Source organism: Ascidia mentula, chromosome 2 (assembly GCF_947561715.1).
Source record: "Ascidia mentula chromosome 2, kaAscMent1.1, whole genome shotgun sequence".
NCBI lineage: Eukaryota > Metazoa > Chordata > Ascidiacea > Phlebobranchia > Ascidiidae > Ascidia > Ascidia mentula.
In genome coordinates this window covers 12,552,228-12,661,350 of record NC_138567.1, presented here as the reverse complement: position 1 = coordinate 12,661,350, position 109,123 = coordinate 12,552,228, and the positions used below count along the sequence as shown (strand labels likewise).

At 37.3% G+C, this 109,123-nt stretch overlaps 15 protein-coding genes and 1 pseudogene across 16 annotated transcripts; 7 read left to right on the top strand and 9 right to left on the bottom strand.

The window, feature by feature from the left end:
• Positions 1-1,677: 1,677 nt before the first annotated feature.
• Positions 1,678-9,959, bottom strand: LOC145890590 (integrator complex subunit 8-like). The gene is made up of 18 exons (XM_082981702.1): positions 9,702-9,959; positions 9,231-9,357; positions 8,961-9,170; positions 8,534-8,692; positions 8,287-8,467; positions 7,848-7,962; positions 7,647-7,756; positions 7,304-7,458; positions 6,856-7,018; positions 6,260-6,384; positions 5,597-5,995; positions 5,123-5,217; positions 4,506-4,693; positions 3,832-4,127; positions 3,327-3,542; positions 2,782-2,904; positions 2,245-2,349; positions 1,678-1,941 (listed from the first exon to the last, which is right to left on the bottom strand). Exons 1-18 carry the CDS (start codon positions 9,812-9,814, stop codon positions 1,684-1,686), a joined length of 3,138 nt encoding a protein of 1,045 aa, XP_082837828.1. The 5' UTR covers positions 9,815-9,959; the 3' UTR covers positions 1,678-1,683.
• Positions 9,874-10,994, bottom strand: LOC145890154 (histone deacetylase 3-like). The gene is made up of 2 exons (XM_082981188.1): positions 9,950-10,994; positions 9,874-9,902 (listed from the first exon to the last, which is right to left on the bottom strand). Exons 1-2 carry the CDS (start codon positions 10,992-10,994, stop codon positions 9,874-9,876), a joined length of 1,074 nt encoding a protein of 357 aa, XP_082837314.1.
• Positions 10,995-11,731: 737 nt separating this feature from the next.
• On the bottom strand, positions 11,732-13,112 carry LOC145890592 (protein JTB-like). Its single transcript, XM_082981706.1, has 3 exons — positions 12,996-13,112; positions 12,572-12,722; positions 11,732-12,235 (listed from the first exon to the last, which is right to left on the bottom strand). The coding sequence occupies exons 1-3, from the start codon at positions 13,090-13,092 to the stop codon at positions 12,076-12,078; spliced, it is 408 nt and encodes a 135-aa protein (XP_082837832.1). The 5' UTR covers positions 13,093-13,112; the 3' UTR covers positions 11,732-12,075.
• Positions 13,113-14,962: 1,850 nt separating this feature from the next.
• Positions 14,963-23,975, bottom strand: LOC145890591 (polyamine-transporter SLC45A4-like). 2 transcript variants are annotated; one of them, XM_082981705.1, is made up of 15 exons: positions 23,850-23,975; positions 23,701-23,796; positions 23,490-23,639; positions 23,231-23,419; positions 22,878-23,063; positions 22,168-22,319; positions 21,641-21,749; positions 21,505-21,581; positions 21,403-21,442; positions 21,039-21,230; positions 20,447-20,878; positions 18,714-18,877; positions 17,941-18,040; positions 17,107-17,318; positions 14,963-16,691 (listed from the first exon to the last, which is right to left on the bottom strand). In XM_082981705.1, exons 2-15 carry the CDS (start codon positions 23,756-23,758, stop codon positions 16,425-16,427), a joined length of 2,328 nt encoding a protein of 775 aa, XP_082837831.1. In that variant the 5' UTR covers positions 23,759-23,796; positions 23,850-23,975; the 3' UTR covers positions 14,963-16,424. The 2 variants fall into 2 exon arrangements, with proteins under 2 accessions (XP_082837831.1, XP_082837829.1); XM_082981703.1 differs by lacking the exon at positions 23,850-23,975 and having other exon boundaries at positions 23,701-23,819.
• A 511-nt stretch (positions 23,976-24,486) lies between these two features.
• Positions 24,487-26,729, top strand: LOC145889002 (pyroglutamyl-peptidase 1-like). The gene is made up of 5 exons (XM_082979871.1): positions 24,487-24,786; positions 25,049-25,165; positions 25,255-25,334; positions 25,509-25,655; positions 25,715-26,729. The coding sequence occupies exons 1-5, from the start codon at positions 24,700-24,702 to the stop codon at positions 25,926-25,928; spliced, it is 645 nt and encodes a 214-aa protein (XP_082835997.1). The 5' UTR covers positions 24,487-24,699; the 3' UTR covers positions 25,929-26,729.
• A 1,448-nt stretch (positions 26,730-28,177) lies between these two features.
• On the bottom strand, positions 28,178-32,018 carry LOC145890153 (uncharacterized). The gene is made up of 11 exons (XM_082981187.1): positions 30,654-32,018; positions 30,267-30,368; positions 30,093-30,204; positions 29,817-29,930; positions 29,671-29,760; positions 29,554-29,592; positions 29,453-29,497; positions 29,213-29,397; positions 28,999-29,158; positions 28,621-28,724; positions 28,178-28,252 (listed from the first exon to the last, which is right to left on the bottom strand). Exons 1-11 carry the CDS (start codon positions 31,947-31,949, stop codon positions 28,178-28,180), a joined length of 2,322 nt encoding a protein of 773 aa, XP_082837313.1. The 5' UTR covers positions 31,950-32,018.
• Positions 32,019-38,268: 6,250 nt separating this feature from the next.
• Positions 38,269-41,840, top strand: LOC145888588 (cytochrome P450 2E1-like). The gene is made up of 10 exons (XM_082979365.1): positions 38,269-38,722; positions 38,799-38,896; positions 39,000-39,081; positions 39,323-39,551; positions 39,808-39,975; positions 40,339-40,472; positions 40,533-40,637; positions 40,699-40,830; positions 40,986-41,183; positions 41,240-41,840. Exons 1-10 carry the CDS (start codon positions 38,572-38,574, stop codon positions 41,428-41,430), a joined length of 1,488 nt encoding a protein of 495 aa, XP_082835491.1. The 5' UTR covers positions 38,269-38,571; the 3' UTR covers positions 41,431-41,840.
• A 1,137-nt stretch (positions 41,841-42,977) lies between these two features.
• Positions 42,978-43,882, bottom strand: LOC145890152 (uncharacterized). The gene is made up of 4 exons (XM_082981186.1): positions 43,813-43,882; positions 43,666-43,757; positions 43,293-43,433; positions 42,978-43,097 (listed from the first exon to the last, which is right to left on the bottom strand). Exons 1-4 carry the CDS (start codon positions 43,880-43,882, stop codon positions 42,978-42,980), a joined length of 423 nt encoding a protein of 140 aa, XP_082837312.1.
• Positions 43,883-46,370: 2,488 nt separating this feature from the next.
• LOC145888589 (vitamin D 25-hydroxylase-like) lies at positions 46,371-50,342 on the top strand. Its single transcript, XM_082979366.1, has 11 exons — positions 46,371-46,415; positions 46,847-47,016; positions 47,104-47,201; positions 47,490-47,571; positions 47,919-48,153; positions 48,358-48,525; positions 48,885-49,018; positions 49,196-49,300; positions 49,361-49,492; positions 49,651-49,848; positions 49,907-50,342. The coding sequence occupies exons 2-11, from the start codon at positions 46,866-46,868 to the stop codon at positions 50,086-50,088; spliced, it is 1,485 nt and encodes a 494-aa protein (XP_082835492.1). The 5' UTR covers positions 46,371-46,415; positions 46,847-46,865; the 3' UTR covers positions 50,089-50,342.
• Positions 50,343-51,518: 1,176 nt separating this feature from the next.
• Positions 51,519-60,081, top strand: LOC145890151 (uncharacterized). The gene is made up of 21 exons (XM_082981185.1): positions 51,519-51,675; positions 51,736-51,833; positions 51,895-51,976; positions 52,035-52,269; positions 52,329-52,496; positions 53,161-53,294; positions 54,002-54,106; positions 54,268-54,399; positions 54,456-54,653; positions 54,716-54,889; positions 56,273-56,348; positions 57,094-57,263; positions 57,324-57,421; positions 57,483-57,564; positions 57,623-57,857; positions 57,918-58,085; positions 58,261-58,394; positions 58,683-58,787; positions 58,956-59,087; positions 59,143-59,340; positions 59,403-60,081. Exons 1-21 carry the CDS (start codon positions 51,525-51,527, stop codon positions 59,582-59,584), a joined length of 3,057 nt encoding a protein of 1,018 aa, XP_082837311.1. The 5' UTR covers positions 51,519-51,524; the 3' UTR covers positions 59,585-60,081.
• A 3,961-nt stretch (positions 60,082-64,042) lies between these two features.
• Positions 64,043-67,471, top strand: LOC145889697 (uncharacterized). The gene is made up of 7 exons (XM_082980699.1): positions 64,043-64,335; positions 64,745-64,806; positions 65,168-65,380; positions 65,687-65,953; positions 66,221-66,317; positions 66,627-66,757; positions 67,060-67,471. Exons 2-7 carry the CDS (start codon positions 64,764-64,766, stop codon positions 67,245-67,247), a joined length of 939 nt encoding a protein of 312 aa, XP_082836825.1. The 5' UTR covers positions 64,043-64,335; positions 64,745-64,763; the 3' UTR covers positions 67,248-67,471.
• A 172-nt stretch (positions 67,472-67,643) lies between these two features.
• LOC145889696 (C-1-tetrahydrofolate synthase, cytoplasmic-like) lies at positions 67,644-77,222 on the bottom strand. The gene is made up of 17 exons (XM_082980698.1): positions 77,010-77,222; positions 76,780-76,930; positions 76,087-76,295; positions 75,814-75,987; positions 75,595-75,723; positions 73,712-73,839; positions 73,220-73,428; positions 72,833-72,948; positions 72,640-72,727; positions 72,229-72,377; positions 71,507-71,731; positions 71,179-71,299; positions 70,689-70,841; positions 70,123-70,319; positions 69,555-69,742; positions 68,988-69,189; positions 67,644-68,573 (listed from the first exon to the last, which is right to left on the bottom strand). The coding sequence occupies exons 1-17, from the start codon at positions 77,127-77,129 to the stop codon at positions 68,331-68,333; spliced, it is 2,802 nt and encodes a 933-aa protein (XP_082836824.1). The 5' UTR covers positions 77,130-77,222; the 3' UTR covers positions 67,644-68,330.
• A 790-nt stretch (positions 77,223-78,012) lies between these two features.
• LOC145889274 (fatty acyl-CoA hydrolase precursor, medium chain-like) lies at positions 78,013-85,040 on the top strand. The gene is made up of 9 exons (XM_082980207.1): positions 78,013-78,355; positions 79,320-79,515; positions 79,597-79,793; positions 80,441-80,604; positions 80,806-80,945; positions 81,283-81,507; positions 81,958-82,114; positions 82,554-82,794; positions 83,366-85,040. The coding sequence occupies exons 1-9, from the start codon at positions 78,096-78,098 to the stop codon at positions 83,535-83,537; spliced, it is 1,752 nt and encodes a 583-aa protein (XP_082836333.1). The 5' UTR covers positions 78,013-78,095; the 3' UTR covers positions 83,538-85,040.
• Positions 85,041-85,795: 755 nt separating this feature from the next.
• LOC145889142 (carbohydrate sulfotransferase 9-like) lies at positions 85,796-88,787 on the bottom strand. Its single transcript, XM_082980023.1, has 4 exons — positions 88,671-88,787; positions 88,374-88,610; positions 87,200-87,400; positions 85,796-87,141 (listed from the first exon to the last, which is right to left on the bottom strand). Exons 1-4 carry the CDS (start codon positions 88,767-88,769, stop codon positions 86,626-86,628), a joined length of 1,053 nt encoding a protein of 350 aa, XP_082836149.1. The 5' UTR covers positions 88,770-88,787; the 3' UTR covers positions 85,796-86,625.
• Positions 88,788-95,589: 6,802 nt separating this feature from the next.
• LOC145890150 (carbohydrate sulfotransferase 10-like) lies at positions 95,590-98,100 on the bottom strand. The gene is made up of 4 exons (XM_082981184.1): positions 98,005-98,100; positions 97,566-97,856; positions 96,340-96,546; positions 95,590-96,102 (listed from the first exon to the last, which is right to left on the bottom strand). The coding sequence occupies exons 1-4, from the start codon at positions 98,098-98,100 to the stop codon at positions 95,590-95,592; spliced, it is 1,107 nt and encodes a 368-aa protein (XP_082837310.1).
• A 1,249-nt stretch (positions 98,101-99,349) lies between these two features.
• Positions 99,350-99,901, top strand: LOC145890149 (carbohydrate sulfotransferase 11-like; annotated as a pseudogene).
• Positions 99,902-109,123: the final 9,222 nt, after the last annotated feature.

Genomic DNA, 109,123 nt, shown 5'->3' with positions numbered 1-109,123 from the left:
CGTTTTCCACTTCCCCGCCCCAACAAGGCCCGTTGTCAGCGGCGTGCAAGGTAGGGCGGTCCTAGTAGCCAAGTGGCTTCGCCTCACGCTTACTAAACACGGCGGCAGACAAGCGCGGTCCGAAACCCGAACTGCAAATTCACCGCTACTCAAGCGCACACGCGATCAGCCTCAAGGAACCGAGAACTCCAACCGTTGTGAAAACTCGTCACTGCCGCTTCACCAGCAATAAACACGGGACTGCGGGTTGGAAGGAACAATGGCTTCCCCAGGGTTAAATCAATAGCGCCGTTTTGGAGGAGTTACAAGCTCTGAGCGATCCAGAGCCGTTCTTCGAGCGCCTCAATGGGCGGGCGGCTTGAAACAGCGTACAATTACCGGCACTTGTCGGGTCTCAATGACTGGAAACATGTAACCGCGCTTCTCGCGAATTTGAGACAATGCAGTCCGGTCACGCATCGAGAGAAAGTAAAGATTGGGGAATGCGGGTGGATGACCAATATCCTGAAATGGCTACTGTCCGTCTTTTGACATAAAAGAATAAAATAATATAAAGAATGAAAGAGTAGAGACATTTTGATGCACAATTTGATTTGAACAACGTTTGTAACTCTTGGGTCTTAGAAACTACAACAAGACTGCGTCTTTGGTGTGCATATTGCATGTGTTAAATCAGTGAATTCGTAGTAGGCAAGTATGCAAATTTCCGCAAACCACAGTAATTTTTTCCTACCTGACTTGATCCGTGTTCGTACACGTAACTTTTTTGGGACCGATGATTCGATCCATTTGGTCAAAATAAACATTTTTCTTGTAAAAATAGATGTTGTAACATTTTGAATTTGACTGCCAACAAGACAAGCCAATAATTGAACTACCTCGGTGCTTGCTTCCTTAATTCAATGATACATTGGTAAACGCGATGTGTCAACATAAAGCATTATCGGCGACAGGCGAACAATTGACAACCGACCAGGTTTTATCATTAACTCAAACTTCTATTGAGTCGAACGGTCTCGCTGAAAAAGCCAGAATGTTTTAACGTGACACAAACATTATGGGATTTGAATCGGACACAAAAGAACATTTGGTTACAACATGAGTTAACATTCCTAATTTTCTTTAGTAACATGCCGTTGACAAGATATTGTCCTGGCCGTGTAACAGATTTGTACTGCTGTTCGATAAACATAAATAAATTGAAAAAAGGTAATATCGTTGATATATGTGTCGATAAGATGCGGTGAAATCTCGCGCCGGATCAAACATCCTTTCACCTGAAGAAGCGAGATGAAAAACTTTCAAGCAAATTTAGCGTTTTTACGGAGTTTTAAACAAAGTGATTCTGGCCGGTCCCTTTTAAACATGCAATTACAGGTGAACTCATTCTTTATGATAAAATCTCTTGGTTTTATAGCGAACAATGGTGTTCATAGGACCCTCTAGTCTCGTACGGGTCCAGGTGCAGGCGCCGACTACAACCCCTCTCGCGGGGGCTGAATTTGCGATGGTAAAACTGCAGTTTGTGTGGCGGTCTTTGCAGTTGCGGAACTGGGCAAGCTTTACGGGCGTTTGTTAGTCAAGGGGTGTATTACAACAACAAACTGTCTGGAACATTTTCACTATGTCATTGTGTGCCTCTTAAATCACACAACATTTCAAAAAAGAAAACTTGTATTTTCGTTAACTGCACAAATACTGCCTGGACATGGCTTGAAAAAATCGACGCATGCGTAACTTCTTGACGCGCGCGGCCACTTGTGGTGGGTTGTTATGATTGAGTTCTGGCCGCGAGATGGCGCTAATGAGAATGGACTTAATGCCGTTTTCTCCCGATTCACGTCGTTCGAACGTGGCATGTTCAAGGATCTGCAAGTCCCACACGTGTTCGCTCAGGTGAAATTCGGCGGCGTCGCAACGTTCACGGTTCTCTTGCAACGCCTGTGGATCACAGGAGTATAATTTTTTTAAATATTAGTGAGTCGGGTGCGACTGAATGCTTCATTACGACGTCCGTAAATTGCACAAACGGCATCGTTATTAACCTCAATTTATACGAGTTTAATTTGTGGTTAATTTAAGGCAATATTGTTCTTTAATGTTGAGTCAATTCGCCTTGAGAAGTAACCTTTCACACTTGCGCGATCAAGATTACCAACATATAACACAAAGCAGCAAACATGTCATTATAGAATGCGCTTTTTCAGTGCACATTGCCTGCACTTAGCTGTATAATGTTCACACCTTGAATGCTGTTTGGTAATCAACCTCTTTAGTAAGCTGACACAACACAGCGGCTTGCGTGAAACATTTCATCTGCATGCAACACTTCACCATACGTTGAAGAACCTGCAGAAATTTACAATCTTGTCAGCAAGCAATGTAATGAGGTAAGTGACCATATACGACCATCTCCTAAAAGTAATTAAAGTTAAAAATGACACCAAATGGCATCGCGAAGCAAGCTTTGGTTACATTCATTTTCCACAATCAGATCACTGATCCACACACCCCTTTGACCGATATTAAAAGCTAAAATCTCCCCACTGGAAATGCAGTGAGTAAATATTATGTTAAACCCAGTATGTTAGGAAGATAAACTGAGTTTTTTTAATTAATCAAATCAAAATATTTTGATTTAAATCAAAATCACACAGTTCCGTTTTGAACAAAATTCGATTGAACAAAATTGTTAAACCCCTGGTGGGGAATCCCCCCGGCTGAGAACCAATGTTTTGTGGCATCACTTCAAGTAAAATTGAAATAGAAACGTTTTCTCACCTGATCGTCGTCATACGGCCCGTTCGTTGGGATGTCTGTGAAGTAGTTTGTGGCATACGCGCCAAGGAGAAGGTAGCTCCGTAGAGCGGCGCCGTAATTGCTGAACGCGTAGTGGACGTCAGCCTAAGGTACAAAAAAATAATAACATGTTATTGCAGCTTCGATATTCCACAGCAAATTATGACAGAATCTACGCGAATATTTTACAAATTGTCCTATAATTGCAATTCAAAAATATAGATTTAAAATTTATTTAAGGAACAGAGAAGTCCACCAATACAATGGTATAACCACCGCACAAAATCCGTTGTACACATTCTGGTCTAATTTGGTTGACGATCTGTCAATAATTACTCATAAAAATTAAAACAAAACAGTATCTTGAAATTAGAGTTTCTAATAGGCTTAAATTTGTTTGAAATTTACACTTTCACCATTTTTACTCGAATGCGTTTTCTTTTTTGCGTACATTTTATACGTAATTTTTCCATTCCTAAACCCCCGGTCTCAAAAACTGGAACTAAGGCAGTCAAGCGTGATTTTACCAGGGTGCGAAGCCAGTTCCTTTTCTGGGGTTGTAGCGTGAGGCAGTGGGCGAGCGTTTCTCGGAGCGCCAGAGTTACACAAGGGCCACTAAGTGGCGCCCCATCCAATCCTGTCGGCCAGAACGCGTTGATGACGTTTGCGTCGGGCACAGTGATGTCAGAAAGAATATCGGTTCGGCAAAGGCGGTGAAGATGAACTAGCAGCGATAAAATAATCTGAGGAAAAACAGGGGCCGTTAGTCAAGGTGTCAACGTGCGAAAAAAACATTGCTTTATACTGTTTTTGATGCTTTTGTTTGCTTAATTGATTTATAATTGACTGCATACTGTATTAGGAGTTATTAAAGCACCTTTGAAATCAAATAAATGTGCTTTGAAACAATACAAAAATTTACATTTGCACACATAGATCACAATTTCTAGCCATTCAAAATTTAAATAATTTGAACAACACAACATACCAAAGCTGGTCAATAACCATGAAACTATCGTACCGAAACCTTACCTGCAGAAGGTTCGGGTTACGCAGAAGTTTGACGAATTGAAGCAAGGCGGGCCGCGCGATTACCGCATTGGCTGGAAGTAAATTGCGCAGAGGTTCATTTTGCTGCTTCTTGGACGATCCTCGACCGCCAACGGCGCTAGAGAGAGGTGCAGCGGTTGCGTATATCCCCATTGCTGCCGACCACAGGTCGTGAGCTGTCTTCCTCGGCTCTAAGGTGGAATCTATAACGCCCGCTCTGACGGCTGATAACAAGCAGGCGAAACGGAGGCAAGGTGCGGATGACGAGCTCCTCGTGACTGTAAGGTATTTTGCGATTGATGAAGTACAGCTGGTTTGCACTTTAGCAACATTGAGAAATAGGTTACAATTTAAGTAGAAATATAGTTTTAACATAACATAGAGGTATGGGGGTGCGCCTCAAAAATAGTCTAACCGTCGCATGTTGTGTGATAATTTCGTGTGACGTCATGGCTTTTCTATGGCTATCGGGTTTTCAAACGTCATGGCTATCGGGCACAGTAAAAAGTGTGAAAACCGAGCGTTTGTGGTGATAGGTGACCAAAGACAAACAACTACCGGTTGCAGGGGTGAGGTGAAGAGTAATATTGGGAAAACGTGGCAAACGGGGAACATGTTACCAAAAGTACTTCAGGAAATAAGTTTTGCAGACGTACCACTCATAAAAAAGGTCAAGTCCTCCAGGTTGAGCAACATGGCAGTGCACAGTTCGACGAGATTTGGCGGCAAATTTGCTTGTTTTGATTGGTCGGCGGAAGTGGTGAGAAGGTGACGACACTTGGTGACAATATCTGAAAGTTGATTGCGCAACTCCCCACATTCTTCCCTATCCGAGTAGTGAAGACTGCAGGAGATATAAAATAGTGATGTACCAAACAGCATTCGGAAGTAGTTGCGGGATAAATTCGGCCGAATCAACAGAAAAAAATTTTGGTATCAATCTCTTTAAATGCATTAAATTTAATTTAAACACGTACTCAATGGGATCTACTCCTATCATACAACCCTTTATCGACACTTAAATAATATTCAGTATTTCTGTGGCAATCAAACAACAAAACGAACTACTATAAAACATAGCGAGACGATGATGACACAGGTTAAAGCTAAGATTACGATATATAAATAAATAGGTTAATTCCTTAAGTGGGTTTGAAATACAGAAATAATTTCCGATGTGTTGTTCTGAGAAGGGCAAATATACGTACATAAGACTCATCATCAGTTGTGCTCCACAGACATAGATAAGTTATATATGTGGCGTATCTCTCACCTTTTGTCGTCGAGCAACTCCATCACTTCGACTTTGAGCAATTCGTTTGTGGATATTTTTTGAATCTTTTGGTCACTTTTTGTTGTGCAGCTTTTCTAACGAAACAAACGGAATAAATAGTAAACCAGAATTTACAAAACCTAGCAATATATAAGAAAACGCAGAAATGTACGATCCTATCACGTGACAAGGCAGGAACACCAACCACATGACGATCTATTTGACGATCTCAGCTATCGTATTTAGATCATTAGGTTCACTGGCACTGCATCAAAGGTTTGTGTTTGGTTGTGTGAATAACATAGTAACGTACTTGTGTACAACGTACTTGGAAAAATATAGCGTGAAAATGTAAACGACTTTACCACCGTTTTCATCTTTGGTCGCTCGAAACTTTAACATCTATCAAAGGTTCAGATTTTCCACTCTGAATTCTGCTTTCCATGCAATTCCACAGAATACCAAAACACTGACCTGCATATGCTGCAACATCTTCTTCGCTGTAGGGTAATCCCCCTCTCGCAGACAGTGGAATGCCTTGGCGAGGACAATATGATAGAAATCGTAGCTCTCCGCGTCGGTGGTTGATGTGGTAATGGCAGCAACGTACGAACTCGACAATTCCCAGCTGCCTACCAACGTGTAGTACTTCTGCCCACCGGGGGCGCTGTGGAGCTGCTTGAGAGCTTGTTTTATTTCGACGGGGTCGAAACTCCGAAGTAACTTTGTTTCAGGCGACGTGGCCTTCGTCGAGGATTCTGATTGGTCCATGTTTTCGCTGCCGTTAAGGGCGGGGCTTCGCCGGTTGTCGTCGCTTTTAAGTCGTAACATCAGCTCATTTATGTCATCCTCGTGCATCAGTTTGCGTGTTACCTTTATGAGAAAATACGCAACAAATAAAACCATTAATGGGTGCCTTATTTCTCTTTGTAATTTGAATGTTTTTACGTTTTACATAATTTTGTTGTTAGAAGTCTTACTAACATCGGGCGTGATATTTCAACATACCGAAGGAGGGCAAAAGCCATGGTTCGTGACACCGAACATTTGGTCCGGGAAGCATACGACCACTATGTGTCCCATTGGTTTTAAATTAGTCAATCAAAATCATATTATGGACCTAACTTCCAGCTTTACCTCGAATTGCAGAAGCTGCTGTATAAGGTTGGGTTCGGGAAGATTGTTGGAAAGCGAAGTGAGGAAGGAACCCAGTCTGCTCGCCTCCTCAGAATTAACATATGGCGCCACCTGCTGGACGATTCCTGAGGAAAAATACAAGTGAGAAGCGTTACCGAACATGCATGTGCATAACAACATTCTTGACAGAAAAGCCCCACAAAATATACAAAACGCATTCGTTTCCGCAATTGCTACATTTCGCAACTTACATACGTAAAGTAAAGGCATGTTATACGCAATTTACAGAGGCATGTCTGGGAGCATTCCATATTTGCTTTACATATACATACCCTGCCCCTCCGAACAAAACAAAAACAATTTAACAAAACAAAGCACTAATAAATTTTTCTCGGTCTAAGTAATCGCTGAAGCTAGTTACTTGCAATCTTCAGGTCTGTGATCTGTAATGAACACAGTAATAATGAATGCTTTAACGTGGCCTGGAGATCTGTGTCTAAACCAATACATAGCCACAAAACGTAATCAATTCACTTGAAAATGTTTTAGATGATCTTGTCATCAAAAAACATATTGGCCAATATCTTCCAACGCACCAATAATTCTTTGTAACTGGGCAATGTTCATGGGTGACGTCCACAAGCTGGTGGGTTGGTCGAATCCCCACACAGCTCTTCTCACAGCTACTGTCCACTTTACATCAAACAGTACGTCGCCTCCGTATGTATCGTTGTCCGAATGTAAGACAGCGCGCTCAACCTTTGATTATAAAACTTCACGTTATTTAGGAACAAGCTTGCCAAAATACTAGAAGCACAAACTATTTATTCTGAAGGCTCAATGACAACGTTTAAACCTTGTAAGGTGAATTAGAGAATCTGGTAGTGTCCTGAAAAGAGTATATATCTATTTCAAAAAACCTTCATTATATTTTTGATAATCTGTTTACTACATCTACAAAAGCAAGAGTTTGAACAAGAATTTCCAGTATAAGGGTCAAGTGTTGCATGGTATGAATGTATCAGCAACAAGAGTAAGTTTCACCTCATCGAGATATGACGTGGACAATTCTTTCTTGTAAATATCCTCGATGATATATTCGGTCATTTCCCTAAGAGCTGAGCCTTTCTTTTTCAAACAATCTTCAATTTTAACATACAAACTCTCGTATTCCTCCATCACATCATCTGCTTCATTTTCTGAAGTTTTACAGCTGGGTGTTGAAATTTGATGAGGAACATAAACTTTTTACATTAAATTTGTATTTTTCATTGAAAGAACGAACACACAATACAAAGAAAACTTTCTCAAGATACTTTTTTGGTTTTAATTTTGTTAAAAACAAAACGTTTATAGCATAATAAACAGAAATACAAATTGAACACACCTGGTTTACTTTTCGTGATCATCTGACAAGCCACTCTGTAACCATTCAAAGTCGCTTCATCAACTTCGCAAAACCCACATGTGTCCTCAGGAACTCTTCTCAGCCATTCCCTTCAAAAAACACAAAAAATTTTCTGTGCATTTTGGATAGAAAACAACACTCGGGATATATTTTCTACATTGATAAATACTTGACACTTACTTAACGTGTGTAAACATTTCCCTTGCCTTCTCATAAAAACAGTGAGTAAAGTGAAGACAACCGAGGTCATAGCAAATTTGGGCATGGAGTTCTTCCATTGAAACAACAATATCCGCTAAAACACAACAGGAAATCACAACCGAATCATTGGCCCTTTTTTTCTGATTGGAAATTTACTAATCCTTATAACTCCAATGTTTTGAATGTTACTATGCCAATTTTTTGCCAACGCTTCTGGTTTTAAAAAAACATGTTTCGCTTTTTACTAAGCATCTTCAGTTCTTATTCAAATAGATGACATTTTTTAGCAACAGAAAATTATCACTTACAATTTTAATCTATTTTTAAGTAACTGAGAAAGAGTATAAACTTTTCTGTAGTTCATTTTTCATATCCAATTCTCCGGTTACTTTAATACAAATATAAAACAAGAACTCACTTGAGTCATTGGCAGTGGTTCCAGTGTCATCACTTGCTATCGTCTGGTGGCCAGGCATTGTAACCGGGCGTTTTATATTGTGAAGGACAGCCTCCAAAAACTGCACAATGTCAAACACTTGATCCTTCAAAATGGCAATGATCTGGTCACGAATCTCGTCACACCTTTGCTGGGCATTAGCCTGCACAAAAACAAGCAACATAGTTTAAAACACTTCAAGTGGGCAAGGTAAAAATTATTACGAAACCTGGTAGGGAATAGACTGCGGCACTGTGGGAGTTATTCGACCACCGGGTTTGTAGGGAAAGGAGGACTTGACAATAATTCTGCACCCCCAACGACAGTAAAGTATGAGTGCAAAGATAGTGCTGTCATTCATACTTTCCAATGCAGAGGCAAGTAAGTTCTGTAAAAATGTAAATTTGTGATGTTCAGAATGTAATTTTGACAAGACCTCGGGGAGTGCTTGAGCGTAAAAACCCTGTGTTTGAATTTGTGGGGCAAAATAAATATTTGAATATATGTTAGAAAATGATCTGTACATTAAAAATTTCATGTTATATTTATATGGGATACAATACTTTGTCACTCAAATGTCAAACCACATAACATAAAAATATATGCCACAATTCATGTAAAACACATTAATTCTATATATAGCACTGCATCTATACCTGTGGAGCTGGTGGAATTTGTGTTTTGCAAGCCTTCATAAATTCTGTCAAAAGTTGATGGCGTGATGCAATGGGCAATTCCTTGTCGAAAATGTTCAAGTCCCATTTCAGAAGTGAAGCAGTTTGCAATGCAAGGTTTTTCAGGACTTTATTTCTCTGATTATCTGGGGGAGGTAGAAGCTGGCCCTGCTCGTTGATATGGCGATTTGCCTAACACATCATAGCATGTTATCAAATTGGATGTAAATTATGTCAGTGACAAAAATTCACCTGGTCAAAAAACTGCTTGATAATTGAACATCCTGAAGGCTCTGGGTCACTGGTGCTCAGATGTTCCGGCAGTAGCTCAGGCTTCAATAGAAACTCAAACCATGCTTTAATGTTGTTGTTTTCAGCCCTTACATAGGAACTAGGGTAAAGCAAGTCTGTCATAGACATTACTGGACACCCTCTATTCAACTAAAATTACTCACACAAAAACGTTCTGTGATATTATTAAAACAATTTACTGCCAGAATGTAATTTTCACACATAAACATGTAAATTTTTGCATTTGTCTATGTAGATATTATTAAAACTGAAATGTTGTGTCACATTATGAGTATGTGGAAAACGAGAAGCAAGAAAAAATTTCCCAAAGCTAGGGTTAGATAAATGAACACTATTAAAGAAAATAGCAGTAGACTAAACTCTGTAATGATGAAAAGGCAATAATTCATGTAAACTATGCTATATACTAACATCACTTTCTTTATCAATGTCTTTATCACCATCGTAAAACTCATTGTCAGGTTCAATGCGTTGATCTGCTTGTTCTTGTGTTTCATGTAAGTCTGGATCACTAAACTCCTCATAGTTGTCAAATGAAAGAAGATCTGGTGGTACTTCCTGCATTTGAACACTCGGGGCGTGATCAATCATCTTCAAATTGTCCAGGGTCATCTGTTTGAGTTGATCCAAGTACTGTTTAGTGTTTTGGTTTTCAATACCACGACTTGTGTCGGGTCTCAAGTGATAGTCAGGACCAAAGTATTCAAAATACTCGTTGTAAGGCAGCTCATCACTTATCTCCTGATTAACTATGATTGATGTTTCATGGGTCCAACATCGTGCAACATTGCGTACTGTGTATCCCCCGCCCCCTAGAAACATCAATGGGACTCCAAATTGCTTCATAAACTTGACACATTCACCATGACCATCAATTGTCAAATTAAAACAACCCAGTCTGTCACATCCTAAAGAGTCTGCACCACATTGCATTACAACACATGTTGGTTGGTATGACTCCATAACAGCCTGCATTATAGGTTTAAACAGTTGATGGTAGGTTTGGTCATTTATTCCATCTTTTAGGGGAACGTTTATAGAGTAGTATCGTCCACTTTCAGCACCAAGTTCATACATGTCTCCTGTCCCTGGAAAAAAGTAGTTACCGTACTTGTGAAAAGATACAGTCATAACCCTGTCTGACAAATAGAAGGCCTCCTGTACTCCATCACCATGATGAACATCAATATCAAGGTACAACACCCTTGAATGATACTTCAACAACTCCAAAATTGCAATCACAATGTCGTTAACATAGCAGAAGCCAGAAGCCTCATACTTTTTGGCATGGTGGAGACCACCTGACCAATTAATTGCTATGTCACAGTTCTTGTTATTGAGCATTGTTGCAGCTTGCAAAGAAGCGCCGGTATACATTGAGCAGAAGTCATAAAGGCCAGGAAAGACAGGACAGTCATCACCTACGTTGAACATCTGTAAGTTTTTTGTAAACCCTTGAAGATTCTGGGGTGTGACTCTTTGCAGAAAGCTGATGTACTCTTCCGAGTGAAAGCGACACATGTCATGTCTGGTTGCTCGGTAAGGTTTGAACATTTGCAGCTTCTTGTGAAGATCATAGTGTAACACCAGAGTGTGTGTTAGGGCAAGTCGGTGTGGCTTCATCGGATGCCCTGGTCCATAATGAAAGCGAGATACATCCAGGTCATAGAAGTAGGCAACTTTGTTTTTGGGACCATCAGTCATTTTAAAACTTCACTACTTTGCATTGAACAACTATTAGTAGAAAAATATTTCTAGATTTTACCAAATGACGCTCTAACAAAAAAATACAAGTGTACTTTCCAACATTATGTGTAACATTTGTGTACATACATATAAAAAGGGAATTTTTGTGCAACAACGTGTTTATAACGTTACTTTAAATTGTGTACATATTTGTTGAAGCAGTAAAGAGCAACAGCTTTGATCGGGACGGACTTTGACGACCCCATCGTTTCCGCCACATTGCAAACAGATTGAAACAAAACGTTGCGCTTATTTGCAAAATTTTATCGGTTGTCTGTGCGCAAAAATTATCTAATACAATACTATACAAAAACTTTTCGCTGGTCCCCGCGGTTGACGGTATTTGAAATTAAATCCCGGAATTGGGAGGTAACAAACTTTCAAATCTGTCACCTTAAGCTAAAACATACGAAAACCTTACAGATGACGTGTTTTTACGTAATACGTCGCAAAATTTTCCAAAATGTGACCGTGTTTACGGTTTTTTTCGCGCATGTTTTCCTCAATAAAAAGTCTCTTCAAGCAGTTTCGTGCGCCGGAAAATGGTAACAAAATTACCGCTGGGTGGTACTGTTAGCAATCAATCTATTTTTTAGTTGACTTTTCCGAAACTGCAATTACATGAATTTTTGCTCGTCATAAAATGCCTAATCTTGCAGTGTTACAAGTTTCATTCATAAAAATATCAACAGTCAAAAAGGTTTATTTATTCAAATAAAAGCTTAAACGAGAAAAAGCAAACCAAATAGTTTTGAAAATACAGCATGCAAGCTGAATTAAAAAAAAAATTAAGCCAAAAGTGAATTTTGACCTTTCAATTTTCATTTTCTTAGTTCAAAACATACAAATTGCCCAACGCCACATTTTGGAACTAATGTTCTTTCAATATTTTGTTTCAAAGCCTTACTTAAACAGCATCAAACCAGGACCACCATATGCCCATTTCTTCCCCACATCATGTCACCTTCTATTGCATACCATTTGGTGGTATAAGGCAATACATTTACGACAGATACACAGTTCCAGCAAAAGGTGTCTGCTATAAAGCTGAAATTTGTCTTTGAATGCGCTCTTGGTTTTCATGATCAAGCTTCCTCATTCGCAACATAACAGCAGTTGCCATAACAAAGCTCATTACAATCATAGCTGTTTCAAATTTCCAAAAAGAAACCATTTCTACATGCTTGTCTCTTGGGCACCTGTTTGAAAACATATAATAGCTTTGAGAATGGCAAAATATAAAAATCAACCAGTTGAACATGAACCTAAACTGAAACCAGGATGTTATCTGTCTATCAAATCATGTGATAACCTTTCATTATAACAATAGGACAAATACAGCTTACTTGTGCACATAGGTCGATACAATATATGTGTGTCAATTACATTATGATGAATATAAAAAGTACGAGAAGAAAACAGTAATGATGGAAAAGATTAACAAGTTTGAAGGAACTTGAAATATATATACATGATATATGTTAAGAAAGTGAACTAACAATTTGTTAAATTGGATAAACCAACCCGTAACCAACCTTTTAACAGCTGCACCAGATTGGGAACATTTTATGTTTTCTATGTAGCCTGTGTGCTGGCATTCTGAGTGCAAGGACCTCTCATGTAAATTGCATGGATGACATTTTTCTACAACCTCATACTCTTCTTCTTTCCAGCAAAACTGTGTGGCTGAAAAACAATACGTAACAATTAAGAACATTCATTTGTTTCACAGTAGCTATGTATTTACTTGTAATTATATTAGCTTACTTAAATCATTCTATTTAACCTCTACTGTTGTTTCAGTGCCCATTTTCATCTTTTATTTCTTGTTTACATACATGTGCCGAGTTTCTAAGTTTTGTGCTTATTTTTATGAGCAGTCTCTTAAAAATGCAAATGTGCTCTATTTTCAACTGGCGTGCTTTGTACAAACAAAACTGGAACATTGTTTCACATTACTTGATTGCTCGGATTTTGTAGAGCTCTTTTCTTCTTCACAAGCAGACAATATAAGTAGAGAAGAAACCAAGATAATATTCCAGAAGTGCAAAAACATATTTAATGATAGTTTACAAGTCCGCTAAAATATCCAAACAAAAACAAATACATCACATTTTGTGTGAGTAGCAAGAAAACATAAGTGCCCTGGCCATTAAACTTGCTTCAAAAGTTTTTAAATCCTAAGACAGAAGATACAAAGCGAGTACTTTAAAAGTGATCAAGCCACATCTAAACAAATCACAAAGCGTATATGACGTCATAGTCAGGCGATATTGTATATGTATAGAGATCAAAATGCATTCGTTACTGTTTTATCAAGTTTTTGGCAATTAAACAAGCTTTTTAGTATGCGTATCAGTACCTAATTTTTGTCATTAAATTTTTATTTCTCCACAAAAAACGCACAAATAATACGATTTAATTGTTTTCCGGCGCCTGTAAAAAATGTTAATTGTAATGTGGTGGTGTTACTAAAAAATTCAAATTCCTGATTGAAACATGATGGACGCGTGGCATCTGGGAAAGATGCATTTTAATTATTCTGTTATAATAAGAAACTGACGATGCTTACATAAGCGAAATCGATTTTTTACAATAAAATCTGCTGACTTTAATCCGAGGCTTGTTGCTTCATTATGTATCTGGGAAAGAGTATAGAGTCTCCTTTACCTTGCACATCCACTCCTTATAGATCCATCCTTGGTAAACATCTTCATATGGACCAAAAGTCACATTTAATTCACGCCCCAGAGCATAACAATGTTTTTATTTAGAGTATACTACTTTCAGTACCACTACCACAGTACACCAGGGCCTGTGGTGCCTTATTAATTTAGCGCCACCAGTGACTCTGCTTACAATGGTAAATTGTCTAATTTCAGTTGTAAGCACCACAAAAATAGCTTAGTCCTTGATTCATCTCCTGTAATTCTTGTCCATACGATGGAGACTTCCTCTGGCCATGCTGTGCAAGCATATACCCCAAAACCACCAGACGCTATAATTTCCGGAGGCTTTTGTTCGCACAATCGTATTTTTTTTTGTTTCTGGTGCTTTGTACTCATATTCTTTGACTATTACTGCTTTGCCCTGAATTTAAATTTTCCCAAAAAGGATTTAACGTTGTGATACGCTTCATAAAGGAACTCGTCCGTTAAACCTACTTTTGGGATATTGTCAACTCGCCAACGAATGCGATTGACAAAAAAACTTCCTAATGATATGCGATTGCTGGCTCATAGGCATCGCGGTATTGAATATCGGAGTTTAATTAAATGGTTGCCTGTTGTGGCCTACGTGGGTGTACATTTTGTGAGCTGATAATAAAATCTTTGACTCCAAGTGTTACAGGTAGCTTATATGCTTTCTGTTTCCAACTTATTTATGCCGTCTACTCTACAACAATAAAACCATGTGAAGTTCTCACATTAGCGAAGCATGAAGTGTTAATCAGGCGAACATTAATAACAGCTTTTTCTTTCACGGTAAATTTTGTCAAACAAGTGACGTTTACGTTTGTTGCCTGTTTCGTAAAGGCAACACAAAACTAGATGCGATCGACGTGTTGGCCACCCCGCTGTTTATTTTAAATGTTTTTACTGAAAAATAATTCGTACATTGCACTTCAAGTGTAACATGACACTTGTTCATGAAATGAAGAAACTGCTGGATGGTATCGCTAATATAATATTAGGCCTCACATCGGCCACCTCCGGTAATCATTACCCCATGGAAATTACAACGAACATACTCCAGTAATCCATTGGTTTAGAGGATTCGACGTTGTTCGTGCGTGCATTCAGTTTTTCAATGTTTTCTCATGTGTTAACATGACCGCTGCTGTAACGAAAAAACTCGTAACTGTCAACATAACTGACATGTTTACAACGAATAATGAAAATCTGGCAATTCCACCAGTTAGGCCAATGAAGATACATGGAAAATTGCTTTATCGATTTATGGTTTTGCAACAAAAAATCCGAATATGTAAACGTTAGTTGCACAAACACATGAAGATGTAACCAACATAAATGAACACGTATATGTTTGCAATATAGATAATTTTCTATACAGATCTCATGAAACAAAATAGGTACATAGGTTTGTGAATACATAGATAGGCAAATGCTTGCAAAGTGAAGGAGGTTGACACAGACACAGGGTACATCCATCTGATAGAAGCACTTTCCAGTCATCAAATAATAGCGAAAATACTCTTTTTAGTCAGAAATTACTGCTTAAAAGTAACAACAGCACTAATACAGCGGTATGTTTTTTGCATTAATGTCATAAGTGTATAAATTTGTTGATGATCTGAACTGGACGCCTGGTAATATTGGAATATGGAAAACCTTCACATAAACAGAACTGTGCTCGAAAGATAGATTATAGATAAATGGAATTTAAGCGCGTCATCAGTAAACGTAAACAACAGAAACGTCCATTTATAGGAAAATAACAACTTGTTCATGTAGGTAAGTTAAATATGACAAACACTGTTTTACCTTAAACTAATTAAATAATGCAGTAGTTATGACATGTTAAGTATTCAAATTTTCACGGCACGTGAAGTAAAATAATGTGAAAGGCTTGGTGCGTGGCGTATTATGGTGTTTTTGGAAGTGGATACCCTGTAGCATCAAACGCACAATAAAGTTGCGCGTTTACGAAGCAAACTTCTGATGTAAAAATATACCATAGAAAAGCGTCAAATGCGTTTGCTCGTCAGGGTGGATAAACGTATTTTGCCTCGTGGCTTTGAAAAAGGAAACAAAAAGTATACAGGCATAGCTGCATTAAGAATCGTTAGTTTAGGCATATGAAAATCGTTTGTTTCTAAAAGTAACGCCCTCGAGTGACAATTCATAGATGGTAAAATATAAAAATTCTCGACATAGGGAAACACGCATACTGGCGCAGTCACATGTAAACGACTTGATATTGAGTTTTTTAAAAAAAGGATCAGTTTTACCCAAGTTACTTAAATACAATGTGCAAGGTTTTCCCAAACAAAAACTTTTACAAAAACCTGCGTGGTATCGCAGTCGAGCAACACTGCAACTATCATATAAAAAAGTCGAAAATACATGTTACATTTTCCACATAAAGACATACACAGGTTTATCGCCCGCGAATTTCGCTGTATTTGCCGCAAGGTCGAGTCCGTCGACATTGCAGCTACACATGTACTCAAAGCAGGAACATATATTACACTGGTGTTGGACGGATGAGACACGCATAGGTGAAAGTTTTGACATAGAATAAAAGGCAGGCAGGGTACACACACCTTCGCCACTGCGGCAATATACACCTATACGCAGTCACAGAACAGTTGTAAAGTGGAAACCATTTGCATATTGAACGTAAGACAGTCGTACCAAACCGGCACTACGCCGCCGCAGTAGTCCTTTCGTCATTTCCGGCGCACCAGGCACCCCCTTCGTCCGGATAAAAGACGAGAAAATAAGCAACCAGAAAGGCGGCCATGTGGCAAGCTGAGGTAGTCAGGAGCATGGCTTTCACTGTACCGAAGGCACCGATCACCGGACTGCTTATAAGCGATGAGAAAATGTTGCCCATGTACATTTGGCACGCGAGGATGGCGCAGTCGAGTCCGAAGCCGCGTTTCGAACCCCCTGGACTCGTCATCACGTACTGGGGGAAGAAATATATTTGTATAGGAATATTGGTGCAGTTACTTGTGAAACACAGAAACAACAGTCGATCATCAACAAAGCGCCACAAGTTTGGACTTATGCTTATTTATTTTCGCAATGGTATAACAGACTATACAGTAAAGACATCAACTATAGAGGAAATAACTTTTGAAATTGGCAAAACTGAATGGTTATTGCGCCACAAGTTGCTTAACCGTGATTGCTTAAGTTTTGCAAATGCACTTGACAAAAATCGTGCTTGATTTTTCGGACATGGACATCTTTTTCTGAGCTGAAGGAGTTACATAAATGCAAACATGACTTGTCCACACAAAGCATACAATTGCCGGCGTCGCGTATAAATAGCAGCAAAAAAACGGCAGCTACATCGACCAACGCTGCGAAAGACTTACTTGTTTGATAAGATGGTACTTCCCAACCAGCACATACGGGACAGTGAGCATGATGGAAAACGTAACTCCGATGCACCAACTCAGTGAAAGGATAACTTCCGTTGTGGGGAAGAAAAACATGACAGCCGTCGTGACCACGACCAGCGCAAAGGAGAGGGAGTACACGATGCGAATGGAAACCTTTTGGAGTAGGCAAAAGTGTTCCATGGCACCTGAGAGGAAAAACACGCGGAATGCTTGAAGGATTGCTTGTTTAGTACTATTGGTGCGTGGTTTGGGCACATACAATGTATGATGTAGGTTGTGTTAGGTCCATTTACTTATTTCATTAAAAGGAAATGAAATACACGATGTTGATACAAGTATGGTTTGTTGTTTGAATAACAAATTTCTTCAAACCAAAGTCAATATACCCCGCTCCCCCCGCAGACATAAGGAATGCCTATAAAACTCCTTATGTAACAGTCGTGTGTGTCTCGACTGGCAATGTTTTTTTTCAACAAATTCACGTCACTGTGATTTACACCTTAGTGAACAACATTTACCGAAGAGATACCGCTGTAAGCTGTAAATGCGTTTCAACACCGGAGCTCAAATGACGTACATTTTTTCAGGGCTACTTTCGATGTGAAACCGAAAATAGGGACGATCTTAAATAATGCCACATTTTACAGACAATCTTTACAGACAATGTGAGAATGTGAGACAAATGAATTTGGTTCAAAAAACGGAAAAGGACCTCACGTTTTTAGAACCAAATGCCTACAATAAGGACGCCCAGCCACAAAAAAATCCTAGAAATAAATGGTAAGGTAACAACGTGACAATACAAACCGGAGAATATGATCATAGCGAACGCGTAAACTGTAAGACCCCAACATCCCATTTTCACTCCAGCGTTGTAGTTCGCCAACTCCGTTGAATTTGCAGGCGCCTATGTCAATACAATACACGTTTAAAGTACATCATTGCATACGTCACAGTTTTCGTTGGTTGGTGAAGCAAAGCCAGGAAAAAGTAAGTCAAATCCATGACCTCCTAAATCTTGGTGGCAATTTCTTTACTTTGGTTTTAATGTAAGCGTTCTATTTAAATAGGTTTTTGAGCGTTATTGAAGACAGACATGCGAGATATGTTTGGAACAAAACAAAAAGGCGATGTGAATGCCAAACAACCTCGCTTTTTACGTGCGCTTAATTGCTTGGGGGACTTGAAGGTGTATGATTAACCTGGATTTGCAAACGACCGTGTAACCGCATTACTAGTGGTTTACTTACAAAGTATTTATTGCGTCACACATGGCACCGTGGCCGATGGAACCAAACAAATCAATACCATTTGCTAAATTGCTTAGCCTTCATAATTACTTCCGCGGTTCTCTAGTGCTTATGTGTACTGTACGTTTTAACAGGAAAACAATCGGCCGGAACAATCAAATCTATGCACGAAAAATAAAAGCATTTTTTTCCGTACACTATATAGATCAGATTTCTTAGACAAGTGAATAAAATACTAAAAGGAACGGCGTTTGCGAACCCTCGGCCAGAGTGTTTGCAACGTGCACCACTATTTCACGCTTCGTTCCATCAAAGACAAACGTTTCCCACCTGCGGATTCCCCTTGAAGACCACTCTGCCCATCAGGTCGGTGTACCACAGTAGGACGACCTCCATCCCGATGAAGCCGAGAAATTGGGCGACGCAAAGCCAGCGCAGCTGTGTCGGCATCGTGAGTACTGACAACCAGAGCTGCCTCAACGACACAGGTTGTTCTGCGCAATATGCCATATATTAAAAACAAAGAGCCCTAAAGAAGGAATCCACAAACACGTCTGACAGGTTATATTCTGTATTTTGAATCGTAATTCCCCTTTTTGTTGATGACATTTTCAAAGATAAACAAATTACTCGCCAGTACCCCCGTAAGATGGACATATGAAGTGGATCAAAAACAAAGTTGTACACAGCACGACAAAGAGAATTTATAGTTTGACGCGCGAACAAAACTGTGCAAATGAAAACGGGGGTTTTTGGGGAATATCGTTCAGTCTACATATTTTGAAAACTTATCGCAGTCGTTTCATTCGCTACAGATATATATAAAAAACAACAACACTGTAGTCCATTAGTTCACATATCTTCACTCTAGGTTTGCATTCATCAACTACCTTAGTCGGTAAAACAAACTGTTTACTGCCAGACTTTCACAGTAAAGTCCACTTCCCCAGAAAATACCAGCCCCCTTGATACTGCTAGTGCAACCACACTTCCTTGGTGTCGTATTAGTGTTTGTGTGCAAATCATGGTTTCCATGCTCCAAATTTGCCAAGAACGGTCGTAGGAAGCACTAAAAACTTTAGTTTGTTCAGGTGTGACGAGAACTGCAAGTGCGTAGACTATGCCATTGTGGCCGGTACGTTGCACAGCAGGATCGTGGCTGCGTATATCCCAAACGTGTATGCAGTTCTCGTGTGTTCCACACACTATGTGGTGATTTGTCACTGCAATTGAATAAACGCTTCCCCCTGTCAATAATCCTGAGTTATGCCTTAAAAATTGCCATCAATTGTAAATCCTATTAACCACAGTGACAGCATGCAGTGTATATGCCAACTGCAATTGCTACAATAGCGTATAGTCAATGCGACAATGGCGTATAGTCAATCATCGAGATATTTTGCAAACCTAGCTATGTGCGACATTTTGCAGGCTCCTACCATTTTTGCTTTTAACGGATGTGAGAATGCTGTCACACCAACGATCTCGAAAAAAACGGAAAAGGCCATTACGTTCTCCGTTGCCCAAACAAAATTACACTGAAATGATTTTACACTGAAAATGACTGTAGTACTACAATCGAAACGTCTGTATCATGAAATTCTCGACCATCGCATTGACTATTTTGTTTGTATTAAAATGTCTACAAATGAGGACACCCAGTGATAACAAGTAACGACCAATTAAGGAAATAAGGACGTTCGTATTTTCTAAGACGCCGACCTTCAAATGAAGGTCTTAGATTCTGATGATCGGTCAAGCAGAAAGCTTTACCCCGCTAAAAATAAGAGCTCGTTATCATGCCACAAAGGTGGTATTTTAAGGAAACGAGCTTGGTTTATCCCCGGGGCAAAACACTTTGGCCCAAAGAAGTGGTCAATTTTTTGTGGTTCAGCAACTATCCACGTCCACGCATTAGGCTAGAAATTTCGATTTTTAAACGAAAACGCGATGGATTAGATATTTTGCTGGAAATCTTAAAAACATCCACTTCAAATGACCATTTTTAAGCCAATGGCTTTTCCGTTGCATTATTCAACTGGTGATTTAGCTAAAGGGCTTACCTTCCTTGCTGCCCTTTTTATTTTTCTTCTTTTTCCTTTTCGGCCTTTTCGTTTGACGTTTTGTGAAGGTGTCGTTTTGCAGCAGGTCGCTCTCTTCGCCAACGTCTAGTTTTCTCACCACGCTTGTCGTCCTTTTGTTTAAAAACTCTTCATGATTATTGTCGTCATCACAAGGCCAATTCGGGTCACTGGATTCGACACAGTTGCCATTAGTTGTGTCTGAGCTTGAACCGTTTGTTTGTGTTGCGATAAGCTCGGACGTGCTTTGCAGTGGCGCGTTGCCGCTATCGGAAAAATGAAACAGAGATTTGGGATCCAGGGATTTCGCTCGCTTGCTGAATTCCTTGCTGCGGATGTAGTTGAGAAGGCCGTGTTTCACTGGAGCTTTTATGTGCAGCGTCGGCATCGAAGCGGAAACATCATCCGTTTGCACTGCGGACACATGCAATGAAATACGGGGTAATTATGTCAACGGTTGGTCTTATGAACTGTGACAAGCACAATTGTAGGCACTTCAATGCTGAACATGTATCGTGTAGGTAAGGATTAAAAAAGTAAACGTTAACTGTGATTATAGGAAATAACAACTTACATTCCTCAGTAGATGGATGCTGAGTGTTGACGTCATCCTCGCTTGCCGTGTCGCTCTCCATCGAGGAAAAGGAGCCATCGCTGCTCGTATGCTCGTTGAGGCCCCCCGGGCACGAGGTGGAAGTGTACAATCCTTTACTGAAGGAGATGCGCGCAATCATGCTCAGTGGACGGCCAATACATTGTCTTTCTTCTAAAAACCAAGTTAAAAAATATGACGTTAAACTCAAAACATCTTATTTAAGCTCTCACAAAGGAAGTTGTTTGGCGGAATAAACGATTTTATTTTTTTTATTTTTATATTTGCAATGGCACAAGGTGATTGTGCAAAAAGTGTCATTGGACACGAAGAATAAAACACATACCCAAGAATGCATCCAGTTGGTCGCTGCTATCAATACCAGGCTGCATTTGATAAAAGAGATTAAAAAAATCAGATAAAAAGAACCTTTCTTTTATCATTTTACCTTCAAATAGGCATCATCCTGTTTGTGTTTGATAGGACTTGATTGGCTGTTATTATTAACTGATTCCAAGCTGTTATCTGTGAAACCACAACCAATAGGTAGTTTTTTCCTTACTTCTTAGCCAAAAAAGGTTTACTTATGTCATGATTCGTGTGGGAGATTTTGATAGTTGGTACTTGTGCAATAATCATGGATTTTGATGGTACAAAAAGTACGTTGGTAGTTTTCTTCTTTCTTGGTATTTCCTGCAAGTGAAAAGTCATTTTGCCATATGCACCATAAAACCAGAAGGAAATTGGTCACATTAATCAAATTTTGTGTTTCCTGCTATGTTACCGCAGACATTTCCTGACATTTTTTAAATAATTATCATCAAATATTTTGAGTTTAATTTTTAACTCTGTGTATTCATTAATTGGCTAAAAAAGTTTAAAAAACTGGGAACATACAGGTGCACATTTCAACCAAAAAAACATAATCTTTTTAACCTTTGGAAAAATATTTGCATTTTCAATTAAAATACCCCATGGGCAAATTTTGCAAAATGATACACATAATGAGTCTAGGTGCACCATCTATATTACCAATATGTACTTTTTATAGACAAGGAGCTAAAATTAATCGAGTTATAATATGACTTCCTCCTGGAACTTAAGTGCTTACTTTGATGCTGAACAAATTGCATAGGGTTGTCGACACATATGCCAGCACAGCAAAAATATATACAATTTTGATTTGTGAGCCCAAATACTGTGATATAACAGTTTGCTCCCAATCAATGCCATCGATGATAAAACCAAGTGCACCTCCAACACCTACAAGTAACATACAAAGTTATATTTCAAGATTAACTTTAATGCATCTTAAACAAATTAAAAGCTATGTAGTTATTGTGTTTAGTTTGATTTGTGCATTGCATGCATCAATTGAACATCCTTTTGTTCTTTATCGTGTTATATGTATGCTGTATGCTCAAAGATAGAGAGTACTTGCAAAACATTTATTAGTTTAAAAGAAGAGAATATTTTGTGAATAAAGTAGACATCAAAAATGTTGTGAGGGTTTAGTTTGGCCTACAAATTTTCATCAAAAGTTTTGGCCACCAAAATGATGCCTGTAACTAAAATTTGCTAAAATATAAGAAATTTAGTGAAAAAAAATATGCGTTGACTACTTCATAACAGAAAGAAACAGGTCAACTTTCAAAAACACAAACCAATTAATACTTGTAGCTGTGAAGGCTATTTACTTTTCATGCATAGATAGACAGCATGAAAACTTTTATAAAATATAATTTTACCAATTTAAAAAGTAGTAAGTAACACATGTCCTTCTCTAGCAAACAACATGTTAAACTTTAAGTGGGTCTTTACCAATAAAAACAGTCTGCAGAGCAAACGCCCTTTGTTGGTCGGCTGGTGAGCAGACATCTAGGGTATACGCTCGGAGGGGAGTCTCAGCTTGATCCAAACAAAAATCCATTGTCTGGGCCCCAAAGATGCCAACAACAACCCCCCATAAGCGTTGACTTTCGATGTTTGCTCCACCTAACAACTGGCCTGCGGTAATGCAATTTAAAAAAAAATGGAAATAGATTATTTTGAAGAAAGTTATCAAATGAATGCAATTTTTCAAAATTCAAGGGCAAAATTATGTTAAAAAATACAAAACAGGGATTACATTAAATTAATTGCTTGATTTAATTATTAAAGATAAAAAATCATACTTATATCTTTGCTAAATATCAACAGCGTCAAGCCTATAATAGCACCAACAACCAGGACAAGTATAAATGGACGTCTTCGACCAAATTTTGAGGTACAGCGATCACTCTGACCACCAACTATAGGCCCGATAAGCACTCCAACAATTGGACTGAAGCACCACATAAAACTGTAATATTTTTCTGGCATACCTGAGGAAAAGTAATGATTAAAACAGCAAAATATAAGATATGTTGCTGAAAAAAAGACACTGCAACTTGCCCAGCTGCAAAATAATTGGAGTAACAAGGACGATTTCAACTGCATAGAGAAATTCACGACCACACATGATTGCAGCATGAAGAAACAAAGTCCTCCAGTGTCGCTTAACTGGAATGTTTGTTAATGTGGATGGACTTTGCTTTGGTACATCTAAGGATATACAATGTATGTTAATTCTATGACCATTATTGGCGGAACAAATTACACTTACTGGTATTGTCATTGCTAGGTATAGAAGATTCTGAACTTTCTTCAACACCTTCTTCCATTTTCACATCAAAGGTATAACACAATGCAAACTTTTCTTCTTAAAAAAACTAGTGTTTTCCTGTTAAATAAAAAAAAACATTTACGACTTACCAAATGACGTGACTGCTGTACTGATGTGGTTTTTCTTTACTGGGCTACTTGCATTTTGCGTGCCAACAGAGCCTGAATTTTACTTCAGCAGCTACATGCATGGAGTTTTTTTTGCCTTGGACATGCAGCACAAGCAAAATTGTTCCCTTTTTTCCGCCACTCCAGTTAAACTTTCACTATCGGCTTCTTTGTTTACATTTTGCAAAATCGCCGATCAGCTGGTTTGATTAAAAGTTATATTCACCACGGTTCGTGGCAGACCGGTAAAGCTACAGAAAATTTTGCGCCTGATTAAAAGTGAGAGATGAAATTAAATGGATTCGACACATGCTTACAGAGAGCTGTGTGTAAAAATCGAAGAAACTAGTCGCGGTTAACACTGTTGGAAATTATTTAGTAAAAAAACAGTTTTAGCGCATCTACTTTATTACGTATCATTGCGTCATTACTGTGAGCGCGAACGATCAGATTCGGAAAACACAATTGCAAGACATTAATTAGCGAACTAACGAATTCGGTTTAAACCGCTTGTTTTGAAAATAATCTAGCGATCTAAAACCGAACAACCCGGCTGCCGGTTCATGCAGGCGAAGGGGATTCTCGTCTGGCGGTTGTTTATCGCTTCGATCGACGATCAGCTGACTTATTTGCGAATGCGGAATGCCGTGTTTTTGTCCGAAGGTTGCGTAATCTCATCTACTGCTGCTTTGGTACTTTTCCAACATGAACGTTTAATCGTAGTTCATACATTATGTTGGTTGGGTTAATCGACTGTTGCCTTTTGTAATGTAGCGTAGCCAGGAAAGTCTGCTAATTGTGTATTTGACTTTCTTCGACCACTTTTTTGACCATGGCACCTGAAAGTATCACTGTATTGGTAACTGGATTCGGCCCATTTGGTTGTTATGAAGTAAATTCTAGTTGGATTGCTGTCAAAGTAAGTCGTATATGATTAAATTTTTTTTTGTAAACTGCATTTCTTGTTATTTCATAGTTTGAATGTAATGTTTTTTGAACAAATTGTAATATATTTTGAACAAAGCTGTTTTCACAATGACTAAGCTGATGTACAATTTTATGTGTCTATGAATTAACAAGCCACTGTTCAGGTATAGTGTACACTTCAAGCATACCTGCCTTAAATAAGCAAAGTCATCTACACAATCATCAGCACTTTTTGTCGTTTTTTTTGTTTACAGGAGCTGGAATGCATAGGCCTTGGATCCCACATTAATCTAGTTGTACATGAAATTCCTGTGGAGTATGACATAATAGACAAAACCATTCCACAGTTATGGAAAACTTTAAACCCTCAAGTAATCAGTGTTCTTTAAAGTATTTTTGTCATAATTTATTGAGTTACTACTTCTTGTGTGAGTGTTTAATCTCAGAAATGTTCTTTAAGCTTGTAATCCATGTGGGATTATCTGGTATTGCTGCCACATTTACTCTGGAACAAGTGGCTCATAACAGTAATTACTGCAGGTCAGTGGTCACCGCTATTTTCTTACCATACATGTTTTGCAATTAGGGAAACACTTTATTACTTTGGAAATTGTGAGTTAATGCATAAAATCGGTGGTTTTTCAATCTGTGCTTTAATGATATTTTATTGCTTATTGTATCTTTTGTTTAAACATATTAAATGTGTTATTACAGAAAGGATGAGTTAGGTTCACTGCCAAAAAATCATCAGTGCAAAGCTACAGGACCTGCTGTCATCAAGTCAACTCTAGACATGAAAAAGATTGTCGAGTCGTTAAAGCAACAAGGAGTGAAGGCAGAGACTTCGAAAGATGCTGGAAGGTAACATCATTACTAATACCATTACATCAGATTTTGGACTTTCTTTTCTATAAATGCAGGTACCTTTGTGAATACATCTATTACACATCTTTAAGCATGAAAACCAGTCCGGCCGCATTTATTCATGTTCCCCCTTTGGACAAACCATATAGTCGCCATCAGTTGGGACAAGGCCTCAGACAAATTATTTTAACGATGCTTAAGCAAATGAAGCAAAAAGAGACAAATCTGAAGCAAAAACTTGTCCAAAACCTGCCAATAAAACTGTCTTAACTCTTCTTCAATTGTTAACCTGCTACAAGCTATTCATTGTAATATGTTAGTCCCTGTTTTCTTAAGATTTTTTAGAATAATTGGTTCCAACTTGTGTGGTTATTTTCTGTAGTCCTTAATTTCTTAAGCCACTGGGAAATTATTTTATCAATAGTGTGCTGGTTTATGTTTTGCTTTTAAGCAAATTTGCAAATGCAGTGTTTTATTTTATCGTTTCTTCATATGCAAGTCAAGAAACAAAAGTGTTTGCGGTGTGTTTTAGCCTACTTGGTATGGTATGTATTTCTGCTATCTTCTAATTGGTAACAATTTGCACGGCTGTCATGTTCCACAAGCTACTTATGTTTTACAGTGGTTACATAGTCCAGATATGTGTTCTGATTTTAGCAACAAAAAACTACACCCACAGAAGGAAGAGTATTATTAATCATTGTCCTAAATTTCCACTTTTAAAGAAAAAATAACATTGGTACAGGAAACTGCAACTTATCAGTGAAAAGTATTAGTGTTGTGACTTTTGGAGTGGACGATCCGAAATGGACGATTTGTTAGCACTGTTCACATATTTTCTCTTGGCGTAACAGATAGCTTTATGTGGCAACTGACAATAACTTTATGGTACGTTGCGCCCAACACCGGTTACATGTGTTTGCTTGCTGGTCTATTGTCAAAGTGTGTGTGCTTTGCCCGCTGCATGCATGAGGTCTAACTTCACACGATAATTTTTTAACCGAAACTGTACTTTTATTATTTTGTGGCCGATGTCAACAACGTTATTACAATACACTTCTTGTTTGTCTTTCTGTTGAAATTTAGATGGCCTCCTTGTGAATGCATTGCACTTTCGTAAAAGTAATGTATCTCGAAATGAGGTGCCAGGTTTCGGATATTTAAACGTAGTTACGCGAAGCAGTACAGAGTAATGCATACAACTGTCAAAGGCCTGATGGTTTGACCCAATATATTTTTCGGCTATAAATTGACTGTTGTGTGTACAATGCATTACGCCTCCAACTTTTAACATGGTGAAGTTTGCATTTGCGATAACCCATGCTTTTAAAAGAAACTTAGCTTTGATAAAATACTAACACTAAGTGCTACGTTTTACTTAAATATGGGTAAGTAAAACCATTTTTCTGCTCTTGAAGATTGTCTTGTAACCTTCAGGTCAACCTTTTTTCGTACGTCTCTCATCTTATAGAGAAATTTTTGTAGCATTGTTTAACAAAGGAACTTGGAATCGTACGCTTTTAAGACGTAGGTATAAACGAAAACGTGACTTGAAGGCCAGAAAACGACTCAGAGCGAAAATACAAACCGTTCATAATGGCAGGAGTAATAAATTTTGCAATTACCTCCATAAAAACTAATTGTCCGACCAAAACTTTCTGTGTTTGGCATGTTCCGAATTATGGCACATCCCCAGCAAACAATTTGACGTACTTTCGACGTAGATTTCGTGTTACAACTTGGTTGAGAGAACGTAGATCTCAACGTTTTTTTACGTAAAAGTGTCGATTCGAAACGATGTCTTAAAAACGTTTTGGAAAACGTTGATTGCACACGTTGAGAATACGTAATGCACTGTCACGTTCCTAGCAAACGTTTTTTTTGCGTTTAATCAAACGTTGTGTATACGTAAAAGTGTCGATTCGAAACGATGTCTTAAAAACGTTTTGGAAAACGTTGATTTCACACGTTAAGAATACGTAATGCACTGTCACGGTCCTAACAAACGTTTTTTTGCGTTTAATCAAACGTTGTGTATACGATACGAAACGATGTCTTGAAAACGTTGTTAACACACGTGGAGAATACGTAGTACACAATTACGTCAAAAACCTACGTTTGTTTTACATCTGCGCGAACGTTGTGTTTACGTAAATTTGTTTGTTAGGAAATACGTCCGTTTTACGTTGTGACGTACATCATTGCAGAACATTTGGCGTTGGTTTTGAAAACGTTTTGTGAACATACTTCCGAGCGTTCCAGTGGTGGTTGAAGCGACGCGTTTTCACCTTTGAGTTACAACGTTTCGCCCACGTTGCAGTTCATGTTTTAACAGATCGAGGTTCGAACCATTTAAACGTTGATTATTTAGTAATTACATGGGCTTCTATATTGATAACCTTCATAGTTTTCTTTTGTGTGTTGCTCATCTACGTAGTTATGACCAGAACAACAAGGAAACACCAGTCATCTTACTCAAGAAAGAATTTATTTAGACAAAGCCAGCACATTAATACTTATTAGGAATCCGAAGAAAGGAGTGCAGTGGTGTCGCATGAGCTGCTGGCACTGCTGCTGTAACTTGAATTCAGGGACTGCAAAAATAATACAAACAGTGTTATGGAAGTAATCCCGCAACACACACATACGTGTAAAATATCTTTTTTTTTACCTCAATACACACATATCCGTAAAATATCATTTTTTGCAAGCAAGAAAAATGATATTTTGCGGATATGTGTGTGTTGAGGTAAAGGCTGTGTCAACCGAACTTCCACACATTTTCTAAAATTTGTAAATAATATCTTGGAAACTTTTGTGACAACATTTCTAACCATAACTTGAAATTGGGACAATATGTTATTATTTTCAAAATGGAAAATATTGACTTTTATTTCAACAAAATGAAACAAAAACATTTTACACTTCAGTTCCATCTATAATGGCACTAAATTACATGTACCTGGTAGAGGTCACCACCCTGTCTCCTTGGTGCATGTTTAAGAAATTCACTGATTTCTTTTTCGATAGCTTTGACATCTGTGTTCGTACCTCTCAAACATGCTTCTACAAATAACATTACAATTTGACTACCATAGCTAAATGAATGTTTCCCGACCTGTTTTCATAATTTATACGTGACAATTAAGGAAAAAAATGCAGGCATTTTTCAGCTGATAACATTACCAAGTAAAAATAAATAATTTCCTCCCACTAAAATTTTGTGGAAAAGAAAAAATGCATTAATGTTTTTTTGCTACAATCAGAAATATCTTATATGTGGTTAATACAACCCAATACAACAAAGATGTTTATTTTCCATGATAATCAAATCACATACTTATAATTGCCTTGTTTGTACAAGATTGGCAAAACGAATCTTTTCCCTTTCTTCCTTTATAACTGTACATTGACCACAATTTGTTAGTTCCCACTCTTCTCATCATTCTTCTTACCTTATCTCCCACTGAAGAACCTCCAAGACTTCGTAAGTAATTGATCTTAATGATAAAGGTTTGTGTAAAGTTTTGTTGAGGCTTAGATAAGTAACTTACAAATGACTTTTTAAAGGATTTTTCCAACAAAAGCTTTTCAAGTTCTTCCAATGTTTCTAAAGGCTTGTTTAGATATGTAAACTCTGCATCATCTTCATCCTCTTTGGTTTCCAAGAGATTTTTAACCATTTTTATCTCTTGTTTCATATCACATATATCTCTTGCAATTGTCTGGATTGTTACAGCTGCACAAAAAAATATTGAACTAAATGCAAAACTAACGAAAAATTTGCTACATACCCTCTGTATGCTGCATCATTTCATTTTCATTTAAGTTGGTTTCATCTAAAACAGAAATATTTTTTCAACACAAGTTCAGGTTGTTTTGCAAAACTTCTTACCAGCAATTGAAGAACAAAGTGACCTTTTTCTTGTGTTGCCTGCCAATAAAAGATTTTTTAAAGGCTAATCAACTAACTTTTTTTCATTAGCGAAAACAAACAACTTTTGTTCTTTACCTGCAGAATTAAAACTTAAATTACTACTGTCATTTTCTTTTCCCACTTCATGGTATATGTCTTCATCTGGAAGAGTACATATGGGTACATCTACACAGATCACCACTTTGTTACATTGTTATGATTAGAATGTCATGTGTCCCCACCTTCATCGAGAAATCTTCTTGGCATTTTTCGAGGTCTCTCAATCTCATCACAGCTCTCCATATTTGATGTTTGCAGGGCCAAATTGCATTTCTGCAGTGCTTTTTCAAATTCCCCTTTTTTGAAAAAAAAACATATTACAATATATGTGCAAAAAAGCCATATTATTGCAAAGCTGCAGACAGGGTATGTACACGCACTGTTTCGACCTGTAAGGTCTCATCAGTGCAGCTGTTGAGTGGCACTGTGCTAGCTTTTACAACTTTAATAGAACAAACCTGATTTGTACAAAATCCTTATTGGGTGTTGTCCCCAGTTTTCTTCGTCTGGCAATTCACCTTTTTTGGCCTTTTGCCGGGCTCCCACCTTTGGCCAGTAACACATCAAGTTCTGGAAATAAATACAACATAATCAAAAATTCAAACTTGTAGACAACAAATGAACAAACATACTTTTTCCTGCGTAGTAAATATCCATGAGTTATGGACAATTTCAGCTGTTTCTTCATTAACAAATATTACAACAACAAACATTTTTAACAAAATATGTTGAACCTGCATTTAATACCACACATAGCACTATCTGTAAACAACAGATATCATATTTCATGCATAACCGCCATAAATATGCATTTATGACCAAATTTCAAAACTAACATCTTGTTTTAATACAACTGTTTTAGTGTCCTCCGCAGTAGTAACATATATGCCCAGGTTTTTAGAATCACATGGTGCAAGAAAAAAGCTTTTTGCATTATTATACACACGACAAAACAATTTTTCACAGCTACGTGCTTCAAGGATTTCTATGCACATCTCACCCTGTTGAGCAAAATTCACAATATAGCCATTATTCGGTTCCTTGGTATATGTTTTTTGTTGCTTGTGGTCACTTTTGCTATCAACCTTGATTTTTTCACTAAGTCTTCTAACAACTTGCGTAATTGGGCTCTTGCCAGATTTGACCATTCGTTTCAGCTTTTGCATGTATGATTCAAATTTGAAGCCGCTACATGCATCAAGACACCCAAACTTACAAGCATCTCTTTTCAAATGTAACAAACTATGCACGTTATACACCAAAAACTCTTTGCCATACAGGTCAGCAGAATCCGTTACAAATTTGCTTAAAAGGTTATGTCCGTAACAAGCAAAATTTTCAACGAAAGTTGGTGAAATTAGAAGTTTTATACCTACACTAAATAAAAGAAAGTGTTCATAAAATTTCTTCGGAAGAACCTTTTTTAACACAATCTGTCCTGTATAAAGCATAAATTGCCGAAATTCTGTAGCTTTCCACCTGTCCACTTCCCTAAGACTGCGTGGCTTTCTCACAAAATATCCTGGAATATAGGGCTTCAAGAAAACAAGTTTGTCTGAAATTATGTCTAAATGTTGCACACTAAACCTTACTGGTTTAGGTCCACGAATCCACATGCACAAAAGTTTTTTCATTACTCCAAGGCACACTTGGTGCATGTAATCAATAGGAAATTGATCTACCATATCAATAGGTAGTTGGCAAAAAGGAGATGTAATATGATGATGTTCTGCATTACTTTGGTTTCTGAATGAGTTGTCTGTCCTCTCTGGTATGTCTTCAATTTGTGGGTAAGTCAGGCGACCACACCACATTCCTTTTTGGGAACATTTATCACATCCATAGAATCCTGAATATAGTTTTGTACATTTAACCATTGCCCTGGCTGGTGCATCACATATGATGCACTTAATCCTGAATTTAAATGTACATTCACCAACTTCTAATCCACTTTTTAGAATTTCGTTCAATTCATATATAAAATCAGTCAAAAAATCTAAATTGGAAGGTTTAGATGTTCCATATGTTAGTGCAACAGGGAATACACATTCAAGTTCAACAACACTGCCAAGCACTGGCCAAAAACAAGACTTTGAGCTCTTGAACAATGGTAGCCCATCAACATTAAATGTCAAGCCAAATACTGCATGACTTTTCACATTCTGCAATATAAAATGTAGCTGCTTTCTTAATCCAAAGTAGTAGTATTGCATTCCAGACTTAATTTGTACATCTACATGTTTGGGTGTTGACAAAAGGGTACGGCACGTACATGGCAAATTACTGACACAAATAGCTGGTCCACACTCCTGCATAACTTTAAGCAAATTATCTACTGCAGCATGGTTGACATTGTATGTAGTGACCCAGTTGGCAAATTGTTCTCTAAAGGGTACAACTGACTTTTCTGGGGGTTCATGATAAGTTGGGTTATGCAGCTCATCTTTAAAAATACTGGGTGCCTTAGGCTGGAAAACAGCCTTTTGGAAAGATGGGGAAGCTTTATTTTTGTTTAAATTAGTTTTGCTAAGAGGTGGTATAACCTCAAGGTCATCGCTGTCAGAGGTACTGTAATAGGTACACAATTGTTCATGTATTTTTTTGTTTTTTCTCTTGATGCGTTTACTCTTAATCCATTCCTTTTGATATATCTTTCTTTTTTCAAATCTTCCATCCATTCCGATATTCAAACACAACAATGTTAAATTACACACAATGCAAAAAGGTTTGCCAACTAAGTGCCAAAAATATAGCCTATAGCCTACTTTTGGTAATGACTATGTTATATACACACTCATTAACTGAATACTTTTGGTAATAAGTTCGTTATATCACACCACAGTTACCCGTAGATTCAGTTACTTGGAAATGGACATCTTACTTACCTTGCACCAATGTTGTCCATTATAGGTCAGATGTAAAATAGGCCTAATATTGTTACACACAACAGGTGTTACTCTAATGTTGCTTAACGTCCGAAAAAGGCCCTGGCAACATATAGCAAAATTAAATTTATTTTTTAACAAAAGTACAGTCCTTATTTTACATCGGATAAAAGTACCTAAACAAGTTAAACATGAAAAGGACAAAAACACGAGGCAACATTTTCGGGAGACTGCGAACTCCATCTGCAATTTTGGCGGGAATAGAAATCTTCACCACGTGCGTTGTTTGTATGTTTAAATTTTACAGAAAAATAAATTAACGCAAAACAAAACAATATTATTATTAATTAAACTATCAAAAAGAAGGCATTTTTCAAATAAAAATGTTTCTGACAACAGTTTCTTCGTGTGTCAAAACACGTGATGTCAAGTTTTGTCTAACGTTTGCATTATTTGGTGTACTGCACGTAAAAAAAACAACGTGTCGAAACAGCGTCTTTGCATCGTTCGTTACTTCGAAATGCAATAAACCAACGTTTACATTTTAAATCTAACGTTAAATCCTTGTTATAAATTTTCATAACGTTCGAAGTCAACGTTTATGTTACGTTAAAACAAGCGTTTAATCTTTATTGTCAATGAGTTTCACTAAGAACCTACAAAACCAACGTTCATGTCATTTTAAACAATGTCCAATCTTAGTTCGAAACGGGTTTATTTGAAACGTATGAAACCAACGTTTATGTCACGTAAAAACAAATATCCAATCTTAGTTACAAACGGGTTCATTTGAAGCGCATGAAACTATAACGTTTACATTACGTTAAAACAAATCTCCAATTTTGGTTCTAAACAGATTGATTTGAAACGTATGAAACCAACGTTTAGATTACGTTAAAACAAATGTAGAATCTTAGTTCTAAATGGGTTCATTTGAAACGTATGAAACCAACGTTTATATTACGTTAAAACTAATGTCGAATCTTGGTTCTAATTAGGTTCATTTGAAACGTATGAAACCAACGTTTATATTACGTAAAAACAAATGTCGAATCTTGGTTCTAATTGGGTTCATTTGAAACGTATGAAACCAACGTTTATATTACGTAAAAACAAATGTCGAATCTTGGTTCTAATTGGGTTCATTTGAAACGTATGAAACCAACGTTTATATTACGTGAAAACAAATGTCGAATCTTGGTTCTAATTGGGTTCATTTGAAACGTATGAAACCAACGTTTATATTACGTTAAAACAAATATCGAATCTTGGTTCTAATTGGGTTCATTTGAAACGTATGAAACCAACGTTTATATTACGTTAAAACTAATGTCGAATCTTGGTTCTAATTGGGTTCATTTGAAACGTATGAAACCAACGTTTATATTACGTTAAAACTAATGTCGAATCTTGGTTCTAATTGGGTTCATTTGAAACGTATGAAACCAACGTTTATATTACGTTAAAACTAATGTCCAATCTTGGTTCTAATTGGGTTCATTTGAAACGTATGAAACCAACGTTTATATTACGTGAAAACAAATGTCGAATCTTGGTTCTAATTGGGTTCATTTGAAACGTATGAAACCAACGTTTATATTACGTTAAAACTAATGTCCAATCTTGGTTCTAATTGGGTTCATTTGAAACGTATGAAACCAACGTTTATATTACGTGAAAACAAATGTCGAATCTTGGTTCTAATTGGGTTCATTTGAAACGTATGAAACCAACGTTTATATTACGTTAAAACTAATGTCCAATCTTGGTTCTAATTGGGTTCATTTGAAACGTATGAAACCAACGTTTATATTACGTGAAAACAAATGTCGAATCTTGGTTCTAATTGGGTTCATTTGAAACGTATGAAACCAACGTTTATATTACGTTAAAACTAATGTCGAATCTTGGTTCTAATTGGGTTCATTTGAAACGTATGAAACCAACGTTTATATTACGTTAAAACTAATGTCCAATCTTGGTTCTAATTGGGTTCATTTGAAACGTATGAAACCAACGTTTATATTACGTTAAAACTAATGTCGAATCTTGGTTCTAAGTGGGTTCATTTGAAACGTATGAAACCGACGTTTACATTACGTTAAAACTAATGTCCAATCTTGATTCTAATTGGGTTCATTTGAAACGTATGAAACCAACGTTTATATTACGTTAAAACTAATGTCGAATCTTGGTTCTAATTGGGTTCATTTGAAACGTATGAAACCAACGTTTATATTACGTTAAAACTAATGTCCAATCTTGGTTCTAATTGGGTTCATTTGAAACGTATGAAACCAACGTTTATATTACGTGAAAACAAATGTCGAATCTTGGTTCTAATTGGGTTCATTTGAAACGTATGAAACCAACGTTTATATTACGTTAAAACTAATGTCGAATCTTGGTTCTAATTGGGTTCATTTGAAACGTATGAAACCAACGTTTATATTACGTTAAAACTAATGTCCAATCTTGGTTCTAATTGGGTTCATTTGAAACGTATGAAACCAACGTTTATATTACGTTAAAACTAATGTCGAATCTTGGTTCTAAGTGGGTTCATTTGAAACGTATGAAACCGACGTTTACATTACGTTAAAACTAATGTCCAATCTTGATTCTAAGTGGGTTCATTTGAAACGTATGAAACCAACGTTTATATTACGTTAAAACTAATGTCGAATCTTGGTTCTAATTGGGTTCATTTGAAACGTATGAAACCAACGTTTATATTACGTTAAAACTAATGTCCAATCTTGGTTCTAATTGGGTTCATTTGAAACGTATGAAACCAACGTTTATATTACGTGAAAACAAATGTCGAATCTTGGTTCTAATTGGGTTCATTTGAAACGTATGAAACCAACGTTTATATTACGTTAAAACTAATGTCGAATCTTGGTTCTAATTGGGTTCATTTGAAACGTATGAAACCAACGTTTATATTACGTTAAAACTAATGTCCAATCTTGGTTCTAATTGGGTTCATTTGAAACGTATGAAACCAACGTTTATATTACGTTAAAACTAATGTCGAATCTTGGTTCTAAGTGGGTTCATTTGAAACGTATGAAACCGACGTTTACATTACGTTAAAACTAATGTCCAATCTTGATTCTAATTAGGTTCATTTGAAACGTATGAAACCAACGTTTATATTGCGTTAAAACTAATGTCGAATCTTGGTTCTAAGTGGGTTCATTTGAAACGTATGAAACCAACGTTTATATTACGTTAAAACTAATGTCGAATCTTGGTTCTAATTAGGTTCATTTGAAACGTATGAAACCAACGTTTATATTACGTGAAAACAAATGTCGAATCTTGGTTCTAATTAGGTTCATTTGAAACGCATGAAACCAACGTTTATATTACGTTAAAACTAATGTCGAATCTTGGTTCTAATTAGGTTCATTTCAAAAGTATAAAACCAACGTTTATATTACGTGAAAACTAATGTCGAATCTTGGTTCTAAACGGGTTCATTTCAAACGTATGAAACCAACGTTTATATTACGTGAAAACAAATGTCGAATCTTGGTTCTAAACGGGTTCATTTGAAACGTATCAACGAACGTTTATATTTCGTCAAAAACAATGTGCTTATTTCGTTTCTTTGAGGTTTTTAACTGACTTTACATATAACCCATACTGCTACGTTATAAGCAACGTTTAAATCACGCCACAGTCACGTCTTTTTGAACGTCGTCGTTTAACGTTGTAATCACGTTATTTTTTACGTTCTTCTGTAATCCAACTAACGTCCATATTCTACGTCAAATTTTTCAACTTTTATTCGACATTTACTTAAAAATTAGTCAAGCATGTAACCAACTATCGACTCTAACACAACGTTGTGAAAGTCGAAACAACGTAGTGTGTTTGCTGGGTCCCTAATTATGCGACACATATAATGGATATCCCTTATTATGACACAATATAGCGCAGTTTCAGCATTTTTGAATAATTGGGCAAAACTGTGAAAAACGGCTTTGTGTGGAAATAAGGTTGTGTCTACCTGTTTGTTATGTGCGCTGATATGCAAATTTGATTCTGAACTTGTATTTAATGGTCGGATATCTGTTAGATGGTTAACAAATTCACAATTAAGTTATGTAAGCGCATATCGTCACGTGGTGGGTTTGTATTCAACGTATCGATCGTTGGCAATACTTCAAAGGGTTCGCATCGGTATATTGTTTCCCTCTCAAGGAGCCTGATGTGTATTGTTCAGGGAAAGGTGTGCGACGTGGTACCAGTTCGAGTTTGTAGAATTTAGGCTATTTTATGTTTATACTCGAGATAACACTAAGCCTAACTATGACTCCATAAAGACTCCAACATTGTGCAATTAGTAATTAGTGGGTTGTATTAAAATTAGTAAAACATTCGAATACTCACAAGAAAAGATGTAATTTCAATGAAGCAGTTCGAGTAAATCCAATGATGCGTATTGAGACAATATATAAATTTCAAAGTTACGGTTCGGAAGCTGTCTGGCTTTACAGCCCAAGCGGACAATTATATAGACTCAATTTCAGGCGTGCTGAACCGGGTAGAAATGTCACAAAACAAACGTAAATAACAAAGAATCATAAGACTTAGGTCAGCGGAAAATTCCGGTGTTTTACCAAGATTAATTTCTCTCAGGTGCGAGAGCGGGCTTATCAGATTAATATTGCACGAGTCGTGACAAAGCAAATTAAGAGTGAGGTGCGTTAATGAATTAGTATTGGTTAAACAATTAAAAGCAATAAAATACAATTTTAACTACAAATTCAACGGCTATATATAGCCTACTGTGAACAATGTGTTACGGTAATTTTTTTTTTGCTTTTGCCACGATGCACTCTTTCAACACCGCGCGTTTATGCTATATTCTTTGAATTCATATGAAAATCACAAAAAGTCGGATTCCAATAATAAGTTTGTTTACCTTATCTATAGGCTAAATACTTTGGGAGATTTAATCATTGTAGACCAACAGGAGAATGATGTCAAAAAACATTGAATCCGGATGCAATATTTTTCACTTATCCCCATGAGTGGTTTTCAAGCATTGCATGCGTCTTCGATAGTATGGGAAATTACCTTCAATAACGTTTTACACAATTCAAGTAGTGGAAATTAAGTCACCAGCAACAAGTTTAAGCATTATATAGGCTACCGTTTTCCCGGGTGTTTCAGAAATGTTCTCGTGCCGCTATGTACACATAGTTACACATAGCGACACACAGCTTTAGATAGTTGCACATAGCGACAGACAGCTTTACATAGTTGCACATAGCGACAGGCAGCTTTAGATAGTTGCACATAGCGACAGACAGCTTTACATAGTTCCACATAGCAACACACAGCTTTACATAGTTGCACATAGCGACACACAGCTTTACATGGCGAGTGTAGTGACCACATATATGTATGTTTAATATGTATTTTTTTATGTGCGTTGTATTATTACTTGCCGATGTTATTGCCGAGTTTTCTGAAATAGAACACGCATCTACACGACACACAGCTTTACAAAGTTTCTCATAGCTTCATACAGCTTTACATGGTTGCATATAGCGACGCACAGCTTCACATAGTTGCACGAGCACATTTAAGAAGGACCGCCCATTTAATACGGAAGTATACCGGTTGTTATTTATTTCTAATATGTCCAATCCACAATGGGGGAAAACCCTTTTTGGCAAACAATTGGTAAAACGATTTTTGTAGATAGGTTGCCTCGGAACAAAACAAAAGAGAGAAGAAACCACCAGTGTCCCTATGATTATTTGCTGAAAAAGGTACAAATGAGAATGTAACTGAGATAATGCCATGTTATGCACAAAATATCACAACAAGATTCAAATTGGCAGCAAATATTGAAGTGGTCGAAATGTTCAGCTATTAATGACAAATAGGAGCAGGTCCAACAGCAACAAACTGTTGATTTACATGAGGAATTAGCAGTGATATTACTGCTAAGAAATTTGTGCATAACTTCTGTACATAAATTTGTAAGATATCAATCAAATTTTCAAAGCAAAATAGTAAAATCAACATGATACATGAATTGCTTCTTGCTATTATTGTTGGTGTTGTGATGTACCATGCATTGATAAGCATGTGGAGACCCAGAAACTTTCCACCAGGACCATTAGGCCTGCCATTTGTTGGAAGTTTTCATTATGTTCTTTCAGATTTACCAAAACGTATGTTTGTTTTCAATTTGTAGTTGGGTCAAAAATGTATATTCATTGAAAGTTTTTCTTTATTACTGTCTTTTAGACCTCACACGGCTCTCTAAAAAGTATGGAAATATTTTTAGTGTCAAGCTAAAAGGCAAGAATATAGTTTGTATCTCTGGGTATAAACTCATCAGGAAGGTATTTTTTTCTGCCTAAATTGTAAAATATTTATAAATAAGGTTTACATGATCCCGCAATTAGATATCTTATGCTGTAATACTTTATAATTTTTGCGTTTTAGGTAATGCTTGACCACCCCAAGCCATTTTCAAACAGAGCTGGTCTTTTTTCTCAGCAACTAGTACGCGGGCCTAACCTCGAGGGTATGTAAATGGGCTATATAAGAAAATCTTTGTATTATGTTAGACATATTGTTCCATTTGTATATAAAACTTTAAAATCATCGAGTGTGTAGATAATTTAAGGTGCTTTTTGAGATAATGTATGTGCAGTATTTTAATGTAAAATACATGCTTTCACTTGTAACCTCAAGAAATTCGCTTCTTAATTTGTAAACTTCAATAGGATATTGGTGAAAAACATTCACTACCTTTGATAGTGCAGGAGTTGCAGCAGCACAATATGGTCCGAAATGGGCAGCTCACCGAAAACTATTCTACACGGTAGTTCGAAATATGGGTCTGAGCAGTTTTGACCAAATTATAAGAGAAGAACTGCCATATTTTATCGATGAAATGCAAAGCCATCAACAATCATGCCAAACTACTGATCCATCAAAAGTTTTTGATTATGCAGTTCTCAATATTTTGGCATATTACATGTTTGGAAGCAGGTTTGATGTCTGGAATTTACCATTGAGCTATACTCTTCTGTAAAAGAGTAATGTTATAAACACAAATACTTTTAGATTGTTTTTAGTATTACTTATTAAACAACATGATACCGTACCTCCAGAAAAAATACTTTTGTTTAACTAACCTGTGCAAAACTTCTACATAATTTGTAAAAATGTTACAGGACACAAACAGAAACTTGTGTGCTCTTGAGTTGAGCGGGCAAATTATTGGTTGTTTTTGCTATTTTTTTAGATACTCCTATGGCGACGCAAAGTTTAAAAGACTCCTGAACTTGAACAACAAGTTTTTCGAGTTAGCAGTTAAAGCGACTTCATTATCGTTTCTGCTTGTGAGCTTTGTTCCATACTTACACAATGTATGGTTGCCCAAAAGCACAAGGCAGGCAGTTGCATGTAGCAGGTTTGTTTTGATAGCTTCACTTGTTTGTAGGTTTGTAATATTTCTGTACCACACAAAACAATATTTGTTTAAAAAGAAGGGACCGGAATATTCAGAGCCTGATCTAATGTTAATATGGCCTATATTAAAATTATAAAACAAGATACTTAGTAAGTCATTTTATAATGTTCATGTATAATTTGATACTATGTCTGGGGCATGACTATTTCTGTCCTTTATACCACTTGTTGCATAGATTAATAATGTTATAATTATAGTGAACCAACAAAGGACATTTCCTCACATAATAATAAGACCATCTACTGAGTTGTTTATGGTACAAATATAACTGTATTTGATTTTGACAAAAAGATTTTTTTATAGAGAAATTGAAGATTTTATTGCTACTGAAATAAAATACCACAAATCAACACTTGATCACAAGCAACCCCGGGATATAATAGATTACTATCTGGTTGAAATGATCAATCAGAGTGGTGAACTGTATTCAGAAACTGGTTTGTGCAAGATTTAAAGCAAAACATTAAATTTAAGTTATATTCAGTCCTTGCATACAGGTTTGCTGATGACTTTAATGGACTTTTTTCAAGCCGGAACTGAGACCACATCGACCACTTTAAAGTGGGCTGTGCTTTATATGGTAAATAATCCAGAAATTCAAGGTATATTTACTGCCCGGAAGATCACAACCACAAAATGAGCTAAACAGTCTGTAACTTTCAGGGAAAGTTCAGAGAGAAATTGATGAAATTTTGGGCCCAAATCAACTGCCAAAGTACGAGGACCGGTTGAAAATGCCGTACACCGAGGCAACTGTATTGGAAGTACAGAGAAAGGCAAACATAACACCCGGAGGTGAAACAAAATTTGTAGCAGTACCTATAATTTTACAGCATGGCTGTTTAATGTCTTAATTTTCTTGTGTTTTACAGATAAAAATGCTGGCTAATTTTACCTTGATGGGTACAAATGGGTAGGAACCAAATGTAATTTTTTAATGCAATTTGTAGGCCTTATGCATGCAACAACTGAGAATGTGAAGTTGGAAGGATATGACCTACCCAAAGGAACTTGCATTTTGGCTTCCTACACTTCTCTTCACTTTTCCCCTGAGCACTGGAAAAATCCTGAAAAGTTTGATCCTGAAAACTTTCTTGATCCTGATGGCAAAGTTGGTGCAAGACCCGCTTTTATGCCTTATGGAGGAGGTGACTTTGCTCTCACATATTTATCAAAAATGTACTAAATTTTACATTGTGTTTAGGTCTAAGAATATGTCTTGGCATGAACATTGCCAAACAGGAGCTCTTTCTTTTCTTTGTGGCAATGATGCAACACTTTAATTTTTTTCCACCGCCCGGCATTTCAAAGTTAGATGAAGATTATGTAATTGGAGGGACTCTGCAGCCCAAACAATTTAGGGTTGTTATGGAAAAAAGACAACATTGTCAATGATTCTATTTAAAAAAGGGATACTGATGATGCCTGCAAACACAAGCAAAATACATATATCGTAGAATGTAGAAACTTTATACAGACAGACTACTCAGGATTATTAATAATAATTTGTGCTAATCCGCTACTGAGTCCTTGTTAGAGACCACAGGCGATTCAAAGAAATCAAACTCTCATTGTTGTTAAAGCATACTTAAATTAGAGTTTATTCTTACTTTTAACATTCCTTTTGAGTGTACGATAAAATTATTGTGATGTTAAATCTGTTGTACTTGCATGTTCCAAACCAGTTTGATATTTGCTCCAACATTTTTGACAAACACTTCCATTATTATATACAAGTTTATTTCACCTTATTATGTTACACAGTGTGCTTTTTTGCCATGTAACCTTCCGCATTTTAATATGAGATTTTTACCCTGTATTCATTAAGTTGCACAAATACAAATAAAAAGGGTCACAACGTCTGTCGGTAGTTATGTGCAGTAGTGCGTCCCGGGGGGCATTTATGTTCTGTTTGTTTCGATCCACATAAGTGTCGGCGCTGATGCCTGCTGCTGACGTAATGACTTCGCAAAATGGCAATGGAACGAATTGGATGGAACGCTTATGACGAAATAGGTCGATCTTACGAAGATGAAAAAATTTGTTCGTTTGGTGGAATCTGAAAAGTGAAAAGAAATTCCACCAGGCCTCTTACAGCCCATCGACAACAGTTATGGGGAAATTTTGCGGTAATTTCCTCTACTGACGTGCTTGCCAACGCAGAGGTTGCAGATAGTCATAACAATGTTATTTTGTGCAAAGGCGATATATGCAAACCATTCCTATAGGGTCATTGCTTGACTGGTCCTTAGGAACTTACAACCATCAATTGAAATTTCCTTTGCCAAATACTAAGCTTGCCGCTGTCTCTGCGCCAGAGAATTCAGATCTAACGTAAGTGCACATACGTAAATGTTACTCAAGATTTAGCAAAATAACTGGCGTCTATGGGAAGTTCATTGGAGAAATATTATGGGAAAACTACATGACCATCGTATTTAAATGTCGTGCGTTGTTCCTGTTTTAGATGTCTTAAACCAGAATTTCAATGGAAGGCGAACATCTCTTCTTTTTTTTTGTATGCAGCAAACTTTGTATGCAGCAAAGTTGTATGCTGCAAACTGATTATTCGAACAATGAAGACGACAAAGAAGTATAGCCCGAGGTTTTCTTGGGCTGTTGCGTTTTGTGACGTTTTAGAATTCTGGTGTTAATTCGTAAAAATTGTTAACTTAACGTTGACAGACGGGATATTAAGGTGAAATAGTGTTTTAGCAATAAGCTGCCGCGAAATCTAAGCATGTCCGCTTTCTACATAAATTATAATCACTCCAATTGCACAAAGCTGTAATGAGTTTATTGTGTATATGAACGTCGCATTTTTATACAATCACCATTACATGCGGTTCCTTTAAAAATACACAGCCAGTTCGGCCAAATTATCTTGGTTAGTTGCAGGAAAATTTATGACAAAAATACAAAAGTAAACGTTTTGTATTTTTTTAAACGTCGAATTCGTCTTCATCCAGAACTGTGGGTGTTGGTGTCGGAGTTTCCAAAGGAAGGATTGTATCAAAGTCGTTGCAAAGATCTGAGTTACAGCAGTAGTAACAAGTTCGAACCTGTAAACAAATAAGTTTATGCAGTTAGTTCGTGCTCGGCGATTGTCAAGTCAAAGAAAATATTTTCTAATTTTGTCTAAAACTGTAGTCAAAAAGTCTGTGATAAAAGGACGTTCTGTATCGCAGCAGAAGTGACAAGATTGAATCTTTATGCAAACAAGTTAACAGTCCGTGCATGTTCGCAAGTCAATTTACTCGTTTGCTGATGGCGTCGCTGGAGTAGCAATGATTTTTGTTGTTTCTTTCGTTATTCATGCAAGCCATTCTCTGTTTACACTTTCGTTCCACATAGAGATTGTCGCCGTTTACCGAAATTCTGGATTCGCAAACAAATCGCTGAAACAAGAACAAGGTAATGCGTACTTTGTATATAGGATCACAGAGTCTGTATAGGATTTTTGTCAATTTTTCCACCAAAAAAGTAAAACAAAGGATAGTTCGGCCCAAACGAAACTGTACATGTCTATGCAGAAATAACTTCTGGTAAGTGTAGCAAAATGCGTTACGGCCGCGGATTCACAGGAGTCTGCGTAAAGCCAACTATATTTCCGATGTTTTTGCACTTAACCTGTGACGATAGATCGCAATCCTTCAAAGTAAAGTTGCCCACGCCGTTGCTGGAAGATCCTTCCAAACATCTTTCCGATGAAGTCGGTTCATCTAAAAGCAACCAATACTACTTAAAAATAACCCGGGTTTGAGGTTCAAAAATTACCTTGAGAATTGATGCAGACAAACAATCCGCATACAACTGCTGCTTTAATCCAAACACCTACCTTCGGCATTTTTGCTGTTGAAACTGAGTTAAACATAATATGTGTTTTATGGTCACCCAAATTTCACATACAAGTACAAAACAAAACAATTTGCTAGTCAAAAGTGAAAAGCAAAATGCTAGGTAAAAAACTATATAGCTACGACGGTTTCCGTCGATTGTGCAAACTATACACTGTTGCCTTCATGTCAATTTATTTAGGCACTGCATGGAGTCGCCAAACCAGTTCAGCAACATTCTTAGGTTGCAATGCAAAGGTTATAAAAACCTGATTAGGGTAAGATAAGCCTCAGATAAAGGGTTGTGGCAAAATTGTTATTGGTTGGACAGCCATCAGGCCAAGAGAATCATCGTTTTTTGAAACATGTTTTTCTCGTCCTTCTATTTTATAGGCCATAAGTCTTCCTACAAAAGATACAATTTCATGATGCAAAAAGGTTGGCTATGTTCCCCAAACTGAGAAAGAACCAGGATATTTTTTTAATGCCTGATGAACAATATCTTTCAGACATAAAATGGTTTAATGAATGGACATCGGCAACCTGTTATATTAAAATTAAAGATTAAAACTGTGTTAAACTTCCCACAGTCGACATTTAACTTCAATATGTGTTGCTTTTCATACGGTCACGCAAATGGTAATTTCATTTGATATGCAATGATCAGTTAAGCTATACATATGTACTTATCAAAGTTTCCAAAGGCCTGAAACTATTTCTGCCGAAACCTACTACGGACAGATTTCTTTTTTGAAATTTAATACAATGGCAATTAAATGTCAACAAGAGCCATATTAGCGCATGCTTGACAAATTCATCGAAGATGCAGTATGGAGCATGTTTTGAGTGGGCATAAATTGCCGTGCTTTTTGCCAATTTGACAGAACGAGAGATCTGCTTGAACACGCATTGGTGCTGGTTTAATAAATCGTTCGCCAGAAGAAATCGTGTCTAATTACCGCAAATACATATTGGGAGAGTTTTTGAAAGTCATAGTAGCTGACCAAAAACGTTACACTCACTTGGTCAACAACCAAACATAGAGATTAAACATCGTAACATAGAGATCAGTTCGTAAACCAATCAATCAACATAATAATGGAACTGCAATGGGAAATTCCCTATTTATTGGCATAAATAATTTCTATGGTGACAAATCCAAGAACATGAAATTTTTAGGATAAGGTTGCCAAACGTGTTACTATTTATTAAGTTTATCCAACGCACCCACTCAACAAAAACATATTTTTGTATTTACGCAGCTTTACAACAATTAATTTGTCGCAATGGCAATCCCGCAGATGCATCCGAGTTTCGTTGTTGCTCAAGCCCTGACAGTTTTTGCCATAAAGAAAGTTTTTGTACAACCTAATATAATTATTGGCTTTTATACATTAGCTGTCATAAAATGTTAAATTTATTATCAGGTAGAATTTGATTAGATTGTTATGATTGGCATTTCGGTGGCATTTGTACTCTCTTGACAAATACGTTTAATAGTTCGTCAAACAAATTGTTGGTTCCGATGAAAATAACAACACGACTATAGATTTCAAAGTCATTATGCGATTCTGTTGTTGCACAAGATTGTTCAAAGTTTCGGTAAAAAGCCACGTTAGTTTTATGGTAAATGTTTATGAGTCCGAAGTGCGCTCACGCGATCAACACTTCGAGTAAAACCTGCCCTTGTTACAGAATTGTATGTGGTAGGGTCCAAAATGCAACGTTCACGAAAGGTAACGCTGTCAATTTGTTCCGTAACGTGGAACACACAGCTTGTTTGTTTGTTGTGTAATAAATCTACTGTTATCGGTGTTAAGCGACACTTGAACACGAGGACAAACCCACAGACTCGGTTATGTAGTCGTTAAAATCGACAAAAGAACTTTTTTGATTCGGAATAATCGTTTTGTCGAAAGTGGTTATAAAGCTACGACATAAAATATGATGACAATGTTACCAACAAAACCATGGGTCTCATGCACTGTGAGGTGATTTCACAACAGTGGAAAGATCGCCACGCTAGGTTTCCGCGCATTGTTGTAACGGGGTGCAAAGAAACGGATGTTGACCGAAGCAAAACTCATTAAAACACAAATGCACAAAGTTCCTTTTCTTCTATTTTTCAGCAATGAAGGCAAGCATCGTGGACCACATATCCGTGAAAAAAAAGTGATGCAAGTTAAGCAAAGCTATTAGTTGGACCAAATTGTAACATGGACAACCGGGGTAAGACTGTGACTCTCATTATTTAACTTTATAATTAAACAAGCATACACTTTACTTTGTACCTAACATGTATTTTGCTCAAAGAAATTGCAAATTTATGGATGAAAAAATTAAAGCAGATAACTATAATGGTTGTCAAGTAATGTTTGATTATGGTTGATACAAACAATGATTTGTTTTGCTGCCCCAGTGTCAAAGGATGCTACCCAAGTGTCAATATTTTACCATGCTGTGGTTTTTGGAATTGGAAATTTGCCAGGAAATTCCTGGTGTCTCTGTGGTCAAATCAAGGACACTGTTCTGCATAAAAGTGATGTAGGTACAGCTATTTCCAAGCATAATCAGGAGCAGTAGATTTTTCGTATGTTTACTGATGTATATCATCACTGAAATGGTGACAAAAAAGTTTAACTGTTCTAGTTTAATTGGATCTAATTTTAATAGGCTGAGAAATTTTTGATAAACAATGAATAAAGAATAAAACTGAAAAATGATTGCTAAATTACAATGTACGGATTGTTTATGTTGTTTGCATTAATAAGCAACAAATGAAGTTGGTGTACTAAAATGTTAAAAACTTACGAACAATATTTTAATAAAACATTGTTGAATGTGCATTATACAAAAAAATACAAAATATTACTAACATATTTTTGTATGATGTATTTTCACAGTAGTTATTGCTTGCATTTTTTTGTTTGTGGATTAACAAGGTACATATAAATTTTATTTTGTGATTATTATAGAATTTGTTATTCTAAAATCATGATCAATGAACTGTTTATTGCTATTGTTGGTGGTATTGTGGTGTATCATGCATTCATAAGTATTTGGAGACCCAAAAACTTTCCACCAGGACCATTAGGCCTGCCATTTTTTGGAAGTTTGCATTATATTTTTCCAGATGTGTCAAAAAGTATGTATGTTTCATTAATTATCTTTTTATTTGGGCAATATACACCCGAAATTATACTATGAATTTATTTTATCCTTTGTTTTTTAGCTATGGATATCCTATCCAAAAAATATGGGAACATCTTCAGTGTCAAACTGAAAAACATGAATATTGTTTGTATCTCAGGGTATAAACTGATGAGTAAGGTAACACAAAAGATTCTTGATGTTTTGCAAAAAAATGATGTCATTTCAAAATATTTTAGTGTTTTGCTGGAACAGTATTAGTAGGACATAATTTAATTTTACATGCATTTTGTCTGAAGAAGTCTAAATATATTTCACCCCAATGCCCAGCTAAATTTTTTGAAAAATGTGCACATAGATATTTCAAAAATACTTTTTTACAATTTGTACAAATTGTACTTTTCAGGTAAATTAACTTTAATTACTATTGAATTGTTTTTGGCTTTAACACACTTTTTCCTATGTTAGGTGATGCTTGCACAGCCCAAAGTATTTTCTGACAGAGGCGGAGCACTGCAGTCAAAACTTTGGCGTGGTAATGATTTGGAAGGCAAGTAATAAAAAACATAGGTAGTAAATTAGCAGTTTAATATGAAGGGTTTTACCTCCCTGTTTATTGGAACTTTTTGTGTTGCCAAAGTTTTGTGTGTTTTTGTGTGATGATTGATTTGGGTAAAAATTCAAAAAGATACATTTCTGCTCATCTAAACATGGAATTCCCATGCTTGTGTCAGGCAGAAATATGAAGTATTATGATTGTGTTGTCAAAAAACAGTAAATTACATTGTAAAAATTAGTGTGATTGTTACTTAATGTTAGTATATGCGTCACCACACAAAGCAAAAAGTAGTGCAAATCCCTGCAAGACCTCTAAACATTTTCTGTTTTTAAACATAGGATTTGCAGCAGCCAAATATGGGAAAAAGTGGGCAGCCCACAGAAAACTTTTTCATACTGCATTACGCAAAATGGGTCTAGGCAAAGCAAATTTTGAACAAGTCATAACTGAAGAACTACCATATTTTATTGATGAATTGCAAAGTTATGAAAACTCATCAGAAACATTTGATCAAATAAAAGTTTTTGATTATGCTCTTCTGAACATTGTGGCATCCTTTGTGTTTGGAAGCAGGTTTGCTTTTAGTGTTAAATTTTTTTTAAATTTATTTTATATCTGTTATATGAAACTTTAGATGTTAAAGTTTACATGACTTTATCATAATTAAACAGCTTTTTTAATGAACTGTAAGGTATGGTCAACCTCACTAAGTGTGAAGTGATTTGTAACACTGTTTTTTTCAAACACTGAAATGGTTTGAATTATTTTTGTTTTTAGATACACCTATAACGATGCAAAGCTGCACAGGCTAATGAATTTAAACAACAAGTTTTTTAAAGGTTTGGTTAAAGTTAACACATTTGCGTTTTTGCTTGTGAGCTTCATTCCCTACTTGCACAAGTTGTGGTTGCCCAAAAATGCAAGACAAACTGTTACATGTTACAGGTTTGTGATTTTTACCATTTATGTAGTTTTTCCTGTAAGTTTGTCTCATCAATACTCATATCACAGTCAAGCATGGTTGTGTCTATTCAGTAGCCATTTCATAGAAATAATTTGTTGTGAAAAGGGTAGTTGTTGGAGAAAAACAGTTAGTTATATAAACCAGTAAGTGTTTTTTTTAACACAAATTGTCAAATATTTTCCTTTATTTTTGTCGAATTTGTTCAATGTAACTGCTTTGAAGCAAACCAATTTAAATTATGAAACATGGCTGGGATCTTAACTGATCAGATTAAGATGTACTATAGCCAACATTGACTCTAAGATTGTGTTAAAACTGATTGACTACTTTTGCAAATCAGAGAATTCAAAGATTTTGTTGCTAATGAAGTGGAACATCATCAATCCACACTTGATCCTAAGCACCCAAAGGATTTAACAGACTATTATTTGGTTGAAATTTTGAATCATTGCAATAAGCACTTTTCAAGGAATGGTTGGTGCACAAATACACAATTTGCATTAAAGTGATGTTTTGTTGTCTTACATTACCATGTGGTTACTGTGGCTAAGATAAAGTACTGTGGCTAAGATAAAGTGAACAGATAAAAGTCTGAACAGATAGTCTGATAAAAACATTACATACACATAATTTTATCAATTTCTCATTTAGGTTTGATTTCCGCCATTATTGATTTATTCCAAGGAGGAACTGAAACTACAGCAACCACTTTAAAGTGGGCCATACTTTACATGGTAAATAATCAAGAAATTCAAGGTAGTTTGTGTCACGCAAAAATTACAGCCAATAAAGTGATCTAAAAATATCTTTGTTCAGAGAAAGTTCAGAAAGAAATTGATGAAATTCTGGGCCCACATCAAATGCCAAAGTATGAAAATCGGTTGCAAATGCCATACACTGAAGCAACTGTTTTGGAAATACAGCGAAAGGCAAACATAGCACCATTTGGTAATAGGAAATATTACTTTTATTTGTAGCTTTTTTACTGAAACCCAATAACTTCTTGCTGAGAAAATCATGTTATTCTGACATTCCACTAAACTTTGTCATATTTGTGTGGTTTTCTTTAATCACTGTAACTTTACCCATTACTTCTTAATTTTTAGGCCTTATGTATGCAACAGTTGAGAATGTGAAGTTAGAAGGATATGACCTACCAAAAGGCACAAGTATTTTGGCTTCCTACGCCTCTCTTCACTTTTCTCCTGAGCACTGGAAAAATCCTGAAAAGTTTGATCCTGAAAACTTTCTTGATCCTGATGGCAAAGTTGGTGCAAGACCCGCTTTTATGCCTTATGGAGGAGGTGACTTTGCTCTCACATATTTATTAAATATGTATTAAATTTAATATTTATTATCCAGGTCTTAGAATTTGTCTTGGAATGAGCATTGCAAAACAGGAGCTTTTTCTTTTCTTTGTGGCAATGATGCAACACTATAAGTTCTACACTCCACAAGGCATTTTTAAATTGGATGAGGAATATGTTATTGGAGGAACTTTGCAACCAAAATCTTATAATGTTCGCATGAAACAGAGACTGTAGAGAAAGAAAGTTAATAATCTTTAGTTTTATGCCTGCCAATGCTGTTTTATTTATCATCTTTCCGGTTTATTCATGTCAAGAAAACATTCAATGTTTTAATTATGTCAAATATTCTAAACTCTTGTGTTTTTCATTAAATAGTTGTTAAATCATTAGGCTAATCGCACCAGTGTGCTGAAGAAAAATAGACTACATTGTTTCTTCAGTGGCCAACATATATTTTTTTTTGTCATTTAGTTTTTATTGATGCCAAGTTTTTCGATTGCCATTCTTCAGTAAACTTTGCAATTATAAGTGCTCCTCTGATTCCTGTTTATCTCGACTGTTATCTGGACCGTTTTCTTGCACCGTAAGGTTCGTTCAGTGTCTCACTAAAATATATGACATTATTGTGAATTGTTCTTTTCAAATGGCTTGGATTCTATACATAGCCTATTTATCGCAATATAAGGTAACCTAACGTTTAAACTACAGAGGTGTACTTTTGGAGTTATGCGAAAAAACAACGCCGTCTTCATGTTTATCTACTTGGGTAATAGGGTTGTGATTTTTTTAAAAAGTATTAGGAACTACTAGGTGGAGATAAAGTCACCGCTAAATTTTCCTTTCATACAATTCTAATTACATCGGCGACATCAGTCAACAACAAAATTCTTCGTTGCAAGCCATGCGTGGGGAATAATGCTTTATGAAAGCCAGGAAAGAGAGGTCACCATAAGCCAATTTCCTCACCAGAATTTACAAATATCAAACAAATCACTATGCAGAGTTGCATGAAAAAAAATTTTTTCTGGTTTGTTTGAGTAATCTAAAAAGCGGGCGGCCATACTTATGGAGCAATTTCGCGTTAACAATGGGTCTGGCGTAAAAACGCCGCAGGTAAAGATTGGCAGAAAGTGCATGTAGGTAGAAGTTCTTTCACAAAACGCGTCCAGTTTGAAAAATTTTACGTTTTGGCAAATAAAAACATCCGGCAGTTGTTCATGTTTTACTGCGGCGGTTAAGTCTCGATCGTATGGAAAATGAAAGCAGATAAAACAAAAGGCATTTCTGCGCGCCTTCAGTAATTTGTGGTTGGTTGTATTAGATCTAGCGGTCGTGTTGTTTGGTACCGCTTAAGACAGCCCTGAGGGTCGACAGGCTTGCTGAACATATTCTGCTGCCAGGCATTATGATTTCAAAGTGATTTCTTCTGGCATAAGGTTACGAACCGACGTTTCGGTGAGACGTCTTCAAAGTTATGTGGCAACAAGTTAACATGTGCAAAAACTGTAGTGAAATTCAATTTGGAAGTTGCTGAAAGAATGGCTACCAAGAAAACACCCCTTTTTATGTGATTTTACAGTAACAAGTTACTTCAACCTACATTCTTGTATACCCAATAATTTGATGCAAAACATACAAACTAATCTTTCACATTTCAGAGCAGGATCAGTATGATTACATATATTCTTTCTGGTATAGTGTTTCTCTTTTTCTTGTACCATGCACTGATTAGCATGGTACGGCCTAGAAACTTTCCACCAGGACCAATTGGTTTGCCTTTCATTGGAAGCATTCATTTAGTTGCTCCTACCTTCAATAAAAGTGGGTTGATTTTTTACAATATGAATATGTTGGTGTTAAAAAACAACGTGTTTTAAATAGATATGAAAATCTTGTCCAAAAAATATGGGAATATTTTTAGCATTAAGATGATGGGTACCAATATAGTGTGCCTCACAGATTATGAACTTATAAAAGAGGTAAAACATATCTACTTGTTATGCTATAATTGTGTATTGACTATAAAGTTTTTGATTTAAGGTAATGGTGGATAACCCAAAACCTTATTGTGGACGGCCTTATTTGGTGATATATGACATTTTAAGAGGAGTAGGTGAAAAAGGTTTGTTTTAACTTCTTAACCAAGTAATTTGTTGGTTTTAATGCTGTTGTTTTCTAAGGAATTGCTTTGGAACCATATGGGCCAAGATATATTGCTCACAGAAAGTTGTTTCATACTGCATTACGGACTTTGGGTCTCAGCAACAAAAATTTTGACAAAATTATCATTGAAGAGTTGCCATATTTTATTGAGAGTCTACAAAAGCAACAAGAAAATAATTTAACAATCGACCCAACTTCTTCATTTGATAATGCTGTGCTGAATGTGCTTGCCTACTATTTATTTGGAAACAGGTTTTTTGATTATTTTTCAAATCTGATACATTTCCTTGGACATTGGTATTTATATACAGATACTCTTATGGAGATGTTAAATTCAAGTGGCTTATTAAGTGCAACAACAAAATTTTTAAAGAAATAGAAAACACACATAGTATTGCATTTGCCCTTGTTTCTTTGATCCCCCATCTGTACAAACTTTGGCTACCACAAGCACCAAAAGCACTGCAAACCAGTACTAAGTAAGTAACTCATTTTTTACATAATCGTAATATTATTTTTCCTTCATAATATGTATGTACATACAATTTCACAAAATCAGCAATTTACAACTCTTAAAATATGCAATAAGTATCAGAGTATATGTAATTTTAGTAATTGCTGGTGCACTGTTTTCGACAGAATGACTGTTAAAAAACTTTATTTGCACGAGCTTTTGCTAGGTTAATCTCACTTCATCAGGTGCTACAAATGGGGTAACAAAGTAAAATGCGGTAAAGGCACTAAAACACGAAAGAAAAACACACAAAGAGGGAATCACTTTGTTCCCATGGCATCCTGGAACAAAGAGACACTAGTCGACAAAACTTTTTTTCCAGTCGACAAACCTTCAAATGCACATAACTCTGCCGTTTCTCAATGGATTCCGATAATTTGTTGGCATGATGCATCCTGGTGCAGTAGTGGGTGTAGTCTCTATTAAGACCATGATAGAGTCAAATGTTTGATATAGCATTGTTCAACCATCTCTCTGGCTAGTCCTGACCTTGTCTTAACCTTCTCCAGCACCATGAGCCTCATGTCTTCAACAATGTAGTCGGGCGAATGCCATTTGTAGTGTCAGTTCTGCAATATTATAATTTAACAATAAAACTGCTTGTATTTTAAAGTTATTCATTTTTTCAGTGAAATTGATAACTTTGTAATGGACGAGATTGCTTATCACAAATCAACACTTGATCCCAAAAATCCCAGAGATTTTATTGATGTTTATTTAAATGAAATGTCCTCACAAACCTCAAACTTGCTGACAGAAACTGGTATTTAACTTTATTTGTGTTTGGTTATTACATAACAATGAAAATATTTTTACTTTATGAAATCAATCTAACCAGCAACACTTCTTTTGCATGACACAAGTAAAAACTTGAATGTCAGTTTCAAAATATTATAAACCTTGTGTCAAATGCTTTTATTTGAATAATAACCATAGGCGTAGAGTTTGCACATCAACGGGGGTGCGGCCAATAAAAAATACTAACGTCAGAAGGTCGTTTGCACGCCATAATATACAAGTTAAAGCGTCGTCTATGTAAGCATGTTCATCACCAACGTAATTTCGCTTGTTGCGTAATTGTTGTTCGCGAATACGAGACAAACGAAACAGCGTGTTAAGCACTTTGAGTGCTATCAGAAGGAAATGCGCCTTTTTTTAGCTGCGGTTTAAACCGGCGAAAACCGAAAGGACACGATGCGATTGCGTTGTCAATTTAGAAAAGGTCGGGGGTGCGCGGCACCCCTGCACCCCGTACTCTACGCCAGTGATAATAACTGAAGATGCTAAATAAAGCAAAACATGTTCAAGTTTGAATCAAGGTTTACAATATATTGAAATTGTTATGACATAGTTATGATAGAAGTGATGTTACTGTCAGTTGACATTGATGAATATTGCCTAGATTCTTTGTCATTATACCTCTCACAATGCGTAAATACTGCTTCATGTCAATTTAGACATTTTTTGTAGGTCTTCAAAAGACCATCGTCGACTTTTTTTCAGCTGGAACAGAAACCACTTCAACCACATTAAAGTGGGCTGTACTCTACATGGTTAACAACCCACAAATTCAAAGTCAGTCTTGGCATAAACAAATTGAACAGTTTTTTTATGCAAAGTTCTATATTATGCAATAAAAAATTATATTCTTTATTTTGTCATTTATTGATCACTAAGTCTACATTATGCACTTAGTATGCTTGGTAACGGTTAGCCTTCTTATGTGTTAAATATAGAAAAAGTCCATGAAGAAATTGATAAGATTTTGGGGCCTGCAAACTCTCCATGCTACGAGGACCGCTTGAAAATGCCGTACACTGAAGCAACAATTTTGGAAGTACAAAGAAAGGCAAACATTGCACCCATGGGTTTGTGATGGATTTTGAACTATAATTGATATCCTTAATAACCCATTTTGTATTAGGTGTCTTCCATTCCACAATTCAGCCCGTCAAGTTGGCTGGTTACGATCTTCCTACTGGAACTATTATCATGCCTGGCTATTATTTTGCCAACTATTCATCAAAAGAATGGAAAAACCCCAAAAATTTTGACCCTGAAAACTTCCTGGATCCAGATGGAAAAGTGGGAGCAAGACCTGCTCTAATGCCATTTGGAGGAGGTAATAACACGGCAAATCCTATGTACATTGTTCAAGAAGTCTAGAATTCACCTATGTTACAGGTCTGCGTATATGTTTGGGTATGAGTGTTGCTAAGAAGGAGCTGTTTCTTTTCTTTGTGGCGATGATGCAGCATTTTGAGCTTTTGCCTCCAACCGGTGTTACAAAACTTAATGAGGATTTTGTTAACGGGGGAACATTGCAACCACAACCTTACCGTATTTGCGCCAAACCTCGCAATTAAGAATGTGTTTTCCATGTTAATATTACAAGTGACTACATTGTAATAATCTGATAGCATTTTATGGTAACAATAATTTTTAAAATAACTGTTAGTTTGATGGTGTACATATCTTTTTGTAAAATAACTCTGGGGGTATTGAATGATTATCTAGCTTCACATAACATTTTAGCCCCAGGCAAAACAATAAATCATTGCGTTAACTTTTGAATTAGTGTAAGGTCTCACCAACATAAACATGTTGGGACCTGACTTGTCTGCATGGTCGGTAGTACATCGGGGTCGACAACTTTGGGGCAAGGGTGTCTTGCAATACTTTTGGCAGGCAATGTGATTTACAAGTTAATATTCTAATGCTGTTTATCGAATTTACACATTTTAAATCACACACAAAAATGTTGTCTTTCATTGTCAGTCATTACATTTTGACATATTTTTATAAAGTACAGCACACAGTATGGTTGCTGACACTGATAGCAAAACCATTGTTTGTGTTATTTTATTGCCTGCAAGCGTCAGTATTATCCTTACTATACGTAGACAATCGTTTCATTGATTCGCACATTATATTGCACTATGCATTTTATTGCAGTTATTATTAAGTGTATGTGCCTCAAAGTTGTAATCTTATGTGTTGAAAACTCTCTCATTTTCTCTTGCCCCATTAAAACACTTCTCTTTTGATTATTTTTATTAAAGTTCGGCCGATTGAGGGAGACTTCTTGTTCATGAAAATAATTTTCTGATATAATTGACTTTTTGAATTAGATGCCCGCTTATTTTTTTGTTGTCCAGTAAAATAGTTACGAGAGTGAATGATATTTTACTGGACTACAATAAGTGAAAAGAATTTAAATGAAAACTCAAATACGGCGTGTTCAGAACGTTGCCGATCCCTACGTTAAGTAAACAAGTTTATTTTTTCAAATTTAACGCTAGGATATTTTCGAAAAAACTATTGCAAAAATGCATTGAATGCATACAACCATAGAGGGCGCTGAAAATGCAAAAAAATTTCCAACAATCGGAAATTCCCTGGGGGCATTTCTAGGTTTGTTTATGTTATCATAAAGCGGGCAGCAATCGGCAATATTCTTGTTACTCCTTGTACGCTAATGTCACGTCAAATGATCAAATTTGCAGTTTTTCCTGTGAACGTATTTCGTTAACTTAGAGTTTTCGTATTGACTACTAGGGGTATTCTGATGAAGTTGTAATATGTAATTATACATGTATATTTCTGTTAGGGTTGCCAAACGTCGGATTTTTCCTGACATGTACGGGATTATTATTTTGAAATGTGCTGAAGGAAAAAAATCGGGACGAATTTTAAACATGAAACCTCTCATGGCAATTAAATTTACATAATTATTTGAAGTTGTGAGTGACGCTAGGGCCAAAAGTGGTTATCTGGTCACTATTGGGACATTAAACACCATAAAAAATTTGTCAAGGTAACAGACACAAATCTGTCACGTACTCCGCTTTCTGACAGATATGGTATTGATGGTCTAGTTTATGTGCATACTTTGTATTATGGAGTTATGAATATAAATGTACTTGCTGATATGTTTCAAGAATATATATATCTTAGCAGTGTTACTGTTTTCTTTCTTTGCATAATGTCATTGGCAACTAAATATCATTCTGTGGTTTTTGGGTGAATGGATTCTATGTTGAATGCTTTTATCAAAAGTCAGCTGTACGCTGTTTGTTTTTTTTCTTTTACAATGGAATTTTACAGCAACAATTAACTTAACTTCCGATTTTGTTTAACCAGTAATTTAACACAAAACATACAAACATGAGGTTCACAGGCTTCGCAGCCAAGGCATTGCAGCCAAGCTGTATCAGCCACTTTTCCCGACAAGTCGGAGCGAGATCTGAAAAATCAAGCTCCCGGTGAGGTTTGAACTCACGACCCTGGGCTAACCAGGCCCAAACGCTCTACCAACTGAGCTACAGGAGCTCAGTGGCTTCACGGGGTATATTGTGGCCAAGGTACACTGGTGCGCAAGCGCACAACTTGTCAGGCGACCTTCACATGCGTAGAGGATCTCCACCACCGTAATCAGACAACGCAGAATTAATGCCATGCTTACGCATAGCAAGGCGGGATCGCCCCACTGCGCAGGCACTTTATATTTGGCGATCACAGCCATTGGCTAATTCAACACACAAACATTTTCTGGTTTTTAGGTTCAAGAGCAGGATCAGTATGATTACATATATACTTTCTGGTATAGTGTTTCTCTTTTTCTTGTACCATGCACTGATTAGCATGGTACGGCCTAGAAACTTTCCACCAGGACCAATTGGTTTGCCGTTCATTGGAAGTATTCATTTAGTTGCTCATAACTTGACTAAAAGTGGGTTGATTTTGTGCAATATGAATATGTTGGTTTTTAAAACAACGCATTTTTGGTTAGATTTGAAAATTTTGTCCAAGAAGTATGGAAATATTTTTAGCATTAAGATGAAGGGTACCAATATAGTGTGCATCACAGACTATGAACTTATAAAAGAGGTAAAACATATCTACTTGTTATACTATAATTATGCATTGACTATAAAGTTTTTAATTTAAGGTAATGGTGGATAACCCAAAACCATATTGTGGGCGGCCTAATTTGGTGATATATGACATTGTAAGAGGAGTAGGTGAAAAAGGTTTGTTTTAACTTCTTAACCGAGTAATTTGTTGGTTTTAATGCTGTTATTTTCTAAGGAATTGCTTTGGAACCATATGGGCCAAAATATGTTGCCAACAGAAAGTTGTTTCATACTGCATTACGAACTTTGGGTCTCAGCAACAAAAATTTTGACAAAATTATCATTGAAGAGTTGCCGTATTTTATTGAGAGTTTACAAGAGAAACAAGAAAATAGTTTAACAATCGACCCGACTTCATCTTTTGAAAGTGCAGTGCTGAATGTGCTTGCCTACTATTTATTTGGAAACAGGTTTTTTGGTGTATGTGATAAAAGTGTTCTATTTTCATGACCTTAGGTGTTTATATATAGATACTGTTATGGAGATGTTAAATTCAAGTGGCTTATTAAGTGCAACAACAAAGTTTTTGAAGAAATAGAAAATACACACAATATTGTTTTTTCCCTTGTTACTTTGATCCCTCATCTGTACAAACTTTGGCTACCACGTGCAGCTAAATCTTTACGAACCAACACCAAGTAAGGTTTCGATTATATAAACGATTTTTTAAATGCTTAAATACTTAAATTGTAAAATTTTGTATTAGATTGCATCAAAATTTTGCAGGAAAACTGCTTGCTGAACATAAATCTTATACTGAAGTGTGTGTGTCTGCTTCAATTTTGTATATTTTGAAGTTATTAAATTTTTCAGAGAAATTGAGAACTTTATAATGGATGAGATTACTTATCACAAATCAACACTTGATCCCAAAAATCCTAGGGATTTTATTGATGTTTATTTGCATGAAATGTCCTCACAAACCTCAAACTTGCTGACAGAAACTGGTATAATCTTATTTGTGTGTTGTTATGACAATATAACTGTATTACTAGTTGTGATACAGCAGTATAGCTAAGGTTGCTTTGTTAATGTCATCTGAAATTGCTGAAGAATAGTTTGTTGTTATATATTTGTTATCATTCAGTATAGAAACAACTAGTTAACTAGTCTTAGAGTTATTTCATTGAAATAAATATTTAAATAAATTTCTGTTGAAATTTTTAAATAATTTTGTTTTCACAAACAAGACAAAGTGTTTGCATAGTACACAGTGTTAAGACTGTTTTTTGTAGGTCTTCAAAAGACCATCGTCGACTTTTTTTCAGCTGGTACAGAAACCACTTCAACCACATTAAAGTGGGCTGTTCTCTACATGGTTAACAATCCACAAATTCAAAGTCAGTCTTAGCATAAACAAATTTCATAAACAAAGTGTTTTCAAGCCAAATTCTATATTACGCAATAAAACAATGATGTTCTTTATTTTGTTATTTATTGATCACTAAGTCTATATTATGCACTTCGTATGCTTGGTAACGGTTAGCCTTCTTATGTGTTAAATATAGAAAAAGTCCATGAAGAAATTGATAAGATTTTGAGGCCTGCAAACTCTCCATGCTACGAGGACCGCTTGAAAATGCCGTACACTGAAGCAACAATTTTAGAAGTACAAAGAAAGGCAAACATTGCACCCATAGGTTTGTGATGGGGTTCTAACTATGAATATTAATTGAATAACCCATTTCGTATCAGGTGTATTACATTCCACAATTCAGCCCGTCAAGTTGGCTGGTTACGATCTTCCTACAGGAACTATTATTATGCCTGGTTTTTATTTTACCAACTATTCATCAAAAGAATGGAAAAACCCCAAAAATTTTGACCCTGAAAACTTCTTGGATCCAGATGGAAAAGTAGGAGCAAGACCTGCTCTAATGCCATTTGGAGGAGGTAATAACACGGCAAATCTTATGTACATTGTTCAAGAAGTCAAAAATTTGCCTATGTTACAGGTCTACGTATATGTTTGGGTATGAGTGTTGCCAAGAAGGAGCTCTTTCTTTTCTTTGTGGCGATGATGCAGCATTTTGAGCTTTTGCCTCCAACCGGTGTTACAAAACTTAGTGAGGACTTTGTTATTGGGGGAACATTGCAACCTCAACCTTACCGTATTTGTGCTAAACCTCGCAATTAACAATGTGTTTTCCATTTTAATATTACCATGGTCTATATTGTAGTGACCTGATGGCAGTGTATTTTTTTGGTAACAATAATTTTCAAAAAAAATGTCATTAGCCGCTGTATGTTTAACAAATGGAGGTATTAAAAGATTAACTAGCTCTACTTGATGTTTTGGCCCCAGGCAAAACCATAAATCATTGCGTAAACATTTAAATTAGTGTAAGGTGTAGCCAACCGAAACAAGTTATGGCTATTGTACTGGTCTACAAATATTCAAAAACTGTTAATCGATATTCCACATATTGCATTGTTTCACACACAAAAATGGTGTCTTGTTATTGTCAAGGATGCCTAAGAGTTATGCCTGTTTTCTTGCTACTTATATCTTTTGTATCTGGTGTGGGGAATTACCTAAATACTTAATCATTATGTCTTGTACAAAACACTTCACTGTTAACCACTTCTTACGATTCCTCGGAGACTTGTCGTTTATGGCAAATAATAAAACTACCTCATGTTTTTACTTTCTAGAATTACATGCGAATTTTTTTTGCAGTCCAGTGAAACACCACGAGAAAAAATAATTTTTATGGATGAAAACTTAAATGTGGTTAGCGACATCGAATTGTTTAACACAGCGTAGCAAACAATGCACTATTGTGTTCCTAATCAAACAGTGATGCACCTCAACGTAAAAACGAAAGGTTAGTTTCGGTGTTCAGACAGTTTCTTCAGCACTGCTGAGTTCTTCGCTTGGCGATGGTCTGCGTTGCAGCACGATTTTGGCAATCAAAACCAGAACTGTTCCAAATGCCAATGCGACAATTCCAAAGATTACAGCACTCACAATTGTATTTGTGGAAGTTGTCTCTGCAGATAGACGTTGAGATTCGTTAGCGTGCCTCGAAATATTCTGTGGAACTAATTAATTTAACTTGTCAGCTGGTGATGATTTTGATTTTGCCATTTCAATATAAGGTGTTTCAAGTAAATAATCAAGGCGAAATTCAAATACTGTGCCAGTGATCCAAAACAAATTAGTGAATCCAAATGTACATGAACTGTGCGTTTTATGAAATGCCTTATTACGATCTCTATCCCGTGGGACAATACCCCCTCCTTCAATAGTTACTAATTTATATCGAATAATGCTCTGCATGTATTCTCACATATCAAAAAAATATGCTTCTGAACAATGTTCGACATACAGTGAGTTTTAATTTGCTTTGAACCAATTCGATTGGGTCCTTGAGGATCGTATCAGATTGAATGGGAAAACGCATAATTTAAGAATGCAAACCTATTTTTGAAACAAACTGAAATCACCTGGTTTTGAAGTGCTGGACTTGGTGGAAATTTGAGGTGGAATTTTGCAGTGTGGTCGATAGGGCTTCACTTGGTTGTTACACATCGACCTATTACAGCAACAAACCTCTAATGGACCTACAAAAGAACATTGCAAGTTGCTAAAATCTGAACAAATAGATTTTCTGTTCTGCTTATAAAAGAACACAGTAAAATGCGATTATAATTACAGTATATGTTTTCACCGGGTCAGAACTTTTCCGCTAAGTTTGGATTGTCGGTGTTTTGCACAGAGTTCCACAAACCGATTCTTGGAATGTCAAGACGTTCAGAGAGGGCAATAAACTCGCATAAACATTTACATTTTAGAGATATGATGAAATGTAATTAATATTATTTGCCCGTTTGTGCCATAAGATGATATTTTGCGGTCGCTCCTGGTCGACGAAGCCAAGCCACAACTTACCAAAGGGACAATAATCCTCTCCACGTGAAAGTAAGTTTTCGATCACCGGTGTGCAATTTTTAACCAAACATTTGGGATTCGATTTGATTTGTGATCCTGTGACGTCACTCCAACAACCTGGAATTATCAAAACGTGAGTAAGAGGCAACAGCGCCAAACCATCCTATTCAAGTTTGTTCTGGTGGGTAGGCAATCCCAAGCACGCGTACTTCCACCGTTATTGGCGCACATAGATGTAGGTGGAAATACAGAGGGAAGCTAGTTTTTCGTCAACTAGCTTTCCCTCTAGTGGAGTAGTTGATATAACGGTGCATCAAGTGATTTACAAATTCGTATTCCGAATTAAATACTTTTTACTGTATATAGACAAACTTCACGGTATAATTCACCAAAATTGTGGCATGCGAAATCAATACAAGTATTTGACACATTTTGCAATCTTAGAACACCCTGTTTAAAGGTTGCCGATCCCTCGCTTTACAGTCAACCTTTTGAGTAAATTTATCTATAAGTTACAGTAGTTGTGTGGTTTAGTCAGAACCGACATATTCAGAGACCGTATAGAGGCGTTGCATCAATGTGTTTGTCAAGTTTATTGGCAAACGACAACGCGTCATACACAAACCTTACCTTGCCGCAAAGGAATCACCTCTTTTCCAAATTGGAACCAAATAGTCGCACAAACCTGTGATAAACACAAATAAAAAAAGTGTTACTTCAAAAACGTTTGTCATCAACAACGTTAATTCTATTGTTTTTTGGCGGGAAAACTTGTAACGATTTTTCGTGTGAGGCAAATGTTCGTCCCACCCGCTAAAAGGCACGCCTCCAGCCCGAAACCAACTCCCAACAACATCTGGCAAATTTTCTGTTGTTGTGGCGCAATCGATTAACATCAACACCCAAACCTGTGTGGTATCGGTAATGGCCCCTTCCTTGTCACAGACAGAAGGCTGTTCTTATATAATTATTTGAAGCAAGTGTATTTTAAATCCTGTTATTTTAAAGTGCAATTTGGTTTATTTGTACGTACATATTTTAAATGTGAAATAATTTTAACTTTTATCAATTTTAGCTTTTTGCGGATTCGAAATTCTTTCGTGATTCCGAGTTATTGAGTGGCAAGATGTTTACCGCAAAACACCTAACTGTTTATAGAAAACATCTGGTTTTACATGTAGAGTACAACACAGATCCAATACCATTGCTCCGCAACTGATGTGAATAAAAACAGACATTTGTTAATTTTTTTAATAATCAGTATTTCGTGTTTTAAATAAACTTTATTTTGATTACTTTTAGCACAGTTGGACATTATGACCTTGGGAAATTGGGTTACGTTATGCCGGCATCAGCGAAAAAAGGTTTACTTGGACGGCAGATATAACTTTTACCTCGCTGTCAAAAAACGTTTCTCTTCATTGGAAACCTCGATCAAACGATATTAATTTCCGAATGAAGACTTACCTCGTTTTGTGTACATTCGACTGTTTCGTTTTTGCTCGGAGTTAGCATTGGTTCAATCAAATTGTTTGGGTTCCGGCTCAGCTTTTGACAACGCAAGCTATTGCAACTTGAGATGATCAGCATTTGCATCACTATATACGCAACAACACAGTCACCAACCATTGCATATACGGCCTTTGATTCTTTTGTTTCCAATTTGCCACTTTTATCAAAATTCTGACGCGACTACAGACCCAATGTCCAACATCCCATCATTAATAACCGCTTCGCCACGCTTGGTCGAGTACACAACGTGATGAAATGCGCCTTGCAGAGTGGCAAACCCTTCGTTGGAGCGACAGAAAAGTACAGTTTACTTGGCGGTCCGATAACGCGGGAGTCAAAGTCGCGGTGATCTATGTGGCCTCCGTTAGTAATGACGGCGTTCGCAGGTGGCCCAGAGATGCGGGGGGCGCCAACGGAGGTCTGGAGCCTTTCCAAACAATTCATCCGCCTTTGATAAAAACGGAAAAAGTTTAAACACCGGCACTTCATCAATCGCGACCCAGTCAAAATGAAATGAAAATCTACTCACAATAGAACATTTTATATTTCCTGCTCCATGACGTAAACAACTTGTTATGTTCAACGGAAGTCACGTAAAGGCCTTGGTAAGCTTGGGCAGTGAGGATAAGTTTCTTGGAAAATTCGTGGTGCGATCGAAAACAAAAGCGCCTGATTAGACGATAACACAACCAAAAGGTGCTTTCCGAAATTTTAAATGGCCGTTTACAAAAGATATGTACAGGCAAATAATGCGCGAATGTTGTGGGACATCACATGTAATCTTTTTGTGACATCATACAGGAAATACCTAGTCCTTCATTCGTCGTTAGCATGCATAAACTGAGCATGCTTTTCTACCATACAAACTTGTCGTACATCTAAACAGAATTACAAGCCATGCTGGCTGGACTGCTACAGAAAAACTTACGTGGGATGATGACATTGTATGCATTGCCACGTCAAAGTAATAATGACTAAGTTATAACGGACCTTCCGTGTTCGTGCCTGTTATCAAAGCTGGAAATGATTTTGCGAAGTATCAGCTAATGTGTTTGTGAAAAGGTTAGCATGTTACTGCCGGACCTGGGAGAGGTTGGTTTAGCTCAATGTATTTCGTTAAACGTGCATTACGTTTATACTGCGTTTGCTTTTTCCGCCCCAAATGCGCGTACAAACTGACATAGTCGTCGTCAAAATTGACTTGCTAAATTAATCGCAATTTAATTAACGGGCACCTGACTCGATAACTCTTTGTTCTGTGTTTGCAGTTCATGTGCGTAGCAGTTTTAGTGCAAATGAAAAACAAATGATTTGATTGTGATGGAAGCATAGAATACTAAAAGTACAATTCTATGGTGGAAAGTTAAATATCAGATGAGTAAATTTCAAAAAAATGGTTGTAACGCAAAAATTTGATCAGTATAGCGTGCAGCTAGTCAAGTTACACTTTTCCAAACACAAACACCTCTACACAATTGCTGGTAAGCACAAGTCGACATGCGCTGGTGTGTGGACATGCAGTTTCCTTTATGAGATGAACAAATATAGCAACCACGCCTTATTAGAAGAAAGCGAGCATATATTAAAGCTAGTGGAAACTTGGGTTTGTATTTTTTGCTGCTTAAGTGACGTCACACACGTCTGGTTTTGGGTTTATAGAGCTGATAACCAAGCAAAAACGCATTGGTGACGTACATCATAGCTTAAGTGAAAACGTGTGTCGCATCACGATCACCGTATTTTACCATGGTGCAGCATCATGTTAATCAAGCTACACATAATATGTGAAAAGGCGCTGTGGGTAACTGCTAGTTTCTAATAGACTACAAAAGCTTTTGCAGCAGTTATTTGTGCTGTTAAACTTGTATCGAAATTGCTGATCTGGTACAGGTGCGTCCAAGTAAGACTGATGCAGCCACTGCGCTTTGCTGTATGGCTGGTAGTATTCATAGGTAAGAATGTTGCAATTATTCAATATGCTTTAATCAGTTGTATTTCGCGTTTTTGGAATAAGTTCCTGCCTTTCTTTAAACGTTACAAAAATGTGATCCTCACCAAGTTATAAAGTTGTATGCAAGAATTAAAGTTGGCCTACATCTTCCTGGGGTCAGATTCACAATAACCATTTTTGGTTCTTCGCTGGCCCTTCCCGTAAACATAAAGTGTAATCTGTTTTGCGCGACTTTCGATTGCTTCTGGCGGCAGAATACAATTATGGTTTTGGTTATTAAAAGGCCAGCTCTGTTTGCAAATGAGGCTCAGGTGTTTTTGGGGGAAATTTATTTTACGCAAATTTTTAAATTTAAATCTTAGATCTTTTCTTCGGAATTTCCTGCAGCCGATTGACAGCATGCGACTCAGCATTGTACGGCCGTTCCGGAGAGATTTATTACAATAGATGGGACGTAACAAAACGAAACTGTTCTTGGACGTTTCATTTGCCGAACAGCGACGGAGACGAAATGTTGCTTCTCAAATTCGTCCACCTGCGTTACATTAATCGACCAGGACTGACGTTGCCTGACGGTAGGTTTGTTTTAAACTTTAAGTTTATCAGGTTGTTGTTTGAAAGAAGAAAATATAAGGCCACGTTGATGAATTGGTTTTATTGGTTTTCAAACGAATATTATGAAATGCCCCTCACATTTATAACTCAATATTTCAAGGACAGTTCATGCGTATGAATACTATTATTTACTTGTTACGCACACTGATGCACAGTAGCGTTTAAGCGTGCAACTGATCCTCTGTCGTGCTTGAACTTCGTGATGTAGTATAGAGATATTTTTGGACTGAGAACACATCGATTCAGAAAAGGTATTTATTTTACAGGCACGGATGCCAACGGTGTCGTTGGACGCCATTTATACATTGATACATCAACCGAACCATGGTGCGGAATCTTCATTCCTCCCACTGCTGGAAGTATGACGTCATGCGAGATCCGGGCACGTGACTTTTGTAAGAACTCCATACATGTGGGAAGTTCCTGGCCGCCAGTTTTGCGCGCCTCTGGAAGCAACACAATCTTTTTCGCCACGTATTTGTATGTAGACTGCAATGCCACCCCCTTGCTAAAGGAATCGGTAAAGTTTCAATGTAAGTTTATGCCGTTTTATCGAAGCTAACGAGTTTTACAAATTGATCTGAGGCATAATTTGGGAGTAAACATGCATATATTTTATCACAACGAAATGCATTACACGGAATTCAAGTTTCTAGGACTATGCCGATGATTTTTTTCGTAAAAAATGGTAAAAAAGTAATTGATTTGAATTTGAATTGATTGAAATGAGCACATTATATTCGAATCACGATCTTCCTGCCTTTTACGCAAATTTTAACAGAATGTGATTTATATTCTAGGGAGACACGTTGGAATCGTTTTCATTGTCATTTCTTTGCTGCTCCTGTTAATTTTGTGTGCTTTGATCGCGAGGGTTTACAGAGCAAAAAGTACAAGGTAGGTATCATCCATAAAGCACAAAAGATGTCTATGTATTCAGTTACTTCGATTATAAGATTTCTATATTTCACAGTGTTGTGTAGGTCATTGAGTTAGACTATGCATAAAATTTAATCGCCATTGTGTGGACACGTCACGTACAAAGAATTTAGTTAAGTTTGTTATCTTATGTTTGACGTTTAAAAAATTAAAAAAGTAAAGACGTTTTATAGACCGGTCTCTTCTTAACCTAATTTCAAGCGCGATGAAGCAAATCAAGTTTTGACGCAGCGTATTTACGTCTAACAATTTATATATCTGCGGCAGTGCGAAAAAAGGTGGCAAAGGCGAACGTGGTGAATCAGCGTACGAATATGTTCGGAGTAATCGACGACCCTTTGCCAAATCTATTTCCCAGACAGCGCTTATTTCCCGAGACAGATTGACATCCAATTCAGGTATTATCACGTAAAAGATGTCACTTTTAAACCGCCGGTTTCTGTTTTCACTAACTCAACTTGTTTCGCAATAGGCCTAAATTCACTACTTTTATCAGTCGAAATATTGTACATAAGTTTGGAAATCGCACTTAAATTCAACGTACCCACAGCATAAGGTTTACAGGCTTCGCAAGCCCAGGCACACCTTATGATCTTGATACAATAGCTGTGATCGCCAATTGAGGACCTGCTCAGTGGGACGATTCTGCCATTGAATGAAACATCACTGCGTTACTCACAGTGTATTTCTAATTTAACAGAAGCCGCCCAAGAGTTTGAGGGAATGCTTGAAGAACGCCGTTATTTGAATACAAACAAAGACAGTGTAGATTGCGAACCGACGTGCTGTGCACCGGGACAGATCGATCATCAACACAACGCAGGGGACAAGCTGGAAGAGGTTGCAACGTCATCACGGATGTGTGCAGACCCCGGAAGCGTTTACTAAAAACTTACGTCACTTCACGATCCCCACCAGCAGGCGTGAAACGCGTAACCATAAATTAGGGATGAAATCGAGGTAAAAGGGGATTTTGTGAGGAAATATTTGAATGAGAGTTCTTGTGCAGGAATTAAGCTCGATCAATGTCAGACTCTGCAACTTGTACGTTGATTGGGACAACAATCGAATTAAATCGTGATTTTGTGCATTTTTACGTTAATGTACGTGACCACGTTCTGTATAAAGATTTTTTTCCGATTTTTGTTACAAAATTTTATGTACGTTATTATATTAACAACCCTTTATTTTGCGCCTTCCATAAAGATTCTAAATTTTCATCAAAAGTTAATCACGTAAAATCGTTTACTAGGTCTCATCCCTTCAGAGTAGTTAAGCACGAGTGTTGTTGGTACATCGTTGTATTGAATTGATCTCTTGGCAAAAAAGCAACAGATGTGATAATAGCAAAAACACACAAACCAATTAGAAAATAGGCAACTGATCATTAAGCTACACCCCAATTCTACTTGGTCCCCATGCAGCAGCGAATATGCACGAAGGCAGTTTTGCAACTTTTGCGGAATTTTGTTTTCGGAATTACTGACAACGAAAAAAACTGACAAGAATTTTCATTTAAAGTCGTCGCACGACTATTGTCAATTGTTGTTACAATTAAAGGTAAAAAAGCAATTAATTTGCATCAGACTCCACAACAAACTGTCAGCAACTAAAGGGATTTAATTGTAAAGGCAGCAGGAAGGCACAAAGCGACATATGTTCTAAAAGGTATATTTGAAAGCAATCTGCATAGTAGCTGCTCAGCAAGTTACAAACTCCACAATTCGATCTTGTCAGATCTTGCAAGGGCTACAGCATTTTGTAAAATGAACGATAAAATCTGCAAAGAACGAATTTGTGGCCGTTTTAACATCGAGGTCGGCCTTTGTTACTTTTAAACAAACAATACATTGGAGATGGTAATACTAAAATCTGCACATTCGGGCAAAACTAAATCTAAACTAAGTCATAGTAACGGCTTATAAAGCCAAGCGGTCCAAGTTCTTAAACCCAACTACAGGAAAATCGCCCTTAAAACAACCCCTTCACTTCCATTGTATCTGGATCAAGATCAATGTCATAGAAACAGGGGCGCGTCGGGAGACCTGGCATCGTGCTCATTGTGCCCACTAGCGGAAACAGAAAACCAGCGCCAACGCTGGCTCGCACGTCACGAATGGGTAGGACAAATCCGCCAGGTGCGCCCTTGAGCTCGGGTTTGTGGGAGAGGGAGAGGTGAGTTTTGGCCATGCAGATCGGCAGGTCGCTGAAGCCCTGTTAAATTGTAAGTTAAGCGTTGGGTTCGTTTGAGCTCGGGTGAATTTAAAACGCGAGGAATAGTTATCTATTCTAGAAAATAGATAAAAATGTGCGCAATATTAAGGTTTTTTTGGTGGTTTCATAAAGAAAACAATCGTCGACACGAGCTTCACATAATTTACGGCGTATTTTTTGTTTTAATGTTCTGAATTTATTTTGGAACTTGTTCCTCGCTTTGGCTGATGTTACTAGCAAGTAAAGCTGTCAGGGCTAACAGTCAATGAAAGGGACATAACTATCGTAAGAATGATAACATTTTTTGCGAGAAGCCTTACACAGTATTTCTGAAATAACTATAGTAATGGTAGAAAACAAATCTACAGCTTTAGCTATAGAGTTATTGCTGAAAGAAGCTTTCTGATTAAATACCTGTTTTGTGTAGAGAGCAACTTTTTCCTCTGCTTCCGGGAGCAACTCGATCCCATCCGCACCGTAAATCTTTTTCGCTATGATTTCTATCTTGTCCTTGATGGGCAATTCGAGCGGGTACAAAAACCTGAACGCACTCGGGGCGTCCGTTGCGTTGACAACCGCCTCTGCGAGGTCCACCGCACCAGCGCCACCGTGCGACCTTAAGTATAGGTGGTACAAAGTTTATTGCGATTAAATTCCAGGATTTAAATAACTTTGACATGAGAATAGTTTAAAAACAGTCCTTTACCAATACCAGAGATGAAATTTCCAAGATGCCAAAATGTAAAAACCGTTTTTTTCCCGAACCTGACGTTTTGTAAGGTTCGCACGAAGCTTCTGCTTTTTAGATTAGTCACGAAAATATGAATTTAAAAGTTGCCATGCTGCACCCACAGGTTACGCATGTTCAAAACTGGCGGTTGCAAATTCAATAAGTTGATACGAGCTGGAAGTTGATTTAAGTTTATTTTGCACTGGTTGGAAGTGGAACCAGTGGTCCTATATGTTGCGCAGAGTACTCACCAGTGGCTGGCACACACAGCGTCAATGGCTCCGCTCTCCCTGGCAAGTCTGAGGGCCGTTTCCACTTCGGCATCTGTGTCGGTTGCGAAACGGTTGAGTGCGAAGACGACAGGAACTCCAAAGAATCGAGCGTTTTCAATTTGTTTTCGTGGATTTGAGAATCCAGCCTCCAAAAGTTCGAGGTTTTCCTAAAAAACAGCGGATAAGTGACCAATGCCGTTCGGCGTTTATACATATAATAAACTAATGGTCGCAGCGACGATGAAACAACTTACACGTTGTTTGTACGTATTGTATGCGCAATATTTCTATGCTATTTTTTATTCAAAAAGGTGCTCTACTCGGTATTGGTAAGATATATGATAAACCCACGCTTTTAACTCATTCAAATATCCTGAAAATTCAGGAAAGGCAATCAGTTCTATTAAAAATACTGCACTATTTTTCATAAAGTGTAATTAAAACAAGAAATATGAAGAATTTTAAATTACAGAAGTGTCGCAGCTAAGCCCAGTGCAAAATCAACCTAATACCACCCAAAAAAGACGACCCTTTGTCACACACTCACCTCTGAGTATTCCCTGGCAAGGGGCATACCGGCAGTAACAGTGGGTCCTCCGCCGTGCATCTTAATAGCTCGCACAGTCGCCACCAACACCACTGCGTTTGGAACGAGACCCGAACGACGGCACTTGATGTTAAAGAACTTTTCCATTCCAATGTCGGCACCGAAGCCAGCCTCGGTCACAACGACGCCGTCGGGACCTGGCGGTTCGCAAAGAGAGAGTTTACACTAAAATTGGAAGATTAATATAACCGGAAACACAAAACATGTCGAAACTTGATACATGAAAGAAAATATAAAAAATCCAGGTGTTCTGGAAAATTTTTAGGATTTTAGGAGGTCGTACACATACAACGACAATTTGCTTTTTGCCATTTGGTGAATAAACGTCACAGTTTGTTTGCTTAGTCAACTTCTTGTTTCCTAAAATTCTGATAAAAGCTACTTTTTCTCAATATTTTGGCAAACACAAATAAGAAAGTATCTCAAGCAAATGCAAAAACGGAAATTAAACAAGGACTTGGCAACCGATTTTCAACAAGTATACAATCCATAAACAGTTATCCTACCAGTGAGTTTGAGAGCGATCATGTCGGCCAGAATAGATGAGTTGCCATGGGCGATGTTGGCGAACGGACCGGCATGAACGAACACAGGAGTGCCCTCCAGTGTCTGCATTAAGTTGGGCTGAATCGCGTCACGCATGAGAACCGTCAGCGCACCTGAATCAACAATATTTAACTTTATTGATGTTTAGAACGAAGACGGGGAAGCAGAATAGTCCGCAACTATTCGATAAAACGATTATCGAATCTTATTCAGAAAACACCTGTTGAATAGAGTGACATGTCTATTTTTCTGCTACGAATTGAAAATTTTATAAATTAACTTATTAGCAATTTCATGGGATCGCACATTCGACAATAACTTTTTTGGGAAAGAAGTGCATATACTTTGAAAATACAATTACGCTGTTTGGAAGAGCTTTGATCCGTTACACTGGAGTAAGGCATATTTCCCAACACAATGGAGTCAAAGGTTTTTAAGCAAGAAAGCTACCTGTGACACCCAGATCATCGCAAGTTACAGGAACCCCAGATTTATCAGCGGCAACAACCATTCTTCCCAATCTTTCTCTCATGTCTTCCATACTGGTCGTCAACGCCAGTACAGCCATCACCTGGAAAGCACACACAAGTTGAAGCATAAACTATACAAATTTTTTTTTAAATAACAGGAAAAAGGAATGCTTGAATAAGCAGATATCAAAGCGGGAAAAATATCAAACAAATTTGGAACTATTATTGTTAGCAAAACAATTGGACACAAATGAAGGCAACTGCTTACAGGAAATAAACGATACACTCTGCGATTAAAAAATGATCACCTCGCTTGCCACAGTGATGTCAAACTGAGTCGCTCGCTCCCGACCTTTCTCGGTCGCTGATTGGCCAACGGTGATCTTACGTAGGAATCGGTCATTCGTGTCCATAACTCTTTGCCACGTGATCGTATCCACGTTGATATCAAGGCGGGCGAAACGAGTTATTTCCTCTGACGTAAGTTTGTCAGGGTCGCGTTCGGTGATACCGAGTTTCTGAAGACGTCGTACCTGAAATGAAAAGGGAGTGCTGCCGTCTTCATTTGAAAATATATTTTTGGGTATAAGAAAATCGGAGCTTTTAAAATTCGCCTATTCATTGATCGAGTTGGAATTCAAACCTATTAGTTGGGTTCCCATCCATAAAACAGCGGAGGTAATAGTTGCAATAACTGATTTGTTGGAAATATACAGTTAACGGTGAAAGAAATCAAGGAATTTTTTGGGCAGTAAATCTCAACAAAATCCACTACCACAAAGGAAAATTGTGGCCAATTGAGAATATAATTACAAACATGGCATTTTGTATGAATCTGGAATTAGTAAAAAAACGTTGAAATTTGTGTTGTTAGTAATTGTTAAAATGGGTAAATATAATGTTTGGCTTAACACAGATAACACCATCTTCATCACACGATCAATAAACTGATTTATTAAATAAGTTGATGCTCCAGCAATATATTTATAAGCAGTGAAAACTAAGCAAAATACATCAGCTAATGCTGCACCTGAATTTCAGAAAACTGCCGACGTCCTTTCTTGGATGGAACCAATCTTGAATAGAGTGCTTTATCTTTTTGGGTACTTTCGTGAAACATGCGAGCATCTATTGCAGCAGCTAACAGATTGTTTGCAGCAGTGATAGCATGAATGTCACCTTTAAAATATTATTAAATATATCTTAAATCTGAATAATATATCGGAGTACACCTTCAAACAGATGCACAAATACCAAGAACACAATACATATATATGTTACAATAAACCACTGTTGGTGAAACAAAGCCCAGCACATGTAATCAAAATATTACATGGTTTGTGCAGTGCACGCCCGCTAGTTTTTTGAAAGAATTTTATTCCATAATGCAGAACTAAAACCTATGTTGGCAAATGATGTGTCAGTATTTGAAATGAAATACCTGTTAAGTGGAGATTGAATTCATCCATGGGAATAACTTGAGAATATCCACCACCCGCAGCTCCTCCTTTGATGCCAAATGTTGGACCCTAAATAAAAAAGTGAATGGTAAAAAAAAAAAAAAAAGTGAATGTTACAAATTACCATAAGAAAGGGTTTGGAATACACGGGGATATTTATACAAAACTACTAACTTGTGACGGCTGACGAACGCATGCAAAAACATTTCTTCTTAAATGGGCGCCGAGAGCTTGTGCAAGACCAATCGTGGTGGTGCTCTTGCCTTCACCAAGGGGAGTTGGGGTAATGCCTAAAAAAGTAGCATGTTAAAAACTTCTGCAAATTCACCATGCAAACATATTAAATGCTTTCATTGCAAGGTTTTGATTGCCATAAACATATAGTGTTTAATCAAATGTTGAAATAGTCAAACCACCAAAACACAACTACAAAAAATACATACAAAAGGTGGGCAACTACATTCTGCAGAATCAGCAGTTCCTACTCCAAAAAAACAGCTCGCTGCACTATCTGTGTTTGTTAAGCACACACTTATAGGCATTAGCATAAGGAGTACACACCAGTGACCACAACGTATTTTCCATTATTCACATCTTTCAGGCGCTGCAGAACAGAAAGCGACACTTTGGCCTTTTTCTTTCCATACAAGTTTACTTCATCAGACAAGAGCCCAATCTCGTCAGCCAGTTCGCTGACATCTTTTGGCTTTTGAGCACTTGCGATAGCAATGTCACTGGGCACTGGAGACAGCAACTTTAATGCTAAGCACCTGCAAAAAGAAATTTTTGCAAAAAGGTGTTTTCAGATTTTTTAAAGAATGCAACATATTTGATATACTAAGTAATACTTTAAAGCTGGGAAATAGTTGCTTATTTTGGGTAATAGAAGATTAACTTAAAAATACCACAAGAAACTGTTATTTTTAGAAAACATTAGCACAACAACAACTTATAATTCTTGCTGATATTGCAGAAGCCATCAACATCAAATGGCATCGCCACAAAACTGTTAGTATGACATCCACTTTGACACAAATGCTGTACAAAACACACCTCAAGTCCCATGTTGGTGCAAGTTTTCTTCTTAGGCGTCTGGCGGCAGCTTCAACAGTATTTTTCATCAACATGACTACTGTCATAGGACCTACACCACCAGGCACAGGGGTAATCCACGAGGCAACCTAAGTAAATGAATACCCAATAAATATTACATAAGCATAACAATGACATAATATCTACCATCTACCACCCACAACAGTTACATCCTTCCAAAGTTAAATGAATCTACAAATACGGAACACGTATATATTGTACCACAGCATGTAGGCCAACCACAACACAATAAGCAGCAAACAAAACCAAAGACTAAATAAAAATACCCTGACAATAAAATAAACACTTCTCCTGGGCACGAACAGTAACAGAAGCATTAGCACAAAACGCATTTTAGCATTGCGCAAAAGCAACACAAAAGTTAAATGGCAGCGCCACATCCCTTACACAAAAGACACGATTTCCACTGCCCTGTGATTCATTATTTTCCCTCCTATTTCGTTACGCCATGCACGTGTAGAGCCAGAGGCTTCCACAATAAGCGCCAAAATATTTTTGTGAACCGGCGCGGAACAGTTAAATTGGTGTGACGCGCCATGTTTCAGTGGCGCAAATGTTTTTGTTTTGATCAAAACGGATAGTCATTTCCCGCCTAATATACGTGAATGGCGCGCGAAACAGGATTTCAGCAAATAAAAAAGGGTTTACAATTTAGTTCAGTTTTGGTGCTTGCTGGTTTAAAATTACATCTTAGGAACATATCTGACGGTTTTATACATCTTTAATACGAACAAGATAGCCAATAAAATGTGCAAAACATTGAAAATGATTGTAGAAAACAATCGAAACGTTTGTAGCATGAAGTTCTCTACCATTGTATTCGCTATCTTGTTCGTATTAAAATTGCATCGTAGTGTTTTAATCAAGAAAAAAGACAATATTTTACTGGCTGGTTTAGTGCAAAATCATGTGACAGTTGAAACCGTCGCGAGAAACAATCAACGCGGTTTCATCCACACAAAATGACAATCATGACGTCATAATACATTATCAAATCGTGACTAACTGTAATCTATCTGGTAAGATTAGAGGCAAACTACTTTCTAAACTAAATGAATATATGGCATAATTTCTGTAATGCATAAGCGTTTAAGTAAGCATTTCAAAATGCCCCTGCGAGCTGCGATTTTCTTTAAATGTACAACTTGCAGCCTATGTAACGATTTGGTCGTTAAACAACCAGCTGCAACTTTTTCAAGCGTTTCTATTTGTGCATTGCACTCTCTACAGCAAAACGGTCAAAGACAAACAACGAGTGTTTGTTGACTGGCAAGTTTCCTTGGATATTCCAACCATTCACCCAATGCCGGATGTCTCTGTTCTAAGATTAATCTCACATTCATCACACGCTGTTTCTTAAATATCACCATATGCCACAAGTCGTGGATTTACATTTTTTCTATTTTCCTAAAAGAGAAATGGCATTTTTTTGGCAAAGTCACAAAATGCATTGCCCTTAATAGTGCATTTTCCATGCACTTTGGTCTAAAGGGGCCAGGAAGGACAGGTGGTCATTTGCATAAGTGTTGCTTTTTTTTTGTTGCGTGCGATTCAAACGACCTTTATCAAGCGTCTTAAATCAAATTGCCATTTTTAATGAAACACAGCGCTACGCATTATCTTAGCAACCAAAAACTAATTCGTTTCCACGAGTTGCAATCTCATTTGCTCGTAACGTAACATGGTCGCATTACCTAGCGCGCTAATAGATGTAACCTAACCGAAAAGAACATTCTGCTGAATAAATATTTTAGTCAAAGTAATGAATAATTTCGATAAACAGAACACTATGTCAACATAACAAGAGATGGTTATGGTCTTACTTTTAAAGCATCTTTGTAATCCACATCACCAACAAGTCTTTGACCACTTTTCTTTGATGCATCAGGAATAGGGTTTACTCCACAATCAATTACAACAGCACCTGGTTTAATCCAATCTCCCTTTACCATCTGAATCAAATCATAAAGATCGTTACTTGAATCTCAATTTGCTCAAAATATGTTGCGCAATTAGTATACTTTAAAAAATAAATTAGGTACCTCAGGCTGTCGAACAGCCACCACAAGAATATCAGCTTCCTTGGTTATTTTTTCCACATTTTCAGTTTTAGAATGACAAACTGAAACTGTGGCATCATTCCATTTCAACAGTTCTGCAACTGGGGAACCCACAATCTTACTGCGACCAATAACAGCTGCAGTTTTTCCCTTAATCTGTGTCAAACATAACATGATTTTCAGTCCTCTTTTACTACGGACAAACTTAACAAATACAGGCCATGATGTTTTTGTATTTGGTTGAGCTAATTGTACCTCAGTTTTAGTGTGTGTTATCAACTCCAGACAACCTCTTGCAGTGCAAGGAACAAAAACTCCATCCAGAATTCCTCTACTAAGCTTGCCTGCATTTTCATTGTGCAGTCCATCCACATCTTTACTTGGGAGGATGGTGTTTGTTACAAGATCAGCATCAATATTATTTTCACTGTCCAGTGGCAATTGCACAATTATTCCATGAACGTCTAAATACGAAATATTTAATACCAACACTTGATATGGAAAAATAATAAATAAATCAACAACAGACGGATTTTACATAACTGGATATTAACAATTCTATAACAGACAGTGGTTGTCCTGACTTGGTAACCCTTTTTTTTTCGGTGCCAATGCCATTTCTGCTTTTGCATTGTTTTTATTCATCTGCGTAGAAGTCTTTCGTGCAAAACAAAAACAATTCAATTTCATAAAGATAACTTCATTTAAACAAAATGTTTTCAAGTACATTCCACAACATGTTATAAATTTAAAACCTCCTAAGATTACTTTTTAAATGTTAAATATGTATACAATTTTAACAACACACCCAGGCAACAGGATAGCTCATGTAACCATGAAACATGAAATAAGGTAGATTTAGCATTTATGTAATATTTACCCAATCACACAAGAATGATAGCTTGGTAATCCTAAAAAAAACAATATTAATTAAACTCATGGTCTTACCATCTGATGCATTTAGTCGATTTATTTCTTCCACCAGTTCCATTTGAGCAATTGTGCTTGGAAACTTCATGTGACGAACACTTATACCAATCTCCTCTCCGGCCTTGACTTTCATACGAATGTAAACATTTGAATCTTCTCTTCCTCCTACCTGTATTAAAATAAAACGATATTGCAATTGTTATAGGTAAACACTTTGAACCAAAATGGTTTTACACCAACGTAATTACCTGCACAATTGCCAGTCCCGGTTTAAAACTCGGAAGCTTGATCTTCATATCAGCTACTTCCAAAGTCAGACGTTTCCGTAAATCTGCGGCAACCGCTTTTCCATTCAAAATCTGCGCCATTTTTTAGTCTAACAGGAGAAACCTTGGAAACAATCGCGAACCTGGTTGCAGGAAAACAACTAGTTATTCAAAACTGCAGAAAAACTTCCCTTGCATATGTGCAGCATCTCTTTGATAAAACCCAAAGCATCACTTGCTTAAGTAAACATTTGCATTTGCGCACTTAACCATGTGTGCAGTTTTTCCGCTTGATTGCACACGATTGTAAGATGACACAATGTTTTCGACAACGGTTGCAGAAATTGTAATTTTCTAGAATGGTCATGCTGACGAAGGGTTGCAACCATGACTTTACACATATTAAAAAATATGGACTGGAACAATGCAAAGACTTAGTAGTAAGTCATGAAACATGATAGCACCACACATGTTTTATGACTTAATTACTCACAAAACTGGAACTCAGGCGGAACGAAGGGTACAGAGGGACGGGAGTTAAGCTTTCCTGCAGAATGACTTTCTCTCTGCAACACCAGCTAGTCTCGGTCACTTAACTAAGCAACAGGCACGCGGTAGAACTGGGTCAGTCACTAACGCGCTTGGAACAATTTAAAGTTACGCCACCTAATATTGCAATGTGTCTTTTAATTTATAAAAAGTTTGCGCACGTCCAAATTCAGTAGTCTACAGCAAGAATACGCATAGCAGACTTAAGTTTCAGTTATAGCAGCCGAGCGAACTCATATTGAAATCTGCATTGTGTTTTTTTATCATTGGATCTGTTAACGCTATTGTTTGTGGCTGTGTGTAAAACGGTGTTAGATTCTATATCATCAACACATAGCGTGATGATTGACGCTTCTATGATGTGACGAAAGTCGCGTTATAAAGGAAGCATTTTTAAATGTAGTACTCAAATTATGCGTTGTTACATGAAATGACTAACAGATAGTGTGTTTCAAGAGACTAAAATTTGCGTGTAAAATGTGAACACAATATCCTGTTCCTTACCGTTAAAATTGATTAATGGAAGTCACCCATCATATCGGGATGAATCATTTCCCGCTTTTTTCTCTATTAACCCCTTCGTATAACTTTGACAGTCAGTTGAACAAGAAATACGCCGCAATGCAGGACAGTCCAGTGGTTAACGTTGCTTGTGGAAGTTTGACCGGAGTGGCACTGCAAAAACCTACTTGTGTTTGCAAAAATGACGTGTTTGGTTATCTTGGAATACCTTTCGCAACACCGCCCTTGGGAAAACTGCGTTTCGAACCTCCACAGAGGTATGTAGTTTAAAAAACGGTCGGACGTGGAAAACAATGTTATTTTAAGTGCTTGTAACCAACTGTTATGGATAATGAAAATAGGAAACTATCGCTTGGTTTCCGGCCTTTGCACTATCTAATGCCATTGGCTCAGACTTCGCGTCACAATGGGTCTGACGTCACAATGTTGCAGGTAAAGATTGGTTCAGATGGAAGTTCTTCAATAAAACGCGTGAAGCGCTGCGGTGAATTATTTTGTGGGATTTTTTTTTGTTTAGGCAAAACAGAAATTGTCGAAGAATATAAGTACCAAGCACAAAAACATAAAATTCATGTTTGAACGAAGTAAATCGTCTGGAATTAACCGCAAGTAACACGTCTGGCAGCTACATTGCATGGATGGGCGCGTTTACTGTCTCGTTAATAGGAAAAATCGCATCACATAAAACAAAAGACTCCAAATCAAATTTTAAACGTGTTCTTCTATTTTTCTGGGTCACTTTAGAAAGTTATGAAAAAGATTTTTGAAAAATGAAAAAGAACTTTGTTGTAGGCACTAACACAAAACATAACAGATAAGCTTTAGTGTCCATCTGCTGTCAGTTTCGACATGAGCAAGACATTCGCCGCGGTAACGCGCACAACAGCCAAGTTGCTGCCAGGCGCCGTTAATTCCAGACGATTTCCTTCGCCTAAGCGTAAATTTTTGTGTTTCCTGCTTGGTACTTATATTCGTCGATGATTTCTGCTTTGTCTAAACGTAAATTTTTACCCACAAAAGGATTTAGATCCGGCTACACACGTTTTAGCAAATAACCCTTTTCTGAAACCATGCATTTTCGGCCTGTCTTTACCTGCAGCATTGTGACGTCAGACCCAGTGATGACGCGAATTCGGAACCATGAATTATCCCTTACCGCACATATTTACGACACGGCTTTTATAACAGAGCAGTGTCTTTTATTACATATTGTATTCACAGGACATCTCCTTGGAAAGGTACACTGAGGGTGGATAAACTTCCGCCCAACCCGTTGCAGAACCCTAGCAACTTGTTGGCTGTGGCCGAGTATTCGCCTTTTTATGCGGCTGCAAAGAGAGAAATACCAAATGTTAACGAGGATTGCTTATACTTGAATGTGTATACGCCCAAGCCACAGAAGGAAGCCAAGCTACCGGTTGGTCTTGTGTTAGAACATTGAAAAACATCTCGCACGATAGTTTCCAGCCACTGATACTGACATTTTATCCATTGCCAGGTTATATTCAGTATCCCTGGTGGCGCTTTCAAAATGGGCGGAAGTGTCCTGCCAAGTGGTGATGTATTGTGTGGCCTTCATGACGTGGTGCTGGTTGTGGCCAACTACAGGGTTGGCCTCCTCGGTTTTCTATCTATGGGAAGTGACACTGATTGGACAGGAAACGTTGGGTTTCTGGACCAAGTGGCTGCACTTCAGTGCGTTTTCTTATTGCTTTACATCATAAATATAGGTTTGCTTACCAGTGGCACTTTTTATGCCAAGTTGGATAAGAGCAATTAAACCCTGTGTATAAGGTGAATTACATTCGGATGATATTGTTTACAGGCTAAGCTAACCAACTACTTGACTTAAGGAAACACCCGAAATTCGCATTCGTCACAGCGCGATGTCGTGACACTTGTCAACTTTGCGGGCTTTTATATTGAATAACAACTGCTGCTTATGGTGCGACACCAAAATACTCCAATATCATTGTTGTAAACAAATTTGTGCAGGAGCGGAAACACGTGATTTGGATTAATTTACTTTCCCAATCATATAAATGCGCAGAGCTTTCTTGACAATGTCTGTTTTTTTAGTAAAGCCACGGGTACCATCGATTTGGGAGTTAAAATGAAAAAGTTTTGGGAAGACAACTGGATTTTCCTGCAATGCTCCGTACACGATACAGTAGTAAACACAGTATTATGATTTAAGATATTCGTGCGACGCTAGTTGCCAGGGGGTGGTGTGGCTGGCACAGAAATAACATTAAAATATAAGGACATCTTGGAAATAAAAAATCAATTATCAGGAAATTATAAAAAAGTGTGTCATGTTTACGTGAATTACACATTTACAGGTGGGTGAAGGAAAACATCGCGGCGTTTGGTGGCGACCCGAACAACGTCACAATACACGGCGAAAGCGCGGGTGGGAACTCGGTGTCTCTCCATATGCTGTCCCCACTGTCGCGTGGTCTTTTTCATCGAGCCATGGCACAAAGCGGGGGTGCGGTTATTCCAAGTATGTTGATTCGGAGTGTTGTGAGCTGCATACATATGGCCACTGGTGCTCCATCCTAATTTGTTTGATGATTCAGAGCATGGCTTTGGGCTTTTGTAGCACCAACAAGATAAAATGAAATTGATAATTCTGTGTGACGGTTTCACAGCCATATCATTTCTCTAACACTGGATCTTCTAAGTTAGTTTCTTTCGCTTAAAGGCGTTTTCGAGAAGGATCGTTCAGAAATGCGCGCAAAACTCTTCAAGACATTAAACATCACTGAAACGGAGCCGAAAAAGATTATGGAAGCATTAAAGAAAATTCCTGCCATGGAAATACTAGAGGCACAAAATGCCCTGGTAATTATTTGCCTAAATATATTTTGCGCTGTCATTTGGTTAAAATCCTCACAATAAAGTTATACATATACACGATAGAGAACCAAATGATTCGGAACCATTCCATTTTTTTTCTGTTTAAAGTAAATGTCATTCATGAAAAATAATACGTATCTTAAATGACAAAGAACATTTTGCTTTAGAATTCAACTGGCGGTGCATTTAGATCTTATTGCAAGTTTGTATAGATAGACGTGCGAAAATGTTTTAGGATACACGTATAGGGATATAATCAATACAAAGAAACCGCACATAAGAGTTTACACAACGAAACATGCCTTAAACAATGCTTTTTTAGTTTTCCGACGACTTATGGCTGAGTGTTGACGGCAAATTTCTTCCCGAGCATCCGCGTACGTTAATGAAGAAGCAAAACATGGCGCGTGTTCCCCTGGTGCTCGGTTTTAACAACACGGAGGGGTCGGGCATCCTTTCCTTGGGTTATCCCCCACAGTTCGCGGAAGGTCTAGACGAGACAATGGGTACAATGATAATCAGTGGAATGCTTGCTGCAATATTGCCTGTAAGTTAGAGCAAAAGTATATGCGGTTATTAATCTTGTAACGAGCATAAGAAAACAGTGGATTTTTTAATTATAATGTATCCTATGCTCCAAACTAAATTCTTCTATCCATAAATGAGACTTGCTAATAATAAAGATAACAAAGCATAACTTACAAACAACACAACGCAGAAGTATTACCATGCTTTCGCATAGCAAGGCAGGGTCGCTCTATTGCGCAGGCCCTTTATATTTGGCGATCTCAGCTCTAGTATTTTGATCATTGCCTTGGCTGCGAAGCCTGTGAACCTTATTGCGAACACATACGAATTTTATATTTTTTTGTTTCGGAAACTTATACATAATGGTTGGGGGCCTATATATTGTTTTAAATCTATGCTTCTATGCTATTGTAAATTTATAAATCCTGCGACCATTAAAAATTAACTCGAGTCCGTTCGAAATTTTCAGCCCGAAAAAATTCCCGAAGCTCTCAAACTCATTACATCGGAATATTGGAAGGTTTTTCCACAAGATGACAGATATAAGTGGAGTAAGTTGGTTGGGAATATGGTGGGAGACGGATTTCTCGCAACTCCCATGTTGGAACAAGCATTCGCACATACCGGTAAGTTTGTATAGATATACCTCGTATAGCGTATTCGCTTCAGACACAGACGTTATTTTTTAAATATTTTTTACTGGGTTGCCTGGTGTTATCGTTGTGTCAATTACACGTCGTGAAACTTTTCTTGTTACGTTGTTGCTGAATGATGTTTTGTGTTTTTCTTTGAAAGCGAAGTTGTCCCAAATGCGATACATGCGTATCAATTTGAAATTATTGCCAATCTTTCGTTTAGTTTAGTGCGTTTTGAAATTATTTGTAGGCCTACTGTTTGGTGGATGGTTGCAAAAATTAAGACATCTGTTTCTATTAGCCACGTTCTGCATACTGGAACAAACGACATTTGTTTATTAGTCGTCTTTTCTCCATTTAAACTTTTTCTGTTTTCATGATAACCGCAAGCGTTATCCACAATTGTTAAAATAATGTTGATTTTTTGTAGCTGCAGGGAATACAACATACGTAAGTTTTATGGAGTATAGACTGAAGGCGAACCACAGCGATGACCCGAACAGCACTTTGAAACGCAAACCCGAATTCTGCGAGGCCGATCATGCTGACGATTTAATATTTGCATTTGGTGTGCCATTCTCTGCCCAATGCCCTTCAGTTGGTTTCAACACACAAGACAAGGCCCTCAGTATGAACTGGATGCAGTACATCGTCAACTTCGCCACTAACGGGTATGTGTATGCTGTGGCTTGCATATATAGGGCAAGCATTCTGGGTATCGCGACTCTGCGAGGGTTTGCACGATGTATTTTTCACTTTATGTCACACAAAATACAACTGTATATTCTGTGGTGGGATTCAATCGGTTCGTGCGGACCGGTTCTTGAAATTGAATGACCTACCGGTTGTATACAACCATATGTGTTGGCCTATGTTTCACTTCGAGCACTGTGTTCCCACGGTTACTATAGCATGCAGCTAGTGAGAGAACCGGATGCTAACATTTTTGAATCCCATGCAGCACCACTGACTGCAGTGTTTTGCAAAATGGGTCTGGAGACGATTACTGTTTCATTAAAATATAAAAAAATTTATGTCAAACACGAAGGTCGCGGAAAATTTTGTGTGAACGAAAGGGGTCGTGAGAAAGACTGTGGCTTATAAGCCTTGTGGGGTTGGCAACTGTTTTTTTTGGGGTTTCGCGTCGTGTTTGACGTAGATTATAAAAATTAGTTTGGCGACACATGCTTCCTGAAGTTGGTTAATGACTTCAAGTTTTTGACTCTGATCATTATCACCCAGAAACCCGAATGAGGGAACTGCATGCGAGGTTCAGTGGCCGCAGTTTCAGATTGAACAGAAACAATATCTGTCGATGAAAGATCCTCCTAAACCTGGCTGTAACATATTGGGAAGTCTACTAAAGCTCTGGATGCAAGACCTTCCTGCTCTGATTGCTTCCAACCATACTTAAACATTGACGTGACATAATAAGGATGCACTTATTATACGTATATATCAGTGTAATAACTATGGACACCTTTAATCAAGCCGTATATACTCATCGTGTCTTTTTCTTTTTTGTATATCACAAAAAATGCAATTGGCTGTTTTCTACACTGTACTGTTATGGACTTGGTGAGTGTTTTGGACCAAAGTACACAACTTCAAGGCCAGCTCATAACATATTGGACGTACTTAAAAACTACCCCAGCGTACGAAAACATCTAATTAAGCAGTTTCTACGACATTTGCGTTCATTACATTATAACAACGCGTTTAAGAAACACGTGGGCGAAACTGAAAGCAAATGTTTTAGTTTCACAGTTGTCACATTACAACGGGAATGTCTGTAACATACGTCAGAGAAACCAGTTCTTGTATTGCGTAATGTGCAGCATTGCATTTATTTCGTTTGCAGCATTGTACAAGCATTTGCAAGCCCCGTTACCAGATGTATTGAATAATTCGCAAGTTCCGACAAGTGTAAACATAACCTCTTGATGCAACCCAAATGATCAACCCATCGAACGTTCTCGAGTAAAGTGATTCATTTAATATCCTGTTTACCACATGAAATATTCTTACAGGATACATTTTTACCCTTTTATTAAAGTAACCATTTGAGTGCGTCCCACATAACACGCGAACGATCACGTTCTGTTAGTGTTGCACCAGAACGTGTTCAGCAATGACTCTCCAGCACACGTGAATCACCTACAGGGCGTTGATTTTTTATTGCGTGTTGAACATCTTGAGAAAAATTGTCGTGTGTGTCGGATAGTAAAAATGTCGTATCTGGTAACTAACGTATGAGAACGACCATATTTCGATTACATGATTCTTGTACTTACATAAGTTTAGAAAACACGTTGAAATAACAACAAAACCATTAAAAACCTGGCATGTTGTAAAGACTGCTATGTCTCTTTACGATTGAACGAAAAATAGTACTTTGTTTTGTAACAATGCCACGTGTTCGGTAACAATTCTCCGTGTTTAAAAAAACAATGGTTAGTTTAACGCGCTTATTCGCTGAACGTTAAAGCATGAATTTTCTCCACAAATTTATTGCGGTTGCGTTTATTTTGCCATCTGAACAGACAAATTTATCTTGGGTAGGGATCCCGAACGATGATGCCATTAAGTTTTCAACACGACGTAACCGTTCAGTTAAATGCTGTTGTTTGAAAGTGACTCGAAATACAAATTTCTTCCCAAATAATTGTTTGCGGTTGAAAGTTAAACGACTTATACTCCTAGCTGACAATATTCTGTGTTTTATGTTCTTGTATCATATTACTTCAAGCGGTTCATGATATCACGTGACATTATTGACCAACCAGCTCTCAGTGTGGAGAGCTTTGAAAAGCCCAGTGTGTACCTGTATATCCAGTCTATTCTTTCGTATACGATATATATATATATATATATTACTGTTATACTGCTATTCTGATATTAACTGCAAGTCTCTCTGAACCCGATAGAATCAACGTTCATATTACAGAGTTTCGTAATGTTCCGTTTCAATGAAGCTGGTAATAGATTGCAATACAATAATTACTCGGGAAATTATCCAAGTTCTGGTTTCTTTAGAGAACGCGTTAGAAGAAGGTTTTACAATCCAAAAGACTCATCTCGCGTTCACCGAGGCACTGTTAAATATCTGTGACACTTAGAGTTATTTACCTGTCGCACATTTCGTGTCACCAGCTGTAGAATTAGATGTATTTTTGTACTATGCTGGTTGGTGTGTTTAAACCAGGGGTGTCAAACTTCTCGCATGGCTAAATTAAAACCTTCAAAGTAACTCGAGGGCCGCAGTTTGAGAACTATGCTTTTGTTACAATGACAAAATGTCCCCAAAAGTAATGAGAGTAGGGTCTAGTAGAAAACGTGTGCTGTAGTCAAACTCTAGTAGAAACGGTGTGCCGTTAAATGGGTTGAGATAAAGCTGCGAAAGTTTTGTCAAAGAATAATAATTTATGAAATATTTCAGCCTACGTTGTTAAATCTAAATAGACCAACTTACAAAGGAAAAATTGCAAACGCCTTTGTTCGTTTTGTTTTCGCACGCTTTATTTCGTTTTGTATTTTCTCTTCACTTTAACTCACATGTTTTTCTTTGTTTATTTTCACACTCACCTTTATAACATATTTTGTAGTTATTTTGCAATTTTACTTTTAATATGCCCGAGCGATCATGCTTGCGTAGCAAACGCGGGCAAAAATGATTGGTCAAGCGCTGGCGAGAGAAATAATGAGCGAAAAGTCAGACAGTTCTCTGGTGGTGGCGTGTGGTAAACACTGTTTTTGGTGGGAGATCTTATGAGGTAATTGTCGATGAACGCTAGTTGTTAGTGGAATGTGCATTTTGTGCAAGTCTTAGAACAAACGTTGTTTTATTCGCGCTTTTATCGTTTCATTCTTTTATATTAAGTGGCGTTTTTCTATTTTATTACAAAAATAGCCACCTTGGTCGTGTGACTTCAGGCCTCTGCGATAGACCGTTAGTGCAGAGTAGCCTAGGCGTTAACCAAATTAGGAAGACAAGCTAATTTCGGTTACACAATAACATCCAGTGACGAAACAATAGCAATTGCATAAACAATAGCAATAGTTTTAAAAAGGCCATTACAACTTTCTCTGTTTAAACCAGTGATTCTTAACCATTTTTCTCTCATTTCCCGTTTTTAGTTTAAACGGAATCGTTATTTCCCACTTATTTTAAAATATAGAAATCAATTATTACATTTTACCGCATTGCGTGACCAAATGCCAATAAGTGTGTACGACACACAGTGTAGTACAGAATATAACATCTCTTTGCAAATACTTTTGTATATATAGGTGCCGACTAATCCACCTATACAATTCCCCTATAATTTCCCACCGGTTAAGAACCACTGCTTTAAACTTTACAATAAAAGTATCACGGGCAATTCAATCGGTTCCGAATGAAATGAATTGTTATACATTGTCGCAAAGTAATCAGGAATTTAAAAATGCTTCACGGGCCGCACAAAAAAGCCGTCGAGGCTAAAATTACCCTTTCTCTATGTCTACTTAGGGTCTATCCAATGCGGTTTTTCGTATCCAAAAAGCTCGAAGTCGAATTGGTAATGTTTGTACACGTCACGAGATAAATCTGTTGGGAGTTTGAGGAAATGCTCTTCCACCTTAACGAAGTCAGACTGGTAAGTGGCTCGAGGAAAGAACACACTACTGTCTTCCTCTGTAAGATTCAACATTTGCCGCAGATAATTCGCGTCATCCACCAAGGTTTCAAACTTCATGACGTAATCGTAGCGGTGAACGCAAGGGCGACACCACGTGTCGTAAAATTTCCAGTGGGCGTCCTTTTGCTTCGAGTCGACAACGAATCGCAGAAAGTCTTCAAAAGTGACCTCAGTGTCTGTTTTGTTTCGATCTTCAGGGTTTCCTCTAAGATGCTTGTAGTTGCCGAGTATTTTTTTAGCCATTTGTTTAAAAACGGTGGTGTGTCCCGGTCTGTCGGATATCATCTTGTCATTGTAGGCAGACACGAGCCGACTGAAGGGGTGCCTTACTGTAATGATCTGTAAACAATCAAAATGATTTTTTTATTCGTTTAGCTTTAACATTATACGAGTGTACCCGAACAAGGCTGTCGTTCCAAACTTGCTTTGCCTTCTCCTTCTTGGCTCGAATCCGTGCTTTATTTTCTCCAGTCATTATGGCGTCGAAACTTGTCACTGTGCCGTTATCGTATTGTTGTTTGGTGAAAAAGCCGTCGAACACGAGAACCGCTCTCAACCAACTGCTGAAACCGCACTTAAGTATGTCGCACGACGCAAACTGAACAGACAAGAAAAATTGGCCCGGATTTAGAAGATGCGAGTTTAAGTACGAACGATGTGGACAATAATCTTGCACACTCTTGCAAGATGTCCATCAACTGTAATGATGCCCTAAAGTAGCAGCGAGAAGGTTTAAACATTATCTCGCCACCTGTCACACATTATTCAGGCGTCGGTACGTAAAGTAAATTTAATTTTCGGGTAACTGGTGCAGAATATTTCGAAATTATAGTTAAATCGTTAAAAGAAAGAACTCGATACTTCATCCGAATTGTAAACGTAAAAGCTAGAAATACTGCTGTTTACTGATGAAAGACAAATACTGCTATATCCTGAATACAATATATCGTGCTGAGCGACATCTTGATAACGAACAGGTGAATTTGACATGTTTGTTTTTATGAATTTGACATAACGAACGTCTGGTTCCACGTATCGTGCTGCGCTTTGTATGTTCAAAATATTTGCTTACAACCCCGTTGCGTCTTGCTTTTCTTGTTTCATGTTTACATTACGCTACTCCCAACACTAATGCTTTAAAACGTAATTGCATGTGAGTTGAAAGTAAAAAACAATTCTTACCGGAACGATTGAATTTAGAGGAAAAAATTAACAATTCTGTTTTTTCGTATTCTTATAGGCGAGATTTGTTACAAAAGTGAATAAATTTACTAAATTTAAGTTTTTCGTAACTATTTGGGACACAGCAGCCGTTGAATTCCTGCCGGGCGTTCCGCATCGTTCCGGCCTACTTCCAGCTCTAAAACGTCCTAATTGCCGCATATAAGGAAAACAGTGAATATAACTTTTGTAATATTTCAGTCTCGCACTTCATGATTAAAAATCAATACGCATTTGATGACTAAGTATTAAAAAAAATATAAGGTTTTTGCTACATAGCCATAGAAATTTTAAACACCTTTTAGAATTGGATGGTTCGAAAAATGTAAAATGATATTTTTTAAACTTACTTTGTATTTATTCGAATAAAGAGCATCTCCGTTCGGCTCGTCGCTGAACGCTTGAAAGTCATCTCTCCATCTTTGGCAAGCCGACTGGAGAATAAAATGTCTCTCTATTTGTACAGTTGTTACCATCCTGTTTGTGGTTTCAGACAAAGTGCCCGTAGCGCAGCTTTTCTTCAGTCCCGGGGCATGGGTTGTTGAAGTATTTGAGTGTTGAAAACCGCCCTTGGTCACATAAGCGCTCTGCACAACAAAAGCTTTCCACTGCCTGCCCTTGCATTAAAGTTTGAAATTGCCAATTACCTTCATGCTTTCTATTGGAACATCATTGTTTAGTAACATTAGAGTCAGTCCAGTTGTAAAGCCAGCACAGAACGCAGCCATTACTCTAACCTCTATCATTTTTGTGACCGGGCAAAACATGCCTGTGACAAACAATATAATGATCAAATAAATCAACAATATTAGAATTATCCTGGTCAGGATTGTTTTTTCAGGTTACTCGCCTTCTGTGAAGTAGCGGTACTTCCTTTTAAATTTAAACATTGAACTCATCATGAACAGTGTAACTTGCAATACAAGAATTTAAAATGGCTATCCTATAACTGTTATTATTGTTTTATTCACCAGTTCATCAGCAGTCCACCAAGTTTTACGAACGAAAATGACTTGACAGCACATAATGTTATTAAACCGCAGCATGTCTCTAACTAACGACCCATGCAGAATGGTGCCTTATAGTTAGCTTTCCTGTTTTGGTGAGTCAGCCACAAAAACTCATTGCGCATCATACGCATAACAAAAAGTTAAACAACGCCCACAAAAGTATGCAACCAGTATACAAGATTGATGATCGTTTCCTGTGATTTTTATGACTCAAGGAAAACTTTATAAGCTGACGACGGACAAAGTTTAATTTAAAAATATTGACGAACAAGTACTTTTGAAACCTCTCGGTTAAACAATGAATACTTTTGGAAGCTGGCGTTCTGCTTTAATGCTTAACTTAGATATTGGATGAACTTGAATGTTTACATTGCAATTACCAATTTCATTTAGTCCAAATCGGCTTTCATAACTTAACGGCCTTACATGGTCAAGCCATCATTACAAACTTTGCATATCAGCTGATCGAAAATTATGGCGGCAAAGTCAAGTTTGGTTGGATTTCCATCACGAATTTGATTTAAATGTAAGTAAAAATGGGCTGTGATTTGGATATTTGGAATGAATCACCTGAAGACAATTGACTGCAAAAGAATGCGGATGCTATGATAGAAATACAATTTTTTTGAAGTGTTGTTGCTATGTGTTTGTGTTTCACACCTTCTTACCTCTAGCACACACACAAAACAAATCAATTACCGTTTTCTGAAATAGTGCTTTTTATTAACTATCATGTATGTCCAAAATCCAGCAAAAAGGAGTAGGTAAAAAGTATTAAACAAATCTCTTGGTGATAAATTGCAGTAAAGCACCACAACCAGCTTTTAGTTACATATAGCACAGACATATAGGAATGCGCAAATAACGTACATTTGATCATTGAATAAGTTGGGTTTGATTCAAGCATAAATTAGCTTTTGTTTCCACACAAACAAGCATACTTTGTTTATTCTGAATTTAACAAATGACCTGATGTCAAACAGAAGCGATTGTTTAACTACAGATCTGGAAAAGTACAGTCGTTCCAAGCAAATAATTACCTTTGCCTACGAAAAGGTCGCCCAAATATTCGGCTCAGAGAATGCTAATAGACCAGGATGTAACAAAAGCAAAAAACAAAGTTTTTTCCAAACTTGATCCACGTATAAGTCTGTGTAAAACAGAAATATGTACGAATTTTAATGATTGGGCGTGAACAGGGCCACCACCTGTTATTTTCGTTTATAAATTTGAGTTGCAATACTACACGAAATCGTAGCGTTAATATTCGCACAGATTTATATGTTACATAGGCTTATATGTGGATCAAGTTTGGAAAAAACTCTGTGACCCGGTGTAAAAGTATCTTCCTGTAAATTCTGGCACGAAGCTCGCTCGTTATGGTCTGATTGCTTTTCATGAGCCCTGCTTACATGAAATGGTTTGCGAGCGAGCTTGCGCCGTTGAACCATTCAAAACATACAGACCTATAACTGGTTGTGGTGTTTTACTGCAATTTATCACCAAGAGATTTGTTTAATACTTTTTACCTACTCCTTTTTGCTGGCTTTTGGACATACATGATAGTTAATAAAAAGCACTATTTCAGAAAACGGTAATTGATTTGTTTTGTGTGTGTGCTAGAGGTAAGAAGGTGTGAAACACAAACACATAGCAACAACACTTCATAAAAATAGTATTTCTATCATAGCATCCGCATTCTTTTGCAGTCAATTGTCTTCAGGTGATTCATTCAAAATATCCAAGTTTCAGCCCATTTTTTCTTACATTTAACTCAAATTCGTGACGGAAATCTAACCAAACTTGACTGCCGCCATATTTTTCGATCAGCTGATATGCAAAAAGAAGCTAGTTCGCTCAACTATAACTTCCGAACCCACCCATATAAAGCTAGTTCGCCAAAACAGCTTTCGATCTAGCTTAGGCTGTGATGCGTAACGCTTTTCCGATAATGACGTTGTTGGGCGAAGAAAACCGCCAGTGAAGCGAACAACAAGAGTATGGACAGAATTATTAAATTTAGAGAAAAAAAAATTTTTGTGTGGTAATGATTCAATGATAGACTAATATACCTGCATAAGAAAAATTATTAATTTGGGGTGGGGGGTTAGGGTTTTTTTGAAACGTGACAAATTTGTCACACCGGTCCATAAAGGGACAAATTTCAATGAAAAAAATTAATTCCTGCATTTCTAAAATAGTAAAATGACCTCAAAAATCGAACAAAAAATGATACAACACTTCTTTGTCATGTGCAGTCATGCATAACATTTCAAAATGCACATATGAAACTTTCATTTGTCACAAGAAAATAATAGAACCCAAGGAAAGTTAATTGTTTATAATCCAATTGCCACAGCATCCTTTAGATCTTTAGCAAAACAACCATCTGGTGATTGCAATCATGTACAAAAGTGGAAAAATGTTATGGCAATATTTTCGACCAAGTTGTATTCTGCTCAGCCTAATCTGAAAGTCCAATCAATCGACTCCTCCCATGAATGGCTGTAATTTATAATGTCCTGTTTTCCATTTTGTTTCCTTGTTCCATCTTACAACAGAAAACGCTGATATAGCTGTAATGAAACTGGCCAGAAATGAGTTTTTGCATCCAGAGGGATGTTAGTTGACAAAAAAAATCGCCAGTTAACAAAAGTCTGAACGCGCGTGACTCGGCCGCCTTACGAGGTAGCGACTTACTTTTTCACACAACGATAGATCACAGGCTGAACTTTCCAACGAAAGAAGAATCAAAAAAAAATTTGCATTAATATTCGAATATGAATATGATATGTTTGCTATGTCATAACCATAAGTAAACATCGATTCCCGCTGAAATCCTTAAGGGTAGATATTCTTTGGTGTCTGTACTATCTGTTTGAGTGCTGAAAACCGCCCTTGGTCACATAAGTGCTCTGCACAACAAAAGCTTTCCACTGCCTGCCCTTGCATTAAAGTTTGAAATTGCCAATTACCTTCATAAAGCACCACAACCAGCTTTTTAGTAAAGCACCACAACCAGCTTTTAGTTACATATAGCACAGACATATAGGAATGCGCAAATAACGTACATTTGATCATTGAATAAGTTGGGTTTGATTCAAGCATAAATTAGCTTTTGTTTCCACACAAACAAGCATACTTTGTTTATTCTGAATTTAACAAATGACCTGATGTCAAACAGAAGCGATTGTTTAATTACAGATCTGGAAAAGTACAGTCATTCCAAGCAAATAATTACCTTTGCCTACGAAAAGGTCGCCCAAATATTCGGCTCAGAGAATGCTAATAGACCAGGATGTAACAAAAGCAAAAAACAAAGTTTTTTCCAAACTTGATCCACATATAAGTATGTGTAAAACAGAAATATGTGCGAATTTTAATGATTAGGCGTAAACAGGGCAACCACCTGTTATTTTCGTTTATAAATTTGAGTTGAAATACTACACCAAATAGTAGCGTTAATATTCGCACAGATTTATATGTTACATAGGCTTATATGTGGATCAAGTTTGGAAAAAACTCTGTGACCCGGTGTAAAAGTATCTTCCTGTAAATTCAGGCCCGAAGCTCGCTCGTTATGGTCTGATTGCTTTTCATGAGCCCTGCTTACATGAAATGGTTTGCGAGCGAGCTTGCGCCGTTGAACTATTCAAAACATACAGACCTATAACTGGTTGTGGTGATTTACTGCAATTTATCACCAAGAGATTTGTTTAATACTTTTTACCTACTCCTTTTTGCTGGCTTTTGGACATACATGATAGTTAATAAAAAGCACTATTTCAGAAAACGGTAATTGATTTGTTTTGTGTGTGTGCTAGAGGTAAGAAGGTGTGAAACACAAACACATAGCAACAACACTTCATAAAAATAGTATTTCTATCATAGCATCCGCATTCTTTTGCAGTCAATTGTCTTCAGGTGATTCATTCAAAATATCCAAGTTTCAGCCCATTTTTCCTTACATTTAACTCAAATTCGTGACGGAAATCTAACCAAACTTGACTGCCGCCATATTTTTCGATCAGCTGATATGCAAAAAGAAGCTAGTTCGCTCAACTATAACTTCCGAACCCACCCATATAAAGCTAGTTCGCCAAAACAGCTTTCGATCTAGCTTAGGCTGTGATGCGTAACGCTTTTCCGATAATGACGTTGTTGGGCGAAGAAAACCGCCAGTGAAGCGAACAACAAGAATTATTAAATTTAGAGAAAAAAATTTATTTTGTGTGGTAATGATTCAATGATAGACTAATATACCTGCATAAGAAAAATTCTTAATTTGGGGTGGGGGGTTAGGGGTTAGGGTTTTTTTGAAACGTGACAAATTTGTCACACCGGTCCATAAAGGGACAAATTTCAATGAAAAAAATTAATTCCTGCATTTCTGAAATAGTAAAATGACCTCAAAAATCGAACAAAAAATGATACAACACTTCTATGTCATGTGCAGTCATGCATAACATTTCAAAATGCATATATGAAACTTGCATTTGTCACAAGAAAATAATATAACCCAAGAAAAGTTAATTGTTTATAATCCAATTGCCACAGCATCCTTTAGCTCTTTAGCAAAACAACCATCTGGTGATTGCAATCATGTACAAAAGTGGAAAAATGTTATGGCAATATTTTCGACCAAGTTGTATTCTGCTCAGCCTAATGTGAAAATCCAATCAATTGACTCCCACCATGAATGGCTGTAATTTAGGATGTCCTGTTTTCCATTTTGTTTCCTTGTTCCATCTTACAACAGAAAACGCTGATATAGCTGTAATGAAACTGGCCGGAAATGAGTTTTTGCATCCAGAGGGATGTTAGTTGACAAAAAAAATCGCCAGTTAACAAAAGTCTGAACGCGCGTGACTCGGCCGCCTTACGAGGTAGCGACTTACTTTTTTCACACAAAGATGGATCACAGGCTGAACTTTCCAACGAAAGAAAAAAAAAAACAAATTTGCAGTAATATTCGAATATGAATATGATATGTTTGCTATGTCATAACCATAAGTAAACATCGATTCCCGCTGAAATCCTTAAGGGTAGATATTCTTTGGTGTCTGTACTATCTAAAAATATTAAACTTTTTCGCGAGAAAAAACGTGCACCCTCTCAAATTTGAAGAATATTAACCATAACCCCCATATTTTTAGATCCCCCAACAGTAAAGCGCTCCACAGAGGTATTTTCGAAACGAAATTTTCGGAAAATTTGGTTATGAATTCGGGACAATAAAAATCATTTTTAATTGAAAAGGAATGGGTGACATTTAAATTAGCCCCAAATTTGCGGATTAGTCAAAAAGCGCCGCGCCGAATCGATGTTTATCGTTGGTTTATTAGTAGCCGCAGAGGGTATGAAGGAAATTGAAGAAATATTGTTCCACATGACTTTGCTTTATAATTCAAAAGACGCAAATCAAGCTAAAACCAATTGGGATTTGTTAAATGATAAAATAAAGCGCAAAAATGTTGACCCAGATTTTTGTTTCGTTGGAAAGTTCAGCCTGTGATCTATCTTTGTGTGAAAAAGTAAGTCGCTACCTCGTAAGGCGGCCGAGTAACCCGCGTTCAAACTTTTGTTAACTGGCGATTTTTTTTTGTCAACTAACATCCCTCTGGTCTTGGCAAATATCGAGGTTTCAGTTATGGCCTCATATACTGAATCAACAATGGCACAATCATTTGAGTAATACTTAAAATAGTAAAACAATTTGTATTTGATCTAACTTACCAAATCCATCAATATAAAAATAGAAACTGCCAAACTAAGCTCTGCTCATCATCAAAATTAGAATATTTTAAGAACAAGTCATCATCATTTTTACCATTATCATTCCCCATAGACCTTCCACATCATTTGCTACCATCAATTTACGTTACATTTATTGTATGTAATGGAAAATCTTCACAATTTAAGAGCAAAATCATTAACTTTTAATTTTCACATGATACAGTAAGATGTGGCGTTAAAGATGCCGAACACTTGCTAACGGTCAGTTTTATTCTCTTTTAGGCCTGTTGTATTACTTTCACTGACGTATCATGTATTCTGAAACAATTCCTTGTAAACTAACCCCTTTTCGTGAATATGGAATGTCGCTTGGGTGCACATGTGCCAGGAAAAAATATGTTCCTTTTGGGATCATTGTCCTTGTTTACCTTAAGAAAGTATTCCTCTGAATGACAACAACTGATGTATGCCTCCTTTAAACGCGTTTCGCCATTTACAAGCAAACCTAAGTCCTTTGTCTTTCAGTTGTTTTAGATATATATATTTCGCCTATTATTCGGCATCGTCAATACCACTAAAAACAACGCTTCTTCAAATAGAATCATTTGCAGCAAACACTTTATTGCTTTGACATACAGCAAAATCAACCCTATTTTCACGCAGGTTGTACAGCATTAATCGCGAAACCGGCACAAAAAGTAAACAACATCTACATGTGCATTACAGACATTGGGTTACGAAATGTAGAGTGTGCAAATGACATGTAAGCAGTATGAGCTACATTCAAAACCTTCTGCACTAGAAACTACTGTTTCGTGTTTTATTCAATCCAGTGAGGTTTCTCGTACCCAAAAAGCTCAAAATCCATCTTATAATGTTCGTAAATTTTCTGCGACAAATCTTTGGGAATCTTGGCGAAATGTTCCTCCACTTTTGCGAAGTTACTTTTAAAGTCGCGTTTTGGGAAAAACACCTCACTGTCATGTTCATTCAATTTCAACGCATCACTTATATAACTGACATCCTCTCTGAAAGATTCGAACTTCATGATGTGGTTGTAACGATGCACACATGGGTTGCACTTTGTATCAAAAAATTGCCAATGGTCATCCTTTTTCTTGGACGCTAGAACAAAGTTCAAAAAATCTTCGAACGTTGCCGTCCCGTCGTCTGTGCGGTTCCGATCGAGAGGATTGCTTCTTAAGTGTCTAAACTCTTTGTTGATTCTCTTTGATAAAGGACCATATAAATACGTGAACCCCGGACTGTCAGGCTTCATCTTGTCATTGTAAGCCGAAACCAAACGACTGAAAGGATTTCTGACGGTAATTATCTGCAATAAACAAACAAGAACGTGATGACAACCTCGAAATTTCATAGGTTCACGCGTGCGGCGTTGACAAATATATGCAGTGGAATGAAACTCCCGTATGGAGTGGATGTGTGTCTTGTTTGACGCTAAGCATATTTACATATCTAACATTTGTGTGCAGATTCCTTTGATATGTTGTTACAACACCTTAACATGTAAGTTGTAATTCGCCACAGGTGAAATAAAATCGTACATCACCTTTAGGATTGAGTTGTCCCAAGCTAGTTGGGACTGGGTAGAGTTTCTGCGTGATCCAACCCTAGTATTTTGGTTGGCCAGTTTCATTACCCTTTCACCATTTATCTTTTGTTTGAAGTAATCTTCATTGTTGAAGAATTCTTCGAAAACGAGGACAGCCTGGAGCCAACTTGTATAGCCGCATTTGAATATGTCGCAAATAGCAACCTGAAAACCACAGTTGCATGTTGACATGTAAAATCAATTTAAGAGATTCACATTTTTTTACATTTCAAATTATTGCTGGCATGGTTTAGTGTTAGAATGTAGATTTTTGCAAAGTTTCGCAATTTAAACCACAAATGACCAAATGCAAATCGCACATAAGCAGAAATGAGCGTATAATTATTGAATAAACGCGTGCGCCGATAAATGTTGATGGGTGTGCCACCTAGGGTAACTTCAGTCGGACATAGGAAGAATAACTTGATGGCTCGGGGAAACATAATAACGTTACAACAGTTGGACATAACACCAACAAATAATTTTGCTTTACGCCATTGGTTTCCAACTTTCACGAACTGGAGTTTTCTCATCAAAATGCGGTGAAATCTTACAGACTGCGTTTACCCATGAATATTGCGTTAAAAATATGATTTGCTAATAAACAATGTGTTGTGTTTTCTTATTTATAGCGAAGTAAATTGCATTTCAAGTAACACGCACAAATAATAATCACGTGGAAAGGACTGCGGCACATTTCACGCATCACGCGACCGTGGCATGCAAGCGCATTGTTGCCGCCGTACGTGACCTCAACACAATATGTATGGCTAACGCAAACCCAATCCGTGATAGAAACCGAGGGATAGGCAACTGGGCAATGGAAACACTTTTACGGCGCTTGAATAACATAAAATCGACGGAACTGTGCGTCAGGCATTGTAGAACTTCTGATTGTGTCGAAATAGACAATTTTAACTCCGAAAGCCTACTCTATGTCAAAGATGGTGCATCTCAGAATGAAATGCACTGCTCAAGTGCCTTGGATCCCAAATAAAGATATTCATTTACTCTTGTTGATCTTAAATCGATCGGTTTTTCAAACATTGCGAATAAACTTCCATACTGGCTTTACTTGCTGTAAAGATTAAGATTATTGCAACATGCAGTAATTTAAACCAAATAAGCATCTTACTGTAAAAACGTTGGTTTACTATCCGCTGCACAGTTATCACATGTGTCACCTTATATTTCACAGAATATAATGCTCCTGTGTTTGGTTTCTCGGACACTCCTTGGAAATCCTTTTTCCATCTTCTACAAGCAGCTTGTAGTGTGTACCTGCGTTCACTCTGAACAACTTCCATCAGACTGACACAGCTGTTGCTTGATAATGAAACAGCTTTGTCAGCAATGGTGTTTTCCTTGGCTGCTGTAGTCGTTTCCAGTAAACCTAAAATGGACTGCCTCGGGTGGTTTGTTTCACTTGAAGTTGTGTTTCTCACCTCGTTATTTTTTGAATTATGTCGAACAACCTAAAAAATGTTTTTCTGTGAGTGTTTTGGGGTTTAAACAAAAAAAATCCATTTAAACGGCAACCAGCAACCACTAGGTTCTCGGGAGACAAGTGTTATAATAAACATACTTCACAGTAAACATCTCAAGACATTTTATCCAACCTACTTTAGTGCTTTCTTTGACAACATTGTTGTGCAAAAATAATATCGCAGCTCCAAGTGCAAAACCAGAACAAAATGAAAACAAGACCTTGCCGCCCATCGCATTGAATACTTTGCGACCTGCTGCTTAACTTACAGGGTTGATAAAAACAAGATTATCACCGAATGATTGTTAAAAACATGCCAAAAACTAATTAATAAAATAAGTTTTCTGCATTCAAGGTTATTATTTTACCAATTTAAAGGCTTTTTGCCTTCTATATACTCCATCAGTTGGTGCTGAAGTTATATGTAAATATCAACAACGCTGCCGTTCTATCCAATCATCATGTCAATACATGATTAATCTGTACAACTTCCGCGGATAGTAAACCACCAACACTTGTCTCCACATAACAGCATAGTGGACCAGTGAAGAGTCTGTGGTTACTGGAGTAAAACGGGCAGGCATCATCAACTAACGCTGAGTTAACAAAGTTCACAAACTGCAAATCAAGTTCTACCAACAAGCACTCAATAAATGGTCAATTTGCACATTTTCCTGCAGACTTACGCTTGGTGGACGTGGTCGTACCGTTGGTGTGTCCAAGAAGAAGTAAACATTAGTCTACCAAGCATTTATGGGGCTGTTTGACGTCAACAATTGGTAGACGTGGCCGTACTGTTGGTGTGTCCAAGAAGAAGTATACATTAGTCTACCAAGCATTTATGGGGCTGTTTGACGTCAACAATTGGTAGACGTGGCCGTACTGTTGGTGTGTCCAAGAAGAAGTATACATTTGTCTGCCAAGTAAACACCTACAAACGCATAACAGCATAGTGGAGGAGTGCAAAGGCCTGTGGTTACTGTAGTAAAAAGGAGACTAATCATCAACTAACGCTGACAGAGTCAGGCACAGTCACTCTTCAGAGAGACCCACGAGTGTGATTGGTTGAAACCGCTCACGCATGATCGACACCGGGAAATGTTTGCAAATTGTCTTAACTGGCATTTTCAGCGGCGAACTAAATAAGACGAGGAAAACGCGGAATATAGAATGTAAATCTACTTGTACTTTGTTAAGGAAATTATTGCACTTCTTTGTTATAAACATAGTAGCTGCACAAAGCGTAAATTTATTTGTTTTTGTATATCCTTGTCAAAATGCTGTCAAGTCTAAAATATTATGTTCTGAAGAAAAAGCGCTGCCAGCAGCCATCAATGTCTTTTGTGGGAATGAAGGCTCAAATGTCCTATTATTAAGTGACATATGAGAAGAAATTTTGTTTTATTTCCTTATAATATATTATTATTAAGGATATTGTTACACCAAATTAGATTGTTTTTGTTCACCCCTAAAATTTCTTCCATGCAGATAATTACAGTCAGAAATCCGTTGAGTCGTTTGGTTTCGGCTTACAATGACAAGATGAAGCCTGACAGTCCGGGGTTCACGTATGCATATGGTCCTTTATCAAAGAGAATCAACAAAGAGTTTCGACACTTAAGGAGCAATCCTCTTGATCGGAACCGCACAGACGACGGGACGGCAACGTTCGAAGATTTTTTGAACTATCTGTTTACATCGCCTTCAAATGATAATCACTGGAAGTTATACAATGCAAAGTGCAACCCATGCGTGCATCGTTACAATCACATAAAGAAGTTTGAAACTTTCAGAGAGGATATCAATTATATAAGTGATGTGTTAAAATTGAATGAAAAAGACAGTCGGGTGTTTTTCCCGAAACGCGACTTTAAAAGTAACTTCGCAAAAGTGGAGGAACATTTCGCCAAGATTTCTAAAAATTTGTCGCAGAAAATGTACGAAAAATATAAAATAGATTTCGAATTGTTTGGATACGAAAAACCTCACTGGATACAGTAAGATTTGGCGTTAAAAATGCCGAAGACTTACTAACGGCCAATTTTATTCGCTTTTAGGCCTGTTGTATCATGTATTCTAAAACAATTCCTTGTAAACTCCTTTTCGTGAATATTGAATGTCGCAAGGGTGCACATTGTACCAGGAAAAAATGTGTTCCTTTTGTGATCTTGTCCTTGTTTACCTTAAGAATGTATTCCTCTGAATGACAACAACTGATGTATGCCTCCTTTAAACGCGTTTCGCAATTTACACGACATTTAAATAAAGAACATTATGCAATTCCGTTGACAACTTGTTATCTCATAAAACCTTCAACAAAACAATTTTTCATTTGCTAAGATGTGACTCTATAGAGTCGCCAATGCAAATGCAAGCACTAAATGATAAAATGTAATATAGTAAGAGCATACTGGTGTGTTGTATATCCGTATTTTCAGGTTCGCGACTCGCCTGATTGAGAGGTTGCAGTATTTGGCTGGTCGTAATTGAACACAAATCCTTTTCCCATTGATAATCGCCATTTTTTTTCCTGAAATAAACCCAGACCAAGCAAAAAAAGCAACCACGTATGGATTGGAAAGATGAACTAAATATCAATTATACAAAGCAAATGCCACACAAGCTTTTCTCATTTCATTTTTTAAGAAGTGATCTACGAGCAAACCTAAGTCCTTTGTCTTTCAGTTGTTTTAGATATATATATTTCGCCTATTATTCGGCATCGTCAATACCACTAAAAACAACGCTTATTCAAATAGAATCATTTGCACCAAACACTTTATTTCAAATTGCATGGGTTAAACAAATTACTTTGACATACAGCAAAATCAACCCTATTTTCACGCAGGTTTTACAGCATTAATCGCGAAACCGGCACAAAAAGAAAACAACATCTACATGTGCATTACAGACATAGGGTTACGAATTGTAGAGTGTGCAAATGACATGTAAGCAGTATGAGCTACATTCAAAACCTTCTGCACTAGAAACTACTGTTTCGTGTTTTATTCAATCCAGTGAGGTTTTTCGAACCCAAAAAGCTCAAAATCCATTTTGTAATGTTCGTAAATTTTCTGCGACAAATCTTTGGGAATCTTGGCGAAATGTTCCTCCACTTTTGCGAAGTTATTTTTAAAGTCGCGTTTCGGGAAAAACACCTCACTGTCATGTTCATTCAATTTCAACGCATCACTTATATAACTGACATCCTCTCTGAAAGATTCGAACTTCATGATGTGGTTGTAACGATGCACACATGGGTTGCACTTTGTATCAAAAAATTGCCAATGGTCATCCTTTTTCTTGGACGCTAGAACAAAGTTCAAAAAATCTTCGAACGTTGCCGTCCCGTCGTCTGTACGGTTTCGATCAAGAGGATTGCTCCTTAAGTGTCTAAACTCTTTGTTGATTCTCTTTGATAAAGGACCATATAAATACGTGAATCCCAGACTGTCAGGCTTCATCTTGTCATTATAAGCCGAAACCAAACGACTGAACGGATTTCTGACGGTAATTATCTGCAATAAACAAACAAGAACGTGATGACAACCTCGAAACTTCATAGGTTCACGCGTGCGGCGTTGACAAATATATGCAGTGGAATGAAACTCCCGTATGGAGTGGATGTGTGTCTGGTTTGACGCTAAGCATATTTACATATCTAACATTTGTGTGCAGATTCCTTTGATATGTTGTTACAACACCTTAACATGTAAGTTATAATTCGCCACAGATGAAATAAAATCGTACATCACCTTTAGGATTGAGTTGTCCCAAGCTAGTTGGGACTGGGTAGAGTTTCTACGTGATCCAACCCTAGTATTTTGGTTGGCCAGTTTCATTACCCTTTCACCATTTATCTTTTGTTTGAAGTAATCTTCATTGTTGAAGAATTCTTCGAAAACGAGGACAGCCTGGAGCCAACTTGTATAGCCGCATTTGAATATGTCGCAAATAGCAACCTGAAAACCACAGTTGCATGTTGACATGTAAAATCAATTTAAGAGATTCACATTTTTTTAGATTTCAAATTATTGCTGGCATTAGTTAGTGTTAGAATGTAGATTTTTGCAAAGTTTTGCAATTTAAACCACAAATGACCAAATGCAAATCGCACATAAGCAGAAATGAGCGTATAATTATTGAATAAACGCGTGCGCCGATAAATGTTGATGGGTGTGCCACCTAGGGTAACTTTAGTCGAACATAGGAAGAACAACTTGATGGCTCGGGGAAACATATTAACGTTACAACAGTTGGACATCACACCAACAAATAATTTTGCTTTACGCCATTGGTTTCCAACTTTCACGAACTGGAGTTTTCTCATCAAAATGCGGTGAAATCTTACAGACTGCGTTTACCCATGAATATTGCGTTATAAATATGATTTGCTAATAAACAATGTGTTGTGTTTTCTTATTTATAGCGAAGTAAATTGCATTTCAAGTAACACGCACAAATAATAATCACGTGGAATTAACTGCGGCACATTTCACGCATCACGCGACCGTGGCATGCAAGCGCATTGTTGCCGCAGTACGTGACCTCAACACAATATGTATGGCTAACGCAAACCAATCCGTGATAGAAACCGAGGGATAGGCAACTGGGCAATGGAAACACTTTTGTGGCGCTTGAATAACATAAAATCGACGGAACTGTGCGTCAGGCATTGTAGAACTTCTGATTGTGTCGAAATAGACAATTTTAACTCCGAAACCCTACTCTATGTCAAAGATGGTGCATCTCAGAATGAAATGCGTTGCTCAAGTGCCTTGGGTCCCAAATAAAGATATTCATTTACTCTTGTTGATCTTAAATCGATCGGTTTTTCAAATATTGCGAATAAACTTCCATACTGGCTTTACTTGCTGTAAAGATTAAGATTATTGCAACATGCAGTAATTTAAACCAAATAAGCATATTACTGTGAAAACGTTGGTTTACTATCCGCTGCACAGTTATCACATGTGTCACCTTATATTTCACAGAATATAATGCTCCTGTGTTTGGTTTCTCGGAAACTCCTTGGAAATCCTTTTTCCATCTTCTACAAGCAGCTTGTAGTGTGTACCTGCGTTCACTCTGAACAACTTCCATCAGACTGACACAGCTGTTGCTTGATAATGAAACAGCTTTGTCAGCAATGGTGTTTTCCTTGGCTGCTGTAGTCGTTTCCAGTAAACCTAAAATGGACTGCCTCGGGTGGTTTGTTTCACTTGAAGTTGTGTTTCTCACCTCGTTATTCTTTGAATTATGTCGAACAACCTAAAAAATGTTTTTCTGTGAGTGTTTTGGGGTTTAAAAAAAAAAAAATCCATTTAAACGGCAACCAGCAACCACTAGGTTCTCGGGAGACAAGTGTTATAATAAACATACTTCACAGTAAACATCTCAAGACATTTTATCCAACCTACTTTAGTGCTTTCTTTGACAACATTGTTTTGCAAAAATAATAACACAGCTCCAAGTGCAAAACCAGAACAAAATGAAAACAAGACCTTGCCGCCCATCGCATTGAATGCTTTGTGACCTGCTGCTTAACTTACAGGGTTGATAAAAACAAGATTATCACCGAATGATTGTTAAAAACATGCCAAAAACTAATTTATAAAATAAGTTTTCTGCATTCAAGGTTATTATTTTACCAATTTAAAGGCTTTTTGCCTTCTATATACTCCATCAGTTGGTGCTGAAGTTATATGTAAATATCAACAACGCTGCCGTTCTATCCAATCATCATGTCAATACATGATTAATCTGTACAACTTCCGCGGATAGTAAACCACCAACACTTGTCTCCACATAACAGCATAGTGGACCAGTGAAGGGTCTGTGGTTACTGGAGTAAAACGGGCAGGCATCATCAACTAACGCTGAGTTAACAAAGTTCACAAACTGCAAATCAAGTTCTACCAACAAGCACTCAATAAATGGTCAATTTGCACATTTTCCTGCAGACTTACGCTTGGTAGACGTGGTCGTACCGTTGGTGTGTCCAAGAAGAAGTAAACATTAGTCTACCAAGCATTTATGGGGCTGTTTGACGTCAACAATTGGTAGACGTGGCCGTACTGTTGGTGTGTCCAAGAAGAAGTGTACATTTGTCTGCCAAGTAAACACCTACAAACGCATAACAGCATAGTGGAGGAGTGCAAAGGCCCGTGGTTACTGTAGTAAAAAGGAGAGTCATCAACTAACGCTGACACAGTCAGGCACAGTCACTCTTCAGAGAGACCCACGAGTGTGATTGGTTGAAACCGCTCACGCATGATCGACACCGGTAAATGTTTGCAAATTGTCTTAACTGGCATTTTTAGCGGCGAACTAAATAAGACGAGGAAAACGCGGAATATAGAATGTAAATCTACTTGTACTTTGTTAAGGAAATTATTGCACTTCTTTGTTAAAAACATAGTACCTGCACAAAGTGTAAATTTATTTGTTTGTTATATCCTTGTCAAAATGCTGTCAAGTCTAAAATATTATGTTCTGAAGAAAAAGCTGCCAGCAGCTATCAATGTCTTTTGTGGCAATGAAGGCTCAAATATCCTGTTATTTTGCGACATATGAGAAGAAATTTTGTTTTATTTCCTTATAATATATTATTATTAAGGATATTGTTACACCAAATTAGATTGTTTTTGTTCAACCCCAAAATTTCTTCCATGCAGATAATTACAGTCAGAAATCCTTTCAGTCGTTTGGTTTCGGCTTACAATGACAAGATGAAGCCTGACAGTCCGGGGTTCACGTATTTATATGGTCCTTTATCAAAGAGAATCAACAAAGAGTTTAGACACTTAAGAAGCAATCCTCTTGATCGGAACCGCACAGACGACGGGACGGCAACGTTCGAAGATTTTTTGAACTATCTGTTTACATCGCCATCAAATGATAATCACTGGAAGTTATGCAATGCAAAGTGCAACCCATGCGTGCATCGTTACAATCACATAATGAAGTTTGAAACTTTCAGAGAGGATATCAATTGTACAAGTGATGTGTTAAAATTGAATGAAAAAGACAGTCGGGTGTTTTTCCCGGAACGCGACTTTAAAAGTAACTTCGCAAAAGTGGAGAAACATTTCGCCAAGATTCCTAAAAATTTGTCGCAGAAAATTTACGAAAAATATAAAATAGATTTAGAGTTGTTTGGATACGAAAAACCTTACTGGATACATTAAGATTTGGCGTTAAAGATGCCGAACACTTGCTAACGGCCAATTTTATTCGCTTTTAGGCCTGTTGTATCATGTATTCTAAAACAATTCCTTGTTAACTCCTTATCGTGAATATTGAATGTCGCAAGGGTGCACATTGTACCAGGAAAAAATGTGTTCCTTTTGTGATCTTGTCCTTGTTTACCTTAAGAATGTATTCCTTTGAATGACAACAACTGATGTATGCCTCCTTCAAACGCGTTTCGCAATTTACACGACATTTAAATAAAGAACATTATGCAATTCCGTTGACAACTTGTTATCTCGTAAAACCTTCAACAAAAAATTTTTTTTATTTGCTAAGATGTGACTCTATAGAGTCGCCAATGCAAATGCAAGCACTAAATGATAAAATGTAATATAGTAAGAGCATACTGGTGTGTTTTATATCCGTATTTTCAGGTTCGCGACTCGCCTGATTGAGAGGTTGCAGTATTTGGCTGGTCGTAATTGAACACAAATCCTTTTCCCATTAATAATCGCCATTTTTTTCCGGAAATAAACCCAGACCAAGCAAAAAAAGCAACCAAGTATGGATTGGAAAGATGAACTAAATATCAATTATACAAAGCAAATGCCGCACAAGCTTTTTCCATCCAATTTTTTAAGAAGTTATCTAAGAGCAAACCTAAGTCCTTTGCCTTTCAGTTGTTTTATATATATATATTTCGCCTATTATTCGGCATCGTCAATACCACTAAAAACAACGCTTCTTCAAATAGAATCATTTGCACCAAACACTTTATTTCAAATTGCATGGGTTAAACAAATTGCTTTGACATACACCAAAATCAACCCTATTTTCACGCAGGTTGTACAGCATTAATCGCGAAACCGGCACAAAAAGAAAACAACATCTACATGTGCATTACAGACATAGGGTTACGAATTGTAGAGTGTGCAAATGACATGTAAGCAGTATGAGCTACATTCAAAACCTTCTGCACTAGAAACTACTGTTTCGTGTTTTATTCAATCCAGTGAGGTTTTTCGTACCCAAAAAGCTCAAAATCCATCTTATAATGTTCGTGAATTTTCTGCGACAAATCTTTGGGAATCTTGGCGAAATGTTTCTCCACTTTTGCGAAGTTACTTTTAAAGTCGCGTTTCGGGAAAAACACCTCACTGTCATGTTCATTCAATTTCAACGCATCACTTATATAACTGACATCCTCTCTGAAAGATTCGAACTTCATGATGTGGTTGTAACGATGCACACATGGGTTGCACTTTGTATCAAAAAATTGCCAATGGTCATCCTTTTTCTTGGACGCTAGAACAAAGTTCAAAAAATCTTCGAACGTTGCCGTCCCGTCGTCTGTGCGGTTCCGATCAAGAGGATTGCTCCTTAAGTGTCTAAACTCTTTGTTGATTTTCTTTGATAAAGGACCATACACATACGTGAACCCCGGACTGTCAGGCTTCATCTTGTCATTATAAGCTGAAACCAAACGACTGAACGGATTTCTGACGGTAATTATCTGCAATAAACAAACAAGAACGTGATGACAACCACGAAGGGTAATAAGTTCACGCGGGCGGCGTTGACAAATATTTGCAGTGAAATGAAACTCCCGTATGGAGTGGATGTGGGTCTGGTTTGACGCTATGCATATTTACATATCTAACATCTGTGTGCAGATTCCTTTGATATGTTGTTACAACACCTTAACATGTAAGTTGTGATTCGCCACAGATGAAATAAAATCGTACATCACCTTTAGGATTGAGTTGTCCCAAGCTAGTTGGGACTGGGTAGAGTTTCTGCGTGATCCAACCCTAGTATTTTGGTTGGCCAGTTTCATTACCCTTCCACCGTTTATCTTTTGTTTGAAGTAATCTTCATTGTTGAAGAATTCTTCGAAAACGAGGACAGTCTGGAGCCAACTTGTATAGCCGCATTTGAATATGTCGCAAATAGCAACCTGAAAACCACAGTTGCATGTTGACATGTAAAATCAATTTAAGAGATTCACATTTTTTTAGATTTCTGATTGTGTTGAAATGGACAATTTTAACTCCGAAAGCCTACTCTATGTCAAAGATGATGCATCTCAGAATGAAATGCGCTGCTCAAGTGCCTTGGATCCCAAATGAAGATATTTATTTACTCTTGTTGATCTTAAATCGATCGGTTTTTCAAATATTGCGAATAAACGTCTATACTGGCTTTACATGCTGTAAAGATTAAGATTATTGCAACATGCAGTAATTTAAACCAAATAAGCATATTACTGTGAAAACGTTGGTTTATTATCCGTTGCACAGTTATCACATGTGTCACCTTATATTTCACAGAATATAATGCTCTTTTGTTTGGTTTCTCGGAAACTCCTTTGAAATCCTTTTTCCATCTTCTGCAGGCAGCTTGTAGTGTGTACCTGCGTTCACTCTGAACAACTTCCATCAGACTGACACGGCTGTTGTTGCTTGATAATGAAACAGCTTTGTCAGTAATGGTGTCTTCCTTGACTGCTGTAGTCGTTTCCACTAAACCTGGCATGGGTTGTCTCAGGTGGTTTGTTTCATGTGATGTTGTGTTTCCCACCTCGCTTTGCCTTGATTTATGTCGAACAACCTAAAAAATGTTTTTCTGTGAGTGTTTTGGGGTCTAAACAAAAAATTCATGTCCATTAAAACGGCAACCAGTACCCACTATAGCTTCTCGGGAGACAAGTGTTATAATAAACATACTATACAGTAAACAAGACATTTTATCCAACCTACTTTAGTGCTTTCTTTGACAACGTTGTTGTGCAAAAATAATATCGCAGCTCCAAGTGCAAAACCAAAACAAAATGAAAACAAGACCTTGCCACTCATCGTATTGAATACTTTGCGACCTGCTGCTGAAATTACAGGGTTGATAAAAACAAGATTATCACCGAATGATTGTTAAAAACATGCCAAAAACAAATTAATGAAATAAATTTTCTGCATTCAAGGCAATTATTTTACCAATTTAAAGGATTTCTGTCGTCTCTATACTCCATCAGTTGGTGCTGAAGTTATATGTAAGTATCAAAGACGCTGCCTTTCTACCCATTGATCACCATAAACAGGTAAAAGAGTTTTGAGAAACATAACTGCAAATCAAGTTCTACGAACAAGCACTTAAAAAATGGTCAATTTGCACATTTTCTTGCAGACTAACACTTTGTCAACGCATAACAGTATAATGGAGCTGTGGAAAGGCCTGTGGTTATACTGGAGTAAACAGGAGAGCAATCATTGACTAACGCTGATGCAACAAAGTCAAATTCGATTCTGGAGAAACAGGGACAGTCACTCTTTGGAGAGGCTCACGAGCGTGATTGGTTGAAACTGGTCACGCATGATCGACACCGGGAAATGTTTGCAAATTGTATTAACTGGCATTTTTAGCGGCGAACTAAATAAGACGAGGAAAACGCGGAATATAGAATGTAAATCTACTTGTACTTTGTTAAGGAAATAATTGATCCGCTATTGCTTGTGTTACAACGTACAGGACAGTGCGAGCTGTTGTGTAACTGACGGGAGGGGATTTTGTTTTGGCCGTTTTTGCAGAGCATAGCTCAGCATCGTCGTACAACGATATACATGTGAATAACGCCAACAACACTTATGTTCGCTGCATAATCAAGACCGAATATTCCGTATAGTTTTTGGTTCACAAGGTACTTTTCCTCATCTGCACTCTCTTAGACTTATGATACAGTTGCTCATTTCGTTTAAACACTCCCGATAATCGTGTTGAACAAATTATATTTGCTGACATATTTGGGCGACTGAGTTATATAATAAATCGTAAGTAGCCGATTTATCTCCAGTTAGAAACATTTTTTTACAGAATGCTATTGTAAGGATTCATGTGGTAAGTGTATGCACTTGGTTTCCTTGCAGCTAAAACGTAAGAGACTTAAAAAACACACACACGAATAAATGCATTATTAACTGATATAGAATCCCCAGCGGCCAAACGTCAAAAGCAAGATATGGTCAGCTATACTTAAACGTCGAATTTTGGAAACCAATTTGGTACAGGTAA

Bases quoted from the DNA above. Each gene is read 5' to 3' on its own strand.
- LOC145890591 (XM_082981705.1), bottom strand. From the start codon at position 23,758: ATGGAAGAAGGTGTTGAAGAAAGTTCAGAATCTTCTATACCTAGCAAT. The intron at 23,420-23,489 runs GCAAGTTGCAGT...ACTTTTCCTCAG, and splicing joins TCCAATTATTTTGCAGCTGG to GTATGCCAGAAAAATATTAC. The intron at 21,443-21,504 runs GTAAAATGATAA...TATCAAATGCAG, and splicing joins AGGATGATGCCTATTTGAAG to CCTGGTATTGATAGCAGCGA.
- LOC145890151 (XM_082981185.1), top strand. From the start codon at position 51,525: ATGATTACATATATTCTTTCTGGTATAGTGTTTCTCTTTTTCTTGTAC. The intron at 54,654-54,715 runs GTAATAACACGG...CCTATGTTACAG, and splicing joins TCTAATGCCATTTGGAGGAG to GTCTGCGTATATGTTTGGGT. The intron at 54,890-56,272 runs GCAATTAAGAAT...AATTATTTGAAG, and splicing joins CCGTATTTGCGCCAAACCTC to TTGTGAGTGACGCTAGGGCC.
- LOC145890153 (XM_082981187.1), bottom strand. From the start codon at position 31,949: ATGCAGGAGTGTGGACCAGCTATTTGTGTCAGTAATTTGCCATGTACG. The intron at 30,205-30,266 runs GTATGTTTGTTC...ATTTATTTCCAG, and splicing joins TATTTACTACGCAGGAAAAA to AACTTGATGTGTTACTGGCC. The intron at 28,253-28,620 runs GTACATGTAATT...TTATTTTTGCAG, and splicing joins AGGGTGGTGACCTCTACCAG to TCCCTGAATTCAAGTTACAG.
- LOC145890590 (XM_082981702.1), bottom strand. From the start codon at position 9,814: ATGAGGAGTTTAGTGATCCAGACTTACATGAAACACAAGAACAAGCAG. The intron at 7,019-7,303 runs GTGAAACTTACT...TTATAATCAAAG, and splicing joins CCACGTCATATCTCGATGAG to GTTGAGCGCGCTGTCTTACA. The intron at 5,996-6,259 runs GTAAAGCTGGAA...TTTCTCATAAAG, and splicing joins AGCAGCTTCTGCAATTCGAG to GTAACACGCAAACTGATGCA.
- LOC145889696 (XM_082980698.1), bottom strand. From the start codon at position 77,129: ATGGCGCAGATTTTGAATGGAAAAGCGGTTGCCGCAGATTTACGGAAA. The intron at 76,296-76,779 runs GTAAGACCATGA...TTTCGTATTTAG, and splicing joins TCGACTAAATGCATCAGATG to ACGTTCATGGAATAATTGTG. The intron at 72,378-72,639 runs GTATTTCATTTC...AATATTTTAAAG, and splicing joins ATTCAATCTCCACTTAACAG to GTGACATTCATGCTATCACT.
- LOC145888588 (XM_082979365.1), top strand. From the start codon at position 38,572: ATGATACATGAATTGCTTCTTGCTATTATTGTTGGTGTTGTGATGTAC. The intron at 40,473-40,532 runs GTTTGTGCAAGA...CCTTGCATACAG, and splicing joins TGAACTGTATTCAGAAACTG to GTTTGCTGATGACTTTAATG. The intron at 41,184-41,239 runs GTGACTTTGCTC...CATTGTGTTTAG, and splicing joins TTTTATGCCTTATGGAGGAG to GTCTAAGAATATGTCTTGGC.
- LOC145890152 (XM_082981186.1), bottom strand. From the start codon at position 43,882: ATGCCGAAGGTAGGTGTTTGGATTAAAGCAGCAGTTGTATGCGGATTG. The intron at 43,758-43,812 runs GTAATTTTTGAA...GGTTGCTTTTAG, and splicing joins TGTCTGCATCAATTCTCAAG to ATGAACCGACTTCATCGGAA. The intron at 43,434-43,665 runs GTTAAGTGCAAA...TTCTTGTTTCAG, and splicing joins ATTGCGATCTATCGTCACAG to CGATTTGTTTGCGAATCCAG.
- LOC145890150 (XM_082981184.1), bottom strand. From the start codon at position 98,100: ATGGGCGGCAAGGTCTTGTTTTCATTTTGTTCTGGTTTTGCACTTGGA. The intron at 96,547-97,565 runs GTGACACATGTG...TGTGGTTTTCAG, and splicing joins TATATTCTGTGAAATATAAG to GTTGCTATTTGCGACATATT. The intron at 96,103-96,339 runs GTGATGTACGAT...TGTTTATTGCAG, and splicing joins GGGACAACTCAATCCTAAAG to ATAATTACCGTCAGAAATCC.
- LOC145889274 (XM_082980207.1), top strand. From the start codon at position 78,096: ATGGAAGTCACCCATCATATCGGGATGAATCATTTCCCGCTTTTTTCT. The intron at 78,356-79,319 runs GTATGTAGTTTA...TTGTATTCACAG, and splicing joins CGTTTCGAACCTCCACAGAG to GACATCTCCTTGGAAAGGTA. The intron at 81,508-81,957 runs GTAAGTTAGAGC...CGAAATTTTCAG, and splicing joins TGCTTGCTGCAATATTGCCT to CCCGAAAAAATTCCCGAAGC.
- LOC145889697 (XM_082980699.1), top strand. From the start codon at position 64,764: ATGCAGCCACTGCGCTTTGCTGTATGGCTGGTAGTATTCATAG. The intron at 64,807-65,167 runs GTAAGAATGTTG...TTTAAATCTTAG, and splicing joins ATGGCTGGTAGTATTCATAG to ATCTTTTCTTCGGAATTTCC. The intron at 66,758-67,059 runs GTATTATCACGT...CTAATTTAACAG, and splicing joins CAGATTGACATCCAATTCAG to AAGCCGCCCAAGAGTTTGAG.
- LOC145888589 (XM_082979366.1), top strand. From the start codon at position 46,866: ATGATCAATGAACTGTTTATTGCTATTGTTGGTGGTATTGTGGTGTAT. The intron at 47,017-47,103 runs GTATGTATGTTT...TTTGTTTTTTAG, and splicing joins TTTTCCAGATGTGTCAAAAA to CTATGGATATCCTATCCAAA. The intron at 49,493-49,650 runs GTAATAGGAAAT...CTTAATTTTTAG, and splicing joins GGCAAACATAGCACCATTTG to GCCTTATGTATGCAACAGTT.
- LOC145890154 (XM_082981188.1), bottom strand. From the start codon at position 10,994: ATGACTGATGGTCCCAAAAACAAAGTTGCCTACTTCTATGACCTGGAT. The intron at 9,903-9,949 runs GTATTGAAAACC...CAACTCAAACAG, and splicing joins GAGACCCGACACAAGTCGTG to ATGACCCTGGACAATTTGAA.
- LOC145890592 (XM_082981706.1), bottom strand. From the start codon at position 13,092: ATGTTTTTGCACTTCTGGAATATTATCTTGGTTTCTTCTCTACTTATA. The intron at 12,723-12,995 runs GTAATGTGAAAC...ATTGTTTTTCAG, and splicing joins TACAAAATCCGAGCAATCAA to CCACACAGTTTTGCTGGAAA. The intron at 12,236-12,571 runs GTTGGTTACGGG...GTTTTCAAACAG, and splicing joins TCTGGTGCAGCTGTTAAAAG to GTGCCCAAGAGACAAGCATG.
- LOC145889002 (XM_082979871.1), top strand. From the start codon at position 24,700: ATGGCACCTGAAAGTATCACTGTATTGGTAACTGGATTCGGCCCATTT. The intron at 25,335-25,508 runs GTCAGTGGTCAC...GTGTTATTACAG, and splicing joins CATAACAGTAATTACTGCAG to AAAGGATGAGTTAGGTTCAC. The intron at 25,656-25,714 runs GTAACATCATTA...CTATAAATGCAG, and splicing joins ACTTCGAAAGATGCTGGAAG to GTACCTTTGTGAATACATCT.
- LOC145889142 (XM_082980023.1), bottom strand. From the start codon at position 88,769: ATGATAGAGGTTAGAGTAATGGCTGCGTTCTGTGCTGGCTTTACAACT. The intron at 88,611-88,670 runs GTAATTGGCAAT...TTTGTTGTGCAG, and splicing joins TTCCAATAGAAAGCATGAAG to AGCGCTTATGTGACCAAGGG. The intron at 87,142-87,199 runs GTACACTCGTAT...GATTGTTTACAG, and splicing joins GGAACGACAGCCTTGTTCGG to ATCATTACAGTAAGGCACCC.